Below are 132272 nucleotides of genomic sequence, written 5' to 3'. Positions count from 1 at the left end.
CATGTGGAGAAAATCTAGCTAACAGCCAGGAAGAAGGCTCCAGGCTTAAGGCCCCATCCCAGCTACGTCCAATCATCAGACCCACCCCAGCAGAGGTTCCAGTTATGTCAGATGAGACAGAGCCATCCCCACTGTGCCTGACCTAATTCCTAATTCACAAACTTGTGAGCATAATAAAATAGCTGGTGTTTTAAGTCAGTGGGTTTGGAGGAGGTTTATAATGTAGCAGTTGATAAATGGCACAGCAGCAAGAAACAACAGAGTACAAATTCATGTCCGCGAGATCCAGAGAAAGAGAAATTCTTGAGGGTTGAAACAATTAGAAAAATCACATTTCTAGTAAGAAAGTCTGGGGCCCCAGTAAAGGCTCTGGGGAGAAAAAATGCAGATAAATGGGGTAGAACCAGATAACCACCTTATCTGATGTAAAGGATACAGGAACTAAAGCAACAAGCAATAGGATTGGAAAGGAGTCTAGGGCAAATTGCTGAGGGTGGTGAATGCCAAGGAAAATAATTCTATAGCTGAACAGAACTATAGAAATCATTTAATCCAACCTTAAAATTCATTTAGTCCAACCCACTTTTTTTTTTTTAACAGCCAAAACTGAAAGCTAGAGAAAGTGACTCTGGAAGGTTACCCAGCTGGTTGGTGGGAGGTTTTTTTTTGTTTGTTTTTAATTTTTTGAGATTGAGTCTTGCCCTGTCACTCAGGCTAGTGTGCAGTAGTGTGATCCCAGCCCACTGCAACCTTCGCCTCCCAAGTTCAAGCGATCTCGTGCCTCAGCCTCCCCAGTAGCTGGGATTACAGGCACATGCCACTACACTCGGCTAATTTTTGTATTTTTTAGTAGAGACAGGGTTTCACCATGTTGGCCAGGCTGGTCTCAAACTCCTGACCTCAAGTGATCCACCCACCTCAGCCACCCAAACTGCTGGGATTACAGGTGTGAGCCACCGTGCCCGGCCAGAGATGTTAATAACTTGAGGCCAAGGAGTGGTTTCTCTCCTCCAGGAACCCACAGTTGGTTAAGGAAAGAGCATCACTGTTCTCTGTCTAAATCTAGATAAGCTTTCTCCCCTAGCGATAAAAGTACTGTGGTGTAGCCACTCTAAACATCTGTACAGATACTATCATGTTGAAAGCAAGATTCTCTAATTTTGTAGTTGTAAAATCTCTATCAGTTTTTCCTCCTCCTCTCCTTCATATTAAAAATAAAACAGAACCAAACCTCTAAACCTTTAGGTCTCTAAACTTTCACCAAATTCTCCATTAAGTTTTTTAAAACAACTTTACTGACATGTAATTTACATTTCATAATATTCACTCTGTTTTAATTGTACTTATTATTCAGTGATTTCTAGTATCAAGTTGTGTAATCATCAACATAATCCAATTTCAGAACATTTCCATCTCCCCAGTAAAATCTCTCTGCTCATGATAGTTAACCCTTGGTCCAACCTCCAGCTGCAGGCTACTAATCTACTTTCTGTCTCTGTAGATTTGTCTTTTCTGGATATTTCATGTAAATGCAATCATACAATATGTGGTATTTGGCTCTGGCTTATTTCACATAACAACGTTTTTTAGGGTCCATCCATGCTGTAACGTGTGCCCGTAGTTCATTCCCTTCTATTGAGGAATCGTATTTGTGGGTGGGTCTACCATATTTTGTGTGTCCATTTACCCCTTGAGGAATGTTTGGCTCATTCCTAGTTTTTCGTTTCTTATTTATAAGGCTGCATCCATTAAGTGTTTTCTTCTTGTTGTTGTTGTTGTTGTTTGTGACAGAGTCTCGCTCTGTCCCCCAGGCTGGGAGTGCAGTGGCGTGATCTCGGCTCACTGCAAGCTCCACCTCCCGGGTTCACGCCATTCCCCTGCCTCAGCCTCCCGAGTAGCTGGGACTACAGGCGCCTGCCACCACACCCAGCTAATTTTTTTTTTGTATTTTTAGTAGGGACGGGGTTTCACCATGTTAGCCAGGATGGTCTCGATCTCCTGATCTTGTGATCCGCCTGCCTCAGCCTCCCAAACTGCTGGGATTACAGGCCTAAGCCACCGTGCCCAGCCATCCATTAAGTTTTAAAAGTAGTAAGCACTGCTTAGTAAGAGAAGCCACATATAGAAATTTTGGCTGGGCTTGGTGGCTCACAGTTGTAATCCCAGAACTTTGGGAGACTGAGACAGGAGGGTCACTTTAGCCCAGGAGTTCAAGACCAGCCAGGGAAACATAGGGAGACCCCCCCCCATCTCTTAAAGAATTTAGGATTTTCTGAGGGAATTCCTTATTAAAGAAAAAAAAAAGAAACAGGAGAACACAAAGTAAATAAATTCAGCTTTTAGAGATAACCACATATTAACTAACATCTACATTTTTTTTCTTTTTTTTGAGACGGATTCTCTCTCTGTCCCCCAGGCTGGAGTGCAGTGGTGTGATCTCAGCTCACTGCAACCCCTGCCTCCCAGGTTCAAGCAATTCTCCTGCCTCAGCCTCCAGAGTAACTGGGATTATAGGCGCCCATGACCACACCTGGATAATTTTTATATATTTAGTAAAGACGGGGTTTTGCCATATTGGCCAGGCTGGTCTCGAACTCCTGACCTCAGGTGATTGACCCGCCTCGGCCTCCCAAAATGCTAGGATTATAGGCATGAGGCACCGCGCCAGCCCATATCTACATTCTTTTTTCTAAGCCTCTATGCTTTCTTTCTGTATAAGACTAAGTTGTACTTACTTTTTGATAGCTTATTTTTAAATTAACATCAAAAAAAACTTTCTGTGTCAGTAACATTTTATTGAATTGATGTATCATAATCCATTATCTAATTGCAATTATTAGATAATTCAGTTATATCCAATTTGTCATTATAAACAACATTAACTGTTGCTATATTCACAAAATCTATCTACACTAAATTAACTAAAATCATAAAACTATTTAGTTCTATTTTCTTTCAGTTATGTTATGGTTTATTGTTTACATGCAACTTTTTATTTCATCCTGAGTGCATTTTGGCATTAGTTCACCCCAAGGCTATCCTTCCACACTGATTTGAAGAGCATTCTTTATTGTACTGCACAGATTAACATTGGCCAGAATGTTTTCTTGGGGTTTTCTTGCAGGGTTGTTCTTGTTGCTGCTTCTGCTTTTGGAAACAGAGTCTCACTGTCACCCAGGCTGGAGTGCAGTGGCTCCATGCAATCATGGCTCACTGCATCCTCATACTCCTGGGCTCAAGATCCTCCCACCTCTGCTTCCCAAGTACTTGGAACTACAGGCACACACCACCATGCCCAGCTCATTTTTATTTTTTGTAGAGACAGTTCTCACTATGTTGCCCAGGCTGGTCTTGAACTCCTGGACCCAAGAGATCTTCCCACCTTGGCCTCCCAAAGTGCTGGGACTACGGTTGTGAGCCACTGCACCTGGCCTGTTTTCTTGGGTTTTATGCTGTTTGGTGAAGCTACTTGTGCCAATAGCATCTTGTTTTAATTGTTGTAGCGAACAAGCACATAGCAACATCAGTCTTCCTTCACCATTATCCTGTTTCATATTGTCCAGTTCCCCCCAAAAAATAATCCCAAGATGTCTAATTTTAGTTATATGTATTTCCTGGGAATTTGGGAGAGAATTTACACATTTTAGGCCAGGCATGGTGGTTCATGCCTGTAATCCCAGCACTTTGGGAGGTCGAGGCGGGTAGATCACTTGAGGTCAGGGATTTGAGACCAGCCTGGCCAACATGGTGAAACCCTGTCTCTACTAAAACAAAAATTAGCTGGCCATGGTGGCACGTGTCTGTAATCCCAGCTACTCAGGAGGCTGAGGCAGGAGAATCACTTGAACCCGGGAGACAGAGGTTGCAGTGAGCTAAGATTGTGCCGCTGCACTCCAGCCTGGGCGACAGAGCGAGACCCTGTCCCCCCACCCCCAAAAATTACACATTTTAATTGCACACTCATATTCTTAGTTCACCATGACAAGAACTCGTGAACTGGTGAACAACTGGGGGCAAAATTGTATTCTGAGTTCACCATGACAAGAACCAGTGACTGATGAACAACTGAGTTTACCAGTTCACTGACTGAAATATCTCTTGGGTGATCTATGTGTAACATACATAATCATGGTCTTTTCTCCTCTCTCTTTCTCCATCTTATAACCAGACAAAACTGGTGAACTTCTTCCCCTTTCCCTGTGATGAGAGGGACGTGAACTATGAGTCAAGGTGTTCTAAAAAGTGGGTAAATCTTTTTTTTTTCCCCCTGAGACAGAGTCTCGCTCTGTAGCCCCAAGCTGGAGTGTAGTGGTGCAATCTCAGTTTACTGCAACCTCTGCCTCCTGGTTTCAAGCAATTCTCCTATCTCAGCCTCCCAAGTAGCTGGGACTACAAGCACATATCACAGTGTCTGGCTAATTTGTGTATTTTTTAGTAGAGACGGGGTTTCATCATATTGGGCAGGCTGGTCTTGAACTCCTGACCTTAGGTGATCCACCCGCCTCAGCCTCCCAAAGTGCTGGGATTACAGGTGTGAGCCACCATGCCCAGCCTCTAAAAAGTGGATGAATCTTAAAAACATAGTAGACCTAAGCAGCATGGATAAAATGTGTATTAAGTATGAACTTTCAATGCACAAGACTCAGGTGTGCAAAAAAGTAACTTTGATTTTCCATCTCTGAACTTAGTTTCTCTCTTTAGCTGCAGTTTGCCAGTAAATTCATGGTAAACTCCATCACTTCAGAATTTTTCCTCAATTTCTTTGGAGTACATTCAAAAAGTTAAGGTTATCTTCTTCCTCTGTAATTCCCCTCAAGGTGCCATTTCATTTCTAGGAAGTTTTCAAAGAATCACAGAGTCGGGGTGGCCTGAGAGGACATCTGATCCTTGGAGTCCTGTCTTACGCAGACATGTGCAGGAATGTCCAGTCCCATGTGGTCTCCAGGCATGAAGACTAGTGTTTGCTGAGGCATCCAAAGTCCTATTTCATAGCTCTAGAGTCTGAGACGTTCCCTTATTGGCACAAGGACATACACTATTCCATATACCCTAGCTAGAGGGGAGATCTGTATTAGTCTGTTCTCATGCTGCTAATAAAGACATACTAGAGACTGGGTAATTTATAAAGGAAAGAGGTTTAATGGACTCACAGCTCCACATGGCTGCGGAGGCCTCACAATCATGGCAGAAGGCAAGGAGGAGCAAGTCATGTCTTACACGGATGGTGGCAGGCAAAGAGAGAGAACTTGTGCAGGGGAACTCCTCTTTATAAAACCATCAAATCTCCTGAGACTTACTCATTATCACAAGAACAACATGGGAAAGACCAGCCCCCATGATTCAATTACCTCCCACTGTGTTCCTCCCATGCTACAATTCAAGATGAGATTTGGGTGGGGACACAGCCAAACCGTATCAGGGTCCCTAGTGGACCCTATGTTTTACCAGCTCCCAGTTTGGCCTTCCTCAGGCAGTGCCCTCCTCTCTAGAGACCAAGCCCATCCCCCCTTCTAGAACACACATTGGATAGCTGAGACCGTGTAATTCCCGATATAATTCCCTACATTTATGATCCTGAGTCTATTTCCAGGGCTGATATTGCCCTCTTTGCCAAGTGGTCCTCCTGAAGGCAAACTGTGCCTCTGGTGTACAGCAGTTGTATGCAAAGACACAGATGAAGCTTGGACATGTGGACAGGGGTGTCCATGCATTCCCAGGGTGGAGGGAAAAGAAATAGAGCAAAAGCTGGGAACTGGGGACTGGCCTTCCACCATGGCCATGTACAAGTCTAGAACTCAATGTGCATTATGGCCTTCAAGGTCATTATAAAAGCATATTTGTCAAGCAGAAGCATATAACTCATTTGACAGTGGTTAGTTTGACTTACAACTTCTGTGTAAACATATAGTAGGAGGGCTTCATTTGTATCCCTGCCCCAGACCCTGTGAATACTAGGGATGAGCCTGATAGGACTCTCTGGCTCAGAAACCTAATATTCTCCCTGGGACATAGAAATTTTGGCCATGCCATGACCTACTCCAGGGCCATGGGAGGTTACCTCAGGTTTCTCTACTCTGAAGATCTCAGCCATCCCATTCCACCTTATTATTCTTGCTCTGTGGAGCCCAGGCAACACCTTTGAGATCAACACCTCCCAGGGCTCCAGCAGCAAAGCAGATTCAAGCGTCCTTTAGCCTCAATTTCCTCAAAATAACTGGAAAATTGTTCACCACACCTTAGGGATTCACTCTAGCGTTTCTTTTCTTTTTTTTTCTTTCTTTTTTTTTTTTTTTTTTTTGAGACAGAGTCTTACTCTGTCGCCCAGGCTGGAGTGCAATGGCGTGATCTCGGCTCACTGCAATCTCCTCCTCCCATGTTCAAGAGATTCCCCTGCTTCAGCCTCCTGAGTAGCTGGGACTACAGGTGCCTGCCACCACACCCAGCTAATTTTTTGTATTTTTAGTAGTAATTTTTGTATTTTTAGTAATTTTGTATTGTGTATTCACCATGTTGTAATTTTTGTATTTTTAGTAATTTTGTATTTCGTATTCATCCTGTTGGCCAGCTGGTCTCAAACTCTTGACCTCAGGTCATCCACCCACCTCAGCCTTCCAAAGTGCTGGGATTAGAGGCGTGAGCCACTATTCTAGTGTTTCTTTTGAAATTACCATAGGCTAATAGACTCAGAAATTATCTTGAAATGTTTAAAACAATAATCTTTTTTAGGTTTAGAAAAGCATATCAAATGTACATATCACAAAGTGAATATGCTTCCTCTTCCACCTTCCCAGAGAAAACCAGTAACCTGACTTCTAACACCAGAGATTCGTTTGACCTGTTTTTGAGTTTTATATGAATAAAATAAGATAGTGTGCACTCTTTTGTCTTTGGCTTTCTACCCTCAATATTAGGTTAATGGAATTCACCCACAGTTGGACATAGCAGCAGCTTTATTTAATCTCCTTGACATGTAGTATTTCATCACATGAATATGCTCATGTATCCACTCTACTTTTGTTGGGCATTTGAATAATTTCCAGTTTTTAGCGCTCATAGATAAAGCTGCTCTGAACTTTCTTTTGTGTATCTTTTGATGCACTTAAGTATGATTCCTATTAAATATATATTACATCTGGGAGTGGAATTTCTAGTCATAGACTATGCATATATTTAGTTTTAATAGATTCTGTCCAAGAGTTTTTCGAAGTGGTTGGACCAGTTTACACTCCCACTGGGAGTGTATGAGTTTTGGTTGCTTCACAATCTCACCAGTGCTAGATATTACCAGTCTTCTTCATTTTAGCTATTCTGAAAGATATGTCATCATTGGTTATGCCTCCCAATATTTTGCTATGAAATTTTTTGGCCAGCCACAGTGGCTCACACCTGTAATCCCAGCACTTTGGGAGGCCGAGGTGGACAGATCACCCAAGGTTGGGAGTTCAAGACCAGCCTGGCCAACATGGTAAAACCCCATCTCTACTAAAAATACAAAAATTAGCTAGGTGTGGTGGTGCACACCTGTAATCCCAGCTACTCAGGAGGCTGAGGCAGGAGAATCACTTGACCCAGAAGGCAGAGGTTATAGTGAGCTGAGATCGCGCCATTGCACTCTAGCCTGGGCGGCAGAGTGAAACTCTGTCTCAAAAAAACAAATAAATAATTAAAAAGCACTGTTTGAAACACACAGAGAAGTCTAAAGAAACATTATAATGAATATTGTATATTCACCTATACTCTTAAGTTTTTAATATTTCCATTTATCATTAGCTATACATTCTGTTAAAAAAACAAACAACTAACTTTAGATTTTGTTAGGAAAAATATAGCTAATATTACTATTTTCCTTCTGAACAAAACAGGAACCTTAACTTTTTGCTTTTCTTCTTCTTTTTTTAAGTAACAAGGTCTCACTCTGTTGCCTAGGCTGGAGTGCAGTGGCATGATCTTAGCACACTGCAGCCTGCAACTCCTGGGCTCAAGTGATCCTCCCACCTCAGCTTCCTGAGTAACTGGAATCACAGACATGTGTCAGCACACCCAACTAATTTTTTTATTTTTTTGTGGAGACAGGGTCTTGCTATGTTGCTCAGGCTGGTCTCAAACTCTTGGCCTCAAACAAGCCTCCTGCCTTGGCCTCCCAAAACACTGGGATTACAGGCATGAGTCATTGCACCAGGTCTTAACTTTTTAAATCCACTTTGTATTATTCCCACCTATCTTCCATGTTTTTGTTTATAGATGTCCATCACATGTTGATTATAAACCACCTCCAAAATATTTTTTGTGGCTGTTTTTACATTTGTCAAAATATTTTACCATTTTCTTTCTTTCTTTCCTTCTTTTTTTGAGACAGAGTCACGCTCTGTTGCCTAGGCTGGAGTGCGGTGGTGCAATCACAGCTTACTGCAGCCTCGACCGCCTGGGTTCAGGTGAACTTTCTGTCTCAACCTCCCAAGTAGCTGGGACTATAGGCATGCACCACCACATCCAGCTAATTTTTGTATTTTTTGTAGAGACGGTTTTACCATATACCCCAGGCTGGTCTCAAACTCCTCACCTCATGATCTGCCCACCTCGGCCTCCCAAAGTGCTGGGATTACAGGTGTGAGCCACAGTGCCTGGCCCTTAGCTACATTTTATATACTATTTAGCCCGTACGTTGTTTCTAGTTTTAATCATCACATATTCTGTATTTTAGAAGTTATACTTTTTTTTCCAATCTTCCTTGTCCCTTTTGATAATCTCATACCTACATCATAGTTTCCATAACCTTCTAATTTTTTTAGAACTATTGAGCATACTTATTTAATATTCCACACTGCCCATTCCAAGGCCTATACTGAAAGTTGTTCTCTGCAGTATCTCTGCTCATTCTTGCTTATCGTGGCTTATTTCTTCATGTGTTCTATGGTTTTGGATTATGAAATGAGGGTCCTTGAAATTTTGTATGTGTAAATCCCTTGAAACCTAGTGTACTAGTTTCTTAGGGCTGCCATAGCAAATTAAACTGGAGGGCTTAAACAACGGAAATTTATTCTCTCACAGTTGAGGAGGCAAAAATTCTGAAATCAAAATGCCAGCAAGGCTATGCTTCCTCTGACGGCTCTCTGGAGAATCCATCCTTGCCTCTTCCAGCTTCTGTGGCTCGTAGCATTCTTTGGTTTGTGGAAGCATGATGCTGATTTCTCAGTCCATCTTCACATGGCCTTCTTTCACAGAGAGGACTCTCTGTGTCCTCCTCTCCTCTTCTTGTAAGGATAAGGACATCAGTTACAAGGGCCCACTCTAAATCCAGGTTGATTCATCTTGAGATCCTTAATTAATTACATCTGCTAAGAACCTAGTTCCAAATTAGGTCACATTCTGACGGTGCTGGGTGGACAAACATTTTAAGGAGACACTCTTCAATGCACTACAATGAGGATTAGAATGTCTGTGGCCAATGCAAATTTCTTTTTGCTTTTGGAAATCAGAGGAACTACCAGCCTGGAACTGTTTTAACCTAACATTTTGCCTTGGGGTTTTTTTGCTGTTATTTTTTGTTTTTTGGGGTTTCATTTTTGTTTTTGTTTTTGTTTTGAGACAATGTCTCACTCTGTCACCCAGGCTTGAGTGCAGTGGTACAATCACAGCTCACTGAAGCTTTGACCTCCTGGGCTCAAGAGATCCCCCCACTTTAGCCTCCTGAGTAGCTGGGACTACAAGTGTGTGCCACCATGCCTGGCTAACGTTTAGATTTTTGGTAGAGACAGGGTCTCACTGTGTTGCCCTGGCTGGTCTTCAACTCCTAGGCTCAAGCAATCCTCCCACTTTGGCCTCCCAAAATGCTGGGATTACAGGTGTGAGCCACCACACCTGGCTGGATTTTTTTTTTTTAAACTCATAGAAGACAACCCCATTTGAAGGTGAGTTATTAAGAATTCTCAAATTATTTTTTCTTTTCCCTCCTTTGAGAAACACAGTTGACACAAACAATATTTCTCCCATCTTCTGTGAAGTGTTTTCTAGAGTCTAGTTTTGTTTTGTTTTGTTTTGTTTTTGAGATGGAGTCTCGCTCTGTCACCCAGGCTGGAGTGCAATGGCACAATCTTGGCTCACTGCAACCTCCGCCTCCCAGGTTCAAGCAATTCTCCTGCCTCAGCCTCCCAAGTAGCTGGGATTACAGGCGCCCACCACTACGCCTGGGTAATTTTTGTATTTTTAGTAGATACGGAATTTCACCATGTTAGTCAGGCTGGTCTCAAACTCCCTGACCTCAGGTGATCCACCAACCTCGGCCTCCCAAAGTGCTGGGATTACAGGCGTGAGCCACCGCCACCTAGGTGTTTTCTAGATTCTTAATCAAAATGCTAATCTATGAAGGACCTCATTTTGTTTTAAGTATCCCAACTCTAACCTCACACCTTGCTTGGGATCTAAGCAGTCTCCTGTTCAAAGAAAAGTTTGATTTTAATGCTGAATAACTGTTCTGGTTTCTGATTTTCTTATAGTGTCTTTGCCTCAGAGATTTTCTTCATTTTCCCACCAGCTCAGTCATGCATATCAAAAGAAGTTTATGCACCATTGAAGGACACCAGCTAAAATTTGAACAAATAAGAGATGTGTAATCACGTTGAATAGAAAAACTCAACATCATGAAGATTTTAATTCTCCCTAATTTAATTTATAAATTTGTCTCAGTACCAATAAAGTTTTTTTTTTTAATTTTAGAATGAGACAAACTAGTTTTGAGTTCTGATGGAAAAATAACTTAAAATAGCCTCGAAAGCTTTAAAACTATAAGACTTATTCTACTAAATATTTAAACACATTAAAAATGTTAAGAACATAAAATTGCATTTGTATCTGGGAAACAGACAAATAGAATAAGATTGAAAGCCCAAAAATATTCCACATACACATGGGAGTGTATTACGTGACAAAGGTGGCATCTCAAATTGATGTGGCAAAGACAGACTCTATGGTACTTGTTTGAGACAACCACCTGAAAAAAAATTAAGTTGGGCCCATACCTCCATCAGGATGAACTCCAAGTGGATCAAAGATTTAAATTTTAAAATGAAACTATATTTATCGATAAGAGTTATTTATGTATATTCTGGATAGTCCTGCAAATCAATAAAAGAGAAGTAACTCAAAAGAAAAATGGGAGAAAGACTTGAGCAAATACATCATAAAATAAGATGTCTAGGCCGCACGCGGTGGCTCACGTCTATAATCCCAGCACTTTGAGAGGCCGAGGTGGGTGGATAACCTGAGGTCAGGAGTTCGTGACCAGCCTGATCAACATGGTGAAACCCCGTCTCTACTAAAACTACAAAAAAATTAGCTGGGCATGGTGGCACACGCCTGTAATCCCAGCTACTAGGGAGGCTGAGGCAGGAGAATCACTTGAACTTGGGAGGCGGAGGTTGCAGTGAGCCGAGATCGCGCCATTGCACTCCAGCTTGGGCGACAGAGCAAGACTACGTCTCAAAAAATAATAATTTTTAAAAAGACGTCTAATTGGCCAGTAAATAAATGAAAAGATGTTTAACTTCATTAGTCACTGGGGAAGTGCAAATTAAACCCATAATGAAATACTACTACATACCCACCAGAATGGTTAAAAAAAAAAAAAAAAAAGACTAATGATACTAAGTAATGAAAAAGATGTGCATTAACCACAACTCTCATACCCTGCTGATGGGTAGGTAAGTTGATGCAATCACTTGGGGAAAATGTTGCACAGCATCCACAAACGCTAAGTATACGCCTACTTGGAGACACAGTGATTTCCCTCGTAGGTATATACCCAACAGAAATGTACAAAATGATGTACACAGAAGGTATACACTGAAGAGATTTCCTTTCACCCCTGTTCTCCATCTGCTCTGGGCTTCTTACTGTATAACATAAAAATGTCTTCATTATTCAAATCCTGTTAATTAAAGTGTTGGACCAGCAGCAGCAGCAGGATCTAACAGCTTACTACAGCTTGTCAAAAGTGCAGAGTATCAGGTTATGCCCAGATATACTACATTCATACCTGCAATTTTATAAGATCCTCAGATAATTCATCCACACCATAAAGTTAGAAAGCCCTAGTTTAAGCCATTGTTACTCAAGTATTCTCTTCTGTGCAGTTGAAAACATTCTAACTAATATAGACATAGCCCAAAATATCTTTCCCACCCGAGTTATTCATTGACTACTACCTCATATATGTCAGTTTACAGCTTTCTCTTTGCTCAAGCAAACATATATATATACACACACACACGTACACACACACACACACACACACACCCTGGGAAGCATGATTAAGAACATAGACACCTGGGAGTCCGAGGTGGGTGGATCACGAGGTCAAGAAATCGAGACCATTCCTGACCAGCATGGTGAAACCTTGTCTCTTCTAAAAATACAAAAATTAGCTGGGCGTGGTGGCGTGTGCCTGTAGTCCCAGCTACTCGGGAGGTTGAGGCAGGAGAATCGCTTGAACCCGGGAGGCAGAGGTTGCAGTGTGCAATACTGCACTCTAGCCTGGCAACAGAGCAAGACTATCTCAAAAGAAAAAAAAAAAAAGCAAAAAGAACATAGACACCTAGCGGCCAGGCATAGACACCTAGAGGCCAGACACAGTGATGCATGCCGGCAATTGCAGCACTTTGGGAGGCCGAGGCAGGCAGATCACTTGAGCTTAGGAGTTTGAGACCAGCGTGGCCAACATGGCAAAACCCCGTCTCTACAAAAAATACAAAAATTAGCCGGGCTTGATAGCGCACACCTGTCGTCCCAGCTACCCTGGAGGCCTAGGTACAAGGATTGCTTGAGCCTGGGAGATGGAGGCTGCAGTGAGCCAAGATGACACCACTGCACTACTCCAGCCTGGGCAACAAAGTGAGGTGAGACTGCCTCAAAAAAAAAAAAAAAAAAAAAAAAACAACCAAAAAAGCAAAACCATAGACAATGGAGCCAGAATACCTGAGTGAAAAACCAAAAATAGAGCAGTTTTAGGTTCACATCAAAATTGAGTAGAGAGTTTCCATATGCTCTTCGCCCCCAACTCATGCACATATATTTTTCCATATACTATATTCTCCACTGTTTAGTTCATTTTCTGCTGCTACAACAGAATACCACAGACTGAGTTATTTATTTATTTACTTATTTATCTATTTATTTATTCATTTAGAGACAGGGTCTTGCTCTGTTGCCCTGGCTGGAGTAAAGTGGTGCAATCATAGTCCACTGCAGCCTTGACCTCCGGGACTCAAGCAGTCCTCTCACCTGAGCTTCCCAAGTAGCTGAGAGACCACAGGCACAAGCCACCACATCCAGCTAATTTATTTATTTTTTTTTTAGAGATACAGCCTCCCTAAGTTGCTCAGTCTGGTCTCGAACTCCTGGGCTCTAGTAATCCTCCTGTCTCAGCCTCCCAAAGTGCTAGGATTACAGCCACCCACCTCAGCCTCCTAATGTTCAGGAATTACACATGTGAGCCACTACATCCAGCCCATTTTCAAATAACACTGTATCATTTCGCTGGTAATGCAAATGTCTTTTTTTTTTAAACAGTCTTTTTTTAAAAAAAAAGTGACTTCGAATTTTAACTCTTTTTTAAAAGCATTAAGACTCTTATAGTAGATTATGTATCATCTTCTCTTTGGTATGAGATGTGTAGTTTTGTTAATCAGAGACATTAATGAGTTCAGTTTCTGAGACCAGTCATTTAATAAATTATTTGGATCCTTGGGTCTCTGGAAGTTGTTAATTCCTGCTGATCTGTCTACTTTAGCAAAGATGGTCTTGTTAACTACTAGATTTGAGAGAAAGGCTTCGGACTCATCAACAGATAGACCCAGAAGCTGTACCATACTTTTCATTGTTATCCTAGTATAATACTTGGCCATTATTCTAATATTATGTTCAACAACTCTGTTATTCAAGTCTTTCCACCTTTTTTCACCTTCCTCTGTAGAATCAAAAACATCAGTTGCAGGACTCTCAAGGGAACCTTTTCTTAATTCCATTCCACAGTCCTCCACAAGTGTGGACCAACGCATCAACTCCATTGTGGTAAAAAGCTTTAGAAGATCCTTGTATTTGGGAATTTCTTCTGACTTCTTGTCACCACTTATTCAGTGAACCAAATCTGACTGTTCATTGTCAAAAGGAGCCAGGGTAACATAGGGTACAACACTCTTCATAGCCTGCTGCCATTTTTCACTTTCTGCCTGTATACAGGGAGTATTATATATTGCTCTGTAGTGCTTACAAATAAACAAATAGGATCCCTCATGTTGATCCAGCTGAGTCATTAAATTATCGTACTTCAACTTTAATTTCTCTGTATCTTCTTCCTGGAAAAACTTGGTGTTAATTTTCTTACTCATGATTTATGTTTGAATGTAATCCTTTACAGCTAAGCAGAGCCTCATTTGCTCCAAAATAAATTCCACTTGCTCTTTCTTTTACATTGACCCATAGGTTTCCACCTGTAGCTCCTGTAAACAGAGGCTGCCTCTTTCACATCACCATTTTGTTCTTTTATAGTTGCTAAGGTTTTAGTCAGTCGAGCACACTCAATTTCAACATAAATCTTGCCTTCAGTAACCATTCATAGAATATCAATTAATTGAAGTTTGGTAGGAAGGTCTGTGATTTCCTCAACATAAATACAGTACTATTGAACCATTTTGGCAACAGCTTGTATTAACTGAGTCCGCCTTTTGGACAAAAGCATAATATTTTCATTAAGTAAATCCCATTCTTTAGCCTCATAGCACATCTTCACTACTGCAACTAAGATTTGGGATGTTGACACCATATCAGAAGCAGTACGAGTCTGTTTTTCCAAAGACAGAAGGGTTTCCATGACTTCTTGAAGTCTTCCTTCCTTGTCCAGCTTCTCACACTCGGGTAGGCGCTGATCCACCGTGGCGTTGTAGTCCACTTCCATTTTGAAGATGCGCCCGTCAGCCCACTCCAAGCAGCCGTCCGCCATGGTCTCCGCCTGAGTGTCCCTTGCTGTCCCCCTGCTTTGGCCACCACTCGTCACCCACACCGGAAGCTGCCCATGCATCTGCTCCTCAAATGTCTTATAGTAACAAAATATTCCTAATACTTCCCTCCCATCCCTTGTGTTATTACTGTCATTCCTTCCACTTATACATAAGCTTTAATCATCAAATACATTGTTATTATTTTGAACAAACCTTTTGTTATATCAATTAAGAGTTTTTTTAAATAAGCTTTGTATTTTATCTTCACTTACTCATTCTCTTAAGCTCTTCCTTTATGTAGATCCAAGGTTTGGACCTACATCATTTTCCTTCTCTCTGAAGAATTTCTTTTCACGGTTCCTGCAAAGCAATTATACTGGCAACAAATTCTCTCAATTTTTGTTTGTCTAAGAAATTATTTCTCCTTCACTTTTGAAGGATAATTTTTCAGGATACAGAGTTCTAGACTGGTGGTTTTTTTTCTTCAACACTTCACGTATTTCCTTACTCTCTTCTCGCTTGCATGGTTTCTGAGGAGAAGACAGATGTAATTCTCATCTTTACTCCTTTATAGTTAAGATTTTATTTTCTGACTTCTTTCAAGATTTTTTTCGTTACCTTTGATTTTATGCAGTTTGAATATGATATGCCTAGGTATAGTCTCTTTCTTTCCCTTTCTCTTTCACACTTATATTGCTTAGTTTTCTGAGCTTTTTGGATCTGTGGCTTAGGGTCTGCTATGGTTTGAATATGGTTTGTTTGTCCCTGCCAAAACTCGTGTTGAAATTTAATCTTCAATGTGGTGGTGTGGGGAGATGGGACCTACTGGGAGCTGTTTGGGTCAAGGCGGCAGATCCCTCATGAACTGCTTGGTGCTGTTCTTGTGGGAGTAAGTGAGTGCTCACTCTGGCAAGACTAAATCATTTTTGAGAAAATGGATTTGTTCCGTCAAAAGTGGGTTATTATAAAGCCAGAATGCCCCTTGGGTTTTCTCTCTGGATGTGTCTACTTCCCCTTTTACTTTCTCCGCCATGTTATGACACAGCGCAAAAGCCTTTGCCAGAAGCCACACAGCCTTAACTTCCTAGCTTACAGAACATTAAGCTAAGTAGGGTGAGCACAGTGCCTCATGCCTGTAATCCCAGCACTTTGGGAGGCTGAGGCGGATGGTTCACTTGAAGTCAGAGTTCGAGACCAGCCTAGGCAACATGGTGAAATCCAGTCTCTATTAAAAATACAAAAATTAGCCAGGCGTGGAAGTATGCTTCTCAGGAGACTGAGGCACAAGAATCACTTGAACCAAGCAGGTAGAGGTTGCAGTGAGCCAAGATCGTGCCTGCACTCCAGCCTGGGCAACAATGTGAGACTCTGTCTTTAAAAAAAAAAAAAAATTGAGCTAACGAAATCTCTTTTTTAAATAAATTATCCAGCCTCAGTCTGTTATATCAACACAAAACAAACTAAGACAATGTCTGACATTAACTTGAAGAAATTCTCAGTCATTATTGCTTCAAATATTTCTTCTGTTTCTTTCTTCTCCTTCTGGTATTCTCATTACACATACATTACATATACCTTTGTGGTTGCCCCACACTTCTTGGATATTCTGTTCCATTTCTTTTTCAGCCTGGTGCCTCCCTTTTGCTCTCTTGCTTCTTCTCTGGCCATGTGATCTCTGCACATGGCTGGCTCCTGTTAACCTTTCACCATGAGTGGAAGGAGCTTGATGCCCTCACCGAAGCAGATGCTGATGCCATGCTTCTTCTATAGCCTGCAGAACTGGAAGCCAAATAAACCTCTTTTTAAAAAAATAGGCAAGGCATGGTGGCTCATACCTGTAATCCCAGCACTTTGGGAGGCCAAGATGGGTGAATCACTTGATGTCAGTAGTTCGAGACCAGCCTGGCCAACATGGTGAAACTCTGTCTCTACTAAAAAATACAAAACTGAGCTGGGCGTGGTGGCAGGTGCCTATAATCCTGGCTACTTGGGAGGCTGAGGCAGAAGAATCACTTGAACCCAGGAGGTGGAGGTTGCGGTGAGCTGAGATCGTGCCACTGTACTCCAGCCTGGGCAACAGAGCGAGACTCTATCTCAAAAAATAAAAATAAAAAATAAATTATCCAGTTTCAGGTATCATTTTATAGCAACACTAAGTGGACTAAGACCAAGCCCTTAGATTATAAATCATAGTTGTTTTAAATTTCCAGTCTGATCAGTTCTCAAAAGAAGATATACAAATGGCCAACAAGCATATGGAAAAATACTCAACATCACTAATTATCAGGGAAATGCAAATCAAAACCATGGTGTGATACCACTTCATTCCTACAAGAATGGCCATAATAAAACAAAATCAAAAAATAATAGATGTTGGCGTGGATATGGTGAAAAGGGAACCCTTTTACGCTGTTGGTGGGAATATAAACTAGTATAACCACTATGGAAAACAGCGTGGAGATTTCTTAAAGAAATGAGTAGTTCTACTGTTTGATCTAGCAATCCCACTGCTAGGTATCTACCAGAGGAAAAGAAGTCATTGCACGAAAAAGATACTTCTACATGCATGTTTAGGCAGCAAAATTGCAATTACAGAAATATGGGACCAGCCCAAATGCCCATCAATCAATGAGTATGTATACCATGGAACATTACTCAGCCATCAGAAGGAATGAAATAATGGCATTCTCTGCAACATGGATGGAATTGGAGACTATTATTCTAAGTGAAGCAACTCAGGAATGGAAAACCAAACATTGTATGTTCTCACTCATATGTGGGAGCTAAGCTATGAGGTCGCAAAGGCATAAGAATGATACATTGGACTTTGGGGACTTGGGGGAAAGAGTGGGGAGTGGCGAGGAATAAAAACTACACGTTGGGGGCCGGGCATGGTGGCTCACGACTGTAATCCCAGCACTTTGGGAGGCCGAGGTGGGCGGATCACGAGGTCAGGAGATCGAGACCATCCTGGCTAACACGGTGAAACCCCGTCTCTACTAAAAATACAAAAAACTAGCCGGGCGTGGTGGCAAGTTCCTGTAGTCTCAGCTACTGGGGAGGCTGAGGGAGAAGAATGGTGTGAACCCGGGAGGTGGAGCTTGCAGTGAGCCGAGACTGCGCCACTGCACTCCAGCCTGGGTGACAGAGCGAGAATCCATCTCAAAACAAACAAACAAACAAAAACTACACATTGGGTACAGTGTACACTGCTCAGGTGATGGGTGCACCAAAAGCTCAGAAATTACCACTAAAGAACTTATTCATGTACCCAAATACCACCTGTTCCTCAAAAACCTATTGAAATAAAAAAAAGTAAAATAAAATCTATCTACCAAAAAAATTAAATAAATAAATTTCCAGTCTGATAATTCCAACATCTGTGGCATATCTGAGTCTAGTCCTAGTGTTTGCATTGTCTCTTCAAACTGTATTTTTAGTCTTCTAGTATGCCATGTAATTTTTTGTTGCATGCTGTATACGATGTAATAGAGAAAATAAACTGTGATAAATAGGCTTTTAGTGATATGGTGGTAAGGTGTCCAGGGAGGGGAAGCATTCTATAGTCCTATGATTAGGTCGCTGTCTTTTAATGAGCCTATGCCCCTTGGCTAGAAACTTCACAAGTGCTCCCAGTCCCCCTCTCTGTAGGTGGGACAGGATGGTTAAAGGGAGCTGAAGTTGGGTATTTCCCTTCCCCCTTTCACTTAAGCTCCGATAAACCCCAATTGGTTGATAAAAAATAGTTTCTCTGGAGGGCAGGAAGAAGGCCTGATGTATTAAAAATGATTACTTTTTCCCCTGCTTGCCAGAGCAGTAGGAAATTTTCCTCTAGTGTTCACTGTGAGAACCTGGCAGAGCTCCTGGAAGTAAACTCACAAGAGTGTGGGTCCTGTAAGACTGAGCCCCACCAACCACCAGGATTTTTAACTTTCCGACTTTTCCACACTAAGCCTTCAGCAATTTGTGAATTATCGTTTAGGTTTTCCTACCCCAGCACTGGTTCCTGAAGAAGTTTCTGCTTGGGTTAAGTTGCACTTAATTCTCTGTATTTCCCTGGCTCTTCAAATTCTGGGACAATGGTTTGCCCTGTGACATTACTTCTCTGATGGACCTAAAAAGAATTGTTACATTTCAGTCCATGCAACTTTTCACTTGTTGGTAGGACAGAATAATGAGGTACAAACTCTTTACATGACAGACTGGAAACCAGAAGTCCTATCTGCTTTTTCTTTTTAGCTGAGCAAATTAGCTAACTCTTCTGTGTCTTAATCTCCTTATCAATAAATGACCTAATAGCATCTACCCCTTAGATTATATGAGTGAACACATGTAAAGTTCTTAGAATGGAACTAGCATTTAGTAAGACATAATGAATAATGACTACTATTAGTGCATTTATGATGTAACTTCAAAATAGGAATATATGTATATATATACACAGATATAATAAATATTTTATAATATCAATAAATATCTATTACTCCTTAATCGCTGTTTTATTAGATCAATGTTTGCTGGATAAGGCTCCAGACTGGGCCAAGTTAGGATGAATAGCTAACAACTAGTAGTTGACAATGAATGCTTTATGGTAACCGTTAATTTCACATAGAATTGCTGCACTTAATTCTCTAATTTATATAAGAAATATGTAAATACTATTATTATCCTCATTTGATACTTGAGGACATGAAGCTTAGGAAGAGAAAGTAACTTGCCCAGAAGTGTGCAGCTAGTAAGGAATGGAGCTAATATTTGACTCTAAGAAATTTTACTACAGAACGTGAGCTCATATTTTTCTGCCTTCTAATTTATTATTTTTTAAAAGCTGTATAACATTCTACAATGGTATAAATGGTAAGCTGATTTACAACAGATACTAATAATATTCACTAAGAGGAAGATGATCTTTTCAACAAATGGGTTAATTAAATATCCATAGAAAAACATAAATCCTGTCCTCTAGCTTTATACCTTACACATAAAAATAATCCACGATTGGTTGTTGATCTACTTGTGAAAAATCAAATAATGTAGAGTCTAGAACTGTGCTTTCCAACATGGCAGCTACTAGCCCCGTGGTACTATTTAAATTAAATAAAATTAAAAATGGTTTCCTTAGTTGTACTAGCCACATTTCAAGTGCTCCACAGCCACATGGGGTTGGTGGACTACCATATTGGGTGGGAAAGATATTGAATATTACCATTATCACAGAAACTTCTATCTTTTATTTATTATTTTTATTTTTGTAGACATAGGGTCTCACTTTGTTGCCCAGGCTAGTCTTGAACTTCTGGCCTCAAGTGATTCTCCCACCTCCTGTCCCAAAGTACTAGGATTACAGGTGTGAACCACCACACCCAGCCCAGACAGCTCTATTGTAAAGGAAGATAAAAGAATTTCTTGAGACCAAGAGGTAGGCAAAGATTTCTTAGACAAAACACAAAACCTACTAACCCTGAGAGAAAAGACTGACAAGCTGAACTTCAAAAAAAAAAGAAAGAAACTAGATCCTTCCAACAATCATGTGAGTGAAACCAGGAGCAGATGTTTCCCCAGCTAAGCTTTCAGATGAGACCACAGACCTGGGCCAACAACTGATTATAGCCTTGTGAGAGATTGTGAAGCAGAGGGCTCAGCTAAGCTCTCCCTAGATGCCTGACTGACAGAAACTATGATATTATGCATATTTAGCCACTAAATGTTGGGGTCATTTTTTTTCAACAATAGATCAGTGATATAAGAGGTGAGGGAAAGAGGATGGTTTCCACCTAATTTCTGGCTTGAGCAACTAGGTAACTAGAGATGTCAAGATTCTAGGAGAAAAAATAGATTTCAAAGCTTCCAAAATATTAAATATTCCCACATCCAGAACTTTAAATACAGTGGATTCTCAACGAATTAAAATAAAATGCTAATATGACAATGATTTGGAATATAATTGAATTTTAGATGATTTATAAAGCATTATAATTAAGCATTTTTTTCTATCAGACATCTAAGTGAGACATTGGGTAAGCCATGGGTAAGGGAGTCTAGAAGCCTTTTCTATAACATTAGAGGATGTAGCTCATTCTCTCTTGTCACTGCCAGGTAAGAAGTGCCTTTCACCCTCTGCCATGATTCTGAGGCCTCCCCAGCCATGTGGAACTACATGTGCATTGCCATTGCGATTTCTCTTCTCATGATCCTGATATGTGCTATTGGCTACTTACGGAGCATACAAGCAACACACATCCTAGATCCTCCCATTCTTCTGTTACCAGATCTTTAATTTTGCCCTGAATACCTTGGTTGCAATCTCTGTGCTTGTTTATCCAAACTCCATTCAGAAATACATAAACAACTGCCTCCTAATTTTCCCTACAGAGATGATGTCATGTCAGTGAATCCTACCTGTTTGGTCCTTATTATTCTTCTGTTTATTAGCATTATCTTGACTTTTAAGGGTGACTTGATTAGCTGTTTTGGAACTGCTGTCAATGCCAGGAACTCCTCCGATGTCCTGGTTTACGTTACCAGCAATGACACTATCCCTGTATGATGATACCACTGTGAATGGTGCTGCCAAGAAGCCACCACCACCTTACATGTCTGCCTAAGCCTTCAAGTGGGCGGAGCTGAGGGCAGCAGCTTGACTTTTTCGACATCTGGGCAACAGTTCTGTTATTTCACTTCTGCGATGAGCTCTCTGAGCTTGTTTGTTGCTAAATGCTACTTTTAAAAGTTTAGATGTTAGGTTGAAGCCTGTAGTTTTCAACGTATGCTTTGCTGAACACTGTGATAGATTAGCTATAGAATTCTTTCTGTAGGCTTGGGGGTGTAATGGGCTGCACTAACCTTCCCTAGGCACTGAAACTTCCCCCAAATCTGATGGACCTGGAGTCAGAGAAGCCCACTTTTGTACCTGCTGGGCTCCAAAGTTGGGCAGTTAGTCACATTTTTTCTCTCTGTTCCTTCTCTTTTGAAAGTGTAAAATAAAACCAAAAATAGACAACTTTTTCTTAAGCCATTCCAGTGTGGAAAACAAAACCTTATGAAAACAGGAATGTCAATTATGTAATCATTATTCTAATTAGTTAAATAGAAGTCCTTATGTATGTGTTACAAGAATTTCCCCCATAACATCCTTTAAGACTTAAGTTCGATGACAGTTTGCGCTTGGTGGTAAAGGATTTTCTCCGTGGCCTGAATTAAGACCGTTAGAAAACATCAGGCCATGGGCAGTAACCATCTGATGACTGTTCTCGCGCATCCAGTGTCCAGGGACGTGGGCGATGTGCCTCATCTGTATTAGAGGGTGGAACGGATATGTTTGGCGCTGCATGGGATCTGGTGTTCCTCTTCTCCTGGATTCACATCCCCACCCAAGGCCCTCTTAAGTGTTCTGCCCTAGCCTGGTTCAAGGAGGTCATCCAACTGACTTTATCAAGTGGAATTGGGCTATATTTGATATACGTTTGCCTAACAACACGGAAAAGGGTTTTCCTCCTTCTTTCCCTGCAAGGGACATCCTACTGCTTTGAACTTCCAAGTATGCCTAGTCATCTTTTAAAATGTAAAAGTTTTCAGAAAAATGCGGGTTGCTTTCCTTGTATGTGCTTATTACCTTGACTACCAGAATTGCAAGGGATTTTTATATACTCATATATTCCAAAGTCAGCAACTCTCCTGTTGGTTCATTATTGAATGTGCTGTAAATGAAGTCTTTTGCAATTAAAATGAGATTTGACCACATCCAAAGAAAAAATTAGAGGATGTAGTTTTCCACCAATCAGAGCAATCCAAACAAATCCAAAAGTTGAGTTTGGACTCAGTGGAAGGAGGCAGATCAGGCTTTTTTTTTTTTTTTTTTTTGTTCGCTTCAGTGAGGTTCAAGAAAACTGAGTCCTCTCTTTGGTCCATTATTCTTTGGCGTTTGAGGCTAAAACCCTCGCTATTAATCAAGTGTTACCTTGACTCACTTTGCCTTTGTTTATCCTTGTTGCGTCTGTCCTCCTAGAGGTAGAAGGGAGGGGGCAAGACAGAGTTGGGAATGCCTGCTTCTCTGGGCCACATGTCAACATAGTGGTGGCCATTTCTAAACCTGAAAGATCTAAACATCATGCCTTAGCCTGGCCTAGTGTTTCTCAACAGGGTCCCACGTTGGTCCAGGATAGTTTTCGTTGTTGGCATGTCCTGAGCATTGCAGGAGGTTTTGCATATGCTAGTAGAACCTGTCAGCCTTCCCACAATTCCAGATGCTTCCTAGTAGGATGGCACCTTCCCCCTCATCTTTGAGAACTAATGGATTCTTTGCGCTTACTCACCTACAACATGTCCCCCACACTGAACTTCCACCCTGCCATTTCCTAGATATCTGCTTGGCAAGAGCTTCCAAATTACTAAATATTCTCATCCCTAGAACTTTAAATACAATGGATTCTCAAGGAATTAAAATAAAATGCTAACATGAGAATAATTCAGAATATAACTGAATTTTAGATTATTTATAAAGCAACATGGAATCTTGTAGAAACTCAGGGACAGGCTGGGCGTGGTGGCTCACGCCTGTAATCGCGGCACTTTGGGAGGACGAGACGGGTGGATCACTTGAGGTCAGGTGTTCAAGACCAGCCTGGCCAACTTGGTGAAACCCCGTCTCTACTAAATACACAAAAATCAGCCGGGTGTGGTGGCGCAGCCTGTAATCCCAGCTACCTGGGAGGCTGAGGCAGGAGAATGGCTTGAACCCGGGAGGCGGAGTCTGTGGTGAGTTGAGATTGCATCATTGCACTCCCGCTTGGGCGACAGAGCGATCCAAAAAAAAAAAAAAAAACTGAAAAACTCAGGGACGTTGTTATAACTTAACTAGTGTTCTTTGTTCTGTGGTGTGCTGAAAAGAGAGTTAATGGAGTCCTGGCTGTCAGTTCACCGTGAGTCATAAGAGGATGTGTCCTAATGTTTCAGATTTGTAACTGGGGATCCCCTGGAAGAATCTTCTGGAAATTACAATCTTCATCTGGCGATTGTAGCTGTTAAAATCTCCAAAGAAGCCATTCTTACATTGGGTTGTGAAATTATTACTCTATCTCAAATCCGTGCCAGAAAGAAAAAATATGTGTTTATGTATATATTATAAGCTATGTTTTATTGAACTAATCATTACAGAATTTTTATTGGGCACCGACTGTGAGCCAGGCACTGTGCTAGTTTCTTTGAAGGCATTATTTAATTTAATGCTCACAAAACGCCTCCGTAGTGAGCAGTATTGTCCTTCCCATTTTGCATGTAAGGAAGTTAAGGCTTAAGAAAGTTGTGCAGCTTCCTCAGGATCACCAAGCCAGTTAAGTGACAGTGTCAGATTTCAAATCCAAACTTTGAAATTCATTCTCTAATTTCTTCAGACTATATGGATCGGTTCGGTCCAGTCTAGCTGTCCCAAGTTCTACTTTGGTGTTTTGAGTCTGAAACCCCAACTACTAATCACGTGTTACTTTTACTAGCTTTGCCTATTATTGCATGTGTCCTTGTTGAATATGTCCTCCTCCAGGAAAAAGGGAAGTGGCAAGACAGAGGCGGCAATAGGGGTTTGTTTATTCACCAGATATTTATTGGGCACCACCACCCGCAGATCCCTGCACTGGGCAAACAGGACAGAGATGTTCCTGCCTGAAAGGATGTGTGGATAAGTGCACAAATGTGTGGATAGATGGATAAAGTAAGGAGGAAACACATGGAATACATCAACAAATAAGTGAAACATGGCATGAGAGAATCAGCGGGAAGAGTGGATGGCCTGGGTGGGCGAGTGAATGGGGAGGTGAACGAATGAATGAATGAATGAAGTGGTTTTGAGTCTGAGCTACCAGAAGCCCGAGCGCCTGGCTGCGGTCGGGTGGGCGGAGGGGCGGCTACTCCACACAGTACGGTAGGCTCAGGCTGCTCCTCCTGTAGCCCGGCTCTCACCGCCTCCCCCTCCTCTCCTCCCTCTCCTCCTCCTCCGCCGTCGCCGTCGCCGTCGCCGCCGGCCGCCCGCCGGCCGCCACGACCCCAGTCCCCGGCGGGCGGGCGGAGGAGGCAACCGCCGCGCGCTGCTGCACTCGTCCTGCCGCCGCCGCGATGCGCAGAGGGGCCGAGCCGCCTGGGGGCCGCCGCCGCCGCCGCGCCGCACCATGAAGCTCCGCAGCAAGGCGGCGGCGCTGCTCCTGCTCGCGCTGGCCGCGCTGCTGCTGGCGCTGCTGTCCCTGCGCGCTGGCCGCGCTGAGCCCCCAGCGCTGCCCGCGCGCCCCGCGTCCGCCCCGCAGCGCCACCCCGCGCCTGTCCCCGCGCGCTGGCCGGGGCCGGGCGCTCTCCCCGGGGCCAGCCCGGGAGTTCGGAGGCGCCGGCCCCCGCGTCCGCGTCCCCGAGCGGGCCGCCGGGGCGCTGCGAGACTGGAGAAGTTGGCGAGGTGAGTCGTGGCAACCCCAGAATCCCATCTGCGGACCCGTGTCTCGCTCCATACACCCGTGCCAAGTCCAAGGGAGGCTTTTGGCTGGAGAGACCAAGAGACTTCCAAGTTTCACCCACGGGCTGCCCACTTCTGTTTCTTAGCCCGATAGAAAAGAAGACCCACCTTGGTGGAGTCCCCCCTAACAGCTCAGTACTGATAATCACTTACATTTTTGAAGTGTCAAGGAAAGTGGTTTCGTACATTACATTTTTTAACTGTCAAGGCAAGGCGTATTTTTGCACTCTTGCAAACATGCACCCTTTGTTTAATTTGTCAAAAGCCATCACGATGCAAGAATGTTTTATCTAATTCTCATGTTTCACTGGAGAATTTTACCGAAACCTTAGATATGATTGAGTTGGAAAAGTTAGATGTTTACCAAGGACTGGCAGCCTCTCATTCAACCTCGAGTACCCCCATGCTTAGAACAGAAGAGACACTTGACCTAAGTTTATTAAAAAGAAGTTTTCTCCTTGAAAGGACTGATGCGTGGCACAGAAAAGACAGAGTGGGGGTTTCCAGATCCTCATTCTGTTTCAGGCTCAAGTGTGGTCAAAGGGTCCTCCTACAAGAAAAACATCTTAACCTTCGACTTTCTGTTTGATACTCTCTTTCCCTACACAAAACCTAACACGCGGAGGCTTTTCATCAGAGAGTTTTATCTTTGGCCTCAGGGTTGCTGGAACGCCCCGCAGGTTAGGGATTTGAGTTCATTTCCTTTGTTGTGGAGGGCTTTTCAACAATTCCCTTGTCTTGTAACGAGTCTGTTTCATCTGCCCTTTCAAAACTGTTGTTTCTAACTGCCATTGCAACGTCCTTGTTTGCTGGGCTCCTTAATTTCAACCTGAAAGGAGTTGAAAAATTATTTTTGACCATAATGACTAAATCTCTTTGGTGCTTTTACTGTAACTAAAAGACACGAAACCTTAAGAAGTAGCTGTGTCAGCTTTTGTTTCCATTCTGCCTCAGTACAGATGGGTACTGACAAGTTTTAGGGGGAAAAAACCCCAACAATCTGTCACTTTAAAGTACTTATAACACTTTACAGCCCTTTCTGGATGTATACAGTCTTTAAGGATATCTCTGTTAGGAAATTAATAGGATTTCCCCTCTTCTATACTGGAGTTTCTTATAATAGATTGATTAGGGTTTAACTGCAAGTTTAATATGATAGCTAAGTTTGATGGGACAACTGGTAAGATAATAATAACAGTAACTGTCACCCTTAACGTCGCTAACCTATTGCCAGGGACAGTGCTAACCGCAGTACATACAAATAGTCACAGTTAACACTTACATACAACTACATAATCCACACCATAACCTCCCCCCACCCCCACGGCTTTTTTTTTTTTTTTTTTTTTTTTTTGAGACAAAGTCTCGCTCTGTCGCCCAGGCTGGAGTGCAGTGCTGCGATCTCTGCTCACTGCAACTGCCGCCTCCCGGGTTCAAGCCTCCCAGATGCAAGTGATTCCTGTGCCTCAGCCTGCCAGGTAGCTGGCAAACAGGCGTGTGCCACCATGCCCAGCTAATTTTTGTATTTTTAGTAGAGAGATGAAGTTTCACCATATTGGCCAGGAGTTCCTGAGCCCAGTGATCCACCTGCCTCAGCCTCCCAAAGTGCTAGGATTACAGGCATGAGCCACCACGCCCGGCCCACACCATAACCCTTTGATAGCAGTTCTCAAAGTGTGAACTTCAGACCAGTGGCACAGGCATCATCTGGGAACTTGTTAGAAATGCAGATTCCTGGAACCCACCCCAGCCCTACAGAATCAGAAGCTTTGGGGGGTCAGCAACTGTGTTTTAACAAGTCCCTCCCATTGTTTCTCATGCACAACAAAGTTTGAGAACCTGCTCTGCAAAGTAAGCACGAATGGTATCCCCACTTTTCAGATGAGGAAAGTATTGCACAAGGGTTAGCAGTTTGTCCGAGGTTCACAGGTAACCTGGTAGAGAAGGATAAAGATCCAGGCAGTGTGGGCTCAGGTTGAGCACTTACCTGCTCTGCTGATGTCAGGCCATAGACTTGCCTGCAATTCGTAATTTTACTGAGATGTTTTTTAAAGAAACACTATAGATTTTTGGACCTGTCTCATTCTTCAAGGTGTTGAGAACAGTGGCGCAGCATCTTTTTGTGTCTGTCTGAACAAAGTGGCTCTGACTAGGAGGAGATCGTGAACAGAATCCAAATGGATGTTTTAGGGAAGGACTATTTCTATTTCCAGGAGCAACAGTACCCTTGAAGCCATTTTTCTTTTGAACTTGTCTCTTAGATTATCATGGAAATCATGGCCAACACCATAGGAATAAAGAACAAAATTTTAAAACTGGGGAAGGAGTAAAAAACAAAAGCCACAGGAAGTCTCAGGCTCAAATGCATAAACAGTTGACATTTTCTGGGACTTATTTGTTGTTTCTCTTGCTACCTCGACAGAAATGGCAACAGAAGATTCTGAAGTTGTGAGGGAGCAGGAGGAAAGATCCCTGCTTGGTCTCCTTTATTGCTTTCCTAATTCTGCTTGGGTTAAATTTTTGTGGTTTAGGAGGAATTTCATTTAGGGAGGGAAGAGAAAGCCTCGTGTTTTCAGAAAACGAGTGCTTTAATCTCTTTACATGGCTAAAATCCAGAAGAGATGAAGGCTACGTGATCTTATTACTCTGGCCTGGGGAGGGTCAGGCTTGTGGTTGTAGTTAGCTGAGAGCCTGGAGTTGGATGTGACACAGTCCACCACCTGCTTACCATCCACAGCCTGTGCTGCCTCGCCTCCCACAGGGGGCTGCTGTAAGTGAAGTTCTGCCACGTCAACGCAGGAAACATAGCCCTCTCCTTCCACATCTTGTTTTCATTTCACAGAAGTTTCCAAGGACTTGCCTCGTTAGTAGGCAGACCCTTCAATTTTATAACTAGTCATTTGTATGCAGTTTGCCCTGTGGTGGCCTCCTTCTCTGTAAATATAAAGCCAAGACGTAAGTAAGGTCTGAGCTTTCCTGTCAAGGGGGGATTTGAAAACGGACACCATTCTGGAAGCAGCAGTCTCAGTGCACAAAAGAAATGAAATCTTCCTTCTATTTTGGCTTATTGGTGATTTATAGCTGGCCGACTTCCAAAAAGAGTCTGAGACGACGTATAGTAAAAGACACATATACAATAAGTCCATTGAAATGGTATAAAAAATGAAAAGTCATAAAGAGGAGGGGTAAATAAATACTGTTTGTCAAAAATAAACAGTACCTTTGTTAGTAGGATTAAGTGTTCAATTTAAGCCTGGCAGCCATTTCAAAAAGGGAACTATGATGGGCTGCCTTATTTTCACTGAATAAGAGGAAAGGTTTATCAAGAGAGATCTTTTTTTTTTTTTCATGGAACTGAATGATAAAATGAGAATTGTACTTGGGAATAGATTTTAGACATTAGAAGACTCTCTCTAGGTTGCTTCTGAAAACTCCTCCTTGAGCCTACATATGGAAAAGGAAGGTTAACTGCTAATCAGTGCAATAGAGAAAAGAATTTGGCATGTGGAGTCCAGCAAACTGGGTTCTAGTCCAAAGCCATTTCACCGTATTTTCTTCATCTGTGAAATGAACAAATTAATCCAAAAATTGTCTAAGATATCTTCCAGCTCAGACATTTGATGATCCTGTGATGAGATCATCAAGTTTAGCAGCAAAATCCCAACAATGGCTATTGCATGGCCCTTTGTGCTAACTCTTGCAAAATCACTGTTTCTCATTTATGGGCTCCATCCTAGGGCTCTTACTGATTACTCAACTGCAACCCTGTCCTGAACTTTATTCTTTTTCTTCTGTGTTGGCCTGGATATTGCTGTTTCTCTTAAAATATGGCTTCTAAGGGAGACTTAAGCTACCTCTAAGCCCTGTAGTTTTCCTCTGCCATTTTATTCCATAGTCATTCAGCAAATGTGATTGCACATTTACTCCGCCAGGCACTCCTGGTACAATGGTGAATGGAGTTGCTGCCCTCCCAGAATTTGGGGATGAAGGAAAGGAGACAATACAGAAACACAATTACACTTGGCAGCCTCCCCAGCTGCTCCAATGAAAGGAAGCATGTGTCTCATCAAGAGGCACCATTTCCTGCAGTTCCCTTTAGTGTCTGAGATAAGTCTTCTCAGAGTGTTCAAACCTGAAAAAAGGTCTCACTAAAAAGGGATGGTGTTCTGTAGCAAAATGCTTCATCTATGGCCATCCTATAATTAGCTAATAGCCCCAGAGCATATTAAAGGTGTCTGGATCTTGAGTACCATCTATGATATTATGTAGTGTGAGTCTTGATTCTATCCACAATTCATTTTTGTTGATTGGTCCATGAATCTCCTGGATCACCCTCCACACCTACTCAATCAGTAAGCCCTATTGGTTCTGTCTCAAAAATATATCCCCAGTTCCACCATTTCCACTCCATAGTTCCTTACTGAGCTCCTAACCACCATCATTCCCTAGCTGGACACCTACAGGTGCCTATTCTCTGGTTTGTGTGGTTCCACTCTAGCGCCCTCTACATTCCATTTTCCTTACGGCCGCTTAAATAATCTGTAACAGGTAGGCCAGATGGGGTCCACCTACGTGCTGGTTAAAGCCCTCCAGTGACTGACTTCCTATTACACTAAGAATAACTTTAAGTTTGCCAGTGTGGCCTTTCAGCCCTTGCCTGATCTCAACCCCATTTAGTTTTCTGGCCTCCTCTCCTACCACTCCCCATTCACTTGCTCTGCTTCAGCCACACTGGGCTTCAAATACACCAAGCCCATTCCTGCTTCAGCAGCATGCATCTCTCTGTGCTGGAATGTTTGTGCACATCCTAGCACGGCCAGCTCCTCCATTTCTTTCAGGACTATGCTGAAATGTTTTCTCCTGAGGGGGGTCCTGCTAGCCGCTAAAGAACTCCTCTCCATCACTCTCTCCTTCCTTACCCTGTTTAGTCTTTTGTTTTTCACAGCACTCATTGTGTGAATATTGTATGTTATTTGCTCCTGCCCCCTCATGTACACTTAACAGTGATCTCCTTAAATCACTGTTTCACTGACCCCTAAAACAGAGATGATCTCATAGCAGATATTCAATAAATACTTGTTGAATGAACTAACGAATGGGTGCAGGACCTGCCTGTGCCAGCCGTGTTCCAAGATTTACTTATAGTATTAAGTTCCTTATTATCTAATAATATTCAAAACAGTCCCATACCCTTTCGAAGAATCGTGAGGGCCTTTAATAGTAACACCATTAAAAGAGAGGGATGTTTTTCCTTTTAAATAGGTTTTATTTTTTATTTTATTATTTGGGTTTTTTTTTTTTTTGAGATAGTGTCTAACTGTGTCACCCCAAGGGAGTGTGTAAGCCCACCATGATGATCCATGCCTTTCATGGTGTGAGCTTCTTGTATCCAGTACTAAGCCTGTCAATACATTCATTTCTCTGCCAACAGCTATTGGTCCACAGGTATGTCATATGACCCAAACTGGCCCCATCAGCCAGAAGGAAAGAACTTATTTTACATTATTAAACAAAAGACACCATCTTCTAGATACAACCAAGAAAATAGCCCCAGCTGCCACCATGATCATAAGGGAATCACCTTTAGGATGAAGCCATCTGTTTGGGCAGTAGAAAAAGAAAATACGGGTCCTTGAGGACACCACTGAGTCCCAGAATCAAGGCATCCTGAGGTCTAACGTTTCTTGGGCCCTGTGTTGGAGTTGAGGGTTCTGTTATTGCATCCAAAATCATCTTAGCTGAACCAGATGGTTCTTTTAAATCAACATCTTGGGACTATTGATGGAGAGAAAGGGGAATAGTTGGATGGGGGCACCCAGGAAGTGAGCATCCACCACACCCTAGAGCAGCCATTATGGGCACTTGACCTTATCAAAACCTGCAGGTGACTTACCAGAGGTAGGTTCCTGAGCAAAATCAGACTTTTCTTAAGGATTTTTAAAAATTGGGATCAGAGACTATATGGTAAATGTACCTGATAGCAGTAGCTTGAGCATACCCTTAGAATGACCCTGCTTGCCAGCCACACCTGAATGTGTGTTCCAACCTAGGGAATCCTGGAGTGGCCAACCCACAGAGTCATTCTTATGTTCTATGAGGAACATCTGAGCCCTCGTCCTGCCCCGTGGAACACGGGTTATACAGGGGATTAAAGCCTTGAGTTTTGGGGTGCATGAAGATTGGCAGGTGGAAGTTGTTGAGGTGAGGGTAGCAAGTGAAAATGCTATAATATGTAAACTGCACACCTTTTGCAAACAGTTGTGGTTCTTCTGCCCAGCCCTTCCCGACTGGGCTGTGCAGTCATGTTGTCCAACCCACCGCCACTGGACTGTATGTAAGGTGGTCCTCCTGCCCAGCCCATTGCCACTGGACTCTCTCCCCTGTATGGAAGCCCCCAGTAAAACCCCAGGTCTCATTTGCTGGCTCTGGGTCTCTTCTTTAGCCTCTTGAACCTGGTGCTTTCCCCATTGAGGTTAATAGGGGTTTGGCACAACAGAGACCTAAGGGAACAGTGTAAGGGCAAACTGTTTCTAGTGGCTGAAGCTGTAAGTTATGCAACTCAGGGATTGCAACTGTATTTCTGCCAGTGGAGAAGGCTGTTCTGCAATAGGAGCTCATGGAAACCAAGATGATATGGAGAGATGAGAAGTGACGCAGAGCAACCCAGATGGGGTGGGGCGGGTTGGAGTCAGGTGGGCTGGTGGCGGAGCTGGGGGAGGGGGTAGCTCCCAACACTGTTCCCAAGGCCAGCTTCTTGCCTTTCACTGGCTGTGCTGTCTCAACCTTTTCTAGATTCTATGATGTAATGAGTTCCCCTTTTTTTCTTTTCTTTTTTTTTTTTTTTTTTTTTTTTTTTTGAGATGGAGTCTCGCTCTGTCACCCAGGCTGGAGTGCAGTGGCGCGATCTCAGCTCACTACAAGCCCCGCCTCCTGGGTTCACGCCATTCTCCTGCCTCAGCCTCTCCGAGGAGCTGGGACTACAGGCGCCCGCCACCACGCCCGGCTAATATTTTGTATTTTTAGTAGAGACGGGGTTTCACCGTGGTCTCCATCTCCTGACCTCGTGATCCGCCCGCCTCAGCCTCCTAAAGTGCTGGGATTACAAGCGTGAGCCACCGCGCCCGGCCGAGTTCCCCTTTTTTTCTTAATCTAGTTTGACTTGCATTTGTTACTTGCCACTAGAGAGTCCTGACTATTTGAATATGTAGCACCTGCTTTTAACACATTTACTAAATTCAGTAAATACTGGCCATATTGACACGGTTCCTTTTAAAACTCACAGGTGAGAGTCTTTGAAAGAGAATTTGAGAACAGATTTGTTTTCCTTAGGAATACTTCATTTATAATTCGCTGTAAAAAAAAAAAGACAAAATTTTATGTTATATGTATTTTAGCACAATTTTACAAATAATAAAAAGAAAAGAGACTTCTGTTGAAAATAGAATCCATTTATTCATTTTATGTTTCCCTTAAATATTCCCCAGCATTTATTTCAGATTATGAAGTTCTGAAAACTCCTCTTGGAAAAAGAAGTTTTTTGACATGATAACTTTATTGGGAGTTGCTGATTTTGTGCAAGAAAAGAGTCACCTTGATATATTTCAAGTGACTTTTAGATGATCCCCCATCTCCTTTAGCAACATGAGAGACTAATCTCATATGGTACAATTTATAATCCAAGCTTTACATAAGACAATAGAGAATACATAATCCAAAATATGACTCTCTTTTATGAGTGAGAAAACTGAGACCCAAGAGGTGAAATAATAATGTTCATAAAGCACCTAGCACAGTAGTTTAGCTCATGGGATTCACCAAATGATTTGCTGTTCTGAGTACTATTATTATCCATCATTGCATTGTTAGTTAGGAATTGAGCCATAACAAGACCCAGCTAAGTACCCGTGTGACTTTGAACAAGTCAGTCCTGAGCAAATTGTGGCTTTCTCAGAAATAAGCTCAGTGACAAAATGAGACAATGCAGGTAAAATGCTGACACCGAACATGCCACACCAGAAACTCCTGGCAAATGTTAGCAAGGGCTAAGCTGCAGATTCAAGGCGGGGTCTGGTAGCTCATGCCTGTAATTCCAGCACTTTGGGAGGCTGAGGTAGGAGGATCGCTTGAGCCCAGGAGTTAGAGACCAATCTAGGCAACATAGTGAGACATCCATCTCTATTTCAGTTTTATATTTTTTAAAGAAGATGCAGATTCAAGCAGCCTTTTCTTGTGGGGGTAGGGATGACTTGAGGAAATTGAGACTCAGCTTCTTTATATAATAAAGGATACACCAATCTCCGTCTCCTGGTACTCATTAAAAGCTGAAGGAGTGTGGCCAGGCGCGGTGGCTCATGCCTGTAATCCCAGCACTTTGGGAGGCTGAGGCGGGTGGATCGCTTGAGGTCAGGAGTTCGAGACCAGCCTGGCCAACATGGTGAAACCTGGTCTCTACCAAAAATACAAAAATTAGCCGAGCATGGTGGCAGGCGCCTGTAATCCCAGCTACTCTGGAGGCCAAGGCAAGAGAATTGCTTGAATCCGGGAGGCGGAGGTTGCAGTGAGCCAAGATTGCACCACTGCACTGCAGGCTGAGTGACAGAGTGAGACCTTGTCTCAAATTATTTAAAAAAAAAAAAAAAAAAATGTTTACTAGCAGTTCAAATCCGGTTTGTAGTAAGGTAGAGTGTTGATACATAAAATAATATGCTTTTTGCTGCCCTGCCTAGCTTGGTTTTGGCATGGATATAACATATTTAGAGAAAAATGAAGGCTTCTGATGAATGTCATGTTAATACTTAATGATGATGATAGCTAATATTGAATGATGACTTAAAATATGCCACATACCTTATTAAGCACTTCACTGCATTATTTCATTTAATCTTCATAACCTAGGAGGTAGGAACTCATATTGGATAGGGCAGAACTCTTTCAGTTGCACGTGATAGAATACCAGCTCATGCGTTTGTATCGCTTAGTCATAAAAGGGGTTTTAACTGGTTTATAAAACTGGAAAGTGCAAAGAGCTAAAGCTTCAGTCACGGTGAAGCCAGGATTTCTAACCATCTTGCCTCCGTTTAGCTCTGCTTCCTTCTGTGTGGGCGACACTCTCAGGTAAGTTTTCTTTCTAACAATTCCCAATAGGTCTGGGGTGCAACCTCCTCTTCTAGTAGCCCCTAAGGGAAAAATTCCATCCAGCAAAAGTCCCAAGGCTGCCTCTGTTGACCTCACTTGAATAACATGTGTTTCCAATTACCGATGGTTACACGTGAAATGTGCTTACAGCTGGTGGGGTGAGGGGCAGCTCATTCATCCCCTCCAAGCCTCATGGACTGAGAACAGAAAAAGAGTGGTGTCCCCAAAATAAAATTAAGATGCTTTTACCAGAAAGTCCTAAAAACGGATGCCAGTAAGAAACCCCAAAACCCAAAGCAGATGTCCATTATCATCGGTATGCCCATTTTACAGATGAGGAAACTGAGGGCTAAAGGTGGTTAAAGCACTTGCCCAAGATAGGACAGTCAAGTGGCAGGCCTGGAATTTGAAGTCAGGTCCATGTGCTTTTAGAGCAAAATTGCTAACCAATATGCTGTAGCTGAGAACAAATCTCACAGTTTGAACCTTTTGATAGCTTTCTAGAACCTCTGTAGTTTTTTGTAATTGTTCAGATTTGTAAGGAAAAAAACAAGGTATGAAAATGATCCTACTTCAAGTTTAAAAGTTTTTATATATTTACATATTTATATACACACACCCACATATATTGGGTATAACTCTGGAAGACAGTATACCAAAATTTTAACAGTAGTTATGAGATTGGAATTGAGTGCCCGTCAATTTTGCTAGTGGTATTTAAAATTTTTTCTATGATATATGCACTACTTGTATATGCATTAAGCAACTTAAAGTATATAAATTACCATAAAAATTAAAAATCCCTTGATGGCCTGAGGCTTAGGAAGCTGGAAATTAGTTGGGGAGACCATTTTTCTTTTTCCCCCTTCTAAGCTTTAAAGTCCTTCATGCTCTTTTTCAGGAAATGAGATAGAAATGCCCCTTTGCGGAATATATAATCCTCATCTAATTCTTCTCCCTCGTATGTCAAGAGCCATTTTTTCAAACTAGTGCTGCCGATTCATATTTTAAAATCTCAATAACATGTTAATTTGGAAAGAAGAAGGAGATGGAGAAATAGAGTCTCCTGTATATCAGGAGCAATCATAAAGGAAAAAATGAAATGAGAATAGTCAGGTGCCTTCAAAGAATTCTGGAGGGGGAATAAATCAACACAAATGTGAATAACCTCTGTGAATGGCAGATGGGTGGGTTAGGAAGGTAGAGTTGGCAAAGGTCTGTTGTGGATATCATTCCCTGCACACGAGCACCCGGGGAGGCATGGGAGACTGAAATCCAGTCCATGCCAGGAGCCCTGTGTAGGGCCTTCATCTGCTCAGAGAGGGCTCTTTTTCTTTTCTTTCTTTTTTTTTTTCAGATGGAGTTTCACTCTTGTTGCCCAGGCTGGAGTGCAATGGTGCGATCTCAGCTCACTGCAACCTCCCCCTTCCGGGTTCAAGTGATTCTCCTGCCTAAGCCTCCTGAGTAGCTAGGACTACAGGCATGCGCCACCACGCCCGGCTAATTTCGTATTTTTAGTGGAGACAGGGTTACACCATGTTGGTCAGGCTGGTCTTGAACTCCCGACCTCAGGTGATCTGCCTGCCTTGGCCTCCCAAAGTGCTGGGATTACAGACATGAGCCGCCGTGACCGGCCAGAGAGGGCTCTTTTTCTAACTTATTTGTATGTGGTTCCAAATTCAACATAAAGATTAAAAGCATGGCCTCTTAAGTCCACCACCTCTCTGGGTTTGAATCCTTGCTGTGACACTTACTAGTTTTAAAGCTTATGTATGTGCACAGTGATATCTAAAAGCAAACACACACACGTATACACATAGCTGTAATTACCGACTTTAGGCTCTGAACACCTCCCATGTGTTAGACCTAGACTTTGTTTAAGAATACAGCCTCATTTCAGATATCGTGAGCCAAGCTAAATGTGTACTATTAATAATTAAATGCATTTATCAAATAATGTCATGAAGTCCCCCATGGAGTTTTTTGGCACTCTCTTGGCATTATTCATATAACACCATGACTTCCAGGCAAATGCCAGCTCTTCTGTCTATCTTAAAAGATTTATGATATTTGATTTAACTCGAAACCATGGGTCATTAAAAGTGATTTAACTGTTAGCAAAGTCCTTAGTGTCATGTGTGGGTTCTGAGCGAAGAATCTAATCATGACGTCAAGGGAGAAAATTTTTGTCAGCGGATTCATGCTTTCCAAAGCCTGTGGTTTGCAGGGAACTTTAGTAGTGACTCTCAACTGCCAACACTTGACACGGCTATAATTATCCATCGCCGGATTCTTCTTCTAGGGGCCATATCAAGGTGTTGTTTCCGCTTCCTGAACTGCCACTCTCTCCTCATTTGCAGACTTTCTCCATGTTAAAATAGCAAAAACGGTTTCATCTTGCAAAATACTCCACTAGGGAGGGGGATATCACTAATCTATTCTTCCCATAAGGTAAGCATATTCAGCTTCTTAAAGTTCATCTTCTACCATTTTCCCCCCAAGTATTTCTGTTTCCTTCTGTAAGTAAAACTAGTTGCCAACAGCACGGGTTAGGGCTGTATTTTAAAGAAGTGTGATTTTCCATCCAACTTACCCTGCTAGTCTGTATGGCAGCCTCAGGTTCACCTGAGTTAATTTAGCTTGACAGTTTAGGAGAAGCACTGATAAGAGAAATAGCAGGAGGTGGCAGAAAAGAGGGTCTGAGTAGAACCAATTACTCGCTTTAATAATTCAGTGTGTTTTGCAGTAATAGGCTACAAAGTAAATAGCACTACACATAAATGCCATATTTCATTATTTATACACTCCAGAAATTGAAGTTTAATTAAGTCGCACGCTTGAGACTTTTAAGCGATTAAGGAGACGCTTGTCTCAGGCACCCTGGAGAGGAAGCATGGAAGTTGCTTCTCCCTCCGAGCCTTCTGCGTTATTCTGAATATCATTTTTCATTTGAGCGTGGGGAACACTTGAGCCAGGACAACTAGGGCAACATTTTACAAACTTCACTCATTCCCACATGGCATCACAATTCTTTTTTTTTTGCGACAGAGTTTCACTCTTGTTGCCCAGGCTGGAATGCAAATGGCGCAGTCTCGGCTCACTGCAACCTCCACCTCCCCAGTTCAAGCGATTCTCCTGTCTCAGCCTTCCAAGTAGCTGGGATTACAAGCACCCGCAACCACACCCAGCTACTTTTTTTTGTATTTTTATTAGAGACCAGGTTTCACTGTGTTGGCCAGTCTGGTCTCAAACTCCTGACCTCAGGTGATCCACCCACCTCGGCCTCCCAAAGTGCTGGGAATACAGGCATGAGCCACCACACCCGGCCCACAACTCTTATAATATTACTATACTACCATTACCTGCTTTAAAAATTTTTACAACGTCTATCCATGTTATAAATGTTAAGTGCATTGATGTATTTATTTAATAACAACTTTATTGCAGCTTAACTCAAGTACCTTTTAAAAGTATACAGTTTGGGCCAGGCATGGTGGCTCACGCCTGTAATCCCAGCACTTTGGGAGGCCGAGGCGGGCGGATCACGAGGTCAGGAGATGGAGACCACGGTGAAACCCCGTCTCTACTAAAAGAAATACAAAAAATTAGCCGGGCGTGGTGGCGGGCGCCTGTAGTCCCAGCTACTCGGAGAGGCTGAGGCAGGAGAATGGTGTGAACCCGGGAGGCGGAGCTTGCAGTGAGCCAAGATTGCGCCACTGCACCCCAGCCTGGGCGACAGAGCGAGACTCCGTCTCAAAAAAAAAAAAAAAAAAAAAAAAAAAAAAAAACAAAAATTAGCTGGGTTTGGTGGTGGGCACCTGTAATCCCAGCTACTCGGGAGGTTGAGGCAGGAGAATCATTTGAACCTGGGAGATAGAGTTGCAGTGAGCTGGGATCATGGCATTGCGCTCCAGCCTTTGCCACAGGGCGAGACTCCGTCTCAAAAAAACAAAACAAAACAGAATAGGAAAATATTAAAATTCTTAAAAAGCATCAAGCTGAGACTTTATTGTTGTTGGTGTTGTTGAAAAAGCACTGAAAATGGAATAGCTTTCTCACTGTGTGACTCAGTGTTATTTGCTGCATTGGAGTCTAAATGTTTACTAGCACCTGTGCATCACCCCATTGGAATACCTGGAATTAGGAGGCAGTAGGTCTTACTCAAGACCATTTCCGCTTACATAGTACAAGCAATCCAGAGATGGCTAGGGTAGTGTTTGTTACGCTTTTTGTTTTCTTCTCATAGTCTGATGCTTTCCTTTAGAACTTGGGTAAATTTGAGAAACTATCAAAATTGCTACTTTCTTGAAAGAATAGTAGATACTAACCCAGTAATTCCATTTCTGGGAATGTAAGTCTTAAGGAAAGGAGGAGAGGTGAGATTTGAGCTCAGATCCCTGGTTCCTGACCATAGCTGAACTATGGGTGGTGTGTAGTACAAGTGTGTTAATATGCAGACTCCAGGGCCTCACCCAAGACCCATGGAATGGGAGTCTCTGTGGGTTGGGAGTCTGCAGAATAACAAACACTGCAGATGATTATGATGCATGGCCAGGCAGGGAATCCCCTGCCTTACATGGTGTTTGGCGTCTCTTCCAGCCACAAAACTGGAAGAATGGTCAGGATTTGGGTAAGGGTCATAGCAGTGAGCAACAAGGAGGGAATGGGTTCAGTAGGCATTTCAAAGGATAAATCAGGTGAGTATGAGCAAGGCAGGAAGAGTCAAAGTTGGTTAGAAACATCTTTTTAGGACCTATGTTACAACTCTTATTTTGATTGCTAAGTTGTAAGTTTGTTTCAAATTGGTTTAAGCAACAGGGAGTTTATTGGCTTAATAACTAAACGACCCAAGATTAGGGTCAGGTGCACCTAGATCCAAGTGGTATCACCAGAGATCTGCCCTGCCATCATCTGACTCTCCTTTTCCACTGTGATAAGTTGACCCCTGTTCAGGCTGTACCAGCACGGTTGCCAGGCTCGTTGCCATCAGCCCCTGCCTTAACAACAGGTCCTTAAAATTCCTGGACAGCAAATGTTCACTCCAGTCGCCTTTTATAAAGTAAAAATAAGAACATTATTAACCATCAGTCACAGCAGTGCTAGAATTCCCTATCACCCATTCCCTGCCCAATCCTAGTCATTCAAGGGGTTAAGAAGTCCTAGGTCCCTAGACTGCACTTCTCCCCTGGATCCTCACAATCTTGAGTGACATTTGAGAGTGCCATCAATAGGAGCTGGTGAAAGGCACACCATGCCAGTGCCCTTAAACTTATTAGGCATTGTGACTGCCCAACACTAACACTGATTACCTAAAGCCTGAGATTTTTCATGTCATGTGAGAAGTAATAGGGTGAGGCCAGCAAAGGTCTCCTTAAATCCCAACCACTGATACTTGAACTGGCACCAGGAGAGGTTTTATTTTTCTTTAGTACCTGTCACCAGACACTGTGAATGATTGTCATCCCTAGCCCCTGCTTTTTGTACTGTGCAGACCCAAATCACTGAAGCCTGCAAAGAAGAGAAGAGGTGGCCTGCTGTCTTGCAGGACAGTGCATGCTTTTTTTTAAATTAAATTTAAAAAAAGTCAAATAGTTTGGGGCCACAAAAAATATAGATAATAACAAAATGAAGTGCCCACCACTTGGCTTAAGGAATAAGATTTTAATCAGAAATAACCACCATCCGGACAGGCATGGTGGCTCACGCCTATAATCCCAGCACTTTGGGAGGCCGAGGTGGGCGGATCTCTTGAGGCGAGGAGTTCGAGACCAGCCTGGCAAAACCCCATCTCTACTAAAGATGCAAAAAAAAAAAAAAAAAAATTAACCAGGTGTGACGGCCTCCCACTTGTAGTCCCAGCTACTTGGGAGGCTGAGGCATGAGAATTGCTTGAGCCTGGGAGGTGGAGGTTGCAGTGAGCTGAAATTGGCACTACTGCACTCCAGCCTGGGCAACAGAGTGAGATTCTGTCTCAAAAAAAAAAAAAAAAAAAAAAAAAAGAAGAAGGAAAGAAAAGAAAAAGAAAATAACCACTATCCTGCATTTGTTTTATTTGAGACAGAGTCTCACTCTCACCCAGGCTGGAGTGCAGTGGCAGGATCTCAGCTCATTGCAACCTCAGTCTCCCAGGTTCAAGCAATTCTCCTGCCTCAGCCTCCCAAGTAGCTGGGATTGCAGGCACACGCTACCATACCCAGCTAATTTTTGTATTTTTAGTAGAGACAAGGTTTCATCATGATGGCCAGGCTGGTCTCGAACTCCTGACCTCAAGTGATCTGCCCGCCTCGACCTCCTGCTGGGATTATAGGCATGAGCCACCCGCACTGGCCTGTTGTTTTTCATTCTCCTTGGCCTTATGTTGGTATATGCCAGTCTGGTTTATTTTTTTTCACTGCTATATGGTATTCACTTTAAAAACATAGCAAATATATTCAGTTTTCTCCTTTGCATAGTCACTGAAGTTTATTTCCTATTTTTCATTTTCAATAAACAGGGCTGCTGTGAACATTCTTGCATAGGTCTTGTGCAAATGTGCAAGAGTTTCAGTGATCCAGGAGTTGGACTGCGGGGGTGGAGGGTGTACATCCATTTTCACCTGTGCTATATGTTGCCAAATGTCTTTCCAAAGTGTTCAGTCCAACTTATACTGCCCTCACCAGCGCCTGAGCTGTTCCCTGCCCCATATCCCCATGAAAGCTCAATATGGTCCAGCTTCTATTTTACTTTGTAATTTTTGCCAATCTGAAAATAAAAATAAACCTCTTTATTATTTGGATTTGTACTTCCCTGATTACTAAGATTAAAACTTGTTACCCTTGCAGAAGCCCAATATGTAAAGCTAAACTAGATGGAGTCGTTCTGTCTGGGGGCAAGCGAGGGTGTTCGTATTTAAGATATCTAAGTGATTGCCTTTATGGTGTTAGTCCATTTGAATCATATGCATATCCCTAAATATTGGGCATAATTTTAAGCAAATGAGTTTGCATTAAATCTCTTTCGTAGCATATTTCAGCTAGTGTCTTGACTGATTTTTAGAAATTGACTGTCATTTTAGCATTGTCTTTAACATCTCCTTCACATCCCTTTACATGTGAATTGGGAGTTGGCTTAAATAGCAAACATGAAAACCCGCCCATGAAGCCAAGGAAGAGACCAGGCCTGTGAGTCTTGCAGGCGGGGCTCCTCACATTCTTCAGGCAGATCCCTGATTTAGTGCCTTTGTTCTGCTGTCCCCTCTGCGTGGCATGCTCCTCCCCCTAGACGTACACATGGCTCGCTACCTTCCCTCGTGCAGGTCATTTGCAGAGCTCACCTTCGTTAGGCCTTTTCCAACTTGGCACTGTCGGGAGTATACTGCCCCAGCCCGCCAGCCACTCCTGGTACCCCCATCCTGCTCCACTATGTATTCCCTTTGTAGTACTTATTACTGTCTAGCTTTCTGTATAAATTATTTAGTTACCATCCACTTTGACTCTTACTTATTTTTGTGTTTCCCTTATTCCCTGCAGAATGTAACTTCTTCCAGTGCGGTCGTCTTTGTTTTGTTCACTGTCTTCCTAGAATAATGCCTACACGTAATAGTACTTAGTAAAGATTTGTTGATTAATAAATGGTCTGGAGTTAGCAAGCAAAAGAGGGCAGAGAAGAGCATTTCTGAAATAAAGAGAGACAGACAATGTATGTGCCAAGACCTGGAGCCAACACAGCGTGGTCACCTGCACTGGAAGTGAAATAGAATATGACTATGATTATGAATGGCCGTCCCTCCAGGTTGGGGTGCAGTTGTGAGAGATGTAAGTGGGAGCCATAGTCAGCAGCTTGGACTTGATCTTGGGGGCAGCAGGGAGCCCTTGCATGATTTTAATCAAGAGAATAACACAATCTTATTTGCATTTTAGAGAAACATCACCCTGGCACCAACCAGGAGAAAGCATAGGCTGGGGGTTAAAGATAAGATTGGAGACAGGTGGACCACCGAGAGGGCTGTCTCAGTGATCCAAGGGAAGGGAGATGGTGGCCTCAACAGATAATGGCAAGGAGAATGGAGAGAAGTGGACAATTTCCAGAGATACTTGGGATGTCTCTACTGTCTTTTCCTGTGATCCCCGAAGTAAATGGAATCCAAGTAACTCTCCGCATCTGGTCTTAGCTGAGCCATGAGGCTGTGCTTCTACTAAGCATGCTCATAAGTAATCAAATTGGGAACCTTTCCAAAATCCTCCACCCACATCTTCAACTTTCCTCCTGGTGAAAGAAATCTGGAGCAAGACTGCCATTATTCAACCATGCAGTGAATAATGGAGCAGCAGGCTGATTGAACTCGAAGTTTTTGGAAGGAAGGTAGCATTTGACATCCAAGTTCCCCTGGTCTCCAAATCTTTTGTGCAAGTAAATTAGTTTCATTTGTCTCAGGGCACCTTTTCCAGGCCAACTTCTTCCAACTTGACTGCAAATGTTTCTCAGTGGTGTGTTTGAGGCTTGGCTGCATCCCTTCGTCTGGAACAAATCTTTTATTACTAGGAAATAGCTGGATGATGATTCTGGACCCTTGGACCCTATGCCTCTGTCAGCTGTTGACTCAGTATTTGATACCTTGATCATTTTCAGTTTAACCTACCCCCTCTCCTGCCTGTTTCTCATTAATGTGAATTTCATACTGGAAGATGAATTTCATACCCACCACCTCACCAGTATTGGTGAGACGGTCAGGATTAACACCTGTTTCTGCAAGACTCTCCTGAGATGTAGTCAGGGCACATATGTTGTTTTCTTTGCTCACCTCCCAGACTTGCATGACTTGCTTTGGTCCAGTGGTCATGCATTCCACCCCAACCTAAAAACATCCAGATGATGGGAATATCATGTTGCTCGTTTCACATGGGAAAGCCACAACCCACACTCCTCTTGTTCAAGTTGCATTCAAATCTAATTTCCACGGCCTGTGCGAGTGGGAGCTCCACAGCCCTTGTGTCAGCTGTCGAAGTTTAGCAATACTATTTCCAAACATGGGCCAGTAGGCAGCCAGCAGGCACTAGACAGCTGAGTTCTGGCAGAAAAAGCCTCAGACACCTATAGCAGTCCAAACAGTGACTCATCCTGCTATTGCCAGGATAAATATGGGAATAAATGGTATTTTTCTCTAAGCAGGAAGAATTGTCAAAATGCTTATCACTTTATAAAATATAACAGATTGTGCCTGATCATGTTTTGAAATGTTCTAACCATTCACTCTCCGGTTTTTTGTTGTTTTTACTTTTTTGAGTTTAGTAATAGCTTTCACTTGTTTTCCTTCTTTCTAGGAGGCCTGGAGAACCCAGGAGTTTCCAAGCTGTGCCGCCACCCGAGCTCTGGATCCACCTGGCCGTGGTGGCCTGTGGCAATCGGCTGGAGGAGACGCTGGTCATGCTCAAATCAGCTGTGCTTTTTAGCCACAGGAAGATCCAATTCCACATCTTCACTGAAGACTCTCTGAAGCCCGAGTTTGATAAGCAGGTGAATTTGCAGAAATCATGGCACAGTGTTTACTGAGTACAAACAGACTACATTTTAGGAACTGCATATTCTGTTGACTAATGTATTTTGCCGCATGTTCGATTGTGTGACCTTGAACACTTGACTCTGAGCCTCACTTTTTGGTAATACAGGGATAATTATACCTACTTCATAGAGACATGGTGAGGATTGAATGAGGCCAGAGTCTCACTCTATTGCCCAGGCTAGAGTACAGTGGTGCAATCTCGGCTCACTGCAGCCTCAACCTTCCAGGCTCAAGTGATCCTCCCATCTTAGCCTCCCAAGTAGCTGGGACTACAGGCATGCACCACCATGCCTGGCTAATTTTTGTATATTTTTTAATAGAGACGGAATTTTACCATGTTGCCCAGGTTGGGTTAAGCAGTCTACCCACCTTGGCCTCCCAAAGTGCTGAGGTTATAGGTGTGTGCCACCATGCCCAGCCCCTGTTTTTTCCTTTCCTTTTCTTTCTTTTTTTTTTTTTTTTTTTTTTTTTTGAGATAGAGGCTCTCTCTTGCCCAGGCTGGAGTCCAGTGGTGCGATCTTAGCTCATTGCACCCTCTGTCTCCTGGGTTCAAGCGATTCTTCTGCCTCGGCCTTCCAAGTAGCTGAGATTACAGGCCTGCGCCCCCCTGCCTGGCTTATTTTTGTATTTTTAGTAGAGGCGGGGTCTCACCATGTTGCCTTGAGAGTTTTCTCTTGCTGTAAGTTCTCAAATGGTGGCAGAGCGAGAAGCTGGTTTGCTTTGTGTCTACCAATTTGAGTCAACAGTGCTGTATCCTGTCACCAGGCTAGCTGCACTAATGGGAAATGCCCAAAAAAAGCATGTTGGGCAGAGAAAGGCTAATAATAGAAAGATGGAAAATGTGTTATGTTTGAGTAGGAAAAAAAAATCACCTTGATATCTTTACCACAAGAAACCATGGAGGAAATAGTCTTGGGGCTTTGGAGTTGATTGGAAAATGCCTTGTAAAGGATCTGAATCAGGGGAAGGGTGAAGGAAAAAGGCTGAAACTCTATATAGTTAGCTCAGAGGCTGAAGTATAAGGGAAATGATAATGAGAATATATAACATTTATTAAGGGCTTATGATTTATGAGTTCGTCTCATTTAATCCTCATAATCTTCAAAGGTAACCTTTGAAGAAGGTAATTATTATGTCCCAATTTTACAGACTGAGATCATTGAGCTTAGAGAATTTTAGCGATTTGCTCATCAGGGTTCAGGTCAAGTTTACTGGCTCACCCTTCCATGGAATTAATCGATATACCATACCACCTCCTGAACTAGTAGACAGAAGACTCAAATTCAAAACTCACCTCTACTTTGTACTTGCTATATGACCTTGGGTTAGTCTTTTGGCCTTTTCGAGCCTCAGTTTCCCCATCTGCAACTTGAGGCTAGCAGGTTTGCTAAAAGCGATGGTAGATCTGTAATATGGATAGCTCAGGTCAGGCTTCAGTAACAACTCCCCCAAAACTCAGACACTTTTCGTGTGCCTGCAGCTTGTCTCCCAGGGGACAGAGCCTCCATTCTGTATAGCCTCTTAGGTTTGGGATGGAAGTAGACTGAGGCTATTCATATGTTAGCTACACTTGCCAGAGCATTTGACATCTGTAGTTCGTGGGATGCCATGGCAGGAAAGAGACTAGAGAGTCATACCCCGCCTTTCATTCCCTCAGTGTGGCAGCGACACAGGTCTTTCCATGCATGTTTAACTGGCCAGTGGTCACAAGCCCATCCAACTGCAGGGGGCTGAGAAGTGCTCTATGTGGCGGAACGAAGGGAAGCTGGCTATGTGCAAACACTACTCATGTCTTGTACAGTATCTATCTACCCAGTACTTAGTGAGCACCTGCTGCATGCTAAAAAGCAAGGATGTGGGGATGGAGCAGAGCAAAATACAGACTTGGACTTTAAAAGGGGAAGGGAAGGGCCAGGCATGGTGGCTCACACCTGCAATCCCAGCACTTTGCGAAGCCAAGGCGGGCGGATCACCTGAGGTCAGGAGTTCGAGACCAGCCTGGTCAACATAGTAAAACCCTGTCCCTACTAAAAATACAAAAATTAGCTGGATGTGGTGGAGTGCGCCATAATCTCAGCTGCTGGAGAGGTTGAGGCAGGAGAATTGCTCAAACCTGGGAGGCGGAGTTGCAGTGAGCTGAGATTGTGCCATTGCACTCTAGCCTGGGTGACAGAGAAAGACTCTGTCTCAAAAAAAATAACGAAAGGGAAGGGAAGGAAGATGTATCCGTGTAACCATGTCTGTTTAGCAGGTTGTACTTTCCAAGGAGGCCCCCAGTGGTCCCACCTTCTGTTATTCACATGCTGGTATAATTCCCTCCTACACTGTCCCAGGGTCCTCTGTGTGACTAATAGGACAGGGCAGAAGGGATGGTATGTCACTTCTGAGATTAGGTTACAAAAGGCACTTCACCTTCCATCTCGGATCAGTGGGTCTGGGGGAAGCTAGCTACCATGTGAGAGTAGCCCTGTGGGGAGGCCTGCATGGTGAGGAACGGAGGACCCTTGCCAACACTTGTGTGTGAGCTAGGAGGAAGATCCTCCAGCCCCTTCAAGCCTTCAGATGACCATAGTCCTGTAATCTCCTGAGAGGCCCTGAGACAGAACAACCCAGCTTGCACATTCTCAACCCGAAGAACCTATGTAAAATCATAGATGTTTGTGGTTTTATTTACTTTTATTTTTATTTTTTTTGAGACAGGGTCTCACTCTGTTGCCCACTGCAGTGACACAGTCATAGCTTACTGCATCCTTGAACGCCTGGGCTCAAGCAATCCTCCTGCCTCAGTATCCCCTCCATGCCTGGCTAATAAAAATGTATATTATATATACTTAAATATATATAATATATGTTACGTGTGTGTGTGTGTGTGTGTGTGTGTGTGTATATATTTTTTTTTTTTTTTGAGACAGCGTCTTGCTCTGTTGCCCAGGCTGGAGTGCAGTGGCATGATCTTAGCTCACAGCATTCTCTGTCTCCTAGATTCAAGAAGTTCTGATGCCTCAGCCTCCCAAGTAGCTGGGACTACAGGCCGTGCCACCACGCCTGGCTAATTTTTGTATTTTTAGTAGAGACAGGGTTTCGTCACGTTGGCCAGGCTTGTCTCGAACACCTCAAGTGATCTACCTGCCTTAGTCTCTCAAAGTGCTGGGATTACAGGCATGAGTCACTGTGCCCAGCACTGGCTAATATTTTATTTTTTGTAGAGATGGGGTCTCCCTATGTTGCCCAGGCTGGTTTTGAACTCGGGGCTCAAGTGATCCTCTTGCCTTGGCCTCCCAAAGTACTGGGATTATAGGCACATGCCACCATGCCTTGCCTGTCTGTGATTGTATGCTACTAAGTTTTGGGGTAATTTGCTATAAGGCAACAGTTAATATATTACATATATATGTACATACACATGTACATACATACACAAACATGTATGTATGTGTGAAATACGTTATGCCAAATGTAATGCTATGTGACATAAAAAGAATACAGCTTCTGCCTGGCTCTTTGTGAGGATGCCTGCCCCTGAAAAGAACTGAGGCCTCCAGCCAACAGCCAGCCCCAACGTCTAGACATGTGAGTGAATAAGCTGTCAGAAGATTCCAGCCGCCAGCCTTCAAGGCTTCCAGCTAAGGCCCCAGACACTGTGGAGCAGAGTCAACCTGTCCCCTCCTCTGCCTTGTCTGAATTCCTGATCCATGAAATCTGTAAGCATAATAAATGATTGTTTTATACCACTAAGTTTTGGGGTAATTTTTTATGAGCTGTAGGAACTGGAACATTATAAATTAAGAGCTAAATTATATGGGAAAATTATTGCAGATACTTGTGAAGTTGTGCTAGGTGTTGAATTTTCCTGATGACTTTCCCTTTGATGGTTCATTTCTTCAGGTTTTTATTAAACCAGTGAAGCTCATCTAATGAAGGAAATTACGACAGGGCGTTAAAAACTAGGCAGGGGATGGGCATGATGGCTCACGCCTGTAATCCCAGCACTTTGGGAGGCCAAGGCCAGTGGATCACCTGAGGTCTGGAGTTCGAGACGAGCCTCGCCAACATGGCAAACCCCGTCTCTACTAAAAATACAAAAATTAGCCAGGTGTGGTGGCATGTGCCTGTAATCCCAGCTACCTGGGAGTCTGAGGCGTGAGAATCACTTGAACCTGGGAGGTGGAGGTTGCAGTGAGCCAAGATTACACCACTGTACTCCAGCCTGGGTGACAGAGCAAGACTCTGTCTCAAAAAATAAATAAATAAAAACAATTTTTAGAAAAACTAGGCAGGGCGTATACTACCATCGCTTTCTTGTCCACGCAGGGATTATGTTGCCAGTTTAGATGCATACTGCCTTTGCTCTTATGTAAGCCACAGAATTTCTGTCAGCCTCAGTTTGTCATCTGTGTCATGGGGCAAATGATACCCTGCTTGTGGTGGTGAGGCCAAATCAGATAAAGAATTTTTTTTTTTTTATCCCACAAAGATTCTCTGGAACATCTCCTATATTTTGGGCACTTTGTTAGGTCTAAAGAAATAGAACAGCCGTTTTGGTTCCTGCCAAGCCACTGGCACATGCTGAAGGGGTGGGCTCTGTCATCCTTCTCCAGGGCATTGTGGACAGCCCAGGGTTTTTTTTGGGATAACTTCTGGGAAGCTCAGGGCCACATATTTTTTACCTCAGAGTGAAAACAAAACAAAATGCCAGTACCATCATTCTCCGAAGGCTGCAGTATGGGCGAGTTCTGTATTTAATTAGACTTTTTAAAGTTGCATATGTGCAGGATGTCTGGTGGTATCTGCCATCTACATGGTAGATACTTCATATTTTAAAGTTTCATTTATTTTCGTCATCTCCCAACAGAGAAGTGGGAGATGCCAGCCAGTTGGTTTCCTAGCCTTTTCTGGCAGCTCGGGATCAGGCATGTGGTTGAGATTCGGCTAAACTGTGCTACTGCCCAACTCAGAATCAGGAAGTAGTGGGCACACAAATAAGGAGGCTACCAATCCATTCTGGTGGTAGGGGCGGCCGGTATATATATGTTTGTGTATATATGTGTGTGTGTGTGTGTGTGCGTGCGCGTGCATGTATATGCGCATATGTGTGCACATGTGTGTGTGTGTAAGGGGGTTGCGAGAAGAGAGCTGCTATGGGAAGAATTGTCATCAGGAGCTTTCAGTGCCTGGAGTCAGTGGGGCAAACTGTGGCACTTGTGGTGACAGTAGCTGGGGTTTCCTTACCAGACTGGCTTGTGGTAGGCTGTAACAGACTGAAAAGACACCGACGCCATAGAGCGTGGGTCTGGCTCAAGCTGGATCAGGGCATGACCCCTGAGTCTGGTTCTCCAGCCCTCCCACTGGTCTTCTGAGCTACCTAATATCCTTTCATTAAATTCTTTTTGGCTTAAAGAGCCTGAATTGGGCCAGACGCAGTGGCTCACGGCTGTAATCCCAACACTTTGGGAGGCCAAGGCGGGCTAAGGTCAGGAGTTTGAGCCCGTTTCTACTAAAAATACAAAAGTTAGCTGGGCATGGTGGCACACACCTGTAATCCCAGCTACTTAGGAGGCTGAGGCATGAGAATTGCTTGAACCCGGGAGTGGAGTTTGCATGAGCCAAGATGGCACCACTGCACTCTATCCTGGGCAACAGAGTGAGACTCCATCTCAGAAAGAGCCTGAATTGGTTTTATTGCGTGCAACCTAGCATCCTGAGAGTAACACAAAGTAACTGAAACATGGTGAGGAGTTGTTGTTTTTTTTTCCTTTAAAGAAAGAAAAAAAAAAGCACCAAAGGGCTGCTGCTTTTAGAGGACAGGGACCATGCCTCTTTGTTACTCATTTCCCTTTTTTTTTTTTTTGAGGATTTAGGAAAAATAGCCCAGAGAAAGAGATGATAAGGTATTCTTCAGTAATTTGAAGACATATACAATCGGAATTAGATTTCTTCCGTGTTGCTCTGCAGGACAAAACAAGGGGTGATGTGGGGGAGATCTCAGGCAACTGGTTCTAATTCCATGCAAGGAGCCCTTTTTAAAGGTACTGGGGGAGCTGGGTGCGGGTGGCTCACGCCTGTAATCCCAACACTTTGGGAGGCCAAGGTGGGCGGATCACCTGAGGTCGGGAGTTTGAGACCAGCCTGGCCAGCATGGTGAAACCCCGTCTCTACTAAAAATACAAAAATTAGCCCATGTGGTGGCATGCTCCTGTAATCCCAGCTATTCAGGAGGCTGAGGCAGGAGAATTGCTTGAACCTGGGAGGCAGACGTTGCAGTGAGCCAAGATCGCGCCACTGCACTCCATCCTGGATGACAGAGGGAGACCCTGTTTCAAAAAAAAAAAAAAGAGGTATTGGGTTTCTCATTACTGGAGGAGCAAGCTGAGGCTGGCCCAGCACTTTCAAGGACATCCATGGAGGACCTGGGAAAGGTAAGGGCTGCACTTCACTGTCACTGTGTGGTCCTTGTTGTCTTACCTTCGTGGTCATTATTAGAGGTTTCCTCCTTTTAGATGCATGGTCATTTGGCACCTCCCTGACTCCTCTGAAGTTGGGTGTGATTGTGTGACTTGCTTTGGCCAGTGAAATGTGGGTGACAGTGATGAGTGTCACTTTTAACATAAAATATGTCACTTCCTGGTGGAAACTTAAGATCTAGTGTGTGTTTTGCCACACCTCCTTCTCTTGCGTCTGCATTCACTGATGTGAGTTGAGATGGAGCCTCCGTGAGTTTGGCCCCTGAGTGAGAATACTGAGCACAGCCCCTTGCCAGTCTGAAGATGTACAGCAGCAAGAAACAAACTTTAGGAAAAAAATAGAAAAGAAAAACCCCTTAAAATAAACTTTTTTGGGGGTGGGATAGAGATGGGGTCTTGCTATATTGCCCAGGCTGGTCCCAAACTCCTGGTCTCAAGTGATCCTCCAACCTTGACCTCTCCAAGTGTTGAGTTTATAGGTACGAGCCACCACACCTGGCCATAAATTCTTGATAACTCTAGTTTATCCTGACTCATGCAACTGAGTTTGTTTGTTTTTGTTTTTGTTTTTGAGATAGAGTCTCGCTCTGTTGCCCAGGCTGGAGTGCAGTGGCACGAGCTCCACTCACTGCAACCTCCGCCTCCTGGGTTCCAGTGTTTCTCATGCCTCAGCCCCCCTAGTAGCTGGGATTACAGGCATGCACTACCACACCCAGCTAATTTTGTATTTTTTAGTAGAGACGGGGGTTTCACCATGTTGGCCAGGCTGGTTTCGAACTCCTGACCTCGGCCTACCAAATTTTGGGATTACAGATGTGAGCCACCTCACCCAGCCACAATTGAGTTTTAACGGCTTCACTGTATGTAGTGTGTTATTGTAAGCCAGCCAAACCCTTGTGAAAGCAATGTAATGGATTTGAGATCCTAAAAGTCTTCTATTCTATAACATTTGTAGATGCTCAAAAATATTTTTTATAACTTCAACGAATGAACATGCAAGAAAGGAGGAGTTACCTACTAAGGTAAAGGATGAGGTGGGCGGTTAGACTGACAAAGGTAGTTAAACCTTTCGGAAGATAGGATGCTAACAATCACAGTGGCAAGGATGTTTTTGTTTTTGTTTTTGTTTTTTTGAGACAGGGTGTCATGTTGTCATCCAGGTTGGAGTGCAGTGGTGCCATCACAGCTCACTGCAGCCCCAACCTCTCAGACTGTTAGAGGATGCCGAGAGCTAAGGGAGCCCGCGGACCATGTGAATTTCTCATTCTTTTTTGAGGGCCGATTTTGGGCTCTTGTGCAGCGGTACAGTTGTACTGGTATTTGTGCCCAGTATTTGTGCCAGTGTTCATTCTGACTGGTCAGTACTGTCATACTGAGAGTTTATGCCTAGTGTCAGTTCTAATGGGTCTGTACAATTATACTGGGTAAATACTAGGTAATGCCTGGTGTGGGTTCTAATTGGTCAGTACCCTTCATATATCAAATGTCAAATACTTTGTCTGTCACTCCTTTCCTCATTCAGAATTTTAAAGTGTTTCCAATCATGTATTTCAAAAAATGTTTATATCCCAGCCTGGGCAACATGGCAAAACCTTGTCTCAGTAAAAAATAGAAAAATTAGCCAGGCATGATGGCATGCACCTGTGGTCCCAGCTACTTGGGAGGCTGAGGTGGGAGGATCACCTGGGCCCAGCGAGGTCAAGGCTGCAGTGAGCCATGATCGTGCCACTGTACTCCAGCCTGGGTGACAGAGTGAGGCCCCATCTCAAAAAAAAAAAAAGTTTATATGGTCATATAAACAATATATGTACATTGTAAAAACCAGCAAATTCATAAATAATAAATGGAAAAAAACCCCATTACACTAATGCTCAGGGAGAACAGTTTTGGTGTATGTATATAATACTTATTTCCATTCCTTTTCTTTTCATATCACCATCAGAAATGGGATCTCTTTTACATCACTGACGCTTATATTACTGAGTTTCCTCTAAAGTGAGTTGACCAATGTTTCCTGGAAAACAGCAGATAGTAACTATTTTAGGCTTTGCAGGCTGTACGGTCTCTATCCCAACTACTCAATGTGCTATTTAGGGTAGAAGCAGCCACAAACAATATATAAACAAATGGGTGTGGCTGTGTTCTGGTAACATTTTACTTATGGGCACTGAGATTTGAATTTCATATAATTGTCACAAAATATTATTCTTGTTTTGATTTTTTAAAACTATTTTAGAATGCCAAACCGTTCTTGGCTTGTGTACTCTTTGTGGCCGGCTAGATTTGGCTCTGGTACTACCATAATTTGCTGACCCCAGTTCTATGACATTATCACTAATGACTACATTGCATTCTGTTATATAGATAGACTCTGGAGCTTACTTAACTAAACCCTTCTTTAGATTGTTTCTAATTTTTTATTGTTACAAACAACACTAAAAGAAACAACCTTGTAATAAGTGTCCATTTTTGAAATTTTTCGTTAGGAATAATTCTTAGAATTGTTGTAGCAACGGGAAGGCATTAACTCAAAAAAATTGAGAAGGGCCAAGCGCGGTGGCTCATGCATGTAATCCGAGCACTTTGGGAGGACGAGGCGGGCAGATTGCCTGAGCTCAAGAGTTCAAGACCAGCCTGGGAAACATGGCGAAACCCCATCTCTACTGAAAATACAAAAAAATTAGCTGGGCATAGTAGTGCATGCCTCTAATCCCAGCTACTTGGGAGGCTCAGGCACGAGAACTGCTTGAACCCGGGAGGCAGAGAGTGCAGTGAGCTGAGATCATGCCACTGCACTCCAGCTTGGGCGACAGAGCAAGGCTCTGTCTCAAAAAGAAAAAAAAAATAAAGATACACAGATGGCAAACAAGCATATGAAAAGATGTTCAGTGTCATATGTGATTAGAGCATTGTAACTTAAGATAACAATGAAACACCACTACACACCTATTTGAATGGCTAAAATCTAGAACCCTGACAACACCAAATGCTGGTGAGGATGTGGAGCAACAGGAACTCTCATTCATTGCTGATAAGAATGCAAAATCCTGCAGCCACTTTGGAAGATGGTTTGGCAGTTTCTTAGGAAGCTGAATATAGGCTTACCATACAATCCAGGAATTGAACTCCTAAGTATTTCCCCAAATGAGTTGAAAACTTATGTCCACACAAAAACCTGTACACAGATGTTTGTAGCAGCTGTATTCACAATTTCCCAAAACTGGAAGCAACCAAGATATCCTTCAGCAGGTGAATGGATAAACAAACTGTGATACATTCATACCATAGCATACAGTATTATTAAATGATTTTAAAAAATGAGCTATCAAGCCACAAAAAGACATGTGGGAGACCTAAATGCATATTGCTAAATGAAAGAAGCCAGTCTGAAAAGGCAAGGTACTATATGATTCTATCTATATCACATTCTGGAAAAGGTAACATGAAGAGACTATAAAAAGATCGGTAATGGGCTGGGCATGGTGGCTTACGCCTGTAATCCCAGCACTTTGGGAGGCCAAGGCTTGTGGATCACCTGAGGTCGGGAGTTTGAGACCAGCCTGACGAACATGGTGAAACCCCGTCTCTACTAAAAATACAAAAAGTAGCTGGGTGTAGTGGCAGTCACCTATAATCCCAGCTACTCAGAAGGCTGAAGCAGGAGAATTGCTGGAACATGGGAGGCGGCGGTCGCAGTGAGCTGAGATTGTGCCATTGCACTCCAGTCTGGATGACAGCGCAAGACTCTGTCTCAAAAAAAAAAAAAAAAAAAAGAAGAAGTTCAGGTGAGAGAGGGCAGGCAGGAATGTTGAAAAGTTGGAGCAGAGAGAATTTTTATGGTAGTGACGCTGTTCTGTATACTGTAATGATAGATACGTGATGTGCATTTGCCAAAATGCATAGAAAGAGTGTACAACAGAAAGAATTAACACTAATATAAACTGTGGACTTCAGTTAGTAATAGCATATTGATATTGACTTATCAGTTGTAACAAATATACCACATGAATGCAAGATATAAATAACAGGGGAAACTGTAGGGCAGGGGGAAGAGAGAGGCTATCTGGAAACTCTGATTTCTGCTCAATTTTTCTTTTTTGTTGTTTGTTTTCATTGTTGTTCTTGTTTTTACTTTTTTTATTTTTTTTTTATTTTTTTTATTTTTTTGAGACAGAGTCTCACTGTGTCACCCAGGCTGGAGTGCAGTGGTCCAGTCTTGGCTCACTGCAGCCTCTGCCTTCCGAGTTGATGTGATTGTCCTGCCTCAGCCTCCTGAGTAGCTGGGACTACAGGCGTGCCTCACCACTCCTGGCTAATTTTTGTATTTTTAGTAGAGATGGGGTTTCACCATGTTGGCCAGGCTGGTCTCGAACTCCTGACCTCAAGTGATCCACCCGCCTTGGCCTCCCAAAGTCACAAGATTACAGGTGTCAGCCACCGCTCCTGGCCTCGTTTTTAATTTTTTTAAGAGGCAGGTCTTGTTATACTGCCCTGGCTGGTCTCAAATTCCTGGGCTTAAGCAATCTTCCCGCCTTGGCCTCCCAAAGTGTTAGGATTACAGGCGTGAGCCGCCAACACCTGGCTAACTTTCTGTAAACATTAAACTGCTCTAAAATCTAAAAGTGTATTTTAAAAATTTTGTTATAAAATTCATATATGCAAAGAAAGTAATATATACACATTGTAAAAATTCTAAAGAATATGGAAATGTAGCCCGAGGAAATGAAACCACCATCACCAGCTATAGAGTGCCCACTTTTAATAATTTGGTGCATATCCATCTAGATTTTTCTTTACATATAAAATGTACGTGCATATATATGTGTATATATATGTATATATATATATATATATATATATATATATATATATTTTTTTTTTTTTTTAGTCGGAGTCTCACTCTGTCCCTCAGACTGGAATGCAGTGGCACGATCTCAGCTCACTGCAACCTCCACCTCTGCCTCCCGGATTCAAGTGATTCTCCTGCCTCAGCCTCCTGAAGTAGCTGGGATTACAGGCGCCCATCACCACGCCAGCTAATTTTTGTATTTTTAGTAGAGACGGGGTTTTGCCATGTTGGCCAGGCTGGTCTCAAACTCCTGACCTCAAGTGATCCACCTGCCTGGGCCTCCCAAAGTGCTGAGATTACAGGTGTGAGCCACCACGCCCGGCCTCATGCATATATTTTTTCCTGTAAGACAGAGCCATTCATTCAGACAGTAGTGAAGAAATTTAAAAAAAAAACATATTATAATTTTTTTGCACTTTGCTTTTTCCAAAACCCAACAATATGTTATAACCATTTTCCATGTCAGTACATATCTACATAACAGAATACAGTGCAGTCATTAATGACAATGATATAGAACTGAGGTCAGCAAACTATGGGAGTACAAGAGCCAAATCCAGCCTGCCACAAATAACACAAAAGACATCTACTTTATTCTAACTGTACATAATTCTATTTTTCTTTTTTAATTTAATTTTATTTTTTGAGAGACAATCTCGCTCTGTCACCTAGGCTGGAGTACTGTGGCACGATCTCACTGCAACCTCCGCCTCCCTGGTTCAAAGCAATTCTCATGTCTCAGCCTCCCGAGTAGCTGGGACTACAGGCATGTGCCACCATGCCCAGCTAATTTTTGTGTTTTTTAGTGGAGATGGGGTTTTGCTGTGTTGGCCAGGCTGGTCTCAAACTTCTGGCCTGAAGAGATCCACCCACTTCAGCCTCCCAGAGTGCTGGGATTACAGGCATGAGCCACTATCCCTGGTCTCTCTAACTGTACGTTATTTTGTTATATAGTTCTATCATACTTAATTGTCCCAATTCCTTATTATTGGACATTTTGATTGTTCCCAAGTTTGTTGGGATTTTTTCCTCCTTCCAAGCTGCTAAGTTCTCAAGTTTTGTTATTACAAACTAGGTTGTGGTGTAGGCCGGGCGCGGTGGCTCACGCTTGTAATCCCAGCACTTTGGGAGGCCGAGGCAGGCGGATCATGAGGTCAGGAGATCGAGACCACAGTGAAACCCCGTCTCTACTAAAAAAATACAAAAAAATTAGCCGGGCGTGGTGGCGGGCGCCTGTAGTCCCAGCTACTCGGAGAGGCTGAGGCAGGAGAATGGCGTCAACCCAGGAGGCGGAGCTTGCAGTGAGCCGAGATCGCGCCACTGCACTCCAGCCTGGGCGACGGAGCGAGACTCCGTCTCAAAAAAAAAAAAAAACAAAAAAACAAACTACGTTGTGGTGAATGTCCTTGTACCTCTGTCTTTTGGGGTGTTGTTACCAGTTTCCAAGTTGTCCTTGTGGAAGTTTGTTCAAATCTATACTCCCCTCTGCAGTTTCTCAACACTGTTGCCAACTGTGAATGTTATTTTTAAAAATCTTAGGAATTTTAGTAGGAGCAAATACTCTTTTCATTTAATGAACATTCACAGTGGTGATGAAGTTAGACTTTCTGTGTAAGTTGCATGAATAATTTCCATTTGACCATCCAGAAGCTTCGCAGGCATTTTCCATATTTCCTAGGGCGTAATCACCCTTCCCTTGCTTTCCATGTTTTTCAGTTACGCCAGTGGCCTGACTCATATACAAAGAAGTTTGAGCACAGAATCTACCCCATCACATTTTCTGTTGGAAACCCTCAGGAGTGGAAGAAATTGTTCAAACCCTGTGCTGCCCAGAGACTCTTTCTTCCGGTAGGAACACCTGTTTTTAATAAGTTTTAGCTTGCTCTGGGAAATAAGGTAAAATTAGCTGAGATGTGTGTAGAAACATTTAACTTAAAAGCTGAAAACCTGTGTCTCTTGGATTCTAGAGCTGATGCTCTAAGTCTGCAGCCTGTAGAGAGGATCCCTGTGTTCTGGAGGTTGTCGTACCGAAAGACTGAGGGGCTGTGAGCATTCAAATCCTGTCTTGGATCATTGGTCTTTGTGACTATGGTTCCATCATTTACTGGCCCCTGTGAACCTCGTTAAATCCCCCAACTTTACTAACTTCACTTTTATCCATAGGCTTGGCACATAGCTGGCCCTCAATAAATATTAGCTTTGATTATTGTTATTTCTCTTATAACAATAACAGCTACTAGTTATGGCCATGCTAGGCTATCATTCCAAAAGGGTCCAGAATTTTGGTTTAGCCTTTCAGTTTAATGAATTTTTAAATTGCATGTTTTTGGTTCCTTTTTTGAAATCTTGAGGCAGACACGGTGGCTCACACCTATAATCCCAGTACTTTGGGAGGCCAAGGCAGGCGGATCACTTGAGCACAGGAGTTTGAGACCAGCCTGGGCGACATGGCAAAATCCCATCTCTACAAAAAATACAAAAATTAGGCGGGGTCTGGTGGCTTACGCCTGTAATCCCAGCACTTTGGGAGGCTGAGGCGAGTGAATCACCTGAGGTCAGGAGTTCAAGACCAGCCTGGCCAACATGGTGAAAACCTGTCTCTACTAAAAATACAGAAATTAGCCAGGCTTGGTGGTATATGCCTGTAATCCCAGCTACTCAGGAGGCTGAGGCAAGAGAATCGCTTGAACCCAAGAGGCAGAGGTTGCAGTGAGCCAAGATCACACCACTGCACTCCAGCCTGGGCAACAAGAGCGAAATTCCATCTCAAAAAAAAAAAATTACCTGGGCATGGTGGCACATGCCTGTAGTTCCAGCTACTTGGGAGGCTGAGGTGGGAGGATCATCTGAGCTCAAGAGGTTGAGGCTGCAGTGAGCCATGATCGCACCATCACACTCCAGCCTACGTGACAGAGTGAGACTGTCTCAAAAAAGTAAATAAAGAAATAAAATTTTAAAAATCAAATAATAATAAAAATAAAATATTCAATAGAAAAAAGATATATCAAAAGTGAGAATAATATTGCGCAGGGATGGCAACTTTGAATTGTCAGTTGCTGCCTTAATTTTTGTGAGGGATTCATGCCTTCAGTAGACATCTGTTGAGTGCCCAGTAGGGTGCTGGGCCCTGGCTCAGTGATGGTGACATGGTAATAAGACAGCCATGGTCCTATTTCCTTGAAGCTTGAGTCTAGCAGGGCCTTGAACAAATAATTAGAAGTATGACCAGTACTAAGAGGAGATAGTCTCATGGATATATGTAACATGGGGTCCATCCTAGTCTGAGAGAGATCATAGAAGGTTCTCCTGAGGCAGTGGCATATTTTTTGTGGAGATGGGGTCTCGCTATATTGCTCAGGCTGATCTTGAACTCCTGTGCTTAAGTGATCCTCTCGCCTTGGCCTCCCAAAGTAGTAGGATTACAGGCATGAGCCACCATGCCTGCCCAGCAGTGGCATTTATGCAGACACGAATAAAGGAGAAGTAAGGGTTACTAGGTGACAAGGGCCTTGGGGGTCATGAGAGAAAAGACGGTTCCAGGCAGACGGAACAGTATATACAAAGGCCCTAGGGTGGGAAGGGCCGTGTGTAAGAAAATAAAAGAAGGTCATAGTAACCAAAAAATAGAAAGTGAGATGAGAGTGAAGCAATCAGCAGAGACTGCAGCTTGCAGGCTCAGCAAGCCATCTAGAAGTGTCTGGTCTTTGTCTTTTTTTTTTTTTTTTTTTTTTTTTTTTTTAAGAGATAAGGTCACTCTCTGTTGCCCCTGCTGGAGTGCAGTGGTGCAGTCATGGCTCACTGCAGCCTCCAACTCCTGGGCTCATGTGATCCTCCCACCTGAGCCTCACAAGTAGCTGGGACTACAGGTGTGAGCCACCATGCCTAACTAATTTTTTAATTTTTTGTAGAGATGATGTCTTGCTGTGTTGCCAGCCTGGTCTCATACCCCTCACATCCTCCTGGGCTCAAGCGGTCCTCTCACTTTGACCTCCCACAGTGCTGGAATTACAGACGTGAGCCACAGCACTCAGCCCAGTCTTTTTCTTAAGGGCAGTGGGAAGGCATTGGATGATTTTTTTGCAGCAAGTGGCATGTTCTAACTTGCGTTTTAAAGAAGACACTCTGGTTTATGGCAGTGCAGACAGGGTTGGTGAAGCCAGTTCACTAACTTGGCTTGGGCTTTGATGGTTGCCTTAGAGATGGATAATGGACCTGCCTGAAACAGAATTTACCAACCTTCATGATTGGCTCGTTGTAAGAGTTGAAGGGGGAGTGACATGAAAAGGATTTTACCAGGTTTTTTTTTTTTAACCTGAACAACTGTTAAGGTTGATCCATTTGAAATTGCCAATATTCAACCATTAATGACCTACAAAAAAGACAATTTCTTATGGCTCAACCTAAGAAATAAATGGCAGGATCATTTAGGGTTAGAAAAGACAGGGAAAAGCAGTTTTGGTAAAGGGGTCAAATGAGTTTAATTTGGGTCATATTTTGATTTTGAGGTGCCTGAGGATACTCAAGCAGAAGGAATCTTCACGTCGGTCTGGAAACACTAACTGGGGAGTAGCCCTTTTAGCATTTCCTACGCAGAGACCTGTGAGCAGAATAAACCCTGGATGAATTGTTGGCAGTGATCAGCTGCCCAAGCTCACTTGCTCATTACGTCATCTATTTTTCTTTTTCTTTCTTTTTTTTTTGAGACAGAGTCTCACTCTGTCACCCAGGCTGGAGTGCAGCGGCACAATCTCGGCTCACTGCAACCTCCGCCTCCTGGGTTCAAGCAATTCTCCTGCCTCAACCCCCCAGATAGCTGGGATTTCGGCGCATACCACCATGCCCCACTAATTTTTGTATTTTTAGTAGAGACAGGGTTTCACCGTGTTGGTCAGGGTGATCTTGAACTCCTGACCTCAGGTGATCCGCCTGCCTCGGCCTCCCAAAGTGCTGGGATTACAGGCATGAGCCACTGTGCCTGGCTGCATCTTCTATTCTTCGCATGTCACAGACCTTTATACATATAGTGAGATAGGATTAATCGCATAAAAACTGGGATAAGAAAAGACTCCCTCCAATTGACATGAAAATCTCTAGGTTGGTGATATAAAAACTGAGTACTCTTTGAGGTGAGAGAAAATGTTAGGTTTCTGTTTCTTGTCTCCATTTTTGCAAAAAGTGTTAGAAAACCAAAGGTCATGTTGGGAAATGGTCTTCCCATTCTATCCAAAATATTAGCTATCCAGTGGAACTACATTTGAATTTTTGTTGACCTTGAATTGTGACTTTATTACCATTATTTAAAAAAAAACAAATTCATCACCTAATGGCCTTAATTCTTTCCCAGCTAAGTAAGTGCTTGGTTTTGAATGACAAATGGGTGCTGGCATTCCTTATCTGCTTCTGATAATGGAAACAAGCCCTCTTTAAAAATAATAAAGAGAGATTGTGGTTGACAGGACATTTACCTTTTCCTAGTTGTATATCACAACAGCAGATTATGAACATGGCATTTTTGGCCATCAGTGAGATGTACTGATCTTGAGGGTAATTTGAAATAAAGTCTAGGTTGTGTTTTCCTTGGAATTCATCTCTATAAAACCATATCAGGTGTGCTGCCTCAGGGGCACAGAGAAAATGGAGATCCTAAAGTGCAAACATTCTATCAGGTAGTCAGTTGACTGAGGACCATGGTCCCACCCGTTTTCCAAGAGGCTGTCATCTACCCAGCACTGCGGAGGAGACCCTTTCTCAACTAAGATTTTACTATCTGAATAATATCAGAGCATAAGTCTTTGCAACTCAAGCCAATTAGATTCTCAAGTACTGTTAGTGTGATTCAGATCCCACCAATTCAAAATTATGAACTCCTACAAATCAGTGGACATTTACTCCTCTACTTCTGTGAATAATGGTCCTATGACATGGGACCATTATGAATGCAACCTAAACTGCAGATGGCTTGATTAAGCATTCTAAAATGCATATTTCTTTCAGGTAATTCAGAAGCTTAAAATATTTCAAACAATATGCCAGTTACAAATAAATCAAATGTGTTCATTAAAATTGATTCTGGAATACTTTTATTTTCTTAGTAAAGGCCAGAAATCCTTTACATCTGTAAGAGTAATTGAGTTGTATGAATTCACATCACCTTTCCCCCAACTAATTGGAAATAGTGAGATTTTATAATAGATCTGTATATTTTGCTACATGCTGTGCCTGTTTAATTATGAAGGCTGCTCTCCTCAATAACTGTGGTCCTCTGGGAATCCTAGAGATCGGTGAAACATGACAGACATCACTGGATTGTGGAACCTTTAGAGGCGTTATTAGTAAGTGGTACCCAATATGGTAATTTGAGGTAGGGTGAGGTTCTATCCAGGGAGAAATGTTTTTGTTTTTGTTTTTACCAAGTTTTAATAAGCTCCAAGGTTATAATAAGGTCTGATGTCTTTTTTGCTCCCAACATTCACCATAGATAGCCATATTTAAGGAAGGAGTTAGAGAGGGTCTCACTCTGTTGCCCAGGCTAGATTGCAGTGGTGCAGTCATGGATCACTGCAGCGTCAACTTCCCAGGCTCAAGTGATCCTCCCACCTAAGCCTCCTGAGTAGCTGGGACCACAAGTACATACCACCATGCCCAGCTAATTTTTAAAATTTTTGTAGAGACGAGTCTCACCGTGTTGCCTAGGCTGGTGTCAAACTCCTGGGCTCAATTGATCCTCCTTCCTAGGCCTCCTAAAGTGCTGGGATTACACGTGTGAGCCACTGCACCTGGCCAAATTAGTTATAGCTTTAACCTGTAAATGTATTCTGAAAGTTTTCTGGCTCCATATTTCCAAGAAACTTGTCCCACTCCTTAATATTTCAAAGGACTACCATGCCAAATAAAGATAAATCTTAGATTACCTAGCTTTTAGATATTGTAGTGAAAGCAACAACGTATAATCTTCTCTTTTCCACTTACGGCTTGTTAAAGAGACCTGTAACTGGTTCTAATGTTTTGAAATCTGAATGCTTACCAAATGATATCTTCATGAGTTAGCTGTAGGCTAATGGAAAAGGGAAGCTTATCATACTTTTTAGAACTTTTTATAATTAAGGTCAGACCTCTATATTATTATTAATATTACACCTCAGTATTTGCAATTAACATTGAGACATCCTTGCAACAAACCCTTTGGATATTAACAAATATTGACACACATATAGGAATATATTAAAAATCCTTATTGGGGGAAAATCAATTAGAATCACCATAAATGATGTTTATACATTTTATCAAGCACCAAGAGGCCATAAATTATTTGGATGAGATTAGCTACCTAAATGACTATATGAAATGACCCTAGATATTAATTTTGTTGAACAAGCTTTCCATAGTACTTATCATTTACTCATACATTATTAAAAGTTTGACATTCAGGATATTAGCTACAACTCTTGGTTATATGTGAGAGAAACTCAACTCCAACTAGCAAAGAAGGAAATTAATTTATTGGCTTATCTAACTGCGAAGTCCACACTGTAGGGCTGATTCCAAGCACAGCTAGACCCAGAGGCTAACATAATGTCATCAGGACTCTGTCTCTCTCTTTCAGTCCCTTGCAAGGCTACTCCATAAGCATAATGATTGCTCGAAGCAGCCTGAAATCCAAATTCTAGCAGCTTAGCAACTACGGCAGAAAAAGAGAATGGCAAGGTAGCAACTTCCAAAATGGTGACATTAGGAGCCCTGTGGAATTGCTCCCCAGTGAAACAAGCATAACTTGTGAAAATAATTTTTAAAATAACTAAATACTTTGGAAATTGTCCTAAGGACCTAGGCAAATGAAGGAACATTTATTCAAGAAAATCTACTAAAACTTGGTAAGAAGAGTGAGAATCTGTGACATTTGAACCACAGCCTCCCTCCTTCCCCCTTCCAGTTCAGTGTGATAAAAATTCACCTTCGGGTAGTTCATTCAAGAACAGGGATTCCTGTCTCTCCAGCTGCCAGTTGAGGAACATGGTATGTCCTTGGGAGGCGCAGGCCGTCGGCATTTCTCATTGCTGCTAGCTAGCTGTGTGTTGCAGAGCCTAAATTCCATGGAGGTGTGGCCTAGAAGCCAGGGTGTTTCTTAATTAAGAGGAGGCTTGCAGCTTCATGAGAACAGCCAGCTAAACCAAAGGCCAGTTAGTTTACAAGGGAGAGCCAGAGGACAATGCAGGTAAAAAGTGCCCTCCTGGTGTCATAACAGACATCACAGACCGGCCTCAAAAATTCAAATGGTCCTTAATTTAATTGGATCAGACTGTGGGGGCAATTTGTGCTCCACTGAGGAAATAACTCCAAAAAAAAAATTTTTTTAATAAATTAAAATGCTGTATTAGAAAATATTCACTTTGCCAGACGTTCTTCGCCGAGAGTCATCGGGATTTCCTGCTTCAACAGTGCTTGGACAGAACCCGGCGTTCGTCACCCATCCCGGCCGGCCGTCTGTAGCCAGTCCTCCGTCACCTCTTCAGCGCGCCCTCGGTACTGCCCCAAGGCCCAGTGGCTCCAGTGCCACTCAGCCACCACCGCCTCTCCTTAGCCGCCGCCATGACGACCGTGTCCACCTCGCAGGTGCGCCAGAACTACCACCAGGACTCAGAGGCCGCCATCAACCGCCAGATCAACCTGGAGCTCTACGCCTCCTATGTTTACCTGTCCATGTCTTACTACTTTGACCGCGATGATGTGGCTTTGAAGTACTTTGCCAAATACTTTCTTCACCAATCTCGTGAGGAGAGGGAACATACCGAGAAACTGAGGAAGCTGCAGAACCAACGAGGTGGCCGAATCTTCCTTCAGAATATCAAGACACCAGACTGTGACGACTGGGAGAGTGGGCTGAATGCGATGGAGTGTGCATTACATTTGCGAAAAAAAAAATGTGAGTCACTCACTACTGGAACTGCACAAACTGGCCACTGACAAAAATGACCCCCATTTTTGTGACTTCGTTGAGACACATTACCTGAATGAGCAGGTGAAAGCCATCAAAGAATTGGGTGGCCACGTGACCAACTTGTGCAAGATGGGAGCACCCAAATCTGGCTCGACAGAATATCTCTTTGACAAGCACACCCTGGGAGACAGTGATAATGAAAGCTAAACCTCAGGCTGATTTCCCCATAGCCATGGGGTGGCTTCCCTGGTCATCAAGGCAGTGCATGCATGTTGGGGTTTCCTTTACTTTTTCTATAAGTTGTACCAAAACATCCACTTAAGTTCTTTGATTTGTACCATTCCTTCATATAAAGAAATTTGGTACACCCCCCCCAAAAAAAAGAAAAAAGAAAATATTCACTTAATGCAAAATAAAGTAGAAAAGAAAGAATAGAGGAACAACAAAAATATGAGACATACAGAAAACAAAAAGCAAAATGGCAGACATAAATTCTGCTGTATAAATAATAGCATTGAATGTGAATGGATTCAACGATCAAATAAAAACGCAGAGTTGCAGGCCAGGTGCAGTGGCTCATGCCTGTAATCCCAGCACTTTGGGAGGCCGAGGCAGGCGGATCACCTGAGGTCAGAAGTTCAAGACCAGCCTGGCCAACATGGTGAAATGCCATCTCTACTAAAAATACAAAATAAGCTGGGCGTGGTGGCATGCACCTGTAATCCCAGCTACTCGAGAGGCTGAGCCGGGAGAATAACTTGAACCCGGGAAGCAGAGGGTGCAGTGAGTTGAGATTGCGTCATTGCACTCTAGCTTGGGCAAAAAGGGCGAAACTCCATCTCAAAAAAACAAAACAAAACAAAAAACAGAGTTGAGTTGTACTTGATAAAGAATACAGCCGAACTGTGTGCTCTCTATAGGAGGTGGTTCATGCCTGTAATTCTAGCTAAGGCGGGCAGATCACTTGAGCTCAGGAGTTCAAGACCACCCTGGCCAACATGGTGAAACCTCATCTCTGCTAAAAATACAAAAATTAACTGGGCATGGTGGCATGTGCCTATAGTCCCAGCTACTCAGGAGACTGAGGCAAGAGAATTGCTTGAGCCTGGGAGGCGGAGATTGCAGTGAGCCAAGATCATGCCACTGCACTCCAGCCTGGGTAACAGGAGTGAAACCCTGTCTCAGAAAAAAAAAGATATAAATAAGCAATTCATCAACAGTAGTAGGAGATATAAGTGCCCCTCTTTTCTTTTTCTTTTTTTTTTTTTTTTTTTTTTTTTGACACAGGGTTTCACTCTGTCACCCAGGCTAGAGTACAGTGGTGTGATCATGGCTCACTGCAGTCTTGACCTCCCAGGCTCAGGTGATCCTCCCACCTCAGCCTGTCAAGTAGCTGGGACTACAGGTGTGCACCAACAAGCCCAACTAATTTTCATACTTTTTGTAGAGATGGGGTTTCACCCTGTTGCCCAGGCTGGTCTCAAACCCCTGGGCTCAAGTGATCCACCTGCCTCAGCCTCCCAAAGTGCTAGGATTACAGGCATGAGCCACTGCACCCAGCTGCCTTACTTTCAATAATGGATTGAAAAACTAGGCCGAATGTCAACATGGAAATAGAAGAACAACACTATAAACCAGCTGAACCAACAGGCTTCTTTAGGACACTGCACCCAATACCAGTAGAATATGTCCTTGTGAGTGCACATGAAACTTTCTCCAGAATGGACCATATGTTGTACCATAAAAGAAGCTGTAAAAAACTTAAAAGGATTGAAGTTATACAGAGTATGTTCTCTGACCACAGTGGAATGGAATTAGAAATCAATAACAGAAAGAAATTTGGGAAGTTAACAAAAATGTAGAAATTAAGTAACATACTTCTTTATTTTTTATTTTTTTTTATTTTTGAGAAGGAGTCTTGCACTGTCCCCGGGCTGGAGTGCAGTGGCTCGATCTCGGCTCACTGCAAGCTCCGCCTCCCAGGTTCACCCCTATTCTCCTGACTCAGCTTCCCGAGTAGCGGGACTACAGGTGCCCATCACCACGCATGGCTAATTTTTTGTATTTTTAGTAGAGACGGGGTTTCACCATGTTAGCCAGGATGGTCTCAATCTCCTGACCGCGTGATCCGCCCCCCTCGGCCTCCCAAAATGCTAGGATTACAGGCATGAGCCACCGTGCCCGGCCTAAGTAACATACTTCTAAATAGCCAATGGCTTTAAGAGGAAACTACAAGGGAAACTACAATGAAAATGAAGATACAACACACCAGTACTTATGGCAGACACCTAACACAGGGTTTAGAGGGAAATTTATAAACTTCAGCAGTACAAATGAGGAAAGGCCTCAAGTCAGTAGCCTAACCTTCCACTTTACAGCACCTCAGAAGAGCAAACTAAATCCAAGCAAGCAGAAGGATGGAAATAATAAAGATTCGACTGAAAATTAATGATACAGAGAAGAGAAAAAACAGTACAGGAGTAACACCAAAACTAAAAATTGGTACTTTGAAAAGATGAACAAAATTGACAAACCTTTAGGTAGACTGAGCTAGAAAACAAGGGAAGACTCAAACTACTAAAATCAGGAAGGAAAGAGGGAACATAACTACCAACATTACCAAAATAAAAGGATCATAAAGCAATACTATGAATAATTGCATGTCAATAAATTAGTTAATTTAGATGAAATGGACAAATTTGAATTCTGTGGATTGTCTTTTGACTTTTTTTTTTTTTTTTTTTTTGAGATGGAGTTTTCTGGAGTGCAATGGCACGATCTTGGCTCACAGCAACCTCTGCCTTCTGAGTTCAAGCAATTCTGCTGCCTCAGCCTCCCCAGTAGCTGTGATTACGGGTGCCCACCACCACGCCCAGCTAATTTTTTGTGTGTATTGTTAGTAGAGATGGGGTTTCACCATGTTGGCCAGGCTGGTCTCAAACTCCTAACCTCAGTTGATCCACCTGCCTCAGCCTCCCAAAGTGCTGGGATTACAGGCGTGAGCCACCACCGTACATGGCCCACTTTAATAGTGTCATTGGCAACACAAAAGTATTTAATTTTGTTTAATTCAAAGTTATCTATTTCCATTTTTGTTGTGCTTTTGGTGTCATATCTAAGAAACTATTGTCTAATCCAAAGTCGTGCTTATTTCTGAACCAATCATTATGTCCAGGAAGACAGGATACTCAGATTGGCTTGACTTGAATCACATTCTCCTCCATGGGGCACAGGGACCAACAACATTTAAGCCACATGGATTGGGTTTTACCACAGGAGAGTGGCTCTTGTCAGGAGATGGAGGAAGATGTGAAGGGGAGGGCAAACAATAAACATCTGTTTGACTTAACAATGAATAGTTATATAACATTTCTTCTCAGGCTTTCAGAGAGGTCCAGTTACTTTGTTAAGGTAAAGAATATGAGATAATATACAAAATGTGGCCTTTAGAAAATGTAATAGCCGCAGTATTAGGAAGCATTTAATGGAGACAAATTACTTTGAGATATTATTATATAGAGACAATATGGTATAGTTGTTAAGACCCCAGGCTCTGGAAGCAGCCCAAATACGTTTAAATCTTGTTTCCACCACTTACCACTTTGTAACCAGAAGAAATAATTTCAACTTTCCTTGCCTCCATTTACTCATCTGTAAAAAGAGAGTAATAATATTGCCTATCTCATAGTGTTGTGAAAATTCAAATTATTAATACATTTAACACCCTTGGAAACAATGCCTGGCACATAGGAAGTGTTAGATGCTATTTTTATTATTATACCTATTTTTTTAGGACTGATACGTAGCATGAAACTACTGAGACAGTTAATTCTCTTTCCAAAAAGGACTTTATCTTGATTAATAGCAAAATCATTTTTTTTGGCCCAGTTGACCAAGCCATAACTAACCAAGAACAATCATAAACATGTCCCAGCAGGGGACACTCCTATTATAACAGCAGTCACATTGTAGGGAATTGTCTTTTTGACTGCAGCATAATTAGCATCATAGTATTAGATGCTAATAGTTGCAGTCGTTGCTAGTAAATGCTAATAGATGCAATAGTTCTACAACTGAAAAGTCATTATATTTCTTAAGAAGCCTAGTATAAGAATCATAATGATATATGTTGATTACTTACTGTAACATAGTTCTTTGGTTGAAAGTGATCATATATGATGTTGGCTATAGTAAGTACAAATATTAAGAAAAAAGAAAAATAAATGAACGTAATCATAATTGATTCAGGCTGAGTTAATCAGAAGAGAATTTGATTGAGAGGATGTTGGGGCTGGGCACAGTGGCTCATACCTGTAATCCCAACACTTTAGAAGGCCAAGATGGGAAGATGACTTGAGCCCAGGAGTTCAAGACCAGCCTGAGCAACAAAGTGACACCCTGTCTCTACAAAGAATTAACCGGGTGTGGTGGCACAGATCTGTAGTCCCAGCAGCTCGGGGGACTGAGCTTGGAGTATCACCTGAGCCCCAGGAGATCAAGGCTGCAGTTGAGCTGTGATGGCCCCACTGCACTCCAACTCAGGCAACAGAGTGAGATCCTGTCTCAAAAATTAAGAAGAAGAATAATAAAGAGAGGAAAGGATGTTGGGAGTTCTCAGAATGAAAGAGGAGCTTAGCCAGCTGGGCTTGTGTTTGATTAAAGATGGCAAGGAAATTATTTGTATTTGTATTCATTCTTTTCTAAAACTATACAAAAATTGATAGTTAATTTTAATTTAATTTTATTCTGTTTTTTTTTTTTTTTTTTTTTTTGAGACAGGGTCTTGCTCTGTCACCCAGGCTAGAGTGTAGTGGTGTGATCACGACTTACTGAAGCCTCAACCTGCTCCTGGGTTCAAGTGATCCTTCCATCTCAGCCTCTTTAGTAGCTGGGACTACAGGTGTGCACCACCATGCCAGGCTAATTTTTATATTTTTTTGTAGAGATAGGATCTTGCTGTATTGCCCTGGCTGGTCTTAAAGCCCTGGGCTCAAGCAATCTGCCCGCCTCAGTCTCCCAAAGTGCTGGAATTTTAGGCATGAGCCACCGTGCCTAGCTGATAATCAATTTTTTAAAATAGCATAAATATATTCTAGGACAACCAGAATAGTATTTACCAACCTTAACTTGAGACAGCTAAATCTTTAACCAGCAGTGGGGAGAACGCAGAAGCAAATGATATATATGGCAAAAAGACCCCCAAAGCCAATGAATTAGTGGCATCAACTGTCTGGAGATGGCAATGAAGATGAACCTAAAATCAGGAGATGTGGTTACATTTATGTTTGAAAAGTAGTTACACCTCAGATTGCCTGTTTCATACTGTTTAACTTGGAATTTGATTCTCCCTTGGGTAAAATATTGGAAGTTTAGTTTCTAAAGAAAGTAAAACAGGGTGTCTCTGGACTAGGAGAATCCAGGTACAGTTAAGGGTATTATGTTGAAAACATGAGATTCAGTAGAAAACTTAAACATGAATGTTAAGACCTCAGGCCTATTTCTACCATGTAGAGCCCAGAACCTTGCAAAGAAAATTACAGAGATTTGGAAGCATGTCTATGGAGATTTAAGAACACTAACATGGGAAGATTCCCCATTAGAATGGCCCACCAGATCTTCCTCCAATGATGTGCATAGCTGACAGGCTTACTCCACCTACTTCCAAACAGCTGGAATATGAATAGAGATCCAGTGATTGCTAGATATTTGAAGAAACCCTCTAATAGGAAAGACAGGGTTCGAAACAACAAAGGGAGCTTATCAACCTACAGAAAATCATATATGGAAGATGAATAAAAATTCTAAAGAAATTATTATTAGGATCCTAGAGGAATAAAATAAGACACAATATGTATTAAAGAAGCATGGGATTCTATGTCAAAAATGAAATATTTAGAGGATTAAAAAAACCTCTTGTATATTAAAAGTACAGCAGAAAGAAATAGAACTCAATAGAAGAATTGGGAAAATTGAGGAACTCTTTCTGAATGTACAGCAAAAAAACAAAAACTAAATAGAAGGAGAATAGCAATAAAATGATCAGAAACTTGTAGGACTGGTCCAACATCTGAACAATAGAAGCTCTAGAAAGAAAAATCAGAGAACGCACAGGATAGGGAATCAACAGTGAAATTAATTCAAGAAAATTTCCCAGAACAAGCAGACATAGATTCCCAGATTGAGAGAATCCATCAGAAGGCATCACATATGATGGAAAAAACCATACCATATCAGGCATATTGACTGAACTTTCAGAACAACAGGTGAAATAGAAGATAATATTAGCTATCAGAAAGGGAAGAAAAAGTCACATTCCCCAAACCAGAAATCAGAAGGGCTTCAAACTCTTCAACAGTAGTGGGCAAAGTGCCAAAATATTGGAGCAATACCTTTAAAATTCATAGGCAACATTATTTTCAATCTAGAATTCTATACCCAACCAAACTACAAATTAAGTGTCTAGGTCACAAGACATTTTCAGATGTGCACCGCTTCAAAATATTTACCTTCTGTGAGTCTTCTGTAATTCCTCCTGTGAGTCTAATGTACTCCACTGAAATAGAGTACATTAAGAAAGATGAAGATATGAGATCCTAGAAGCAGGGACTACTACTCAAAGGGGGCGTGAAAGGAGTATCGGGGAAAGGAGATGATAGCTGCACAGCATACTGGTTGGAGAAAATCAGGAAGCCAGCCGGGCACGGTGGCTCACGCCTGTAATCCTAGCACTTTGGGAGGCCAAAATGGGTGGATCACGAAGTCAGGAGATCAAGACCATCCTGGCTAACACAGTGAAACTCCATCTCTACTAAAAATACAAAAAATTAGCCAGGTGTGGTGGCACGCACCTGTAGTCCCAGCTATTCCGGAGGCTGAGGCAGGAGAATTGCTTGAACCCCGGAGGCGGAGGTTGCAGTGAGCCAAGATCACGCCATTGCACGCCAGCCTGGGTGACAGAGCAAGACTCCGTCTCAAAAAAAAAAAAAAAAAAAGAAAAGAAAAAGAAGGGAAAATCTGGAAGTTGTGGAAGAAACTTTAATAAACACAAAAAACTGGCCAGCACAGTGGCTCATGCCTATAATCCCAGCACTTTGGGAGGCTGAGGCAGATGAATCACTTGAGACCAGCCTGGCCAGCATGATGAAACTCTGTCTCTACTAAAAATACAAAAATTAGCCAAGTGTGGTGGACTATGCCTGTAGTCCCAGCTACTCGGGAGGCTGAGGCAAGAGAATCACCTGAACCCAGGAGGCAGAAGATGTAGTGAGCTGAGATCGCACCATTGCACTCCAGTCTGGGTGACAGAGTGAGACTCCATCTCAAAAAAAAAAAAAAACAAACAAAAAAAAAACAACAAAAAAAGAAACGAATTAATAACAGCAAAAAGAGTCATTAATTCCAGGAAAAACACTTGTACAGAGAGGGAACGCGTTGCTACTCATTTTGTGGCTTCACTGGAAATAATGTTTTCATGGCCATCATAATACTGTATATTGATCTAAATGATATTTTGATATAATTGTATTGGTGGATGGGAAGGTATATGTGTGGGACTGGGAATTTGTGTGAAAGAGAGCTAAAACCTATTCTTCCAGGGTAGGAAGTTAATAGATAAGGTATATTATTTAGACACACAGAGGTATATACCTACAGAATCAATTTAAATAATTGGAATTGGTGGTTTTCTCTGGGAAGAAAATAGTAGAGAATATGGTGGAGGACGTAGAGGAAGGACCATTTTTACTTCTTTGTCCATATGTCTGCCTACCTATCTATGTATATTATTTACTAAGTTTTGGTTAACTATTTGACTATTGTGAGTTTCCCCTAATTGTGAGGAATAACCACCAGTGACTCTTGAAACCAGTTTAGTGGATTATTATCAGCTTTTTTTAAAAAAAGTGAAATATAATAGAATAAATATGCATTGCATTTAGTAAAAACAAGTATTCTTTTTGACATTTCTGTCATATTTATGTATGCATAAACTAGAATTGTGATGAAAATGCATTTTTTGCTATGAGGTACAGTTGAAAATAGTTTAAGAAATGCTGCTTTAAAATATGTCTTCAGGACATAACACTGAAAAAAGAGGAATGTATGGTAGGTGGCCAATGACTACCCAATGCCTACTGCACTTAACCCAGGCTGCGATCTTTAGGTTTATGATTTCATTAACTCTTCCTCAACTCTTTGAGGAATATGCTCGTTTGCATCCTCTTTACAAATGAGGAAACTGAAATTGAGGAAAACTAAATCCTTTTCCTGGGGTAAATCTTGGAGTCTGGATTGAAGCCCAAGATTCTCCTAAAGAATAGTCATTCTGCCCTACTTCTTAGAATATTAGTGACAGTGTTTTCTTCTCTACTTGTAGAAGACATTCCTAAAGTGTTCCCAAAATACCTCCTTAGGAAAATTTCCCTGAACCTTCCATTCTTTACCTGTTAAATGGGTAAAGAAAAAAGAAATAGAACATATGTCTTTGCTCAGACTCGCCAGTTTAGTGAGGTGTTTGTAGTTATAATTGCTCCCCATCCCTGCTTCAGTTTTCCATATCCTACCATCTTCAGAGTTGGAATACTACACACTTTACTCATTTATTTTTTGGCTTTTCTCAGGAGCATGTAAGCCCTCTCAGGGCAAGGATCTTTAATCTTGGCCAGGCACGGTGGCTCATGCCTACAATCCCAGCATTTTGGGAGGCAGAGGTGGGAGGATGCTTGAGGCCACGAGTTCAAGACTGGCCTGGGCAACACAGTGAGATCCTCTCTACAAAAACTTAATTTTAAAAAAGGAAAAAAATGTAAAAGGTCTTTGATCTTCTGCACCTACACATATACCTAGAAATATCTGGTACATACTAACAGAAGGCACTCTGTAAAACTGTTTTGATGGATGAATGGGTGGAAGGAAAGATGGATGTATAGATGGATAGGGGGATGGACCATGGATGGAAAGACGGACAAATGGATGGATGGTCTTATAAAAAGGGCTTGAACCACTGCTTCAAAAAGTGACAGAGAGGATTTAAACATGTAACTTATAAAAGTGCCGAGCCCTGAACCCAGTGTCTACTCAGTAAACGTTGGCTATATTAGAGTCTCAAATGTAAGAAAAGGGAAAAGCTTCTTTGAAAATAAGTCTAATTTGAGTGAAGATGTACAGTTCCTTGTGATCCAATGATCCTGTTTTCAGCAACACATTCTCTGGGGAGGCACCATCTGACTAAGAAACTAGACTCTGCTTTAAATGACAGTTGCCATGGCTAACGGAATGTCTACAGCCAACAAGGAAAGATACTGTGTGCTTGCTGGCTGGGATTGCAACACCTGATAAGAGGAGGAAGCAAGCCAAAAGCAAGCATGGAAGCAGATGGGAGATCTTAGAGAGCCATTATCTCAGAACATGCCGGAGAAACCAGATACTTTCAGTTACGCAAGGCCTATGGAAAACATCCTGCATGCAGTTCTAACAGTTGGCCACACAGCTGAAATGATGAAATCAAAGACCAAACACAAATTTAATGAGCCAGAATTTTAGAAGAACCATCTTGAACAAAGCCATCATTGCTTTGCTCAACTCAGAAGCAATCAGAATCTTGTTTGCAAAGACTAAACTGATCAGAAGAGGCTACTTCATTGATTGGCGCATGCCTGAATGCAGCCATGACATTGGTACACCCTGCTCTTTGTTAGAACGTTACAAAAATAAATATGTAAGTTGTATGTAATTCCACAAGGGGGCACAGTAGAAACAAAAATAAAAATTGATAGGCTTTAATTTTCTCCTGTGCCACCCCATTTTAAGGTAATAATTTAACAAAATGAACAATCTTAAAATCTCAGATTAAAAGAGTGTGGAACACTACTTAAGAATGCATATTTATTTTATTACAAACTCCCAATTATGTATATATTTTAAAACAGAAAAGATCATGACCAGCCTGGCCAACACGGCGAAACCCTGTCACTACTAAAAATACAAAAACTAGCCAGGCATGGTGGCACCCAGCTACCTGGGAGGCTGAGGCAGGAGAATTATTTGAACCCAGGAGGCAGAGGTTGCAATGAGCCGAGATCACACCACTGCACTCCAGCCTGGGCGACACAGCAAGACTCTCTCATAAACAACAACAACAACAACAACAAAACAGAAAAGAAAGCATTATACAGCAACATTATTTTCCAAGTATTCATTATTCTCTCCACTATCTTAAACTATTTCAAGAATATCAAAGAGGATACTTGAGAATATGCAGCATCAAACAGAATGTTCTTTGTTGTCTGCACACATAAAATTAAAGGGAAGTATCCCGAAGTGGAAGATTAGAAAGTATGGCGTGTATAGTATGATTCTATAGGTAGTCTTTTCTTTTTTTCTTTTCTTTTCTTTTTTTTTTTTTTTTTTAACATGGGTCTCAGTCTGTCGCACAGGCTGGAGTGCAGTGGTGCTATCACGGCTCACTGCAGTCTCAACCTCCCCAGGCTCAGATGATTCTCTCACCTCTGCCTCCTGAGTAGCTGAGACTACAGGCATGCACCACCACATCCGGCTAATTTTTGTATTTTTTGTAGAGACGAGGTTTTGCCATGTTGCCCAGGCTATTCTTGAACTCCTAGGCTCAAGCAATCCACTCCGCCTGCCTTGGCCTCCCAGAGTGCTAGGATTACAGACTCGAGCCACTGCACTCAGCCAGTATTTTTTAAATGCTAAGAAATGGCCAGGCGCTGTGGCTCACACCTTTATTCCCAGCTACTTGGGAGGCTGAGGCAGGAGGATTGCCTAAGCCCAGGAGGTGGAGGGTGCAATGAGCCATGATTGTGTCATTGTACTCCAGCCTGGGTGACAGAACAGGACTTTATCTCAAAAAAAGTAAATAAAATGAAAATGCAAAAATGTATGTGTTTATGTGTGTTTATAAACATTTACACTTACAACCATTTATTCAGTAATATTTATTGAGCCTCAATTATGTGACTGGCCCTAGAAATATGACTGTGAATAAGATATCCAAATATGCTAATCTCATGGAGCTTATATCCAAGTCAGAAAAGAATGACAAAAAACAAGTAAATTAGTTAATTTCAGGCAGTAATAAGAATCACAGAAAAAAGAGTTTAAAGAGTGATGGATTGATTGAGTTGAGATCTGACTTCCTGGCCATTTGAAGATCCCATGGAACAGTCTGGGATGAGGTTCACTGTTAATGTTGGTTAATTCTGAAGAGAGAGGGGGTTGGTTATGGGGGTTTGGAGTGGTGGTGTGGTGAGGATAGGGACAGGTAAAGAGCAACTTGAACTTACTCTGTTGATTGCTGAATTGTTTGTATGTTTTTACAACACACATGCATGAATTTGTGTATTGTGGAATTCAGACAACTTGTGTTTTTTTGTTTGTTTGTTTTCTGAGACAGGGTCTCCCGCTGTCACCCAGGCTAGAGCGCAGTGGTGCAATCATGGCTCATTGCAGCCTCCACCTCCTGGGCTCAAGGGACCCTCCTGTCTCAGCCTCCCGAGTAGCTGGAATTACCCACCCAAACTACCACACCTAATTTTTTAATTTTTATAGAGATTGGATCTGTATGTTGCCCAGGCTGGTCTTGAACTCCTGGCCTCAAGCAATACTCCCACCTCAGTCTCCCAAAGTGCTGGGATTACTGGCATGAGCCACCGCACTGGCCCAATTTTTAAAAATAGTAAACCAGTAAGAAAGAGAAAAAAGACAATGAGCATCAGAGCTTTACGTAATGTATGCAAGCTATCTGTTCACATTTGCAAAGACATTCGCATGCACCAGAAGTACAGAGCCATGAAGGTATAGGCCTTTTTCTGACCATGTATTCTGGGTCTGCATGTATTTACAATTAAGGCAAAAAATAAAGGTGGCAATGATAATAGAGAAAAGAGTTATTATATTATCCCGTTTACTTATCTCCCTGCTACCTGTGTCCCTTTTCTCCTGTTACCACTCCTGCATTTTTGGTTTTTGAATGCTATTCTCATCGGATGGATTCTGGCCCAGAATCTTCCTAGAGTCCCTGTTGCAGAGTCAAGTTCATGCCTCTGGGCCTGGTGTTCAGGGCCCTTTGCATTCTGAGTTTACGTACTAACTTTCAGCATTATTCCAAGCCATGAATTTCCCATTCCAGCCGCTCTAGTGTGTGTCACTCTTTCCCAGATGCTGTGCACATTACCCTCTGCCATACTGTTGCCTGGAGACAATAACCTGGCCATTCTACTCCCCTACCTCCAGCCTCACTTATTAAAATCACACCTAGCTCTTCAAAACTTAGCCCAACACCCTAGTAATCTAAGCTCAGAATTCTCTTTGCCTTTAACAAATTATTTCTCACAGGCAGACACACACACGCATGCACGCACGCACGCACAGTCCTGAGATCAGTGTCAATGTGGACTCATATTTTTTTAAATAAATATATAGGTACAGATAAGTAAAGAAGTAATTATGGATACTCAACACCTGTGAAAAAAGGAAAAGATAAAAATAAGAAAAAGAAGTAATTATGGATATGTATGTATACATGGGTTTGTATACATACATGTATTTCCTAGCTCTGTCCACTGTTAGGAGGCTAGAAGCAGTGACACCTGAGTAGCAGTGAACACACCTAGCACCTAAATATTGGTTTCTGAATTCCATCCTCCAGAGGAACCCAGGGCTCCTGGGAGAACTGTTCATTCCTGGCTGAAGGCAGGGAAAATCCCTGGAGTTAACCTTATGGTGCCAGAAAGTAAGGATGTGCTAAAAAATATTTTTTAATAATAAAAATAATTTTTAAAAGGAGGGGGCTCATATTGGAAGGGGTAGGATCCAACCTGAAAGAGCTCCAAATGACTTGAGCTGGAACAACTTGAGCAACAAAATAAATAATGATAGTATTTAATTATAACACTTAAAATAATTTTTCGTAAGTCCATACTAATCTAAATAAATAACTGAATTTAAAAAATAAATACATAACTGAATAAATAAATAAATAAATAAATAAATAAATAAATGGAGAAAAATCACACCTCTTCCTTATAGCAAATTCCAGTTAATACGTGTGGAAAGAATGAGGGAAATAGAAAATCCTTGTTAGAGCACCATAGTAATAATTACTGCAGGTAAGATCTACCTGTGAGTGCCAAAATTAAGGAGTGAAAGTTTAACCAGAAATATGATATTTGTATGATTTTTAAAGTATCTCCTCCAAAACATTTAGTAAAGAAAAAGGGGAAATCCTTAGTTTACTGCAGAGAATATTGTCAGACTCCAGCTTTGCCAAGCAGTCAAGACTGATATCACTTGGCCCGGTCAGCATCGTATATGCCCAGGCGTGTTTCATCTCTGTTCCTCCCAAGAAAGCATAACCTCAGTCTAAACATGAGAAAACATCAGACACCCAAATTGAGGGACTTTGTTCTAAGTAACCGGCCAGTGCTTTTCAAAGCTGTCCAGGTTATGAAAAAACAAGGAAAGGCTGAGAAATTGTTACAGATTGGAGGAGACTAAGGAGATGTGACAAATAAATTCAATGTTTGAATCTTGGAACTGAAAGAGGAGATTTGTGGAAAAACTGGTGACATCTGAATAAGTTCTTTAGTTTAGTTAATAGTATTTATACCAGGGTTAATTTCTTAGATTTGATTACTGTTCTCTTGTTACCTAAGATGTTAACACAAGAGAAAGCTGAGTGAAGAATATATGGGAACTCTCTGAACTTTTGATACCTCTTCTGTAAATTTAAAATGATCTCACAATAAAAAATTTAAAAACACAGCCGGACGCAGTGGGTGAAAATCAGCACAGTCAAGCAGCTTTGACAACACATTTTACCCAAAGATATGTGTGTTTGTGTGTGTATCAGAAGTGATGGATGCTTCAAAAAGGAAAAGGGGGAAAAAGGAGGACAGGGACCTGATATAATTACAGAAATTAGGTATTATCTTGGAATAACTTCTCAAAATGTATTTGGCTTAGGGAAGTGAAAATTTACAAAGATAAAAATGGGTGAATAAATAGAGTACACATAAAGCGATCTTTATTTTAACTGAAAAAATGCAGTAATGATATCTGTATTTCTCTTTTTCCTTTTTTTTTTTTTTTGTTGAGATAGGGTCTCCCCCTGTTGCCCAGGCTGGAGTGCAGTGGCATGAACATGGCTCACTCTAGACTTGATCTCCTGGGCTCAAGTGATCCTCCCTCCTCAGCCTCCCGAGTAGCTGGGACCACAGGCACGCCCCACCACGCCTGGCTAACTTTTTGTTTTTTTGTAGAGATGGGGTTTCACCATGTTGCCCAGGCTGGTCTGGAACTCCTGGCCTCAAGTGATCCTCCTGCCTTGGCCTCCCAAAGTGCTGGGATTACAGGCGTGATTATAGCAGCCAGCCTCTTTTTCCTTTTCTTTGTTATGATAAATAGAAATCACATAAAATGTACCATTTTAACCATATCTAAGTGTCCAGTTCTGTGGCGTTAAGGACAGACACACTGTTACGCTAAAATGTTTGCATCTTTCCGAACTGAAAGTAGTGTCTGTATTGCTTGCACCTTTCCATTGAGAGCATCATTTTTTTTTTTAAAGGTGGAGTCTTGCTATGTTTCCCAGACTGGTCTCAAACTCCTGGGCTCAAGCTGTCCTCCCATTTTGGCCTTCCAAAGTGCTGGGATTGCAGGTGTGAGCCACCATGCATGGCGGGGACCATCATTTCTTTAGTTATAATTTGATTTTTTATACATCAAGACTGTGACTTTCTGATTCTGTGTAGATTAATAGTTGATATTTTTATTATATTGAAGTCTTTTTGTTTGTTTGTTTAAAGACAGGGTCTCTTTCTGTCACCCAGGCTGGAGGGCAGTTGTGTGATCATAGTTCACTGCAGCCTCGACCTCCTGGGTTCAAGCAATCCTCCTGCCTCAGCCTCCCAAGTAGCTAGGACCACAGGCACATGTCACCACACCTGGATCTTTTTTTTTTTTTCTTTTTTGAGACTCTCTGGCTCTGTTGCCCAGGCTGGAGTGCAGTGACACAATCTCAGTTCACTGCAACCTCCAACTCCCAGGTTCAAGCGATTCTCCTGCTTCAGCCTCCCGAGCAGCTGGGATTACAGGCATGTGCCACCATGCCCAGCTAATATTTGTATTTTTAGTGGAGATGGGGTTTCACCATCTTGGCCAGGCTGGTCTTGAACTCCTGACCTCGAGTGATCCGCCCGCCTCAGCCTCCAAAAGTGCTGGGAGTACACCACACCCGGCCCCAGCTGTTTATTTTTTATGTATGTAGGTGATCTCTTGGCACAAAAAGAGTGTTTCTCTTTTTCTTCTGAAACTGTTCTTTGCTCTTCTCTGTTTCCACCTCCTGATTTAATCCTCTTTAATATTTCTTCTCTCTCCTGATTATCAGCAGGGTCATTTTCTAAAGGTTCCCTCTCTGAAATTCGCTTCTGCTTGAATCTGAATGACAACTTTGTCTTTGCTTCTATTCTTTTCCTCCCCTAGCTCCCTTTCTAGCCCTTTAGTTTGTAGGGCATTTTTGAAATGCATGAGAGGTAAGGAAGTGGAATGATGTGCATAGCAGCCTAGCTGTCTTGTCAACAGAGGCCTAGACAGTGACGTCCCAGACATGCAAGCAAAAGCAGGATATTCCTGTGATTGGCAGTGCAGTGGTTTTCCTTCATGAACTTGAGTCTTCTGCACTTCATTTGTTCACAGATCTTCTCATCACTTAGAACCTGAGCCTGTCCTTCTCTTCTACAATCAGCCTCGAAGCATATTTAAAATTACCGTGGTTATCCATCCTGGCTAACATGGTGAAACCCTGTCTCTACTAAAACTACAAAAAAAAAAAAAAAATTAGCCTGGCATGGTGGCGGGCTCCTGTAGTCCCTGCTACTTGAGAGGCTGAGGCAGGAGAATGGCGTGAACCTGGGAGGCGGAGCTTGCAGTGAGCTGAGATCGTGCCACTGCACTCCAGCCCGGGCGACTGAGCAAGACTCCATCTCAAAAAATAAAAAAATAAAAATAAAATAAAATATAATATAATTATAGTGGTTCTGAGCGAGCTCAACAGTTGAATTCCTTAGCTTGTGTGAATATTTATTGGACGCCTAGCATATATTATGTCAGGCATGGGCCAGGCACACAGACTTTAAGATGTTACCTAGATACGGAAGGTCCCAGCCCTCAAGGGGTTTCTATTCTAGTTAGAGGAGGCAAGCAACAAATGAGAAAATAATTTAACCAAAGGCCATTGACTGTGAGACATGACAGAAGGAAGGAAGTCGGGTGGTATGATGAAGAGAAAATGCAAGGAAGGAAGGGGGAGCCCTCTGGGAAAATCTTTCTAAGAAGGGATGAGTCAGACCTGAGTGTTGAAGAATAACAAGTGAAATGCTCTGCCTGGCATTTGGGAAGCATTTGGTGACACTTCACCAGCAGGTCTGGGAAGTTGCTTATCATAAACAGGAGGAGCTCCATGGGGCTTTACCTGCAGACTCAGGGAAAGAGGGCAGAATGTGCAGTTACTGCTAACTCACCTACATCAGCAGATATGATTGGGAAGCATTAGTTTTCACACTAATCACAGTTTTAATACTGTGATTAGTATTAAATCAATGTAGGCAATGATCAAAAACAAGAGTTCACAAACCTAGAAACTGACTAAAGCATCAGGGGCAGCACATGTATTTCATAATCAATAAAGATGCCATTTCTTTTGGCTGGGCATGGTGGCTCACACCTGTAATACCAGCACTTTTGGAGGTCAAGATGGGAGGGTTGCTTGAGCTCAGGAGTTTGAGATCAATCCGGGTAAGACAGCAAGACCTTGTCTCTACAAAAAAATTTTGAAATTAGCTAGGCATGGTGATACATGCCTGCGGTCCCAGCTACTCGAGAGGCTGAGATGGGAGGGTCACTTGAACCCAGGAAGTTGAGGCTACAGTGAGCCATGATTGTGACACTGCACTCCAGCCTAGGGGACAGAGCAAGACCTTGTCTGAAAAAAAAAAAAAAAAAGGATGTCATTTTTAAGTGCATTTGAGGGCTTTATCATCTTCATGAACTTAGGAAATGAAGTGAGAGAGGAGACATCCCAGTCGTAGAGAAGACTAAGCCATTCCAGAAGGCATGTCTTAGTTCAGGCTGCAAGAACACAAGACCATAAGTTAGGTAGCTTATAAACAACAGAAATTTACTTCTCAGTTCCAGAGGCTGTGAAGTCTAAGATAAAGGCACCAAAAGATTGATTCAGCATCTGTCTGGTGAGGACCTGCTTCCTGATTCATAGATGGTGCCTTCTCACCGTGTACTCCTGTGGTGGAAGGGGTGAGAGAGCTCTCTGAGGCCTCCTTTATAAGGGTGCTAATCCTATTCGTGAGGGGTCCACCCTTATAACCTTATCACCTTTTAGGACCCTACCTCTTAATACCATCACCTTGTGGGTTAGGATTTTAACATATGAACTTGGGGGAAACATAAACATTTAGTCCACGATAAGATGATTCCTTTGTTAAATTAGAAATGTATAGCTTTAATTTTGTTTTTATTTGTTTAAGAGACAGGTCTCCATCTGTTGCCTAGGCCTCTGTGCAGTGGTGTGATCATAACTCACTGAAGCTTCAAACTCCAGGGCTCAACCAATCTCCCACTTCAGCCTCCCAAGTAGCTAGGACTACAGGTGCACACTACCACACCCAGCTATTTTATTATTGTTATTACTATTATTGCAGAGATGAGGCCTTGCTACATGGCCCAGGCTGTTTTCAAACTCCTGGCCTCAAGCGATCCTCCCACCTCCTGCTCCCAAAGTGTCCGGTGAGCTAGCACATCTGGCCTATTGTTTCAATTTTGTGTTTTCTTTCTGACAGAGGGGACTTAAATATTTGTTCCTATCTAAGCAAAGACAAAGATAGAAACAAATATTTAAGAGCATCTCAGATAGAGAAGACCCTGGCTGTAGACGGGGAGACAATTAGGAGCTCATTGGCTTTCTATTAGGATTATTTAGCTCCCTATCCACTGCTGACTTTGACAGTAATAGAGCAATAATGAAAGGTGTAAGGCCCTGGAGCCAAAAAAAAAAAAACAAAAAATGGATTGTGCTACGCGGTGGAGGAACGTTGGTGACAGCCGACTAAGTTGGAGAGGTAGACGGCGTGTGCATATCCTATGGAGCCTTTCATAGACTATGGTACAGGTGTGACTGTTTGAAATGCAGTGAAGGCTGGGCACAATGGCTCACACCTGTAATCCCAGCACTTTGGGAGGTGGAGATGGGTGGATCACTTGAGGTCGGGAGTTCTAGACCAGCCTAGCCAACATGGTGAAACCTCACCTCTACTAAAGATGCAAAAAAGTAGCCAAGCGTGTTGGTGGGCGCCTGTGTTCCCAGCTACTCGGGAAGCTGAGGCAGGAGAATCGCTTGAACCCAGGAGGCGGAGGTTGCAGTGAGCCAAGGTCACACCATTGCACTTCCAGCCTGGGCGACAGGAGCAAAACTCCATCTCTAAAAAAAAGAAAGAAATGCAGTGAAAAGCCTTGGAGGGGTTTGAGGATGAAAGTAGGATCATCTATTGTAGGTTTATGTTTTTGTTTCAAAGCCCTCTGGACGTTGCATAACGATATAAGGATCAACCCATCAGGAAGGCGTAACCATCTCAAATGAGTGTACACCTAATAACAAAGCTTCCAGTTCCACGAAGCAAAAACATTCCTAGACAAATAGAGAAAAAGATAAATTCACAGAGTTGGAGATTCCAACATTCCTCTTTTAATAACTATCATTAGTGGGAAAATGAATAATGATTCCCTAATTATACCTGTTGATATAAATGAATTTGCAGTAACTCCACATTTCTCCATCCCTTTTTTTGTGTGTCTGGATGTAAAGCTCCATGGAGCTCGTGAAAACCAGTGAGGATATAGAAGACCTTGACAACACTATCAACCAAGTGACCTCATCAACAGCTATAGCATTTATGGACTACTCCACCCAGCAACTGCAGCATAAACTTTTTTTATCAAATGTACAGGGAACATTCACCAAGATAGGCCATATCCTGGGCCATAAAATAAGTCTCAGTCAATTCGAAAAGATGGCAATCCTGCAGTGTGCTCCCTGACTACAAGGGAGTTAACTTAGAAGTGGATAACAAAAAGATATCTGGAAAATTCCAAATATTTGGAAATTAAACAAGACACTTGTACAGAACTGATGGGTTGAAGAACAAGTCACAATGGAAATTAAAAATCCCGGGCCGGGTGCAGTGGCTCGCGCCTGTAATTGCAGCACTTTGGGAGGCCGAGGCGGGTGGATCACAAGGTCAGGAGATCAAGAGCATCCTGGCCAACATGGTGAAACCCCGTCTCTACTGAAAATACAAAAATTAGCTGGGCGTGGTGGTGGGCGCCTGTAATCCCAGCTACTGGGGAGGCTGAGGCAGGAGAATGGCTTGAATCCGGGAGGCGGAGGTTGTAGTGAGCCAAGATCACGCCACTGCACTCCAGCCTGGCGACAGAGCAAGATTCTGTCTAAAAAAAAAAAAAAAAAAAAATCCCTTTCACTGCTCTGTGAGGAGTAGATTGGAGGGGGCAGGTGCAGACACAGGGAGCCCAGGGAACAGAACTTTACAGAATTCTAGGAGAACTGTCATGGTGCCTTGGACTTCGGGCGAGGAAGCAGAGAAGGAGAGAAATGGACAGACTCACACATTTTGGAGGTAGAGCTTATGTGACTTGCTGAGGATTGGATGCGGGCAGCATGGGTAGGCGAGGAAGCAAGGATGACCTAGAGGTGTCTGGGTCAAGTCATTGAACATATCTCCCTGTTGCTCTCAGGATTAAGTCCAAATTTGTCAACACAGTTCCTGATCGGGCACCTGCTCACTTGGACAGTCTGATCTCTCGCCCCTCCTCCCACTGTAAACTCCAGCCCCGGAGCAACTGGCACTTCTCCCTTTGCCATGTCGTCTCTTTTCACATGCTCTTCCATGTTTGCCCTGCTCTCCACTTATTTATCTCTTAGCTTAGATGTCACTTCTGCTGGGAAGCTTTCCTTACTTTTCCTCCAGCCTGGCTTAGGGACTCTGCTTTGTGCTTCTGTGCTAACCTTCTCATCATCACTTTGCTTTGCACCTTTTCTGTCTCCCCCGTTAAAGCTCATGTGAACAGGGAATATGTATCATTCTTTCTTTTTCTTTTTTTTTTTTTTGAGATGGAGTCTTGCTCCGTCACCAGGCTGGAGTGCTGTGGGGCGATCTCGGCTGACTGCAACCTCCACCTCCCGGGTTCAGGCGATTCTCCTGCCTCAGCCTCCGGAGTAGCTGAGACCACAGGCACGCAACACCATGCCCAGCCAACTTTGTTTGTATTTTCAGTAGAGACGGGGTCTCACCACGTTGGCCAGGATGGTCTTGATGTCTTGACCTCGTGATCCTCCCCCGTTAGCCTCCCAAAGTGCTGGGACTACAGGCGTGAGCCACAGTGCCCGGCCTCATTCTTTCATTACTACTACCATAGCCAGTTGCTGGTTACCTGGGCTGTCAGTCAGGAAACCTAGCCCTCATGAGAGTGGGATGAGAATAAGATCACATAGCATTTATTGAGTCCTTGCTGTGTGTGTGCCAGGGGCTTCACACACATCTCATTTAATCATCCTGGCAGCATTATGAAATGGGTTATCCCATTTACAGGAAGAGGAAACTGAGACTTAGAAGGCTTAAGCAGGCCAGGCATGGTGGCTTATGCCTGTAATCCCAGCACTTTGGGAGGCCAAGGCAGGAGGATAACTTGAGCCCAGGAGTTCAAGACCAACCTGGCAACAAACCAAGAGCCTGTCTCTAGAAAAAAAAAAAACAAAAAAATTAGCGGCTGGGCACAGTGGCTTACACCTGTAATCCCAGGACTTTGGGAGGCTGAGGTGGGCGGATCACTTGAGGTCAGGAGTTCGAGACCAGCCTGGCCAACATGGTGAAACCTCGTCTCTAGTAAAAATACAAAAATTAGCAGGCCAGGTGCGGTGGCTCACGCTTGTAATCCCAGCTACTCCAGAGGTTGAGGCAGGAGAATCGCTTGAATCCAGGAGGCAGAGGTTGCAGTGAGCCGAGATCACGCCATTGCACTCCAGCCCAGGCGACACTGCGAGACTTCATCTCAAAAAAAGAAAAGAAAAGAAAAAATTAGCTGGCCGTGGTAACTCATGCCTGTGGTCCCAGCTACACAGGAGTCTGATATGAGAGGATCACTTGAGCCTAGGAGATCAAGGTTGAGTGAGCTATGATTGCACCACTGTACTCCAACCTGGGTGACAGAGTGAAACCCGGTCTAAAAAAAAAAAAATGGGCCAAAAGAGCTTGTTCAAGATCACATAGTTAATGGTGGAAATGGAATTTGAACGTAGGTAGTCAGATTTCAAACCTAAACGTTTTAACCACCAAGTCATACTGTCAAATTCAGACTAGAATTACAATAAATTGAAAATGAATTTGAAGGTGTACTGGTGAGCCCCTGATCATCTTGCTGCCCATGGCCAGGCTTTGGCTCACACTTGGTGCAGATGGCTGAGCAGGGTACACTGGAGGTGGGTTTCCAGGTTAGGGTAGTGCATGGAGCAGGAACAGGAAGATCCATTGCATTATAGCCAGCAGCATCGGGTACAGAGTGCTATTGTGTGCTGCCTTTTAACCCCGCCCCTTACTCTAAAAAAACAAAGGCCTCATTGCTAGTGCTGGCTAATTTCCATAAAGGAATTAGAATGGCTAATTTTATATCCTTTCGGTAAATATCCCACATCCCATTATAACATGGCCAACAATGATCCTCTTCAAATTAATACTAGCAGTAATTGCTGCAGAATTAGCCTCCAGAGATGCAATGTTATCAAAAAGTGATTTTTTTTTTTTGGTCTTTTGTTTTTTCAGATAAAGAGTAAAAAGTCCTTATGTACTTATTTTCAGTCAAGGTACTGAGTGGATCATATTAGGAAGGTTCAAAAACTTCATCGCGCTGCTTGACTCTGACTACATAAAAGGCTTTTTGTGGTTGACGCATGTTTTGAAGTGCTGTGAGCATTGATGCGAATGGTAACTAATTATACTTGACATTTTAAAAGCGAAAACACAGAGACTTCTTACAAAACCACTATTTATTGAGTACTTACTATGTGCCAGCCACTGTACTGAGTACTTTGTGGGTTTCGTTTCACTGCATCCTTGTAACAACCTGGCTGGGTGGGTAGACTGAGGAACTTGTCTGAAGTCACGAGGGTGGTACCTCAGGCTGCCAAGACTTGAACTCAGGAACACCAGACTCACGATTCTTAAGTGCTGTTTTCTCACATTTCTCTGAGATGTACCCTTAGGGCTACTTTTGTGTGTTCCTTTGAAATATGATCTACATACCAAAATGAGCATGCTGGAACTTTAAATGCTTAGTTTCAAAAGCAGCCAATGTACAGAATTCTTACTAATTTTGAAGTTAGAATCTTCAAATTCTGTTTTTTTGGGGTTTTTTTGTTGTTGTTTTCTTGTTTTGTTTCGTTTGTTTTTGAGGCAGTCTTACTCTGTCTCCCAGGCTGCAGTGCAGTGGCACGATCTCAGCTTACTGTAACCTCTGCCTCCCGGGTTCAAGGGATTCTCCTGCCTCAGCCTCCTGAAATTACAGGCACATGACACCGTGCCCAGCTTTTTTTTTTTTTTTTTTTTTTGAGACAGAGTCTCACTCTGTCACCTAGGCTGGAGTGCAGTGCCATCATTTCGGCTCACTGCAACCCTCACCTCCCGGGCTCAAGCAATTCTTGTACCTCAGCCTCTCGAGTATCTGGAATTACAGGCACACACCACAACCCCCGGCTGATTTTTGTATTTTTAATAGAGACAAGGGTTTCAGCATATTGGCCAGGCTGGTCTCAAACTCCTGACCTAAAGTGATCTGTCTGCCTCAGCCTCCCAGGCACCGTGCCTGGCTTAGAATCTTCAAATTCTTAAAATGGATGTTAAGATAATCTTCATTTATGAAATGGTAGATGATCAGTATTTTTAATTTCATTTTATTGGTTTGTAACATCCATTCCTCTAGTAGATGAAGAACAAAAGATAAATCCTGTGGCTAATTCTGTGGCCTTCAGAATTACTCAAGTCTGAAATTCCTTTGATACTTGTATCATGTAGCACCCATGTTCATCAATTTTAAATATTGGGGGTCCCAGTGGCATGTTATACTAGTCTGCTTTGGCTGCCGTAACAAAATACAAGACTGGGTGTGGCTGAAACAACAGAAATTTGTTTTCTCACGGCTCTGGAGGCTGGAAGTCTGAGATCAGGGTGTCAGCATGGTCAGGTTGTGGTGATGGAGCCTCTTCCTGGCTTGCAAATGGCCACCTTCTCCCTCTCTCCTCACATGGCAGAGAGAGAGAGAGAGCGCACTCTCTGGTGTCTCTTCTTATAAGGGCACTGATCCCATCTCGAGGGCCCTGTCCTTCTGACCTCAGCTAAACCCAATTATCTCCCAAAGGCCCCTTTCCAAAAGCCATCACATTGTGGGTTAGGACTTCAACATATGAATGTTGGGGACACAGACATTCAGTCCATAAGTGTTATGGTGTTGGGATGATGTTAGGCCAACGATCCAGGAAGATTCAAATCCTTCCTTGGTTAAGCTACCCCAAAGTTTGGGGAACAATAGCAAAACAAAGCAAATAATGCTACTACTAACTAAGGCTTTGAAATCTCAAATCACTCAGCAAAGCTCCGTAAAGCTAAGCAGTTCGCACAGGAGAACTAATTTACCTAAGGTGGCTTGAATCATCCAAGCAGAGGTTAGCAAACCACAGCCTGTGAGCCAGGAGTGGCTTTTACATTTCAAATGGTTGAAAAATCAAAAGAAGGATATTTTGTGATATCTGAAAATTATATGAAATTCAAACTTCTGTGTCCTGAAATAAACTTTTATTAGGACACACAGCCACTCTCTTATTATTATTATTATTATCATTATTATTATTATTTTGAGACAGAGTCTCTCTCTGTCGCACAGGCTGGAGTGCAGTGGTGTGATCTTGGCTCACTGCAACCTCTGCCTCCCAGGTTCAAGCAATCCTCCCACCTTAGCTCCCTGACTAGCTGGGACTATAGACGCATGCCACCATGCCTGGCTAATTTTCCTATTTTTGATAAAGGTGGGGTTTCACCATTTGCCCAGGCTGGTCTTGAACTCCTAGGCTCTAGCTATCTGCCCGCCTCGGCCTCCCAAAATGCTAGGATTGAAATTAGAATCTTCAAATTCTGTTGTTTTGAAGAAACTGCGCCCGGCCCACTCTCGTTGTTTATCTGTTATCAATGGCTGCTTTCATGTTACAACAGCAGATTTGAGGAGTTGCAACAGAGCCTGAAATATTTACTATCTGGCCCTTTAGAGGAAAAAGGTTGCCGCATGCTGATATACAAACAAAGCTAGCCAATGACTTGCATTGCCTAATCCCAAGACCAAATCTTAGCTAAAAATACATTTTAGGCGGGTCACAGTGACTCACGCGTGTGATCCCAGCACTTTGGGAGGCCAAGGTGGGAGGATCACTTGAGTCCAGGAGTTTAAGACCAGCCCAGACAACATAACAGCACCTCGTCTCCACAAATAATTTAAAAAGCCAGGCGTGGTGGTGCGTAGCTGTGGTCCTAGCTACTCGGGAGGCTGAGGTGGGAGGACCACTTGAGTCCAGGAGATTGAGAGTGCAGTGAGCCAAGAGCATGCCACCGCACTGCAACCTGGACAACAGAGCAAGACCCTCATCTGCAAACTATATTTTATTTTAAACTTTTTATTTTGAAATGGAGTCTCGCTCTGTTGCCAGGCTGGAGTGTAGTGGTGATATCTTGGTTCACTGCAACCTCCGCCCCCCCGGGTTCAAGCGATTCTTCTGCCTCAGCCTCCTGAGTAGGTGGGACTACAGGCACACACCACCACGCCCAGCTAATTTTTGTATTTTTAGTAGAGACGGGGTTTCACCATGTTGGCCAGGATGGTCTCGATCTCTTGACCTCGTGATCCGCCTGCCTTGGCCTCCCAAAGTGCTGGAATTACAGGCATGAGCCACTGCTCCCGGCCTGTGTCTCTGTGTGTGTGTGTGTGTGTGTGTGTGTGTGTGTGTTTATATTTATATATATTTATATTTATATATATTTTAAAAGATGCAGGGCCCCCGATTAACACTAGAAGAAATGGATCCAGAGACAGAGAGTATTTACCCCCAAGGATTGGTATGAGCTGCTTTAGAGGTTGTTCACTTCAGGTTGCAGTGAGCCGAGATCAGGCCACTTCTCTCCAGCCTGGGCGACAGAGTGAGACTCCATCTCAAAAATAAATAAAAATAAATAAATAAATAAATAAATAGAGATTGTCCACTTGAAGTTTTCTAATGCCACACTGGATGTTCCAAGGAAAACCTAAGAGAGAAAAACAAGTGGCCTTATTGGAAGATGGAAGAAGTGAGAGCCACAGTAATTTGCTGATGTTTTTGTTTTTTTGTAAGTTCAACCCTTATCAAATGTAGTCCAGGGTCCCAGAATTGGGCTAATCCAGACCAAGATTTATCTTCTTTTAAGTCTCTACCTCTTGATCGACACTCATTCCTCAAGTCAAAGGAGAAGGAAGGAATGGAAGCTAAGAGAGGTACCTTTCCAGAATTTAGTATGAATCAACAAAAGTTGGTAGCATTATTTACCTGTCAGGCTACTTCCTTTGTTTCTGACCTGTTTTCGTTTTGTTTTCTTCCCGCCTCTCCCCTTTACGCCCACTCCTTACACACAAAGGTGATTTTAAAGGATGTGGACTCACTTCTCTACGTGGACACGGATGTTCTCTTTCTGAGACCTGTCGATGACATCTGGAAGCTTCTGAGGCTGTTTAATTCCACCCAGCTTGCAGCCATGGCCCCTGAGCACGAAATCCCCAAGATTGGCTGGTACAGCCGCTTTGCTAGGCATCCTTTCTATGGCTCTGCAGGAGTTAATTCAGGAGTCATGTTAATGAATTTAACTCGGATAAGAAGTACCCAGTTCAAGGTAAACGAGTGCTTTAAAATTCCTTGTGACTGGGAGTTGGTCTTGTCAACAGTGGCATTCCCAGAGTGTCAATATGCTAATTTTGGAAATTGGGTGGCCTATAGGTGAGGATAAAAGGAACCAGAGAAAAGTATTTAGAAAATTACAGAATATTTGTTTATTCAGGAAAAGCTCAGATGGCAATGGAATTTAAAGCTTCAGCAAAGTTACCATTCAGGAATACAGTGTTGCATTTCTGAATTCCATAACGTTTGAACTCTTCATACCCAATGCTTCAAAGACTATGTAAAATTTCTTCAAATTACCCTAGGGATACATTTATATAAGTCCATGACAATATTTGTATAAGGATGTTCATGATCTCATCTTTTATCCTAGCAAAGAACTGGAAAGAACCTAAAAGAACATCAGTACAGAACTAGTCAAAAAAAAATTATCCTCCTGGCCAGGGGTGGTAGCTCACACTTGTAATCCCAGCACTTTGGAAGACCAAGGCAAGTGGATCACTTGAGGCCAGGAGTTTGAGACCAGCCTGACCAACATGGCAAAACCCCGTCTCTGCTAAAAACACAAAAATTAGCCAGGAATGATGGCGCACACCTGTAGTCCCAGCTATTCAGGAGGCTAAGGCAGGAGAATCGTGTGAACCCAGACAGCAGAGGTTGCAGTGAGCCAAGATCATGCCACTGTACTCCAGCCTGGTGACAGAGACTGTGATTATTTGTATGCCTTAGAAATTTCCAGAAGAGTTAATGGGGCATGGTGGCACGTGGCTGCAGCCTCAGCTACTTGGGAGGCTGAGATGGGAGGATCGCTTGAGCCCAGGAGGTCGAGGCTACATTAAAGCCACTGCACTTCACCCTAAACAACAGAGTGAGACCCTGTCTCTAAAAAAAGAAAGAAAGAAAGAAAAAGAAATGTCCAGAAGAATACCTAAGAGACCATTAATTGTTAATTGTGGATGCTTCTGGGGCAAGTGGGAATGGGATATAGGAGAAGAATATTTTTACTTTTTAATTTATATTTTTGTATGCTGTTTGAATAATTCAGTCTGTGAATATGTTACTTTTATTTTAAAAGTAAATCATTGTTTAAGATGAGGAAAGGTGTTTTTCCTTAAGATACCTGAACTCTGTTATCTGTATTTTGTTCCTTCACCTCACAGTGAGGAAATAAGCCTAAGAAAGATGTTCACCTAAGAAAGGTGAAGTAGAGTAGAGCATCCTGAAGTAGAGACTGCTGTTCAGAAAGACTTTGCCTCTTTCTTAGGTGTGGTGACTCACGCCTGTAATCCCAGCACTTTGGGAGGGAGGTGGGTCACTTGAGGTCAGGAGTTTGACAACAGCCTGGCCAACAGGGGGAAACCCCATCTCTACTGAAAATACAAAAAGTTAGCCCGGCGTCATGGCTTGCACCCATAGTCTCAGCTACTTGGGAGGCTAAGGCACAAGAATCGCTTGAACCCAGGAGGTGGAGGCTGTAGTAAGCCAAGATCGTGCCACTGCACTCCAGCCTGGGCGACAGAGCAAGACTCTGTCTCAAAACAAAAACAGAAACAAAAACAGGAAGGAAGGAAGGAAGGAAGGGAGGGAGGGAGGGAGGGAGGTAGGGAGAGAGGGAGAGCGAGGGAGGGAAGAGAAGAAAGTAAGGAGTTCAATTCCAGGAAGGAAGGAAGGAAGGGAGGGAGGGAGGGAGGGGAAAGGAGGGAGGGAAAAGAAGAAAGGAAGGGGTTCAATTCCAGGCATGGTTTTCTGAGTAGAAACCATAGGTTCAACTATCAGTCCCTGGTCCATCTAGTATCCGTGTGTACAGCTGACAAAAGCGATGCAATCAACAGCCCAAATTTTGCTTTGTTCTGTGACCTGAGAATAGCAGGACCTCTCCTGTATTTCTTTCCCTCCTCTGAAGGGAAGAAAACCAGTCCCTTTACATTGTTTCTCAGTGGACAAAATGTATTTGCTTTGCTTCAGCTGTTCTGATGGTTTTCTTTTTTCCAGAACAGCATGATTCCAACAGGCCTGGCTTGGGAGGACATGTTGTACCCTCTGTACCAGAAGTACAAGAATGCCATCACGTGGGGAGACCAAGATTTATTAAATATTATTTTTTATTTCAATCCAGGTAGGTTATCTTTGGAGAATGCCTTTTGTGTAGGAGTACACTCAGCACGCCCCACGGAGCACATTCCATGCCCGGGTTGCTATTGACTAGGCTTGAATTGTGCACAGAGGAGCCTGTGTTCTCCAGTGAAGTTTGCCCTTTCATCCGCCCCCCTGGGTATCTGATGGAGGCGGTGCCTTGCACTACTGACACAAAAGGCCAAATGTTGAAACTTCCAACACTGGACTCATTTTTAGAGGGTATCTTTTAGATTTTGCTATACCATTCTTCTAAGAAGTGCAGTTAAAATTGATGTGAGGCGCGAAACTAAATGGAAATATATAATCTAGGCAGGAGACCCTGTGGCCTGAACAATTGCTAGATTGAAGAGAATTGATTCTCAGGGTCCTTGGAGTTCAGGAACATATTCAGGGTCAAAACATCCTAGAAAAAGAACTCAGATCCCTAAATCCCTTTTGCTTTTCATCTGGGGCAAAAGAAATTCTTTTTATATTGTTAGGTGGATGATTTGGTGGGGTAGAGGGAAAAAGGGAGATGAAAATTTCTGGTCTGTGTGTTTATATTAACACGTAAAGCTAATAAAATTCTTTTTTCTTCTTCCTTGTTAAAACTTTATTCTTATTAAAAATTAAAACTCCTGGGCACAGTGGCTCACACCTGTAATCCCAGCACTTTGGGAGGCCGAGTTGGGCGGATCACTTGAGGTCGAGAGTTTGAGACCAGCCTACCCAACATGGTGAAACCCCGTCTCTACTAAAAATACAAAAAAATTAGCCAGATGTGGTGGTAGGCACCTGTAATCCCAGCTACTGGGAGGCTGAGGCAGGAGAATCACTTGAACCCGGGAGGTGGAGGTTGCAGTGAGCCAAGATTGCTCCACTGCACTCCAGCCTGGGCAACAGAGCGAGACTCTGTCTCAAAAAAAAAAAAAAATTAAAACTATGTTTTCTTCTTGAGAGAGATCTTTGGGCAAAAAAAGCAAACCTTGCCCTACCCTTTTCAGGCCTTTCCTTTTGATTTAAAAATCCTGAAGTAGAGACTGCTGTTCAGAAAGACTTTGCCTATGTTTGTTTGTATGTCACCCTTGTAACACATACTGTGTACCTTTTAAAAAAAAAATTCTGGAATAAAAATCAATTTCATATGTCTTTGGATCAAAAAGGATCAAATCCTCAAAAAGAAAAAAAAGCAGGTTGATACAGAGTTTCTTGGAAAGATTCCCAATACTAATTTAGTAGAGGAAAGGGGAATGTCTTAGCTGTTCACTTGTGGCTTTTTTTTTTTTTTTTTTTTTTGAGACAGAGTCTGGCTCTGTCGCCCAGGCTGGAGTGCAGTGGCACGATCTCAGCTCACTGCAATCTCTGCCTCCTGGGTTCCAGCAATTCTTCTGCCTCAGCCTCCCAAGTAGCGGAGATTACAGGAGCGTGCCCCTATGCCTGGCTGATTTTTGTATTTTTTGTAGAGGTGGGGTTTCCCCATGTTGGCCAGGCTGGTCTCGAAATCCTGACCTCAGGTGATCTGCCCACCTCCTCCTCCCAAAGTGCTGGGATTGTAGGCATCAGCCACGGTGCCCAGGCTTTTTTTTTTTTTTTTTTCTTAATGAGATGAAGTCTCACTCTGTCTCGCAGGCTGGTGTGCAGTGGTGCAATTATGGCTCACTGTAGCCTTGACCTCCTGGGCTCAAGTGATCCTCCCACGTCAGCCTCCCAAGTAGCTGGGACTACAGGTGTGCATCACCACACCCAGCTTTTTTTTTTTTTTTTTTTTTTTTTTTGAGAGGGAGTCTTGCTCTGTCCCCTAGGCTGGAGTGCAGTGGCATGATCTCGGCTCACTACAACTTCTGCCTCCCAGGTTCAAGCAATTCTCCTGCCTCAGCCTCCCAAGTAGCTGGGATTACAGGCACCCAACACCATACCCAACTAATTTTTGTATATTTAGTAGAGATAGTATTTCACCATGTTGGCCAGGCCGGTCTCAAACTCCTGACCTCATGTGATCCACCTGCCTCGGCCTCCGAAAGTGTTGGGATTACAGCCACTGCGCCTGGCCAAATTTTTTAAATTTTTTATAGAGATTGTGGGACAGTCTCATTATGTTTCCCAAGGTCATCTGGAACTCTTGCGCTCAAGTGATCTTCCTGCTTCGGCCTCCCAAAGTGCTGGGATTTCAGGCGTGAGTAACCAGGCCCAGCCTCTTAGGGCATGCTTTAATCCATTTCACTGTGACAGTAGGTCTGCATCTCTTCCTTTTTCTTCTTAGGTAGGTTTCATCTTTTTTTTTTTTCTCGAGATGGAATCTGGCTCTGTCACCCAGGCTGGAGTGCAGTGGCACCATCTCGTCTCACTGCAATGTCTGCCCCCCAGGTTCAAGCACTTCTCCTATCTCAGCCTCCCAAGTAGCTGGGACTACACGCATGCACCATCACCCCTGGCTAATTTTTGTGCTTTTAGTAGAGACAGGGTTTCGCCATGTTGGCCAGGCTGGTCTTGAACTCCTATCCTCAGGTGATCCACCCTCCTCGGCCTCCTAAAATGCTGGGATTATAGGCATGAGCCACCATAACTGGTTTTGTGTTTGTTTGTTTGTTTGTTTGTTTTGAGACGGAGTCTCGCTCTGTCACCCAGGCTGGAGTGTGGTGGCACGATCTCGGCTCACTGCAACCTGTGCCTCCTGGGTTCAAGCGATTCTTCTGCCTCAGTCTCCCGAGCAGCTGGGATTACAGGCACCTGCCACCACATCCAGCTAATTTTTGTAATTTTTGTATTACAGGCATCTGCCACCATGCCCGGGTAATTTTTTGAACCCCCTGGTGGATCACTTGAGGGATTACAGGCATGAGCCACCACACCCGGCCCTTTTCTTTAAATACTGCATTTTCCTCTCTGTCATGTGGCCGAAACCATCTAATTTAAGTCTCCCTGTCCATATTCCCAAACTGAGGACTCCAAAAGATTCACACAGTTGCCTTCCCAGTTCCTCTTAGCCTGTTGCTGATTATTTGAGGATGTGATTAGTGAGTAAATAAATAATACCCGAAGGCAGTCGTAAGCAGCTTTGCAATTAAACAGGAGTCCCTTGTCTTTAATTGGGGCTGAAACCAGAGGAGTTTAATTGCTTCTTCACTCTCCATCTGAGATCCATTGAGTAAAACAGGATATTGGAAAATAATCGTGACGTTGTTCTAAATCCTGGTTCTGCACAGTATCAAGTAAATAACCAAGTTTTCTGGTTTTAGATGAGTGATTGTTAGGTTAAATCCCTGATGGTTCCTGGTACAGCCTGCATTTGATCTTCCTATTTCATACTTTACCCAGGTACTTGATTAAACATGGGATCTTTGAACTGAGATCCAGCAGCATCCATCACATTGTAAGGTTTCTCTGCATGTATATTGATTGCAGAGTACTTTCCACAAACCAGAACAAACTGTATTTGAAAAAAAGATTTGTCACCTTTATCCGTGGAAAGGAAAGAGGGAGATAGTATTGGCCATGGCATAGCAGACAAACATGTTTATTGTTATGGCTCTTCAGGTTGCCATGGGTGAACCAATGCACATAGAACATGTAGCACACATCAGGAATGTTGTCATTATTATAGTGTCTTGTATCTGATAACACTGCTTTGTAAAATGTGTTTAAAAGTCATTAGCTTTAAAGTGTTTTTAAAACTCTTGCTATAATTAGATAGTAAATGCCTGTGGGTACATAATTGCAGTGCTGGGTAATAGACTGACTTGAGATAGCGGAAACCAGTGGGGGCATGCAGGACAGTTCACAGGACATTTCCTGGCAGGTGAGCCAGGGCAGCTTCATTGAGGGGTGGAAAACTGAGTTCACACCCTTAAAGGTGAGTCTGAGTCAAGAGCAGAGTTCTATGGAAGGGGTAAATCTGACAGGAACCAAAAGACAATTCTATATAGGAAGATGTGTTTAGATGAATGCACTTAGGTTTCAGGGAACACAGCTCCACTCTGGCCAGCTAAGTGAGGGCAGATATTGTAAGAGGCGAGGGGCAGTCTCATGACCACACGAGTCAGGTCAAGCCAGGCTTCATGAGAACTGGCCTTGGGAAGTTGCCAAGGACCAAAGTAGTTTCTTCATCTCTCCGAGGCCTCATGGTTTCTGTGATCTTTGCGTCTCTCCATGCCAGTCTGATTCTATTCTGTCTCTCAGACCACATTCTCTGTTTGCCCATGGCCCAACCTGATTGTCAACCCCAAGTGAATACATCTTCACAAGTCCACAATCAATGATGATGGATCTCCTGTGTTTCCTAATTCGAATTCTTAGCAAAAAAATAAATAAATAAATAAATAAGAGAGAGAGAGAGAGAGAGAGAGACTGGCCCAGCCCAGCTGCGACTGAATTCTCTTTAATTTGGGAGACCACCCTTGATCAGGCTCTAGAAGGGCAAAGTCATGTGGCATTTTCCTCTCTCAAACGTGACCACATAGGTCTGCTCCTTCTCCAAGGGCAATTTCTAGAAAACTGAGATGGGTGAGATGTGGGTAAGGAAGAAAATGAAACCAGCCAAGTATAAATGATCAGACAGGGCATCAGGCTAGAGTAGAGGCAGAATTCTGCCAGAGGGGAGAGAGAAGAGCTGAAATGCCCGTGGAGTACACGTAGATTGTGAGTTGAGTGTGTGATACTAGGGAGGCAGGAGGAGTTCATGGGAACCTGAAGGAGCAGGACTCACTCACATGGGACAAGTCTCTTCAATGGCTCCAGGAGGGCCTTATTCTCATCCTGCCTGGGGTCACTGGAGCCCTGCCCTTGAGTGTGCAACCACATTGTATATTCACCACACCAAAGCACCCAGCAGCAGGAGTTATGAGTGCTGCATTGTGGGGTTGACAAGCCCAGTTATTTCATATTGGGACTGTTCTAGGAAACTGGTAACAAATCACTGTTTCAGCAGTCTGGGAAGTTCATGAGCCCTGATGTAAAACACAAGAGAAAAGGGTAAAAATTGTATGGTCTGTGTGAGAAGGGGTTGTGTCAACTTTGTGTCTTTCACAGTGCAAGGCTCAGTGCTTTAAATGGAGTTGGTGTTCAGAAGTGTTGTTTGGTTGAATGAATGGAATTAAGAGAAGGGAGTGAAGGGGCAAAGTATTAATAAATGGAAGAGAAAGAGCCACAGCAAGGAAAATGAGAGAAAAGAGAAGTTCGGATGAGAAAGGAGATAGAAAGCTGCAGAAAGGGAAAAGATACATTTGGTGCAAGGAGGTATAAGTTTCATTTCATTCATTCATTCAGCCACTAGTTTTTGAGCACTATGTGCCAGCCACAGGGCTAGGTCCCAGGAATATGGCAACAGACGAGTTAAACAAAGTTACTGGTTTCATGAAACCTACCTTTTGTTGGAGGAGGTAGAAGGTAGACTCCTAAAGAATAACTAGTTGTTCAAAATCACAAATTGTGATAAATGAGATGGAGGAAACAAATGAGGGGTTGAGAGAGAGACCCTCAAGGCTGGAGAGAGAAGAGCTTCCTTAGACTGTGTGATCAGAAAAGTCTTCTCAAAAAACTTAATTGCCTTTTTTGGAAGAAGGAGCATTCTGAAATAAGGAAAAAGAGAATGCTGGGAAAGCTCAGTTCCAGTATGAGACATTAAAAAAAAAAAAAAAAAACTATTAACAGTGCAGTTAAACAGCCTCCGTTCTATTCATACAGAGTATTACGCGAAGCCAGGTGTGGGAGCTCATGCCTGTAATCCCAACACTTTAGGAGGCTGAGCAGGGAGTATTGCTTGAGGCCAAGAGTCCAAGACCAGCCTGGGCAACGTGGCAAGACCCCATCTCTACTAAAAAATAAACATATATAAAAAATAAAAATAAAAGTGTAGCAAGCCTGTGTTACCATGAAGTTAAAATGATCAGGCATAAACTAGTTCATAATCTTAGAGATCCTAAGAGTATGAAATAATCAGAAATATAAGGAGAGGAGTAGGCTGGGCACAGTGGCTGACACCTGTAATCCCAGTACTGGGAGGCCGAGGCGGGCAGATCACCTGAGGTCGGGAGTGTTTTTTTTTTTTTTTTTTTTGAGACAGAGTCTCACCCTGTTGCCCAGGCTGGAGTGCAGTGGCACAATCTTGACTCAATGCAACCTCCACATCCTTGGGCTCAAGTGATTCTCCTGCCTCAGCCTTCTGAGTAGCTGGGATTACGGGTGCATACCACCATGCCCGGCTAATTTTTTTTTTTTGAGACAGAGTTTCACTGTTGTTGCCTAGGCTGAAGTGCAATGGCACGATCTTGGCTCATCGCAACCTCTGCCTCCCAGGTCCAAGCAATTTTCCTGCCTCATCCTCCCGAGTAGCTGCGATTACAGTCATGTGCCACCACTCCCAGCTAACTTATTTGTATTTTTAGTAGAGACGGGGTTTCTCCATGTTGGTCAGGCTGGTCTCAAACTCCCGACCTCAAGTGATCTACCTGCCTTGGCCTCCCAAAGTGCTGGGATTACAGGCGTGAGCCACCATACCCAGACAAATTTTTTAATTTTGTAGAGACAGAGTCTCGCTGTGTTGCCCAGGCTCGTCTCAAATTCCTGAGCTCAAGCAATCCTCCCACCTTGGCCTCCCAAAGCGCTGGGATTATAGGCGTGAGCCACCATGCTCGGCCTTGGCTTGTCTTTACTGCTGTTAAATCGAGGTGAAATGTTTTTCTAACTTACCACAATTATAGAGCCAGATGGGGATAGAAGCCAGATTTGCACCTCTGTACTTCTGATTCCAGAGTCTTTGCCCTTTCTATTTGTTTTCTGCCTTCGAGTGCCCCTCACTGGGCTCAGTCCTCTAAGGAGGTTGCAAAGACAGAAAAGGTTTCTCTCTTTTTTTTTTTTTTGAGACAGAGTCTTGCTTTGTCGTTCGGGCTGGAGTGCAGTGGTGCGATCTCAGCTCACCACAACCTCCATCTCCCGGGTTCAAGCAATTCTCCTGCCTCAGCCTCCCGAGTAGCTGGGACTACAGGCACACGCCATCATGCCTGGCTAATTTTTGTATTTTTAGTAGGGGTGGAGTTTCACCATGTTGGCCAGGCTGGTCTTGAACTCCTGACCTCGTGATCCGTACGCCTTGGCCTCCCAAAGTGCTGGGATTACAGGCGTGAGCCATCGCACCCAGCTGAGAAAAGATTTCTTTTTGTAGTAAAGCCCTAAACTGCTTGGAAAGAGGCAAAAACTCTCATCACTCATCTAAACTCCATGAAGGCGGGGACTGGATTTTTCTATTATTTGTCCACAGTGCACACAGCAGACACTCAACACATATTCATTGATTCAGTCAATCAGTGTATTTACAAAAACAGAGTCAAGCACAGTTTATTCAACTGGAAACTTTAGAAGGTGCTTAAACAAGACAATGTAAATGCTTGGGTGAGCATCATTAATGAGTGATGTGACCCATTGGGTGACAAAAGGAAGCAGTTGGGTGTGGCCAGGCACAGTTCAAAAGCACTTTTAAATATTTTCCTTTATTTAATCCTCATATCCAACCTCTGCATTAAATTGCAGAAAGGTCAGGCAGCTAATAGAGGAGTTGTGACTCAAATCTATATAGGGTGACTTGAGGATGGCCACTACTCCGTCCCACTTAGGGACTATGTATGTGCAAATGTTCAGGTAAATGCAAGTAAGGGAATGTCATGGTGGAATGGAGTTCTCCTGAGAAAAGAGAAATGTCACAGTGTGTTATGAGCAATTAGGAATTTGGTAAAGGATGCCTGAATGTCACTGTCCTATAAAAGACTGAGCCATGGAAACATACACAGCCTGCCAGACGGGATGTGTGACAATCACTTCATTATTTGCTTTCCATCTTGAAGCTTTCTGCAAGTAATCACTAAGCAATGATTTTTTCCGTGAGACAGGAATGCCATCAACCCAATGAACAAGCGCATCTTGAAGTTGCTTTTCCAATGGTGGTGGTGTTACTGATTTGCTGTAATCCTCTCTTGTGCTCTCTCACAGGGCCTTTCTCATGATCAGCAACACACATTTGCAGAGAGCTTTGATCCATACTCCTCTGCCCCCAACCCTGAAAAGCATCAAGCTGAGAAGTCAGGAAGCTAGGGGGTCGTGAATTTATTGCTAATTGTATAATTCTGGTCACCAAGAGGAAACTTTCTGAATCCAATAGCATTAGGGCAGAGTTTCTCAACATCAGCACTATTGCTATTGTTGGGGGCCTTCCCGTTCATTATAGGATGTTCAGAGCACCCACTAGATGCCAGTAGCAGCCTCCCCGACATATAACAGTCAACAGTGTCTCCCTCCAAATATTGCCAAATGGCCCTGGGGTAGAGGAGTGCGGAGGGGGCAAAGTTGCCCCTGGTTGAGAACCAACCAGGGTTTAGAGATACAAACACCCCTGTGTACATATGTGCACATATGGCCGTGGTGCATATAGTTACCTTGGCACAGAGCTTTTTTTTCTTTGGTTTTTGCTTTGGGGTTTTTCTCTTTCCTGTTGTAGGTGGGGTTTTTTTTGTTGTTGTTGGTTTTTGTTTTTGAGATGGAGTCTCACTCCGTCACCCAGGCTGGAGTGCAGTGGTGTGATCTCAGCTCACTGCAACCTCTGCCTTCCGGGTTCTAGATTCTCGTGCCTCAGCCTCCTGAGTATCTGGGATTACAGGCTCCTGCCTCCATGCCTGGCTAATGTTTGTATTTGTAGTAGAGACAGGGTTTTATCATGTTGGTCAGGCTGGTCTCGAACTCCTGACCTCAAGTTATCCACCAATCTCAGCCTTCCAAAGTGCTGGGATTACAGGTGTGAGCTACTGTACCCAGCCGAAAGTGGGGGTTTTTGCTAGTTTTTTTTTTTCTTTTGTTTTTTGTTTGTTCTTAATCTGAAGTAGAATCTTTACTTTAATCTTGACTCCTCTTTTTTAGCTCTGTCCATTTTATAAAACCTTTCCAAAGAGTTGATTACAACTGCTAACACTATTTTTGACAAGTTTTTGTGTGTATCTTTTTTTTTTGATACAGGATTTCACTCCGTCACAGGCTAGAGTGCAGTGGCATGATCATAGCTCACTGTAACCTCTAACTCCTGGGCTCAAGGGATCCTCCCATCTCAGCCTCCCAGTAGCTTCAAGTATGCCACCATGCCTGGCTAATTTATTTTTGTAATTTTTTTGGTTTGTTTGTTTTTTTTGTTTTGAGACAGAGTCTCATTTTGTTGCTCAGGGTGGAGTGTAGTGGTGTGATCTTGGATCACTGCAACCTCTGCCACCTCCTGGCTATTCTCCCGCCTCAGCCTCCCAAGTAGGTAGGATTACAGGTGTGTGCCACCATGGCTGGCTAATTTTTGTATTTTTAGTAGAGACAGGTTTCGCCATGTTGGCCAGGCTGATCTCAAACTCCTGACCTCAGGTGATTTGCCTGCCTTGGCCTCCTAAAGTGCTGGGATTACAGGCGTGAGCCACCATGCCTGGCCCAGCTGCTAATTTTTAAAATTTGTACAGAGACAGGGGTCTCGCTATGTTGCCCAAGCTGGTCTCAAACTCCTGACCTCGAGTGATCCTTCCACCTTGGCCTCCCAAACTCTGGGATTACAGGTGTGAGCCGCCACACCCAGCCAGTGCAACTGCTAACATTATTGAACCACTACTGTCTGTTTGATACCCTGCTAAGCATTTTACGTGTATGTTTAAAGTTTAATCATCAAAATAAGATAGAGGTTGTATTATTCCCATTTACAGATGAGAAAACAGAAGTACAGGAAGTTAAGTGACTAGACATGGATTTCAGTGGTTTTGAGTGAGAGAGTTGAGATTTGGACCCAGGCTGCCTGACGCCTGTGTTTGCTTTCTTGTTTAAGATGCAATACTCTCTTCTTTTTTTAGATGAAACCTACATCATCACTGTGTGCCGCTTCAATTCTTGATCTCAGAATTTTGACAGATGGGGCAAAATTTGATCTATGAGTAAAAAATCACACTCCTGTACTTTGAAATTACATGCTTGTGTACAGTTAGTGGAAACAGTTTAATCGCGGGACATGTGCATGAGAGCTGGCACTAACTGTGGACATATATGTCTTTCTCTTTTTACCACCAGAGTGTCTCTATGTATTCCCCTGCCAGTGGAACTACCGTCCCGATCACTGCATGTACGGAAGCAACTGCAGAGAGGCTGAGCATGAAGGTGTGTCTGTTCTGCATGGAAACCGAGGCGTCTACCATGATGATAAGCAACCAACGTTCAGAGCGCTCTACGAAGCAATACGGGATGTAAGTGCACCCTTGCTTCTGTTAGCAGATGTGCTTATCAGCATGAAGCAATATCGGCGCTTTAGTCACCTGTCCCTTTGAAGGCCAAATATTCCCAAAGCATAGAGTTATACCAGTTATTCCCAACCTCAGTCACGCTCTGTCACTATATCCTCTTGCCACCTTGTACTATGTCATATCTACTTGACTTATTTCCACGTACACCATTCATTATCTTTTACTTAACTAAATTTACTTTAGGAGGAAATTTCTGTTTTTTGTTTTTGTTTTTTGAGATGGAGTCTTGCTGTGTTACCCAGGCTGGAGTGTAGTGGTGGGATCTTGGCTTACTGCAACCTCCACCTCCTGGGTTCAAGTGATTTTCCTGCCTCAGCCTCCCAAGTAGCCGGGACTACAGGCACGCGCCACCATGCCTGGCAAATTTTTGTATTTTTAGTAGAGATGGGGTTTCACCATGTTGGCCGGGCTGGTCTCGAACTCCTGACCTTAAGTGATCCACTCGCCTCAGCCTCCCAAAATGTTGGGATTACGGGTGTGAGCCACCTACATTAGGAGGAAATTTCATGTCACAAAGACAGCTTCTTTGCCTTTTGCCATAGTGGAAGGTAACACATAGGATCAAGATTAGACAATAAAAAGAAAATGATATTATTCAGTTCTAGCTAAATACGTTGCCTAGTTGCCAGCTCCAATCTGTTACTCAATCGGGGTCAAGGTGTTCAGTTAGGACAAGGAGCCAAACTAAAAGTAACAATCAAGCCTTTATTTGCTTAACTGCAGAAGTGCATGCAAGTAGCAGAAAGAGGCCCTGACTCCCCAGTCTTCCATTTTTCCCCGCCAAAGGGTACAAGATAAGAGTCAAGTACATACAGCACAGATGGCAGGAACCTTCTCACTGCCAAGGGGCACTGAAGAAAAGGTTCTTGGCTGGGTGCAGTGGCTCACGCCTGTAATCCCAGCACTTTGGGAGCCCAAGGCGGGTGGATCACGAGGTCAGGAGTTCGAGACCAACCTGGCCAATATGGTGAAACCCTGTCTCTACTAAAAATACAAAAATTAGGCTTGGCACAGTGGCTCATGCCTGTAATCCCAGCACTTTGGGAGGCCAAGGTGGACAGATCATGAGGTCAGGAGATCGAGACTTTCCTAACATGGTGAAATCCCGTCTCTACTAAAAAATACAAAAAAAAAAATTTTTGTGGTGGCGGGCGCCTGTAGTCCCAGCTACTCGGGAGGCTGAGGCAGGAGAATGGCGTGAACCCAGGAGGCGGAGCTTGCAGGGAACTGAGATGGCACCATTGCACTCCAGTCTGGGCAGGAGAGCAAGACTCTATCTCAAAAAAAAAAAAAAAAAGAAGGTTCTTGCCTCTTTATGGACTCGAGGGCTAGGAATGGGAAAAGAGAGGAGAAAATAGGGTAGGAATGCAGGTATGTGTATGAACATGGCTGTCTGGAGCCCTTTATGCAACTTTCTCAAGAAAACTGCAACATAGTAAGACCCCATCTGTACAAAAAATTTAAAAAATAAGGGAAGCCTCATGCCTGTAATTTCAGTGACTTGGGAGGCTGAGGCAGGAGGATCACTTGACCCAGGAGTTCAAGGCTGCAGTGAGCTATGATTGCACCACTTCACTCCAGCTTGGGCAACAGAGCCAGACCCTGTCTCAAAAAAAAAAAAATTTCATGACACAAGAAAACTATATGAAATTCAAATGTCCGCACTGGTAAATAAAGTCATATTGGGAACCAGTGATACCTGTTCATTTATGTATTGTCATTTTTCTTTTGGTGGAGATGGGATCTTGCTTTGTTGCCCAGGCTGATTTCAAACTCCTGGCCTCAAGTGATCTTCCCATCCCAGCCTCACAAAGCGCTAGGACTACAGGTCTGAGCCATCATGCCTGGCCATTTGTGTATTATCTATGGCTATGTTGGCACTATAATAACAGGATGATTAGTTGTGACAAAGGACATATGGTCTACAAAGTCTAAAATATTTACCATCTACTACTTTACAGAAAAAGTTTGCCAACCCCTGACATAAAACATGTAGAATTTATTAGACTTTGTTGTTAAAGATCGAATTCTCTCAATTTCATGAACAGGCTTTGGTAGAAGTGAGGTAGGGGGTAAATCCTGTAACATAGTAACATTTTTTTGTGTACGAAAATGTGCATTTGCAAAAAAAAAATAATAAAACATTTAAGGCCCAGCACAGTGGCTCATGCCTGTAATCCCAGCACTTTAAGAGGCAAAGAAGTGAGAGGATTGCTCCTCAGAGGAGTTTGAGGTCAGCGCAGCCAACATAGTGAGACCCCATCTCTATAAAAAATAAAATCGGCTCATTGTGGTGGTTTATGCCTGTAATCCTAGCACATTGGGAGGCTGAGATAGGCAGATCACTTGAGGTTAGGAATTCAAGACCAGCCTGGCCAACATGGTAAAACCCCATCTCTACTAAAAATACAAAAATTAGCCGAGTATGGTGGTGCACGTTTTTAATCCCAGCTATTCGGGTAGGCAGATCACTTGAGGTTAGGAATTCAAGACCAGCCTGGCCAACATGGTAAAACCCCATCTCTACTAAAAATACAAAATACAAAAATTAGCCGGGTGTGGTGGTGCACGCCTATAATCCTCAGCTAGGCTGAGACAGGAGAATTGCTTGAACCTGGGAGGCGGAGGTTGCAGTGAGTCTTGATTGCACTCCTGCACTCCAGCCTGGGTGACAGAGTGACACTCCATCTCAAAAAAACCAATTAATTAATTAATTAAACAGGCCCAGTACAGTAGCTCATGCCTATAATCCCAGCACTTTGGAGGCTGAGGCGAGGAGTTCAAGACCAGCCTGGGCAACATAGTAAGACCCTGTCTCTGAAAAGACAAATTTAAAAAAAGAAAATAAATGAAAAAAAGAAAGTATGCATTTGCTAGGGAGAGTCCTGGAGAATTCCAACTCTGAAATTCCCAGAGTTGGCTGAGCGTGGTGGCTCACGTCTGTAATCCCAGCACTTTGGGAGGCCGAGGTGGGTGGATCACCTGAGGTCAGGAGTTCAAGACCAGCCTGACCAACATGGAGAAACCCTGTCTCTACTAAAAATACAAAATTAGCCGGGCGTCGTGGTGCATGCCTGTAATCCCAGCTACTCGGGTGGCTGAGGCAGGAGAATCTCTTGAACCCGGGAAGCAGAGGTTGCAGTGAGCCGAGATCATGCCATTGCACTCCAGCCTGGGCAACAAGAGTGAAATTCCATCTCAAAAAAAGAAAAAAGAAATTCCTAGAGTTGACTTCTGTACATTGAAAGTGTTTAACGTGCATCCAAGCTTTTTCTTCTGCATTTCCTGCTGTTTGGTTTTCAAAGGCTGCGTGATTTAATTACGCAGAAAATTTGTTCTGTGCTTAATGATATCCTCACATTTAAATATTCAAACACTGACTCCAGGGGCAAACTCATTCAGGAGTACAAGCAGAAGTTAAATAAGTACACAGCAGCCATGTGTCTGTCAGAGCCATTCTTGGGTTTCTTTTGTGATCTGTCACCCCTGGTTTGGAGTTGAGCAGTTGTGGTTCTTGAGTTACAACTCATCTTGTTTGTTTTCTGGGGGATCAGAAAGAGGGCTGAACAACTTTGTTTCATAAATGATTCTGCTTAGTACACTCCATGATTTTCCTCAGTTGGGCCTAAAAATACAGTTTTCATTCAGGCATTTCAATCAGAAAAATCACTAACCCTGACCCAAAATGTGAGTAAATATAAAGAGACTCCATCATAAAAGATGTATTTCCCCATTGTCTACAATGCTGTGAACCATTGTGTAGTGGGTCAGAGCTTGGCTTTGGGCCTGGACAGACGGGTTCAAACCCCAATTTTGCCACTTTCTGGTGATTTGCCATTAACTGTGGCCTTACCTCACTGGTCCTCAGTTTTTTCATCTGTCAAGTGTAGATAATAAGATGATCTACCTTAAACAAGTGTTATGAAAATTCAACAAAATGATAGTCTTTACACTTTTAGTACAGAGTCTGACTTACAGTTTGTGCAATAATTAGAAGTTGTTTTGGCCAGGTGCGGTGGCTCACACCTGTACAGCACTTTGGGAGGCTGAGGCAGGTGGATCACTTCAGGTCAGGAGTTCGAGACCAGCCTGGCCAAAGTGGCGAAACCCTGTCTCTACTAAAAACATGAAAATTAGCCGGGCGTGGTGGCTCATGCCTGTAATCCCAGCTACTTGGGAGGCTGAGGTTGGAGAATGGCTTGAAACCGGGAGGCAGAGGTTACAGCAAGCCAGGATCGTGCCACTGCACTCCAGCCTGGGCGAGAGGGTGACACTCCATCTGAAAAAAAAAAAGATATAAAGAAGTTGTTTTGATGATAACGATTTCACACTTTCTCTAGCTTTTTCACATTTCTCTCTCTCTTCTTGCTTGTAAACATTTTCTCTATATATATTTTTTTCTTTTTCTCCCTTCATCTGTCTCTGAAAATATTATCTCTCTTTCTCTCTATTTCTCTCTCTGTTTCAGGTGCTCATAGACATCCTAACCTGTGTTGTACGTGTTTGTGTGAAAGGGCAGTGCAGCCTCCCCACAAGAAGGCATCTATCAGATAGACATTTTTGCAGTAATTCTCTTGACAATCATTTATGAAGCATCTATTGTATGCAGGAACAATTCTAGTTTCTAGGAATTTGGAAGGTAATAAGATGAACAAAGCCCTAGTCTTTAAGAAGCATATATTCTGAGGTGGGCGCAGTGGGTCATGCCTGTAATCCCAGCACTTTGGGAGACTGAGGCAGGTGGATCACCTGAGGTCATGAGTTCAAGACCAGCCTGGCCAACATGGTGAAACCCCATCTCTACTAAAAATACAAAAATAAGCCGGGCGCGGTGGCAGGCACCTGTAATCCCAGCTACTCAGGAGGCTGAGGCAGGAGAATTGCTTGAACCCAGGAGGCGGAAGTTGCAGTGAGCCGAGATCGCACCACTGCACTCCAGCCTGGGTGACAGAGCAAGACTGTCTCGGAAAAAAAAAAAAAAAAAAAAAAAAAAAGCATATATTCTGGTGGGGGAAGCCAGACAATACTCATTGAGAAAAAGAAAGAAGGAAAAATTCAGCCTGGGCAACATAGTGAGATGTGTCTCTACAAAAATTAAAAAAAAAAAAAAAAAAAAATTTAGCCTGGTGGCACATGCCCGTAGTCCCAGCTACTGGGCAGGGAGGGGTTGGGGCTGAGGTGGGAAGATCCCGTGAGCTTAGGAGGCCAAGGCTACAGTGAGCTAGGATGGCACCACTGTACTCCAGCCAGAGCAAGACTTTGCCTCTTTAGGAAAAAAAATAATAACAACTGGGCATCGTGGCAAGTGCCTGTGGTCCCAGCTAATTGTGAGGCTGAGATGGAGGATCACTTGAGCTCACGAGTTCAAGGCTGCAGTGAGCCGTGATTGCCCCTCTGCACTCCAGCCTGGGTGACATAGCAAGACTCTATCTCAAAAAAAAAAAAAAAAAAAAGAAAAAAAAGAAAAAAAAATCCTCTGAGATAGTGAAAGGAGTTCAAAAGGTGTAAAAAGAGTGGGCTGATGGGTCCAAAGTCCCGGGCTGGAGAGGAGTGTTCTACCAGCTGTGGGGAGGGGCACCAGGAAGGCTGCTTGTAAGTCCTAGACTTATCAGTTGGAGGCAGCCCAGGGGAAATCTGGGGAAAATCCCGTGAAACAGAAGGAACAACCAGGGGAAAGTCCCGGAGGCGGGAATGAATTTGGTGTGCTGGAAAGACAGGAATGGCCAGATAAGAGCAGAGAGGAGGAACTGAGAGGGGAGAGTTTCCAGGTCACCTTGAACCTTTAGAACAAGGGAGGAGTTGGAATCTCATTCTAATGGCAGTGGAAAGCCCCTTCAGGAAAGTGATAGGCTCTGATTTATGATTTAAAAATATCGCCTTGGTAACGTGGTGGAAGGGATGCAAGAGTGAAAACACAAAGGCTATTTATTGGTGAGACTAATCGCAGCCACCTGGGTGAGCAATGGGGCCAGCATGGGCTTGCGTGGTGGCAGGAAAATGGGAAGAAGTGGCCATATTTGGGATATGTTGTTGAGATAGAGTTTACAGGACTTGCTGATGAATTGGATGAGGGTTGTCGGGGGAAAGAGAGGAATTGAGGGTGATTCCAAGGTTTTGACCTATCCTGTTCCCATTACTGGGGCTACACTGGTGAAAAGGACAGATTCAGGACTGGCCTCAAGGGGTTTATCAATGGTTTAAATTTCAGGGTTAAAGAAAAAGTATCCCAAACCTGGTCTGGAAGAGAACCTTCTTGCATTACATAATACATAATCTCCTTCCGAGAAGAAATTGGCATCTCTGATAAACCTGTGTAAGCAGTATTTCTGATTAATTTTAAAGGATTAACATTTGTTCTAGGAAACCAGACACCCACCTCTCCTGTTAGGCAAGAGTGTACTGATCTTTAACCATTCTTCTTTCATTTCTCGCTAGTCTTTCCATATAAAATGTCCTGAACAAGAGTGGATCTGTGGCTTGATCTACTACCAACCTTTTCCCTTTCAACAAGATTGTAATAAGACTTTGACACATGTGCATAACTAAGTGGTCTGAAAGATTTATTTTGGGATATACTGCTCATAGATGTATTCCATGAAAAAAACAAAAGAATTTTTAAAAATGACAGTGATGATCTCAAAGGCCCAATATTAAGAGGGAAGTAAACAACCACTAATATTTGGTACCTGAATTATTAAAATATGGTCTATTGCCAATAAATTTTACTAGTAATTGTTAAACCCTGAGCTTCACGAGATTACCATAGACATACCCTAAAGTTTCTTCATTAAGATTAAGGGCAAAAAAGATGAAGAATTCATTGTTTTGTTGCAGTAGATTTCAAGTGAGTATTTTGAGCCTTGCTTCTACTCAGCATAAACATGCTATGATATATGGACTTTCCTGTCCTTAGACATGCATCATTTTTAGATTGTAAGACCCTTAAGGACCCCAATTTTTTTTTTAATTTTATTACTATTCTTTTTTAATGAGATGGGGTCTTGCCATGTTGCTCAGGCTGGTCTCAAACTCCTGGGCTCAAGTGGTCCTCCCACCTCGGCCTCTCAAAGTGCTGGGGTTACAGGTGTAAGCCACCATGCCTGGCCTTTTTCTTTTTAAAGAGTTAAAGAAACTGAGGTTCAGAGAGTTTAAATGATTACCTGGGGTTGCACAGCTGAGACAGGATTTTAAGTTAGATCCTCAAAGGTCTTTTCACTTGTCCAAACCTGTGCCTGTGGGCTTATCGTAATTCCTGTGTCATTTCTTAGTAAAAATGATCTGCATTTAAAATGGCATTTCCGTTACTAAATAAACTTTTTTTTTGTCATCTTTCAGTTTCCCTTTCAAGACAATCTCTTTCAATCCATGTATTATCCCCTTCAGCTGAAGTTTTTGGAGACTGTGCACACTTTATGTGGACGAATCCCGCAAGTTTTTCTGAAGCAAATTGAGAAAACAATGAAAAGGGCTTATGAGAAACACGTCATCATCCATGTTGGCCCCAACCAGATGCACTGAATATTTTGTCTTGTTGCAAGTCAATTAGGCATCTTGTGACCAAGGAAATATTAATCTCTAAGCTGCCTGGGTCTTTTTGTGTGAATATTTAATGGTGCTCCATGACTGTTGAGTTTTAAAAACCTCGTTAAATTTTGCCAAATCAGTTGCCCCCAAAAGGGAGTATGCTTTTCCTGATTTTTTTTCTAAAATGCTATTTATCTCTAAGAAAAAAAAAAAAGACTATTATGCATTTAACATTGTTTAAGCAGGTTGAGCTAGTTGTGAAAATAGCTTTTGTGAGCCTTCCAATTCCTAAACGTCTTGAGACCATTTCAGTGGCACCTGAGGTGTTATATTGATCTAGCATTCCTGAGACTCTTTCTGTACAACTGACTCCCCCACACCTGTGTTGTAAAAGTAATACACACTTGTGAAACAGACAGACACACTTGTAGAGCATATGGGTCAAGGGCTCAACATCAAGATTAGATTAGCCATAATCCTATTGACCAGTGGAAAAGATTGTTTCCATTTTAAAGCAGTTCCTTACAACCTTTTTTCTCTACTTTTGCATTTTCCACTCTAACATACATCTAAAACAGGTAATCTCAGTAAAAGCTGGATTTTTTGCTGAGATTTTTATGTGGGAGACTAAAATATTAGATGAGATGATTATGTGTACAGAATTTTATTTAAAACACATCTGAGAGACGCATTCAGATACTTGGGCAGTGTTAAAGGATGAAGCATATATCTGGGGGTATTTCTTCTTCTTTTTCTTTCTTCTTTTTTTTTTTTTTTTTTTTTGAGACGGAATCTCACTCTATAGCCCAGGCTGGAGTGCAGTGGCACGATCTCGGCTGACTGCAACTTCCACCTCCTGGGTTCAAGTGATTCTCATGCCTCAGCCTTCCCAGTAGCTGGGATTACAAGTGTGCACCACCACACCTGGCTAATTTTTGTATTTTTAGTAGAGACACGGTTTTACCATGTTGGCCAGGCTGGTCTTGATCTCCTGACCTCAAGTGATTTGCCTGCCTCAGCCTCCCAAAGTGCTGGGATTACAAGTGTGAGCCACTGCACCCAGCCAATCTGGGAGTATTTCTAAAGAAAAAAATGGTTTCGATTTGTGGAGGACTAAATAATAATACATTTCTATGCAACAATAGCTTCTGAGAGGAAATTCAGGAATTTTTGTGTTTACCGCAGACAAAAACATTTGATATGTTAATCATCAGTAGCTGTGGTCATCTCTCTTTCTTAAACTCTTGGGCAATGGGTGGAAATCAGAGACCAACTTCAAATTTAATGTGTAAAAAACAAATAGTTCAGCTGCTTCTATTGGTAAGAAAATTCAACTTCCTACCAGCCTTAGAAAGTTCTCTTTAAACAATTTCTTTCCCCCTAGGGTTACCAAGCTGGTCCATACAGGTTTTATCACCTCACTGCAAGGAGGAAGTTGAATATTCTGTTCCCTACGGGGATCTGGCTTAATCCCTAGCTGCTCATATAGTTGGTATCAGCATAGCAATATTTTGCATAATGCTTTATTTTTCTCAAATGACTATTGCATAAATGATCTTGATATTTGCAACAGCCTAGTGCATTCAGTAGGGTCCTGAATCATCTCTATAAGGTAAACAAGGAAATTGTAACACAAAGAAATAAACATATTGAATATAATTGCTATTCTGTAAGACATACAGTCTGTGTAAGATGCATCTTATTTACAGAGACATTTTTGAAAATTAAAATATTAAATATCTTTTGTTATATAGAGACAATGATCTGAAAGTATAAAATGAAAAATATTGTCTTGTTGATGTAAACATGATATCCTTATATATATTAGAATCCAATAAGATATCATGGGCGCAATATTAGCAAAAAAAGTCAGTTTTACCCTGAAAAAAAAAACAGATATGAAAATCTCAGCATTACACAGAAATGTTTAGATGTCAATCAGTTTTGGTATGCAGCATTATTATAGCAGTAACAAATTTAAATCTAAAATTTTAGGGTAATACTTTCCTTCTGATCAGTTGCCCTGTGGTTATTTTTGTTAAGGAAACTACCGATATGATGGGAAACTCTTATTTTTGCTGTTATATTTTCTTATTTCACTACTAGAGGTGACATCATTATTTTGTAACTTTAGTACTAGGCTTTCCATTTGTGGTATGGACACATATGATATGGAGCAATTTTTGAATTGTCTTTCGCATAAGGGAAATTGCATCTTATATACCCATAAATTGGGTTTTAGTGAAAGAGCCAGGATGGAACATAATTTCCTAACTACCATCCCAGTTTCCTTTCTACTTGTTCAGAATGGCCAGTGAAACACACAAGTGGCACTCAGATTTGTTGATGGCTCACAAACTCAAAGAGGTTCCTTCCCTCCTTTGGTAAGTCCCACAAAAACATCTACTGTAAAGACTTGAAATGCAACGCCTTTCTTTTTTATGAGAGCCAAGTTTACCCACAACTCTCAACTACCGGTACTGGTCTGACTGTGCAGAAAAGGGTTGCCCACAAAGGTCGATGATATCACCCTAGAACATTCTAGAATGATGAATTTTGAGAATGTGAAACCTTAGAACGTCGTGTGGTTGTGTGCCTTGGAATTCCTGTGCTGTATCCTGAAATTTTAGCTGAATTTGGCAGAGAATTTAGAGAAAATTCGCTTTTCTAATCCTTGCTGCCTGAAAGTGCTAATTATTGTCCATAGCTAGGATATTACCATGCAGCAATATTTTCTCTGCCTTTGATAATTCCCAGCAAATTACTACGTTAACCACCTTTGAAATCCAGGAGCCACAAATTTTAATTCAGTGGCCTGCTAAAACATTCACTCTCTGTTCTAAAGTTTGCCAAAGGTGGTGCTGCCCCATATGCCACATTGAATACTGGGAAGGGCCAGGCGCGGTGGCTCACACCTGTAATCTCAGCAGTTTCGGAGGCCGAGGTGGGTAGATCACGAGGTTAGGAGATCAAGACCATCCTGCCAAACACGGTGAAACCCAGTATCTACTAAAAATACGAAAAATTAGTCGGGCGTGGTGGCGCCTGTGGTCCCAGCTACTCGGGAGGCTGAGGCAGGAGAATGGCGTGAACCCGGGAGGCGGAGCTTGCAGGGAGCCGAGATTGTGCCCCTGCACTCCGGCCTGGGCGACAGAGCGAGACTCCGTCTCAAAAAAAAAAAAAAAAAAGAATACTGGGAAGAAGGTGGGCCAGTTCTTTCCTCTCCTCCTGCGCTGCCTTTTCTCTCTTCCGTCTCTTTTCTTCTTTACTCATTTCTTTTTAATTTCTGTTTAATGCATATAACTATGGAGTTCCATTAGAGAAGGAAAGAGCACTTTCTGATAGCAAAAGTGACACTATTTTTATATGCATTGAGATTGAGGTTTTTCAACAGCAGTGTCACTGGAAGTGCTGGCAATATTTTTCTTGCTGAGTGTTTCTCCAATATAAATCTCAGTAATCATGGCTTACATTGAAAATTCTAATAGTTAAACAATTAACAGGCTAGAAAAGCAATTTAAGTTTTTCTTCAACTTCCAAAATGGCAATTTAGCACTTTGGATACAAAGCTCCAAGCTTTACTATTTATGGGATATGTCTAGTTCATATTCAGTGCTTCCATTGCAAATTATTGTGACTTTTACCAAATTTGGTATTGAAATGGGTATTTATATGGACTCAGACGTTTAAGAGTGTTTCTTTTACATGCAGTTATGGTGTTCATGAGCAAAAACAATCAAATAAACCAAATCATACAAAACATTATTATTTACAGTGATTGAAAACAAAAGATTGATCCAATAACAATCACTCCAGCCCAGCCTGAAAACAGGACATTCGTACAAATTTAGATTTATGTATAAATATTATCTGATATTTATACATTATTATCTGATATTTATACATATAAAAGATAAATTACATGTGTTTGATAAACCAACATGAACATGATTTCATCACTGAAATCAGAAATATGTTCAGTTCTATGATAGCACAAATCATATTCCCTCTCTTTCTTTCTTTCTTTTTTTTTTTTATTTTTTTTGAGATGGAGTCTCGCTCTGTCGCCCAGGCTGGAGTGCAGTGGCACGATCTTGGCTCACTGCAAGCTCCACCTCCCGGGTTCACGCCATTCTCCTGCCTCAGCCTCCTGAGTAGCTGGGACCACAGGCGCCACCACGCTCAGATAATTTTTTGTATTTTTAGTAGAGAAGGGGTTTCACTGTGTTAGCCAGGATGGTCTTGATCTCCTGACCTCGTCATCCGCCCGCCTCGGCCTCCCAAAGTGCTGGGATTACAGGCGTGAGCCACCACGCCCGGCCTCTTTTCTTTTTTCTTTTTCTTTTTCTTTTCCTTTCTTTTTTATTCTTGCTCTCTTGCTCTCTCTCTCTTTCTCTTTCTCTCTCTCTTTCCCTCCCTCCCTCCCTCGCTCTCTCTCTCTGTCTCTTTCTTTCTTTCCTAAGCAGGCTAACACAGGACATATTCTCTCTTTTTTTTTCTTTTTTTGAGACGGAGTCTCCATCTGTCACCTAGGCTGGAGTATAGTGGCACAATCACAGCTCACTGCAGCCTCCGCCTCCCAGGTTCAAACGATTCTCATGCCTCAGTCTTCCGAGTAGCTGGGACTCCAGGTGTGCACCACCATGCCCAGCTAATTTTTGAATGTTTAGTAGAGATGGGGTTTCACCATGTTGGCCAGGCTGGTCTCGAACTCCTGAGCTCAAGTGATCCACCTGCCTTGGCCTCCTAAAGTGCTGGGATTACAGGCATGAGCCACTGTGCCCAGCTGACATATTCTCACTTAATAGAATTATAGAGAAATTTTTCATGTTTTTCTCTTTCACTCCCACTTTTTCATATTCCTGTTTTTCATTTTTGCCTCTCCGTTTCTGTCTATGATGTAAGCTTCTGAGTAAAACCAAGAAGCTTGGCTTTAGTGGTAGAATGACAGAACTTAGGGATCCCTGGCAGGCTAGAACGAAGTTCTAACCCTTAGGCCAAATCTTTATGTTAAGAGTTTTCCAGAATTTTTTTAAAAAAATAAATCAACAGAACACACACACACACACACATATACACACACACAGACACACTGCCTTTAAAAGGAGGAGCCAATATTTGTTGTACCTGTGAACTGAGGAATTATAGATAAACCTTAGGTCAAATCATTTCACAATTGCATTGGTGGTATTGAAAACTGATGAGATTTCTCTGACAAAGAGAGCTTTGTCCTAGTTTTTGTTCTTCATAGGTCAAAACTGGAAATATTCTCTTGTCTGCAAGATAAAGTGTTTGTGCTTGTATCACCATATGCATGAACATGTAAGAATCAGACACAATTCCTGCTTCATCAGTTTCACATGTTCATGTTGTCACTGAAAAAATGCATCCACTGTTTATAGCTCCCAAGGAGACCCCAAATTCATTTTTTTTTCTTTTGAGATGGAGTCTTGCTCTTGTTGCCCAGGCTGGAGAGCAGTAGCGCGATCTCAGCTCACTGCAACCCCCGCCTCCTGAGTTCAAGTGATTCTCCTGCCTCAGCCTCCCCAGTAGCTGGGATTTACAGGTGCCCGCTACCATGCCTGGCTAATTTTTGTGTTTTTAGTAGAGACAGGATTTCACCATGTTGACCAGGCAGGTCTCAAACTCCTGACCTCAGGTGATCCACCCACCTCGGCCTCCCAAAGTGCTGGGATTACAGCAGTGAGCCACCGCGCCTGGCCCTGTATTCATTTTTTATGTTGGAAAACATTTTTTTGTAATTTTTCTTTGCAAAGAAATGACCATAAAAAAGAAGACTCCAAGGAAAAGAAATTATTACGGCAAATTAAAAGGGACATGGTACTATGATTTAATTATAGTCTTGTCTTTTTAAAATGTCATCTCTTGTTTTACACTTTTTTTTAAATAAAAGCCTTAAAAACACGTCTTTGGGTAATATTTTGGAGGTATGTTTCTTTTATATAAGATTTCAAGTTTAAACATTTACAATAATAATATTTAAATTCTTATAACAAGTAATGAAATACTTGGTTTAGTAATTAGCTTAGTCTATTTTTAAAAATCATTAAAATTTGCTTTGTTTTTAAAAATGCCATACTACAAATAATGTTACTTCGTTTTAATGGTATTTTGTGTTCAAGATAGAATAAACAGAGTTTGAAGAACGTGAAAATTAGTTATCTATGTTCCTACATTTTATTTAACAAAATTGAGCCTAACTTGCTAGCTACTACACACATCAAAAGTAACTGACTAAGCCAGATGCCGTGGCTCATGCCTGTAATCCCAAACTTTGGGAGACTGAGGCTGGAGAGTTGCTTGAGGCCAGGAGTTCAAGACCAACCTGAGCAACAAAGCAAGCCCCAATCTCTCAAGAAAAAAATCTTTTTTTTTAATTAGGTGGGTGTGGTGGTGCACACCTGTAGTCCAGCTGCTCAGAAAACTGAGGTGGGAGGATCATGAGCCAGGGGAGTCAAGGCTGCAGTGAGCCATGATCATACCACTACATTCCAGCCTGTGCAACAGAGTGAGACCCTGTCTAAAAAAAAAAAAGGTCAGGCACGGTGGCCCATGCCTGTAATCCCAGCACTTTGGGAGGCTGAGGCAAGCAGATCGCAAGGTCAGGAGTTTGAGACCAGCATGCCCAACATGGTGAAACCATGTTTAGTCTATACTAAAAATACAAAAATTAGCCAGGCGTGGTAGCAGGCGCTTGTAATCCTAGCTACTCGGGAGGCTGAAGCAGGAGAATTGCTTGAACCCAGAAGGTGGAGGTTGCAGTGAGCCAAGACTGCACCACTGCACTCCAGCCTGGGCGACAGAGCAAGACTCCATCTCAAAAAACAAACAAAAAACGTTCTATATTCAGACAAACTTGGACTCAAATCCTAGCTTGTAAATTATTAGTGGTGCAACCTTGTAGAAGTAGCTTAACCTCTCTGTGTCTTAAACAACAGACATTAACATATCTACCTTATAAGGGTTATTGTGACGAGATATAAAAATAAGACTTTTAGCATAATGCTAATTCAAATCACTTGCTAATTTTAAAAGCATGCTTTATTACCACGTCTACATTGTTATTGTAGAAAAGTAAAGTCTGGGTGCATTTGAGTAAAACATGAGGCCGGGCACACTGGCTCATGCTTGTAATCCTAGCACCTTGGGAGATCGAGGCAGGTGGATCACTTCAGCTCAGGAGTTCAAGACCAGCCTGGGCAACGTGGCAAAACCCCGTCTCTACCGAAAATACAAAAAATTAGCTGGACAGGGTGGCGTGCGGCTACAGTCCCAGCTACTTGGGGGGACTGATCATTTGAGCCCAGGAGGTTGAGGCTGCAGTGAGCCCTTTCTCAAAAACAATAAATAAATCAAAACATGAAATTTCAGAATATTAAAAATATCTTATTTGTGCTCCCTGCCTCCACTAAATAAATGACTAATAGATTTTTTTAAATATCAGATTTAAGGAATGACAATTTACCAGTCTACCATGCTGTCCTATGTTTACTTACTAGGGGGTTCATGTGCAGAAGTTCTGCCTTCCTTATCTTTTTAGACGAACTTAGCTAGAAAAGCGTGACTGTCTGGCTGCACTTTACGATTCTCACTGCACTCCTGTTTCTGTTTGCTTCCTAATCAAGTCCTTTAGTTGGAACACAGCTCAAAAGCAGCCTCACCCTCTTTCATCACAATCTCGTAATATTTCTCTTCCTTCTCCTTCTTCATTGTTCCATTAAGTCATAAATGTCACTAACACCTACTCCCTGCCTTATCCCGGAAACCTGGGCATGATCCTTGTCTCTTTCCTCCCCCTGGTTTTACATTATTGTCATCACTAAATCAGTACTTCGCCACTAAACCACCCCACTCCCAGTACCAATTACTGTGGTAAGTTAAAGCCCTTTGAATTTCCAGTGACAGCAAACACAGCTCAAACTAGCACAGGAAAGAAGAGAATGGACTATGTCTACCTCCTGAATATTAACTGAGTCAGCTTCCTCTTTTTATCTTTACTGCTATCTCTGCTCAGAACCCTTTGAGTCCCTGTCATCTCCAGCCTGCATTGTGCCCTATGTCTCTCTTCTCTCTCTACGTTCACTCTGGTTTCCTCTAAATCATAACCCACCCCTACCCCATATTCCCGTTTGCTCTTAGGATAATGGCTAAGCTCCTTTCCAAATGTCTCAGAGGCCAGGCATAGTGGCTCACGCCTGTAATCCCAGCACTTTGGGAAACCAAGGCAGGTGGATCATCTGAGGTCAGGAGTTCGAGACCAGCCTGGCCAACACGGTGAAACCCCATCTCTACTAAAAATACAAAAATTAGCCGGGCATGGTGGTGCACACCTGTAGTCCCAGCTACTCAGGAGGCTGAGACAGGAGAATCACTTGAACCCGGGAGATGGAGGCTGCAGTGAGCCAAGATTGTGCCACTGCACTCCAGCCTGGGCGACAGGGTGAGACTGTCTCAAAAACAAAAGAAAAACAAAACAAATGTCTCAGAAGGTTCCTGTATAATCGATCTCCTATCTCCCTGTTCTCATCTTGAGTTACTCTCCCCCACTACACTAATTTCCGTTTTTGCTGGTTTGTTTTCTCTTTAAGTATACAAGCATTTTTCCTCCCACAGGGGTTTTGTGTATACCTGGAATCCTACACCTTGCCTTGCCTTTCACCTGGCAAATTTCCACTATCCTTCAGGTCTGAATTTAAATGCCGTTTCCTCATGGAAGCCTCCTCTTATTATGCCATATAAGGGCAGGTCCTCGTTTTATGTTGACTCATATCACCCTGCACTTTTTATTTGCATTATCTATTATAACACTAACAATACTTATTTGTATTAAAATACTAGTCTATTGAATACCTGCCCCTGTAGACACATAGTTCCTTGAGGGTATGGGCCTTGCTGATCCTGTTCTCTGCTCTATGCCCATCATCAACTCAATGGCTAACACATTTCTCATGCTCAAAAAATATTTGAGGGCCGGGTGCGGTGGCTCTCGCCTGTAATCCCAGCACTTTGGGAGGCCAAAGCAGGCAATCACCTGAGGTCAGGAGTTTGAGACTAGTCTGGCTAACATGGCAAAACCCCGCCTCTACTAAAAATACAAAAATTAGGCCAGGCGCAGTGGCTAATGCCTATAATCCCAGCACTTTGGGAGGCCGAGGCGGGCGGATCATGAGGTCAGGAGATCGAGATCATCCTGGCTAACACATTGAAACCCCGTCTCTACTAAAAATATAAAAAAATTAGCCAGGCATGGTGGCACGTGCCTGTAATCCCAGCTACTCCGGAGGCCGAGGCGGGAGAATCCCTTGAACCAGGGAGGCAGAGGTTGCAGTGAGCCGAGATCGTGCTATTGCACTCCAGCCTGAGTGACAAGAACGACAAGGGACAAAAAGTTTTTTTTTTTTTTTTGAGACGGAGTCTCGCTCTGTCACCCAGGCTGGAGTGCAGTGGCGCGATCTCGGCTCACTGCAAGCTCTGCCTCCCGGGTTCACGCCATTCTCCTGCCTCAGCCTCTCCGAGTAGCTGGGACTACAGGCGCCCGCCACCATGTCCGGCTAATTTTTTGTATTTTTAGTAGAGATGGGGTTTCACCGTGGTCTCGATCTTCTGACCTCGTGATCCGCCCGCCTCGGCCTCCCAAAGTGCTGGGATTACAAGCGTGAGCCACCGTGCCCGGCCAAAAAAAATCTTTGAGGAATAAATAAATGAAGTTATTCATCTGCATCATGAATTGCGACCAATTCCTATTGGCAAAGCTTCACAATACCCTGTACTGATTTTGAGTGTCCTCAGAAACTACTTTTCCTGTAAGTGTTGGTGCTGGACGATAATAACCCATCCTATAAAGTCTAAGCCAGGCATGGTGGCTCACACCTGTAATCCCAGCACTGTAGGAATGAAACTCCATCTCTACTAAAAATACAAAAATTAGCCGGGCGTGGTGGTGCACACCTGTAGTCCTAGCTACTTGGGAAGCTGAGGTGGGAGAATTGCTTGAACCAGGAAGTGGAGGTTGCAGTGAGCTGAGATCGCACCATTGCACTCCAGCTTGGGCAACAGAGCGAGACTCTGTCTCACATAAATAAACAAATAAATAAAGTCTCATTCAGTGGAAGTATGTTGAGGCCAGGTGCACTACAGCCTGGGCAACAGAGTGAGACTCTGTCTCAAATAAATAAATAAATAAAGTCTCAGTCAGTGAAAGTATATTGAGGCCAGGTGTAGTGTCTGATGCCTGTAATCTCAGCACTTTGGGAGGCTAGGCAGGAGGATCATGAGGCCAGGAGTTCAAGACCAGCCTGCGCAACATGGCAACACCCCATCTCAAAAAAAAAAAAAAAAAACTTCAATTTGTTGGGAGTGATGGCACATGCTTGTAGTCCTAGGTACTTGGGAGGCTGAGTTAGGAGGATCACTTGAACCCAGGAGGTCAAGGCTGTAATGAGCTATAATTGTACCATTATACTCCAGCCTCGGTGAGAGAACAAGACCTTGTCCCTGAAAAAAAAAGAATGTATTGATTGAGTCAGTTTATTTACTTATTCATAAAATGACATGGTTAGGTCAGATGAGGTTAAAGTTCCTTTTTGTGTAAATGCTCTCTATTTCCATAATCTGTTTTTTATAGCTCTATAATAGATATTTGTGGGATTTTGGCTGCCTGGAAACCACCCCACTCCTGGTACCAATTTCTTTAGTCGTTAAAACTCTTTAAATTGTAAGTGACAGCAAACACAACTCAAACTAGTACAGAGAGAAAAAAAGGTCTTGTGTAAGTGAAAAATCCAGAAATAGCTCTATATTCAAAGGCTCCAAAGATGCCAAGGGAAATGTATCATTTTAACAATGCTTTTTTCATTAATATTTTATTGAAAACCACACATCCTTCTAGGATTCCAGCCATAAAATTTTCATGTCATTTTAATAGAATCATTCCATCTTTGGAAAAATACCTTGTCTCCATGTTCAGATGAAAAATGGTATTGCCAACCTGGGTCAAAATATCAAGAAAATTGTTCCCCTGGTTTTTAACTTAAGACAACTATAATATATCTTTTTCCCCTTATTGAAAACTATCATTAACCAAATAAACCCCTCGTACCAGAAACAATTCAATAATCTAAAATGAATGAATGTTTTGGGAGGGGGTGCTTCCTTATCATAAATTTGATCTGTTAGACAAGAGTACTTCAACAATTCCTCAGTGCCACAGTCCCCATAGACTCCCAGAGGTGACAGTCAAAATCACAAATGTTGATGTATCCACTATACTTATATAGGCTCTATGTCATGTATATGCATATAGGCTGTAACTATAAAGAGACACCTGGGAACACCTATGCCTGTCTCATTACGGAGCACTTAGAGTTTATCAAAACAATAGCATTTCTTTTTTCAGGATTGCTATTCTGGGTCAAGTGACAAGGCAAGTCTAAATATCATATTAGGAAATTGAATTCCTCTAAATTATTGTTATTAGAAAAGATTGCAAGCAGCAAGGCGCAGTGGCTGATGCCTTTATCCATCCCAGCACTCCGGGAGGCCAAAGTGGGTGAATCACCTTAGGTCAGAAGTTTAAGAACAGCCTGGCCAACATGGCAGAATGCCAGCCTTTACTAAAATTACAAAAAAAAAAAAAAAAAAAAATAGCCAGAAATGATGGCGGGCACCTGTAATCTCAGCTACTCAGGAGGCTGAGGCAGGAGAATTGCTTGAACCCAGGAGGTGGAGGTTGCAGTGAGCCGAGATCACGCCCCTGCACACCAGCCTGGCCTGGGTGACAGAGCAAAACTCCATCTCAAAAAAAAAAAAAGAAAAGGAAAAGAAAAGAGAAGATTGCAAGCACACAGTTGAAAGAAAGGTAAAAGGACTGATACTAGCTTTTTTTTTTAATTTTTATTTATTTGTATTTTTTTTGAGATGGAGTCTCGCTCTGTCGCCCAGGCTGGAGTGCGGTGGTGCGATCTGGGCTCACTGCAAGCTCCGCCTCCTGGGTTCACGCCATTCTCCTGCCTCAGCCTCTCCGAGTAGCTGGGACTACAGGCACCTGCCACTGCGCCCAGCTAATTTTTTTGTATTTTTAGTAGAGACATGGTTTCACCGTGTTAGCCAGGATGGTCTCAATCTCCTGACCTCGTGATCCGCCTGCCTCGGCCTCCCAAAGGGCTGGGATTACAGGCTTGAGCCACCGTGCCCGGCCGATACTAGCTTTTAAAAAAAAATTAAATGTTTAAAACTTGATCACTGTTTATAACAGCTTCTCTGATATTCTATTGTTTGTATGTGTATGGAGGTTTTAAAACATAAAACCAATATGTGCTCAAATGAGAGGAAATTCAAATAAAGTCAATAACTCATTAAGAAAATAGTTGGTGTATTGTGTGTCAGAATTTAAGCTTCCTAAGGTTGCCATCTGCCTATTTAGAACCCACAATTTCTGGCACATAATAGATGACCAGCATAGCATGCCCTGTCTTATTCCCTTAACATACATTATTTCCATGCACGCCAGCTCAAAATTCTGATTCCCAACCTGTGACTCTGACTGAAGGCTCCCTTCTGCCACTGCAGCCTGCTGTGCTTGCCTACAGGCAGGCTCAAAGTATTGGGAAATTAACACCTCTGGGAGTAGTAACAATCACTGACTGACAGTAGTTGGTAGATAAATACCTCAGGTCCTCATCTTCTCTGGAAGGGTAACTCTAGTCTATTCCAGAATTGCATCCCAGAATTTCCCAGTGTGAAGAAGCTCAAATTGCCCACAGTAGTAACTTCTTTAATAATATATATTCTTTATTGGCCTTCTTGCCATCCCCATCTCACTTCCCCACTCCTACCAGTGTTTTCTTGGATTTGGCCCCCAAATAGACCACTTGAACTCAAGTCTTTGTCTTGTCATTTGCAATTGGTAATTTTTTTTCATGTGAATAAAAAATGGAATTTTGGCCGGGTGCAGATGGCTCACGCCTGTAATCCCAGCACTTTGGGACGCCAAGGCAGAAGGATCACCTGAGGTCAGGAGTTTGAGACCAGCCTGGCCAACATGGTAAAACCCCCATCTCTACTAAAAACACAGAAATTAGCCGAGCGTGGTGGCACGTGCCTGTAATCCCTGCTACTTGGGAGGCTGAGGCAGGAGAATTGCTTGAACCCAGGAGGTGGAGGTTGCAGTGAGCCGAGATCCCGACAGTGTACTCCAGCCTGGGCAACAAAGTGAAACTCAGTCTCAAAAAAAAAAAAAAAAAGAATTTAAATAATAATACCTATATTGCATCTAAGTTTACTAACCGTAAGAATAATTATCCTCCTCCCCAGTCTACTCCTTCTTCACGTCTGTTTCTGTTTTTTTTTGTTGTTGTTGTTTCCTTTTTGAGATCAAGTCTCACTGTTGCCCAGGCAGGAGTGCAGTGGTGTGATCTTGGCTCACTGCAACCTCTACCTCCCAGGTTCAAGCGCGTATCCTGCCTCAGCCTCCCAAGTAGCTGGGACTACAGGTGTGAGCCACTACGCCCGGCTAATTTTTGTATTTTTAGTAGAGATGGGGTTTCACCATGTTGGCCTGGCTGGTCTTGAACTCCCGACCTCAGGTGATCTGCCCACCTCAGCCTCCCAAAGTGCTGGGACTACAGGTATGAGCTACTGCGCCTGGCCCTTCATCTCTGTTTCTATTTTTATTTTTATTTATTTATTTTTTTGAGATGGAGCTTTTGCTGTGCCACCCAGGCTGGAGTGCAATAGCACAATCTCAGCTCACTGCAACCTCCGTCTCCTGGGTTCAAGTGATTCTCCTGCCTCAGCCTCCCGAGTAGCTGGGATTACATGTGCTTGCCACTATGCCTGGCTAGTTTTTGTATTTTTAGAAGAGACAGGGTTTCATCATGTTGGCCAGGCTGGTCTCGAACTCCTGACCTCAAGTGATCCATCCGCCTCAGCTTTCCAAAGTGTTGGGATTACAGGCATGAACCACTGTGCCCAGCCAATCTCTGTTTCTATTTTGGAAAGTTTGAATTAACATTGCACAAATTATTTAGAATTTAGCATTCTTATATATTTATATCTTATATATATATAATATAATTATATATATAATTATATATAATAATAATATATACAATATAATATATATATATAATTATATATAATAATAATATATACAATATAATATATATAATTATATATAATAATAATATATACAATATAATATATATATATCTTATTTTTCTCTCATCATTGGATTTTACTAGCTATTATGATGTTACATATTCAAGGTTTATAACATTTCTCCTCCAGTTTGTAACATGGCTATTACTTTAATTTTATTATGAATGATAACATAGTTGCGTGATTTATTTTTAACTCCAAAAATGCCCCAATGCTTTTTTTTTTTTTTTTTTTTTTGAGGAGACTCGCTCTTTCACCCAGGCTGGAGTGCAGTGGCGCAATCTCGGCTCACAGCAGGCTCCGCCCCCCCGGGGTTCACACCATTCTCCTGCCTCAGCCTCCCACGTAGCTGGGACTACAGGCACCCGCCGCCTCGCCCGGCTAATTTTTTGTATTTTTAGTAGAGATGGGGTTTCACTGTGTTAGCCAGGATGGTCTCGATCTCCTGACCTCGTGATCTGCCCGCCTCTGCCTCCCAAAGTGCTGGGATTACAGGCGTGAGCCACCGCACCCGGCCCCCCCAATGCTTTTGTTATCCCTATTTCCCCTTTTAAAGTATGTACTTTAAATGCATTGTATTCTAAACTAGTTTTTTTTTAAATTTCTGACTTGCGTTTAGGGAGTCAGTATTTTTGTACAACTCTTTTAAGATATAACTGAAATAGAATAAACTACATATATTGCTTTTTTTTTTTTTTTTTTGAGATGGAGTCTTGCTCTGTTGCCCACTCTGGAGTGCAGTGGTGTGATCTCGACTCACTGCAAGCTCCACCTCCTGGGTTCATGCCATTCTCCTGCCTCAGCCTCCCAAGTAGCTGGGACCACAGGCACCTGCCACCACGCTCGGCTAATTTTTTGTATTTCTAGTAAAGACAGGGTTTCACCGTGTTAGCCAGGATGGTCTCGATCTCCTGACCTCGTGATCCGCCCGCCTCGACCCCCAAAGTGCTGGGATTACAGGCGTGAGCCACGGAGCCCAGCCTCAATAGTCGTATAATAATAATTGTTGCACAATTATGTTTAGCAATTATATACTAAAGTTTCCGGGGGGTTGGGGGTATCTCTTCAGCAACTTACTCTCAAATAGTTCAGGAAAAGAAATGTTCGTACTGTACTTGCAGCTTGTTTGTTGGTTGGTTTTTGAGATGGAGTCTTGCTCCATCACCCAGGCTGGAGTGTAGTGGCAAGATCTTGGCTCACTGCAACCTCTGGCACCTGGGTTCAAGCGATTCTCCTGCCTCAGCCTCCCGAGTAGCTGGGACTACAGGCGTGTGCCACTATGCCTGGTGAATTTTTTGTATTTTTAGTAGAGACAGGGTTTCACCATGTTGGCCAGGCTGGTCTTGAATTCCTGACCTTAAGTGATCTGCCCACCTCAGCCTCCCGAAGTGCTGGGATTACAGGCTTGAGTCAGCACACCTGGCCTGTACTTGCAACTTTTATGTGAGTTTGAAATCATTTCAAAAGGGAAAGAAAAACCGTAAATTATTTTTGTAATTCTTAATCTATGTAAGTATGAACAATACCTAACATTGATTGAGTCAGATCACTGGCTTAATTCTCTCAGCAAACCAATGAGTAAGTCACCACTATAAACTTCAATTTATACATAAGGAAACTGAGGCATTTTGATATTAATCACTTACCTGAATTCAAACAGCTAGGAAGTAATAAGCCAGGAATTAAAATAGATATGATTTTAGACCTTTTTCTCTTAATACACTTTTTGATTTTATCATATTCAATTATTGAATATATATATGTGTGTGTGTATTTGTGTATATACAGTCATGTACCACATAACAATATTTCAGTCGACAACAGATCACATAAATGACAATGGTCTCGTAAGATTATAATACTCTATTTTTACTATGCCTTTGTATGTTTAGGTATGTTTAGATAAACAAACATTTACTGTTGTGTTACAGTTGCCTACGGTATTCAGGACGGGAACATGCTGTATTGGTTTGTAGCCTAGAAGCAATAGAAAGTACCACAGCCTAGGTGTGTAGGAGGCTGTACCATCTAGGTTGGTGTAAGTACACTCTACCATGCTTGCCCAACAATGAAATTGTCAAACAGCATGTTTCTCAGAATCTCTCTCTGTTACTAAGTGACACATGACTGTATATGTATAATCAGGGTTCTTCAAAGAAACAGAACCTATAGGATGTGTGGGTGTGGGGGTGGAGAAAGGGAGAGAGAGGGAGACAGAGAGAGAGAGAAAGAGACAGAAAGTGTGCAGAGTTGAAGAAGAGAATGGCTGTTGGGTTCAGTGAGTGTCTTTGATCTGTGGAATACCCTACTCTCCTCAAAAATTCCCATTTTCTTTCACACAACTTGAAGCCAACTTCCACTACTACAGTCAGACCTCATCAAGATGGCCACCTAGGCAGCTTCACTCTGCCAGTTCCCTTCTCTGACACTGCTCTTAAACACCCAACATGGCCACCAGCAGCCATCATGCCTGTGGTCGACTCCAGAGAAAACAACCCAGGGTTTTTTCCATAGACCCTTTGTTACCCTTGTTTCCACTACAAAAGTGGAAAGTCTCTGGGAAAAAAGTGAAGCCTGATGGTTTGTGAAACTGCCCTCAGACTTGTTTAGAAAAGTGTATTCAGTTTAGTTTATCTTCCTATCTCAACTTCATTTGGTACCCATTATATATACAAATCAGGACTTCAGGACATGAATAAAAAGCCACGAGAATCTAAGAACGTCTAAAGCTTTGTGTAGTGGTATTGTAACCCAATCTGTCCTCTGTTCTCCAGCTTGTTTAGACTGGATATTGGTTTTTCTAGATTTTTCTTCAATCTCTTCTTGTCCCTTCCCACAGACCCATCTGAGAAGGACAGCCAAGCTCCAGTACTTTTCCCTAGGGTTAAAAAAAGATCCACCCACATTTTCTCTGACATAGTTCTGGCTGTGTTCTCCCTCCCATCTCTTTCTGTCTCTATGTTCTACAGCCTACTCTGTGTCTCCTCCATGTTCAGCACTTTTCCCTCTTGTGCACACCCAGAACATGGGCCTTCATCTTGCCAGTCTTCCTGAATGTTCGTATTTATTTAAGGTCTACCTCCCCTATTAGACTATGAGCTCCGTGGGGGAAAAGAGACTATGCACCAGCTTTTGCCGAGCACCCTGGAGACCCTCACAGACTGTTTACCTTGTTAATACCATTCCCTCTGCCTGGAGGGCTCTTCTGTCAGTGCAAATCTTTTCCAGTCTTTAAGTGAGAACCTTCCATCTCTTTCCGGAAGAAATTTTGCAGGCCTCTGAATATCTGATACACAGCTTTGCCTTCTACCTTGCACGAGGGCCTACACTTACATCTTATCTTTCCTAGTATTTTGCAAACTTCTTGAGGACAAGAAAGTGTCTGGGGGCTCTGAAGCCAGACTAGGTTTGAATCATGGGTCAGTCACCTGCCTATTAGTTGTGTGATTTTGTGCAATTTCACCTCTTCATATTTCACTTTTCTTTTCTTTCCCTTTCTTTCTTTTCCTTCCCTCCCTCCCTTCCTTTCCTTCCTCTCTCTCTGTCTTTCTTGAGTTTCGCTCTTGTCACCCAGGCTGGAGTGCAGTGGCGTGATCTCAGCTCACTGCAAGCTCCGTCTCTTGGGTTCAAGCAATTCTGCCTCAGCCTCGCGAGTAGCTGGGATTACAGGCGTCCACCACCACACCCAGCTAATTTTTGTATTTTTAGTAGAGATGGGGTTTCATCATGTTGGCCAGGCTGGTCTCCAGCTTCTGACCTCAGGTGATCCACCAGCCTCAGCCTTTCAAAGTGCTGGAATTACAGGCGTGAGCCACTGTGCCGGGCCTCTATATTTCAGTTTTCTTTTCTGTTAAGTGAGGAGGATCCTCATAGGATTTTGTGAGGATTCAATTAAATACTCTGTAAACTGCTTAGGAGACACTTTTTGATAGTTTTGTAAACTGCTTAAGAGAATGCCAGACACACGAAAGTATTTAATCAATATTAGCTGTTACTATTACATTTCTTATTTGTTGCATTAGTTTCTAAAATTTAGAGGCTTGGAACAGTTATAGTCATTGTCACCTTTTACAGTTTCTGTGGATCAGGTATTGGGAAGTGACTTAGATGGGCCGCGCTAGTGTGAGATGTCTGCTAAGGTTGTGATCCAGATGTCAGATGGGGCTGCAGTTACCTGAAGGAATTCCTGGGGCTAGAGGATCCACCTCCAAGGACAGTTCTTCTCTCTGTGGAGCCTTTCCACAAGACTGTCTAATGTTCTCATGACATGGCAGCTGGCTTCCCCCATTGAGGCCCCATTCACCAATTCAAGAGGCCAAGGCAGAAGCCCTAGTGCCTTCACACAGACAGCTGTGATTCGGTGTGCCGGATTATACTAGGGCATGAATCTCACCAAGTGAGGATCATGAGGGGTAATTGTGGGGGCTGGCTGCCACATTTGTATTCTGTTTTCTTCCCAGGAAATTGGCATCAGTAGGAGGCTTTTTATTTTATTTTTTATTTTTGAGTCAGGGTCTCACTATGTTTGTGGCCCAGGATGGATTACAGTGGCATGATCCCGGCTCACTGCAGACTTAAATTCCTGGGCTCAAGTAATCCTCCTAGCCTCCCAAGTAACTAGGACTACAGGTGTGCGCCACTACCCCTGGTAATTTTTTATTTTTTGTAGAGACATGTTGCCGGGCTGGTCTCAAGTGATCCTCCAGCCTTGGCTTCCCAGAGTGCCGAGATTAGAGGTGTGAGCCACCATGCCCAGCCAGTAGGAGGCTCCAGTAATTGCAGATATTGCGATACAGGCCGGCTGGAGAAGAATTCAAGGAAGAAGGAAGGAATGAACCAAACGAAGTTATTTTTTCAGCCTCATCTTTTGCCTCTTCTCCCCTTGTAATCTTGACTTCCAGACACTGGATAAGGTCTATGACGGGCGACAAAGTGCACACAGCAATGACAGCGTAAGGGAATCGTGGAAAGTGTACCAGAGGAAGTGGTGTTTAAGTAGAGATCTGAATTTGCAGAGGAACGTAGCAAAGTGCATTGGAGAGGAGGAGCTAACCAGATGGGCACAGGCCTTGATTATCTGAAGACCAGGTGGGATCTGAAAAACCATAAGAAATTCAGTTAAGCTGACAGCAATGAAAGGGACAAAACCAAGTGTTAGAAATTAGCATAATGTGTTCTGCAACAGAAAGTTCCAATAGAACTTTTTGCAATAATGAAATTTTCTTTATCTGAACTGTCCAATACAGGAGCCACTAGCCACATGTAGCTATCGAGCACTTAAAATGTGGCTGATGTGACTAAAGAATTGGATTTTTAGGCCGGGGCGGTGGCTCACACTTGTAATCCCAGCACTTTGGGAGGCAGAGGTGGGTGGATCACGAGGTCCAGAGTTCAAGTCCTGCCTGGACAATGTGGTGAAACCCCGTCTCTATTAAAAATATAAAAATTAGCCGGGCGTGGTGGTGGGAGCCTGTAATCCCAGCTGCTCGAGAGGCTGAGGCACAGAACTGCTTGAACCCGGGAGGCAGAGGTTGCAGTGAGCTGAGATCACGCCACTGCACTGCAGCCTGGATGACAGAGCAAGACTCCATCTCAAAAAAAAACAAAAAAGAAAAAAGAAAAAAATAAGAATTAGATTTTTATTGAAGAACTCAGGAACTGAATTTTCAATTTTATTTAATTTTAATTAATTTAAATTTCAGTATTCACACATGGCTAATATCTACTGTACAGCAGAGCTCTTACAGTAAGAGACCCTTCTGAACAGTAGAGTGGCAGACAGAAGGGGAGGCTAAGCTTTGCCATGTAGGCAGTAGGCCCTTTCAGACTGAAGGGACCTGGATAAACTAAACCTGGTGCCTGGTAAGTGCTGGCCAAGTGCTCGATGATGCTACCCTATTCCCTCTCTCTGCAAAGATATTTGTAATTGAGCTAGATGCTCTGAACAATGAAGGTCTAAAGACACAGGGGACTGGTTCTCTGATGGCACAATTTGAGAGAGCTATTTTGGGTGTGAGTGTCTTTTGCCTACATCTACCACCTAGGATCAGGGTCAGACCCACTGTCTTTTAAGAGGGTCAACAGTGTAAAGGCTGTGTCCAAACTTGCATCTTCTTAGAACAAACAATACCCTTCCCTTCCTCCCTTGGTCCTTCTCTCCCCTCCTTCCTTCCATGACTTTGTGTTATGCTGGGTTTTGGGAAGAGGAGGTGGAACAACTCAATACCTTTTCTTTTCTTTCTTTTTTTTGAGACCGAGTCCCACTCTGTCATGCCCAGGCTGGAGTACAGTAATGCTATCTCGGCTCACTGCAACCTCAGCCTCCCAGGTTCAAGGGATTCTCCTGCCTCAGCCTCCCGAGTAGCTGCGATTACAGGTGCCCGCCACCACGCCCAGCTAATTTTTTTTTTTTTTTTTTTTTTTTTTGTATTTTTAGCAGAGACAGGGTTTTGCCATGTTGGCCCGGCTGGTATCAAACTCCTGACCTCAGGTGATCTGCCCGCCTCAGACTCCCAAAGTGTTGGGATTACAGGTGTGAGCCACCGTGCTCAGGCAGTACCTTTTCTTTTAAAAGCTCACAGTTGAGTATACAAATGTCCACGCACTGGCTGGGAGCCAGATGATTTGGGTTCTGAGTTCTAGTTCTGTCTCCTCAGACTTGCTGTCTGTCTGTGACACAGCTTTCCCATTTGTAAAATGTCAGGGCTACAGAGGACTTCTGAGGTTTCCGCCCTCTCCCACCTCCTGGGAGATTATGTCATGTAATAATGATAACAGTGGTAATAAAAACCCAGCCACGTTGAGTTTTCCAGGTTTCACGCACTGTGCCAAATGTTTCACATTTGCCATTTCACTCAATCCTCGTGGCCGTTTTACAACCCGCATTTTATAAATAAGAACCCTGAAGCTGCCTGAGTTTAGGTAACTACCTCAGGGCCACACAAGGAGTAAGTAGTTGAGTTGGGATTTGAATATTGATTCCAAACCTTGAGCTCTTAATGACTTTGCTGTATACATTACTTCTTGCCACAGGTGGGCCAGTGACGAACGAACGTTGGGTTAAGCAGGGAGGTATTCTTGTTAGGATTATTAGTAATGCTTAGTGTATGTATGTATTTTTAATTTTATTATTATTTTTTGAAACAGAGTATCGCTTTGTCGCTAGGCTGGAGTGCAGTGGCGCGATATCGGCTCACTGCCACCTCCGCCTCCTGGATTCAAGCGATTCTCGTGCCTCAGCCTCCCAAGTAACTGGGATTACAGGCACGCGCGACCACGCCGGACTAAATTTTGTATTTTTAGTAGAGACGGGGTTTCGCCATGTTGGCCAGGTTGGTCTTCAACTCCTGACTTCAGGTGCTCCGCCCGCCCCAGCCTCCCAAAGTGCTGGGATTACAGGCTTGAGTCACCGCGCCCGGCCTGTATTTATTTTTATATAGAGAAGGGCGCGGGAGCGGGCTCCTTTTGTTGCCCAGGCTGGTCTCGAACTCCTGGGCTCAAGCGACCCTCTCCCCTCGGCCTCCCTCCCAATGTGTTGGGATCACCGGCCTGAGCCCCCTGCCCGTACTCGCTTAACGTTTTTTAGGTGCATTCTGAACGTGAAGTGTATACACTGAATTCTCACAGCAACTGCATAGGGCATCGGTACCAGTGCCCTCACTGTACAGATGGGGAAAATGAGGCTCAGAGAGGCGAAGT

The 132272-nt window shown here is 42.9% G+C and overlaps 1 protein-coding gene and 2 pseudogenes across 2 annotated transcripts; 2 read left to right on the top strand and 1 right to left on the bottom strand.

Annotated features, from left to right (window-relative positions):
* Positions 1 to 13623: 13623 nt before the first annotated feature.
* LOC100599133 lies at positions 13624 to 14992 on the bottom strand (annotated as a pseudogene). Its single transcript, XR_180052.3, has one exon. The product of XR_180052.3 is annotated as a 26S proteasome non-ATPase regulatory subunit 12 pseudogene (transcript).
* A 9967-nt stretch (positions 14993 to 24959) lies between these two features.
* On the top strand, positions 24960 to 112145 carry GXYLT2 (glucoside xylosyltransferase 2). The gene is made up of 7 exons (XM_003264899.4): positions 24960 to 25422; positions 43914 to 44106; positions 57179 to 57310; positions 90203 to 90454; positions 92452 to 92575; positions 102643 to 102815; positions 110208 to 112145. Exons 1-7 carry the CDS (start codon positions 25148 to 25150, stop codon positions 110388 to 110390), a joined length of 1332 nt encoding a protein of 443 aa, XP_003264947.1. The 5' UTR covers positions 24960 to 25147; the 3' UTR covers positions 110391 to 112145.
* On the top strand, positions 60966 to 64604 carry LOC101175798 (annotated as a pseudogene).
* Positions 112146 to 132272: the final 20127 nt, after the last annotated feature.

The sequence above is a fragment of the Nomascus leucogenys genome, chromosome 21, assembly GCF_006542625.1.
Source record: "Nomascus leucogenys isolate Asia chromosome 21, Asia_NLE_v1, whole genome shotgun sequence".
In the NCBI taxonomy this organism is placed as follows: Eukaryota; Metazoa; Chordata; class Mammalia; order Primates; family Hylobatidae; genus Nomascus; species Nomascus leucogenys.
The sequence above is the reverse complement of the archived record's forward strand: the minus strand, read 5'-3'. Positions and strand labels throughout refer to the sequence as shown.

Excerpts from the sequence above, each read along its gene's own strand:
- GXYLT2 (XM_003264899.4), top strand. The coding sequence starts at position 25,148 with ATGAAGCTCCGCAGCAAGGCGGCGGCGCTGCTCCTGCTCGCGCTGGCC. Across the intron at positions 57,311-90,202 it reads CCCAGAGACTCTTTCTTCCG|GTGATTTTAAAGGATGTGGA; the intron begins GTAGGAACACCT and ends TTACACACAAAG. Across the intron at positions 102,816-110,207 it reads TCTACGAAGCAATACGGGAT|TTTCCCTTTCAAGACAATCT; the intron begins GTAAGTGCACCC and ends GTCATCTTTCAG.